The 144,179-nt window shown below is 37.2% G+C and overlaps 1 protein-coding gene and 1 pseudogene across 2 annotated transcripts; one reads left to right on the forward strand and one right to left on the reverse strand.

The window, feature by feature from the left end:
- Positions 1-24,170: 24,170 nt before the first annotated feature.
- HYCC1 (hyccin PI4KA lipid kinase complex subunit 1) lies at positions 24,171-110,118 on the reverse strand. 2 transcript variants are annotated; one of them, XM_061413695.1, is made up of 11 exons: positions 109,878-110,116; positions 76,018-76,096; positions 67,970-68,071; positions 63,563-63,742; positions 62,633-62,713; positions 62,003-62,118; positions 61,530-61,625; positions 48,789-48,905; positions 45,713-45,800; positions 45,068-45,227; positions 24,171-28,898 (listed from the first exon to the last, which is right to left on the reverse strand). In XM_061413695.1, the coding sequence occupies exons 2-11, from the start codon at positions 76,066-76,068 to the stop codon at positions 28,324-28,326; spliced, it is 1,566 nt and encodes a 521-aa protein (XP_061269679.1). In that variant the 5' UTR covers positions 76,069-76,096; positions 109,878-110,116; the 3' UTR covers positions 24,171-28,323. The 2 variants fall into 2 exon arrangements, with proteins under 2 accessions (XP_061269679.1, XP_061269680.1); XM_061413696.1 differs by lacking the exon at positions 24,171-28,898 and adding an exon at positions 29,697-29,990 and having other exon boundaries at positions 109,878-110,118.
- A 6,866-nt stretch (positions 110,119-116,984) lies between these two features.
- On the forward strand, positions 116,985-117,648 carry LOC133246743 (COP9 signalosome complex subunit 8-like; annotated as a pseudogene).
- Positions 117,649-144,179: the final 26,531 nt, after the last annotated feature.

Here is a 144,179-nt window from a genome sequence, read left to right on the forward strand (position 1 = left end):
TGTCACTAGTTTGAGAGTTTGGAGAATGTTCTTTTGTTCTACCACTTCTGACTAGAAGTAGACCAGGAGAACTCAGTCTCCTTATCTATTAAATAGGAGAACTGGATCACATAGTATCTAAAGCTAAAAGGGAGAGCTACAATAATCAGTGTTTGGATATTGTGACAGCAAAACCACTTCTCTCCCAGCTATCGGAATGAGGAAAATTGTGTGAGTAGGCAAAAGCTGAAGATTCCTGAAGAGGTTCTTCCTGCAAAGAGGTATATGCTTTCTACGAAGTTCAGCCCATTTATAAACAAAAGTCTGGCTTACCTCATTCTTTTTATGTTCTCAAAGTATTCAATAGTATGTGGGCTTCATTTGAAATTACAAGAGTCAAGATATTTTTGAATAGTCACAGATATGGAAATGTTTCTAGAAGAATTTAGTTGAAAAGAATTGCATCTGGGCTGTCCACTGGGTAAGGAGTTAGGATATTAGATGGAAGATTTGGGCAAATCTAAAAGGGAGAGATTTCAGTGCCCTAAGAAGGCTCATTCAATTGAATGAACATGCACTATGTCCAGCGGTGAACTCCGGGAGTTGGTGATGGACAGGGAGGCCTGGCGTGCTGCAATTCATGGGCTCGCAAAGAGTCGGACATGACTGAATGACTGAACTGAACTGAACTGAGGATACTAAAGAACAAAGACAACCAGCTTTTGTATTTCCAAATATTAGCCATTGTCTGTTCTCCATTCAAAAGGTGTCTGCATTCTGGAGTTGTTCTCTTGTTCCAGTCCATTCCCCAGGTACTTTGCTACTGGAGATTTCAGAGGAAGCCCTGAAGAACTATTTGTCAGCATGTCAATATCGCCACCAGGAATGTTTTATTAGTAAAGGAGAGAGGGGTGGTTGACAGTAACCATTTCATGGCTCTCATTATTTTATTATTTTATCTAGAATGTATCTTAAAATGATCATTACTGACACCAGAAAGAAATATTCTTCAACCAGAAAACAGAAAACAGGGACCTATTATGGTGTGGATGAGAGTGATAAAATTTGGAGTGTGTGGGAGGTTGAATGTGAAGATTGCAGTGTGTGATGAGAAAGAGGGGGAGACCCCAGCAAACTGTCACCTACCTCCTTTCCTTTACCCTCAGAACTGCAGTAGGTGGTAAAGACTTGGGGAGTCTGTACTGTGACTGCCCACAGTCCCTGTTGCTAAGCCCTCAGCGAAGTTCTGCCCCTCTGCCCACACCCCTTCATTCTGTTAGACCAGTTCACATCCCCATCAGTTCAGTTCAGTCGCTCAGTCCGACTCTTCGCAACCCCATGAATCGCAGCACGCCAGGCCTCCCTGTCCATCACCAACTCCCAGAGTTCACGCAGACTCACGTCCATCGAGTCCGTGATGCCATCCAGCCATCTCATCCTCTGTCGTCCCCTTCTCCTCCTGCCCCCAATCCCTCCCAGCATCAGAGTCTTTTCCAATGAGTCAACTCTTCGCATGAGGTGGCCAAAGTACTGGAGTTTCAGCTTTAGCATCATTCCCTCCAAAGAAATCCCAGGGCTGATCTCCTTCAGAATGGACTGGTTGGATCTCCTTGCAGTCCAAGGGACTCTCAAGAGTCTTCTCCAACACCACAGTTCAAAAGCATCAATTCTTCGGCACTCAGCCTTCTTCACAGTCCAACTCTCACATCCATACATGACCACTGGAAAAACCATAGCCTTGACTAGACGGACTTTTGTTGGCAAAGTAATGTCTCTGCTTTTGATTATGCTATCTAGGTTGGTCATAACTTTCCTACCAAGGAGTAAGCATCTTTTAATTTCATGGCTGCAGTCACCATCACCATCTGCAGTGATTTTGGAGCCCAAAAAAATAAAGTCGGACACTGTTTCCACTGTTTTCCCCTCTATTTCCCATGAAGTGATGGGACCAGATGCCATGATCTTCGTTTTCTGAATGTTGAGCTTTAAGCCAACTTTTTCACTCTCCTCTTTCACTTTCATCAAGAGGCTTTTGAGTTCCTCTTCACTTTCTGCTATAAAGGTGGTGTCATCTGCATATCTGAGGTTATTGATATTTCTCCCAGCAATCTTTATTCCAGCTTGTATTTCTTCCAGTCCAGCATTTCTCATGATGTACTCTGCATATAAGTTAAATAAGCAGGGTGATAATATACAGCCTTGACGTACTCCTTTTCCTATTTGGAACCAGTCTGTTCCATGTCCAGTTCTAACTGTTGCTTCCTGACGTGCATACAGATTTCTCAAGAGGCAGGTCAGGTGGTCTGGTATTCCCATCTCTTTCAGAATCTTCCACAGTTTATTGTGATCCACACAGTCAAAGGCTTTGGCATAGTCAATAAAGCAGAAATAGATGTTTTTCTGGAACTCTCTTGCTTTTTCAGTGATCCAGAGGATGTTGGCAATTTGATCTCTGGTTCCTCTGCCTTTTCTAAAACCAGCTTGAACGTCAGGAAGTTCACGGTTCACATATTGCTGAAGCCTGGCTTGGAGAATTTTGAGCATTACTTTACTAGCATGTGAGATGAGTGCAATTGTGTGGTAGTTTGAGCATTCTTTGGCATTGCCTTTCTTTGGGCTTGGAATGAAAACTGACCTTTTCCAGTCCTGTGGCCACTGCTGAGTTTTCCAAATGTGCTGGCATATTGAATGCAGCACTTTCACAGCATCATCTTTCAGGATTTGAAATAGCTCAACTGGAATTCCATCACCTCCACTAGCTTTGTTCGTAGTGATGCTTTCTAAGGCCCACTTGACTTCACATTCCAGGATGTTTGGCTCTAGGTCAGTGATCACACCATTGTGATTATCTGGGTCGTGAAGATCTTTTTTGTACAGTTCTTCTGTGTATTCTTGCCACCTCTTCTTAATAATTTCTGCTTCTGTTAGGTCCATACCATTTCTGTCCTTTATCGAACCCATCTTTGCATGAAATTTCAAGAAAATCTCTAATTTTCTTGAAGAGATCTCTAGTCTTTCCCATTCTGTTGTTTTCCTCTATTTCTTTGCATTGATCACCTAGGAAGGCTTTCTTATCTCTTCTTGCTATTCACATCCGCATACCTGCTCCCTAATAGTAGTCCTAGGGCTCCAACGTTGAGGGGCTCCAGAAATAATTTATTTCATTCCCAGGATCAGCCTTGTCTATGGAGTTAGATATACAAGCACAGAACCTGCCAATCCCATCTGGCTCTCCAAGTTGACTAGAGAAGTCCATTTTTAGTCTTCAGTGCTTAGACTCCCTGCCTGCCTGCGTCAAAAATGGTTACAGTAAAGTAGGTATTGGAAAACCCTAGTGTTCTTTCATAGAATGTTAAACATAAATCCATGAAGGACTTAAGCAAATCTCCTCACCCACAATCTCCCACCACCTTCCCCCAGTCTTTCCACACTAATCACAACAGTTTAGAGCCTACAGAAACCAGGATGAGTGGTCCTAAGGACAACTGTAATGCAGTTCCCTCGGTTTCCTTGCAGGTCCCTTTTCCTCGGCAGTGACTTCCCTCTGTGCCTTCCCACTGCCTCTGAGGCTAAGGGTCCTGATTCTGGGAATCCCCACAGCAGGAGAACCTTCTCAGTTTCACTACTCTTCACAGCGCCCCTTCCCAGGGTTGTTGTTAATGGTCTAGACCACAAAGAATAAGATGGTGTAAATATACACATCCTCATCTCTGAGCCTCAGGACCAGATGCCTGCCCTATACCTCCCAAAGAAATGACTTTGTATAAGATGGCTCCTGAGGGTAACAATGTTTTTTTTTAATTTGATTTTAATAATATATTTTCAAGCTCTATTAGATGAAAGGAGGTTGGTGATTTTCAGGTGGTTAAGTTTTTCCTACAGCACCCCAAATCACCCCACATTACCCTGCTAATAACAGAAACTCATTATTCTATTTTCCTTAATATCTCTTTCATTCTGAACATTTGAGGCCTGAAATCAGGGGATGAAATTGCTGTATGCTTCCAATTCAGAGAGATAGAACAGATTACAAGTTATAAATCAACTTTTATGTAAAACAAGTTTAAATCATCAGTACATTAAAATTGGATTATATGGGCACTTTGGCAAAAACACTTTGGACTTTAAAAAGCAATCATTAAAACTACTATATCTGTGTTTGGCTGAAATTCTCAAAAATATTCCATGTATGCTGTTCGTGTATATATACACTCCTTTTCTCACGAATCATCCCACACATATTAATTGATTTCAGAAAAAGCATGACTAGAATCTTGAAATTACCCTTTTAAGTGAAAATATTTGAGTTACCAAAAAATCCATTCTAAATTTCATTTTAGATAGAGATTAGAATGACAATGTGTATTGTATACGGGTATGAATTTAATAAAGTAATTTCTTTCGAATTATAATTTGTTTCCATTGTGACCAACAGCCTTCTAGGTGTGGTGAAAAGATGAATAAGTGAAATTGAATTAGAAGGTCTAACATTCTTTCTTTCTCATCTTCATTCATGTGTAACCCTTTTCAGTAGTGGGCTCTATTAAAAATGTAGTTCTAATAGAGTTGTTTATTTGTAAATGCTAGTGTGTGGAGACATCCCCAGAGGTTTCAGGACCAGCAAGTCAGTCCCAACAAGTGCTGAAACCAGCTCATCCCTCTGGGAGCCCAAGCCCCAGAAGCCCGCAGGCATGAGGGATATCTCAAGTTAAAGGCCTCTCTTCCATCTGTACCTCTCCCCTGTGAACTGTTTTGCCTTCATTTTTGTTTTAATCAGTCTGTGAATTTCAGGCATTCTTATCACTTTTTTGTTGTCCTCACATAAGCCTTATTTCGGCCCAACAGAGGCAAATAATCCTGAAAAGTTCTGGAAGCATCATTTCTACATTGTAAGGAATCATCATATTTCTTCTCCTCAAATCCATTCATCACTACTTAGCTAGTCACCATGATTTAATTTTCCACCCCTGTAGAACTCTTTATTGCTATTCCTCTAATCAATAACACACAGGAAATGGTGCAGGGCAAAGAGAGCACCCAACACCCAAGGAAGAGAGGCTGTTTTTATTACTGTGATTTCCTTATGTTGAACACACTGTGATATCCTGCTAGCTGAGCTCTGTGGTTTCTACTATAATTGAAATGAAAAAAAAGGTTCCAAGTTCTTCAAAATTTGCATTCTCAAAGGCTGTCTTCTTGAATTTCTACATTTAAAAAACAATCTTCTGACAAATAAGATCGTACTTAAATTGGCTTTGCAAATTCCAACAAGAAATTTGAGTCCATATCACTTGAGGATCTATTCTGTCAACTTCCCTTGCTTCCTCCTAGTCAAAAAGACAAACCATTTAAAAATTTGATATTATTAAAAAATATTATAAGGGTTCAACATACAGCAAGCTAGGCTCCCTGGGAGTTTTGGTAGAGAAGGAGAAAGGGACGAAAGGAAACAATGCTAAGAGCTGGAAGAGGAAAATGTCTATATTGAATACATGCCTGTAAAGCAAAGAAGCAAAGCAAGAATTAGCAGATGGACTGCAGTTCTGGTTTAGCAGTATGGCTCCTGTGGTAGCACTCTGTTACAGAAGATGGTTGTCCAGATAGTCCCAAACAAGTGTGTATTTTTTTAGACTATGAACAAAAGTAAAACATAAAATTTAAAATGTGATGAAAGAAAACGTGCAGTTTCCTCCCCCAAGAATACGTCCTTGAAAGCAGCCAAATTTGAGAAACCTTGTCCTGAGGGATTTTCTCCCTCTCTTTTGTTTTTCTCCACCCTGTGAAAACTTAATTCTTACTGTGAAGTTTGTTCTAGAATTGCAAGATGAAGTTCCATTCCTTCTGCAGTCTCTCTAGTGTGAATAGATAACTTCTTTCCTAATAAAAAGTACCCAAAGATGACACAGTGATTTTCTCAAGATTTTAAGAAATGGTAGTAAGTGCAAAACATACCAAATTATTGTTTGTTCCCTACCATTAGAAATGAACTAACTCTGAATTAATTTGTTCATAATGACCTCTACAGAGCTATTTTAAGGTCACATATTCAAGGTTGCATGAATTTCTTTCATATGAAAATTAAGTGTCCGGGCTAAGGCATGGAACCATCTGGCAAAACTTGTACTCCAGGAAGAGAAGTGGACTTTGGTTGCAGTTTACCTGCATACTCCTGACTTGAAGTCTCTGAACATGTTTGCACCTTAACTCTTCCTTTTGTACAATTCTCTTTAGTTACTGCATGTATTAAAAAAAAAAAGTTACACTGAACATTTCCTGGCAGAAAAGAGAAAGAAAGACCTGTCTCATTCCCATCTCCTGTCCTAAGCTTCTCTGCCATCTATATCTTTTTTCTTCTCAAAGAGTAGTCTTCTCTGACAGTCTGGGAGTTCAAAGTACAAATCTACCATTTGCTAGCTCTGAACATTAGGCAAATGACTTAACTTCTCTATGCCACACGTATTCAACAAATATTGAATCAGTGTGTGCCAAGCCATTTCCTAAGGGGTGAGGAAGACAAAGCCCTTACTAAGCTCTCATTACTATGAAAGGAGAAATAATGAACAGATGGATAAATAGGCATTTAATAATGTCAGGTGGCCCTAAGTACTGTGCAGAAAAGTAAAGCATGGTGAAGGGAAGAGGGAGAAAGGGAAGCTATTTTAGACAGAGCCATTGGGAAGCACTGTCTGGGGTGTGAGGCAGGGTCAGAAACTAAATGAAGTAAGGGAGTAAGTCTGACTTAAAGGAGAGAACAGTGACTGCAGAAGGCAGCCAGCGGGAAGCCAGTGTGACTACAGTGATGCCATACTGGGCAGAGTAGGAGATGAGGTCAGGCAGGTACATGTGGCCAGGGCGTGTCTGCTTTGTGGCCACTGTGGGACTTCAGAATTTACTCAGTGTCACCAAGTAGTTGGAAAGTTATCAGAAGAGTGACATGGTCGGATTTCGCATTATAAAAATGGCTCAGGTTGATTTCAAGAAGAATGGACTATATGGGGGTAACCATGGAAGCAGCAAGACCAGAAGGGAACTTATGGCTGTGACAAGGGATGATGGTCGCTCACTACTCTACACCACGAGGTAATGGTGCTATAGTGAGAATAAAATGGGACAATACATGTAGGTGGCGTAACCTAGCACCTAGCGTGTAGTGATAACTCAGTGTTACCATCATCACTATTGTTATCATCACGATTTTGAGATGATTCTTCTCCCCCAACTGGTAGCTACTTTTCCAAGCGTTGGCACTCCCCTTGCTCAGGGGTACCATATACTCCTTTATCTCCCTAAACATTTCTTTCTGCATTCTAGAGCAGACTTGCATATGAAAAGACATGGGTTTGGTCAAAGACGTTCAGAATGCATTGTCAAAACTATTGGGGCATTGTCAAAACTATTGTCAAAACTAAAAGCTGGTAATGGGGGTGCATTTCTGGATGTTGCAATGACTGGGGGCCAGTGCCAGTACATAGTGGGTGAGATCTGGGAATGCTAAGTGGGTCAAATCCTGCACAGTGAATGATTTCCTATCCCAACTGCCCATGTTAGTCCTCTGGAAAACATCTAGGTGGCAGGAAAGTCTTCATGCAAATTGTATATGGCTAACTCCAGGGAGGTGGTATACCAGCAGATGGGAGACCTGGGGATGCTGGGGCAGAAGAAAGAGCCTCAGGTTGAGGGGTGGCTCTGTTTCAACTCTAAAAATACAAGTCATGTGAATTTTGATCATTCATTCATTGTTGTCCAGCCTCAGCATCCTAATCCATAAACTGGGAGAATTTTTAGTACCTCCTTGGAAAGTTAAAAGAATTCAATAAGATAATGCCTGTGTATGCATTTATTAAACTGCAAATCATCATGAGGCTAAACAACCAGTCTCTCTGCACACACAAGATGCTAATACATTCTCTGCCCTGGAGAATTTATAACCCAATCATTATTAAAGGAGAGCTACAAGCTCCCATTAGAGAAGAAAGTAGGAAAAGTGCTTTCAAAATCACAGGCTGGGTTTTCATAAGGCAAACCTTTTAAATGTAATTAAGCTTTGTAAATGCCAATTATTTTTCCCTTAATGAGGCATATTTTCCAAGAATATCTATGGTGTGCTAAAACATATTAAGTGAAACATACTCAAATGCTACTCAGACTTTTTAAAACAAAATTACAAGTAACAATTGTTTATCACACTTACCATTTTTAAAAATGGAAAACAAACCAATAGCATAAATTAAGCTTTTTACTTTTCTGTTTTGATTTTAATTAAGATTCTCTCTTTTATGACAAAATAATTCTGCTAGAATAAAACTGAATTCTTTTATCAAATTTGATTTTTCAGTCAGAAAATAGCAATTTTAATGCATTCATTAATTATTCACTTACTCACTAATACATTATAATTATTACTACTGTAGACCCATTTTGTAAATAATAAAATGGAAATAAGAGGCATAGGGGAACAAACACTAAAAGCTAGACTTTATGTAGTTTTTTGAAGGGAATAGCTTTCATTGGTAAAATAAATTATTAATGACAAAAAAATGAAAAAACAAAAAGAATTATGCTAAAATATACTGAGGATGTGACAGGTGATGGAAGTAAAATCTGATGCTGTAAAGAGCAATACTGCATAGGAACCTGGAATGTTAGGTCCATGAATCAAGGCAAACTGGAAGTGGTCAAACAGGAGATGGCAAGAGTGAACATTGACATTTTAGGAATCAGCGAACTAAGATGGACTGGAATGGGTGAATTTAACTCAAATGACCATTATATCTACTACTGTGGGCAAAAATCCCTTAGAAGAAATGGAGTAGCCATCATAGTCAACAAAAGAGTCCAAAATGCAGTACGTGGATGCAATCTCAAAAACAACAGAATGATCTCTGTTCATTTCCAAGGCAAACCATTGAATATTACAGTAATCTAAGTCTATGCCCCAACCAGTAATGCTAAAGAAGCAGAAGTTGAACAGTTCTACGAAGACCTAAAACCTTCTAGAACTAACAACCAAAAAAGATGACCTTTTCATTATAGGGGACTGGAATGCAAAAGTAGGAAGTCAAGAGATACCTGGAGTAACAGGCAAATTTAGCCGTGGAGTACAAAACGAAGCAGGTCAAAGGCTAACAGAATTTTGCCAAGAGAATGCACTGGTCATAGCAAACACACTCTTCCAACAACACAAGAGACGACTATACATGGACATCACCAGATGGTCAACACCGAAACCAGATTGATTATATTCTTTGCAGCCAAAGATGGAGAAGCTCTATACAGTCAGCAAAAACAAGACCAGGAGCTTACTGTGGCTCATATCATGAACTCCTTATTGCCAAATTCAGACTTAAATTGAAGAAAGCAGGGAAAACTACTAGACCATTCAAATATGACCTGAATCAAATCCCTTTTGATTCTACAGTAGAAGTTACAAATAGATTCAAGGGATTAGATCTGATAGACAGAGTGCTTTAAGAACTATGGACGGAGGTTTGTGACATTGGAGGCAGTAATCAAGACCATCCCCAAGAAAAAGAAATGCAAAAAGGCAAAATGGTTGTCTGAGGAGGCCTTACAAATAGCTGAGAAAAGAAGAGAAGCTAAATGCAAAGCAGAAAAGGAAAGATATAACCATTTGAATGCAGAGTTCCAAAGAATAGCAAGAAAGCCTTCCTAAGTGATCAATGCAAAGAAATAGAGGAAAACAATAGAATGAGAAAGACTAGAGATCTCCTCAAGAAAATTAGAGATACCAAGGGAACATTTCATGCAAAGATGAGCACAATAAAGGACAGAAATGCTATGGACCTAACAGAAACAGAAGATACTAAGAAGAGGTGGCAAGAATACATAGAAGAACTATACAAAAAAGATTTTCATGACCCAGATAACCATGATGTTGTGATCACTCACCTAGAGCCAGATATCCTGGAATGCAAAGTCAAGTGGGCCTTAGGAAGCATCACTACGAACAAAGCTAGTGGAGGTGATGGAATTCCAGTTGAGCTATTTCAAATCCTAACAGATGATGCTGTGAAAGTGCTGCACTCAATATGCCAGCACATTTGGAAAATTCAGCAGTGGCCACAGGACTGGAAAAGGTCAGTTTTCATTCCAATCCCAAAGAAAAGCAATGTCAAAGAATGTTCAAATGACTGCACAATTTCACTCATCTCACACGCTAGCAAAGTAATGCTCAAGATCCTCCAAGCCAGGCTTCAACAGTATATGAACCATGAACTTCCAGATGTTCAAGCCGGATTTAGAAAAGGCAGAGGAACCAGAGATCAAATTGCCAACATCTGTTGGATCATGGAAAAAGCAAGAGAGTTCCAGAAAAACATCTACTTTTGCTTTAATGACTATGCCAAAGCCTTTGACTGTGTGGATCACAATAAACTGTGGAAAATTCTTCAAGAGATGGGAATACTAGACCACCTGACCTGCCTCCTGATAAATCTATATGCAGGTCAAGAAGCAACAGTTAGAACTGGACATGGAACAATGGACTGGTTCCAAATTGGGAAAGGAGTATGTCAAGGCTGTATATTGTCACCCTGCTTATTTAACTTATATGCAGAGTGCATCATGTGAAATGCTGGGCTGGATGAAGTACAAGCTGGAATCAAGATTGTCGGGAGAAATATCAATAACCTCAGATATGCAGATCATACCACCCTTATGGCAGAAAGTGAAGAGGAACTAAAAAGCCTCTTGATGAAAAGAAAGAGGAGAGTGAAAAAGTTGGCTTAAAACTCAACATTCAGAAAACGAAGATCATGGCATCCGGTTCCATCACTTCATGGCAAATAGATGGGAAAACAATGGAAACAGTGACAGACTTTATTTTCCCAGGCTCCAAAATCACTGCAGATGGTGACTGCAGCCATGCAATTAAAAGATGCTTGCTCCCTGGGAAGAAAAGCTATGATCAACCTAGACAGCCTATTAAAAAGTAGAGACATTACTTTGCCGACAAAGGTCCATCTAGTCAAGGCTATGGTTTTTCCAGTAGTCATGTATGGATGTGAGAGTTGGACTAAAAAGAATGCTGAGAGCTGAAGAACTAATGCTTTTGAACTGTGGTGTTGGAGAAGACTCTTGAGAGTCCCTTGGACTGCAAGGAGATCCAACCTGTCATTCCTAAAGGAAATCAGTCTTGAATATTCATTGGAAGGACTGATGCTGAAGCTGAAACTCCAATACTTTTGGCCACCTGATGCGAAGAACTGACTCATTGGAAAAGACCCTGATGCTGGGAAAGATTGAAGGTGGGAGGAGAAGGAGACAACAGAGGATGAGATGGCTGGATGGCATCACCGACGTGATGGACATGAGTTTGAATAGGCTCCAGGAGATGGTGATGGACAGAGAAGCCTAGCTTGCTGCATTCCATGGAGTCACAGCTTCTGACACGACTGAGTAACTGAACTGAGCTGATACTGATGTTAAAGTCTTGGTAAAGAATAATAGATAAAATTAATTACTGCCACAGACACTGATTCTTGTTTACCCTAATATTCAAACCCCTTCTTTGCTATAACAAATTATTGACTTATTCAGGTAGCAAGCAGAGCCCCTCTATTTTACTGCAGATGGATTTCTCCACCATTTCCAGAATATGAATCTTAATTTGTCTAACTTAGTCAGTGCCTGTGGACAACACTGCAATAAAGGTATGATGAGACACAGTTTGAGCCGACAAGATGGTAATAAACATCTGCTAGATATGCTCCAGAATAGCTTTTGATGTACTGAATTAAAAAGATATGTTCTGATTAGGAATGAACTCTATAATTCCTAGAGCAGCCACTAAAAATAATAATAATATAAAGAGGTTACTAAAATACCAACAATTAAAATGCAATAGTAAGAAACATTTTTTAAGCAAAAAAGTGGGAACAGAAGAACAAAAAATGGAACAAATTATAAGAATGATATTATAGACCTAAATCTAACCATAGCAATATCATATCAGGTTAATAATCTCAACATTTTATTTAAAAGGCAAAGATTATTAGAGTGGAAAAGAAAGCAAGATCCAAATATATATTCCCTACATGTCATGGTTTATTTTATTTATTTTTTTGGCCACACTGCATGGCATATGGGATCTTGTTTCCCCAACCAGGGACTGAATTCAGGCCCTCAGCAGTGAAAGCATCAAGTCATAACCACTGGACCACCAGGGATTTCCCCAAAAGGCACAATTTACACAAAAAGACATATATGGATTTGAAAGAAAATGGAATTTTAAAAATGCCATGAATTCTGAAACAATGTTTAAGCAACCCAGACAAAGCCAGAAAAAAGAAAATGAAACAAACCAGAAGGAACTAATAGATAACACTGTCTACAGTGGATGTGGACCACTGGATAAAGGCCAGGAATGCTGCTGAACATCTTACAATGCACAGGATAACTCTTACCTATCCAACGAACAATTATTGGAGCCAAAATTTCACTAGTGCTGAGGTTGAGAAGCCCTCAGCTACAGGAATCAAGGCAAAATGGTACTGGTAAAAAGTAGATATGTAGACCAATAGAAGAGAATACAGTCTAGAAACAGCATACATATATGGTTAACTAATTTTTTTTTTAAGTCCCAAGGGAATTCAATGGGAAAAGAAAATTTTTTTCAACACATGGTGCTGGAATAATTACATATATGAATGGGAAAAAATAAGTATCAGCTCTTTCTTCAAAGTAAAGTCAAACTGTATCACAGACATAAATGTAAAATCTAAAACTATAAAGCTTCTAGAAGAGAACAAAGGAGAAGATCTTTGTAATTTGGGTTAAAACAACGTTTCTTGGATAAGAACACTAAAATGTGAATCACAAAAGGAAAAATGACAAATTGTACTTCAACAACTAAAGACATATAAGTCGTCAATAAGCACATAAAAAGATGCTCAGTATCATTAGTCAACAAGGAAAGGCAAATAAAAACCATAATAAGATACCATTTCACACATACTAGAATGAATGGCTGGACAAAAAAAAAAAAAAAAACAGAAAATAACAAGTATTGGTAAGGAAGTAAAGAAATTGCAACACTCATGAACTATACTGGAGGGTGTATAAAATAGTGCAGCCATCATAGAAAATAGTTTCTCAAAAGATTAAACATAGAGTTACCAAACAACTCAGCAATACTACTTCGCTATGGCCTGAATGTTTGTGTCCCCTCCCACCCCAATTCATACATTGAAATCTTAATGCCATGTGATGATATTAGAACAGAGATATACTCTGGAAGATCTTGGATCAAGAGGGTGGAACGCTCACGAATGGGATTAGTGTTCTTATAAAAGAGACCCCACAGAGCTCCCAGCCCCTTCCACCAGGTGAGGACACAAAGAGAAGTCTGAGACCATGAAGAGAGCCTTCAAATGACTATGCCAGTGTCCTGATCTCACAATTCCAGCTTCTAGGACTGCAAGAAATGAATTTTTGTTATTTATAAATTACCCAACCTGCAGTATTTTATTATAGCAGCCAAGGCTAAAACACACTCCTAGGCATGTATCAAAGAGAAATGAAAACATATTTGCACATAAAAATTTGTACACAAACGCTTATTCTGAGTTTTATTTATAGCATCCCCAAACTGAAAACAACCTAAATGTCTATCAACAAGTGAATGGATAAACACATTGTGGTATTTCCATATACTAGAATATTATTTAGCTATCCTGACTACAAAAAGAACAGACTATTGATTCAAAAGCTATGACAAACCTAGACAGCATATTCAAAAGCAGAGACATTACTTTGCCAACAAAGGTCCCTCTAGTCAAAGATATGGTTTTTCCAGTAGTTATGAATGGATGTGAAAGTTGGACCATAAAGAAAGTTGAGTGCTGAAGAATTGATGCTTCTGAACTGCGGTGTTGGAGAAGACTCTTGAGACTCCCTTGGACTGCAAGGAGATCCAACCAGTCCATCCAAAAGGAAATCAGTCCTGAATATTCATTGGAAGGACTGATGCTGAAGCTGAAGCTCCAATACTTGGCCACCTGATGTGAAGGGCTGATTCATTAGAAAAGATCCTGATGCTGGGAAAGATTAAAGGCAGGAGGAGAGGGGACAACAGAAGATGACATGGTTGGATGGCATCACTGATTGGATGGACATGAGTTTGCACAAGCTCCAGGAGTTGGTGATGGACAGGGAAGCCTGGTGGGCTGCAGTCCATGGGGATGCAAAGAGTTGAACATGATTTAACTGAACTGAACTGAATTGAATTGAACTGAATTGATTCACACCATAACATGGATAAATCGCAAATTAATTATGCTGAAAGATGCCAGGCCAAAAAAAAAGTATTATTTTATAATCCCATTTATATAATATTAGAAAATGGAAAAACCAATATTTAGTAAAGAAAACAGACAGTGATTGCCTAAAAATCAAATTGAAGGGAGGCATAGATTTTAGAAAGGCACAAGAAAACTGGTTTAGTTTTCCTTTAAGGAAAAGAAAAAGTACAACAACATAGCAACAATATTTAAGCTTATATAGGAATGTAATAATATGAATGCAGAGAAATTGATTAAAATAATAAATGTGATTTGGCTAAGCCTTTTAAAAAATGATAAATATCTGGATTGAAAAAGAAATCTAACAAATCTGATCCTTTCAAGGAGCATCTTAAGCACCAGAATACACAAGAGTTTTTAAAAAAAAAAAACAGAATTGTATTATTTCAGAGGTTTCCAGTACTAAGAAGTAAAAAGAAACATCAACTGTGTTCCTACTTTAGATAAAAAAATAAATAAATAACTAGCAAGCCAAGAGAAAGTAAGAAAAGGGAAATAATAAAATTAAGAGTAAATATATACTAGGGAGAAGAAAAAATAAAATTAATTAACACCAATAGTTGATTCTGCAAAATCAAAACAGCTATTAGCACAAATAGTGAAAAGGGAAAAAGAAAATATTAATTAGTAGAATTTACTGATGCATAATAGATATTTGTTGAAGAACATGTTATTGAAAATAGAGAAAAATATGAGTTCAAAAACAGAACTATAATTTAGATGTGTAATATACATAAAGTAAACATGGCAAAATATTAAAAATTGTTGATTCTCCAAGTCAATATTTCTAAAATATTTAAAATTTTTACTTTAAAGTATTGAAGAAAAATTAGGGAAATATAATTTTCTTCTATTTCAACAAATTTTATTACTACCTAGGAGACAGCTATAAAAATACTAAAAATATGAAAACTGATAAAACAAAGGCAAAAAAATACATAATATAGTAAGATTAATAAGATATAAAATGTAAAAATTATAAAATTCTAAAGAAAACTTAGTAATTCAAACTTTAAACAAACTTATCTTTGGGATCCCAAGTGCTTACTACTGGATGGTAAAGTAAAATTGGGCATACCCAGTATGATTTCAAGAGGAAAAGGGATTTACCCACATCTTAAAAGAAAATATTTTATGTAAGTCACCATCTTTAATTTCTTCACATAAGTATTAAGTAATATCTTTAAAGAAAATTTGCCAAAAAGGAAAAAAGAAACATAATCTTATGTCTTTATTTTATATAACTCTTTCTAATCTTTTTCCAGATGCAGCTATATTTTTATTGCATTATATGTTCTGGTTTTACACATAGGATATCAAATATGTTTCATTTCTATGTTTACATAATAAAAATAAAATTAGTTATGTAGGATTTTTTAACATGATTTTTTAACATTTTTACCACCTAACAGAAGAAATTTATTTATGGGGAAATTAAACTAATATAGGGGGGAATATAAATTTATGAAGACGTATACTTTGTTTCTGTCTGAAAAGACTCAAGTAAAACATTAACATTGTTCACTAAGTTAGATTAAATTAAATACTAGCTTCAGTCTCCAGCCCAATCTCTTGATAAATAGCGTTATTTGGAAAAATTAGTGAACAAGACCACCATACAATGCCTTTATTATTACTTGGTGATGATGACGAAGAATAGTAGAAGCAGTAATGGTATCATCATCATAATCTTAATACTGCCACTGTTTTTTTCAAGAATGACTCACTGACTTAGCTCAATTAATACTTCCATTTCTGCTGACTTCTTAGTCATGAAGAGAAAGTTCACATTATCAGTGTAAACAAAGAAGCAGAGTGGGACAGGAATAAACCAGGAGGATGGGTGTGAGATTTCTAATACATCAGAATCTGATACATTAACTGTGAAAGTACAGCTGATCCTTGAACAACATGGAGGTTGCGGTGCTGACTCCTAAGTTGAAAATCCATGTATAATTTTAGTCTACCTTGTAGTACATATATATTGAAAAAAATTCACCTGTAAGTGGACATGTGCTGTTCAAGGGTCAAATGTAATTCCAAATGAACACTGAACATTATTTTAAGAGCTAGAAAAAATGGACTGCCATATTTATCTCAGTTATAGATTGATACATGACACAATGGACACACATATAAAGTATTAAAAGCAAAGCAATAAAGAGAGAAATAGATAATAAACTATTAATCATCGACAAACTATTTACACATGCAGACTTGCAAATATCAAATTACCAAAATGAAAAATGCACAGCCTTGCTAGGCTTCTTTGATATGAAAATGGACATTGTGGGGCACAATTACACAACAATTAAAACTTTTAAATAAATTAAGGCTCAAAATTAGAAGCACTGGTTGGTGGCAGTTGGGGTTGGAGGGCAGGGAGAGTAATACATAATTTGCAGCAGTGCAATTTTTATTTGATTGTTCAGAAAATCTACCTAGCAATGGGCCATTAAAGAATTAATGTCTTTAAATTGGTAATTCCACTTAGGGGACTATAGAAGAAATAATTTAAACCCGTATGTTCAAAGTATTGATACTACCTTGGAGAAATCATTTAACTGGTCTTGATTTTGTTGCTCTAACTATGTGTGATGGTGTGGCTAAAGCCCGTGGTTCTCACATTCAGCGTGTAAGTAATACACCCGACCAAGGTTGGTCCAATCTCCCATCAAAGAATAAGATGTTTAGGAGAGGTGGGGAAAATTTCCTTTTCTCCTTACTTATTGTTAATTAGTTCAGGTAAGATACGCCTGGATTAAAAAAAAAAACAAAAACACCTTTATTATGAAACAAAGATTAAAAATAACAAAAAAAAATCATTCCATAGAGACACCTAGCTGACGACTGGCTGAGGCTGCCATATAACCCTAGTTCCCTCCATGTATCCTCAGCACAGAGAACCCTCAATCTCTGCAATTAAACTCTTGAATCTAGCTGATATGTTGGAACAGGAGAATCAAAGACTACTTGAAAAATATTTATTGAGGGCTCTAGGTGTCAAGACACATCATTGAAACAAAAGTTTTCCTGCAGTTAATGTAAACAAATCATTGTAAGGAAATCATTGTGTATGCAAAACATTCTGGAGAAGGCAAAGTAGATACAGAGGGCTGTGCTTGCTTATTAAAATGCAGATTTCTGTGCTCCACATGCCTCATCAACTGAACCAAAATTGCTTTGATGTGGCTGAGAAATCGGTCCAGAAAAGTTCTCATGCAGGCAGTTTGGGGGGCTATCCTTATGATAAAATGTGGACTTAAAGGAGTTTTAAGATCATTCTTGCTCCCAAATTTTGAGTCTGTAATTTTGTTTCTAATAATTTAAAGTGGAAATAATTTAAAATATTCTAAGTAATGAAAAGTGGGAAATGAGTCAGGCAGATTAGTGTACAATGGAGTAGCAGAAAGGTCCATTTGACAAATTTCTTTTGGAGAATTTGCTTTTCTTCATTAGATAACAAGAGCCTTAATAACCATAGTTTCCTCTTTGCTGTGACTTCCATTGCGTACTCAATTTAAGCAGCTTTCTTTGGTTAGTTATTCTGGTGTGGCACTGTTGAAAATGCATACCCCAGTGCTCCAGGACACAGACACAACTTGGCTCTGTTTTTTTGTTTTTGTTTTTTTTCCTTATGATTTTGGTTTTGTTACATCTTATTGTGGTCCTCCTGGTACAATGTGGAGGGAAGTAATGATAAAAACCACATTCCCTAAACCTGCTGGTTAATTCCATGCATGTCTTAGGTCTATATTTTCTGCTAATGACTTTAACTCCTTCTCCACTGTCACTGTATCAGTGATTCTCTTTTCTGCCACTAGCCACATTTTCAGCTTCAAATACATTTTGTACCCAAGCCAGAATCCAATCTTCATGCCTTGGGTAGTAAAGAATTGATCTCACCCACAAGAAAGGTCTGGTTTTTGCCCTGAGCTGCTGGGAGGTGATATCTAAGCCAGTGGAATGCCCTACCTAATGAGTGTCTTTGTTTACCTGGGCACCTTGGACCACACTGACAGGCTAATAGAAAGATTTTGGGTAGGAGCTTCTGGCCATGCATCATCAGCTTGGCTTCCAGAGGGACTGGAGACTAGAAGTTAGTCATGGTAGTGGTCCAACACATCTCCATGACTGAGCCCTAATAAAATCACCATACCAAGGCTCAGGTATGGCTTCCCTGGTTGGCAGCACTCCATCTGTGTTGTTATACATCATCACTTGGAGAAGCTGGTGTTATCCAGGACTCCACTAGGAGAGGACAACTGAAAATCCCACATGTGGAATTCTCTTGGACTCTGCCCCATGCCCTTTCAGAAGATTAGATACAGATGAAGATAACCTGTATCCTTTTCCTGTAATAAACTATGAGTTGAACAGCTTCTAGTGAGTTCTGTAAGTCCTTTTAGTGAATTGCTGAGCCTTAAAATGGTCTACATGCTGTGTGCATGCATGCTAAGTCACTTCAGTTGTGTCCAACTCTGTGCGACCCCATGGACTGTAGCCAGACAGGTTCCTCTGTCCATGGGATTCTCCGGGCAAGAATACTGGAGAGGGTTGTGATTTCTTCCTCCAGGGGATCTTCCCAACCCAGGGATCAAATCTATATGAGCACTACTGCACAGTATGCTGGGATGAGTTAGAGGTAACTGTGGCACTACAGCCCCATTCAGCAATGGTGGTGGGGGACAGTTAGGAGAGGAACTCTTTATAGGGAGAATAAATCTGAGCAGTATCTGTTCTTCACAGATGGTAAAGATATCCCAAGGTGCAGATCTGCCCCCATTTTATGACTCATAGTTGGCCAGGAGGTGGACATGAAAGTAACAAGTTTAGAGGATGAGTGATAATAATTGGGCACTAAAATTATGGTCGGACTTGTCCCAGTGGGCTCAGATTGTAGGAATATTTCTTTCCTACATAAATACTCAACCAAGGCCCCATTTGAAGGAGATGCTAAGTAATCAGATGGTCAAGATAATTCTGAGGATGTCAGTTGATCTTTCTTTCATATCCCAGTTCTTGTTCTATCAGCTTATGAACAAAGTGGCTATACTGGAAGCATGAAGGGTATATATATGGACCTCAACAATATGGCCTTCCTTTCATCAAGGCTATCCTGATTACTGCCACTACTAAGAGTCCAATCTGCCAGGAGGAGTGACAAAGCCTAACATTTTATCCCCTAGGTTGACCAGGTAACTTCAGAAGAAATCTCTGAGAGCTTCTGTAGAACCCTAAGAAGTCATTAAAGACATGTCAATACACTATATTCATAGTACTGACTTACAATCTTTGAAGGGGGAGAGGAAAACAGACCTGAAACCATCAGTGTCAATATGGCTTAGATAAGACTGTAGCCCATCTAGTCAATATGAGTTAATTGTTTATTCCAATAAACCTTTGCCCAGGAAAGGTGATAAACAAAACAAACCAAAAGACAGGAACAATCTAATTTTTTGCTTACGTAAGTAACTTTCTATGGGATGGAGACAATGATCTGCCCACCTGGCAAAGAGCTGGGTATCAAACAACAGTTTTACTTATGAAGACTCTTAAAGGCCCTTGTTTGCTGTGTCCACCAATCCTAAACCATTTTGTTAACTTTACCAAATCCAATCAATTCCCTATTTTGACAGATATGCCTTAAACCATTTGTGCATAGGTCCCAAAGCAATCAAATCACTTTGGGAAATAAAATATATCATTACATTTTCCTGTTGCTTTCCTAGCCAACTAATTTTAGCTAACTTCTAGTGAGTTACTATAACAAAATATTTCAGAGGTATGCCTGTTCTCTCCAAAGTATGTTCACTCGGAAAAAAATCTGCGAAAGTCAACAGAAATTATGTTGTTCTCATTTTTTCATGTTAGTATTTATATTTTATCATTTTAAAGTAGCTACTCAATTAGGGCTTACCTGTTTAGACTTCACTTTTGAGTACCTGAGGTTTAATTTAATCAAAGACTACACCTGCTAACTTCTCATGGCAAAGCTAAAGTATTAATAGTAAGCATGCAACGTGCTTGTTTGCATGGATTTCGGCTTCTGGAACAGAGGGAGAATTTCATGACCCTTTGGCTTTTTAGGATAGCATGTGTGCTAAGTTGCTTCAGTCGTATTCATCTCTTTGTGACCCCGTACGCTATAGCCCACCAGGCTCCTCTGTCCATGGGGAGCCCAAAACTCAACAAATGGCTAATTTTCTGGTTCTGAGACACAGGTAAGTTTATGAAGATGGTGGGTGTGATGTCTTACTGCAATAAGTTTCAGTACTTAATTTTGTTTTACTAGGTCATCAGATGATAAGAGTCCAACAATAACAAAATTTGTTTTTTTGTTTTTAAGGATGTCTCATTTAATTGGCATGTACTATTCAGAAAACAAAGATCATGGCATCTGGTCCCATCACTTCATGGCAAATAGATGGGGAAACAGTGGAAACAGTGTCAGACTTTCTTTTTTTGGGCTCCAAAATCACTGCAGATTGTGATTGCAGCCATGAAATTAAAAGACGCTTACTCCTTGGAAGGAAAGTTATGACCAATCTAGATAGCATATTGAAAAGCAGAGACATTACTTTGCCGACAAAGGTCCATCTAGTCAAGGCTATGGTTTTTCCAGTGGTCATGTATGGATGTGAGAGTTGGACTGTCAAGAAAGCTGAGTGCCGAAGAATTGATGCTTTTGAACTGTGGTGTTGGAGAAGACTCTTGAGAGTCCCTTGGACTGCAAGGAGATCAACCAGTCCATTCTAAAGGAGATCAGTCCTGGGTGTTCCTTGGAAGGACTGATGCTTAAGCTGAAACTCCAGTACTTTGGCCACCTCATGTGAAGAGGTGACTCATTGGAAAAGACTCTGATGCTGGGAGGGATTGAGGGCAGGAGGAGGAGGGGACGACAGAGGATGAGATGGCTGGATGGCATCACGGACTCGATGGACGTGAGTTTGAGTGAACTCCAGGAGTTGGTGATGGACATGGAGGCCTGGCCTGCTACAATTCATGGGGTCGCAAAGAGTCGGACACGACTGAGCGACTGAACTGAACTGATACAAAAGAATCATTTTTCTATGTCAGGCCAATTTACTTTTCACCAACAGGTCTATGTTAATAATGTTAATCAATGTTAACTGGCTTTATCTTAGGGGAAGCCTCATCTAGAACACAAGATCTGTTCAAGAAATTTGTCCTTTCTGAAACAACCTAAGTGTCCATTAATAGATGAATGGATAAAGAAAATGAGGTATATACTATACACACACACACGTGCACATAGGAATATCATCCAGTCATAGAAAAGCTGAAATACTTGTCATTTGTGATAACATGGTTGGATATTAGGGGCATTATATTAAGTGAAATAAGTCAGAGGCAGGGGTGGAGAGGTGGTAAAACAGGTGAAGGGAGTCAAAAGGTATAAGCTTGCAGTTATAAAAGTCATGAGGATGTAATGTACAGCATGATCACTGTAGTTAATACTGCATTGCTTATTTGAAAATTGCTAAGAGAGTAAATCTTAAAAGTTCTCATCACAAAAGAAGAAACTATGTATTGTGATGAATGTTAACTACACTTACCTTTGGTGATCATTTTGCAGTATATACAAATATTCAACCATTATGTTGTATACCTGAAACTAACTTAACGTTATGTGTAAACTACACCTCAATTTAACAATTAACGTTTTAAAATATTTGTTTTTCCTAACTACAGACTAATAGCAGAAAGATAATCAATTCACTGCTGTTAGCTAGTAGATCAAATGTTAAGGTTGAATAAGAATCAACTGAGGAACTTGTTACAAATAAAGGTTTTCATGCTTCACTCCATGATTCTGATTTAGAGGGTTCAGCACAAGGTCTGAGAATCTCTATTTTTAAAAGCACCATTTTTTCCATGATGCAGGCTACCATTAGATCACACTTACAGAAATAATGCTTTTCTCCCCACATACCAGCAAACACACATGTGCTGTACATATGTACATGTATGTATATATAAATACATATATATCCACATTAAATGTTCTACACAAGTCTTCTAAAAATGAAATTGTTCTATGACATTTTTTCCCATGGAACATTATAATTAAATAATCTTTCTGAATCATCACATACAAATCTGCATTGTTTTTCACAGCTACATCATTTTCCACTATATGTATGTATGCACCATAATTTATCCAGTCCTCTATTAATGATTATTTAGACTGATTTTTTTTTTTTTTTTGCTATTACAGGCAATGCTGCAATGAATACCTTTACACATTTATACTAAAATTTCCAAAAAATATAGAAAAATAAACATAGAAGAGTGGGGTTGCTAGCTCAGAAGACATATGCACTTTAAAGTTTGATAGATCCTGCTGAGTTGCTCATTATTTTAGTTGTACCAATTTAAGTCCTGCCAATGGACTTAAATTTTCCAACTCCTATATCAATACTAGTCTCAATCTTTTAAATCCTTATTTGACAGGTAAAAAAATAAACAAAATCTTAATTTATATTTTACTATGTTTTTAATATCTGACTGACTAGCATTCAGTTTACCACTGAAGGAAACACAATTACCTAAAGTTCTACAAAAAGTATCATAATTTATTTTTAGAAAACTTTTATTTTCACCTTAAAACTTAACTGTCACTTATGGAATGAATGAATATCAAATATATAATATGTCTGTTATATAGTATCACTTAGTATCTTCTTTTACCAGGTGATAGAAAAATGAGTCACAAGACCTAGCTTTCCACCCAGCAGCTCTGTGACTTTGGGCAAGACATTTGTCCTTTTGAGAGCTTCAGTTTCCTCTTTTTAAAATGGGGATTCTAATCATTTTATAGGAATGTTTTGAAGATTAAATGAGATCACAATTTTAATTACAAATATTAGCTATTACTACTACCACAGTAACAATACAAGGGAAATTACCAAGTGACTAGAATTATCTGTCAAAGCCTTTCTTAATAATTATAAAATAATTATGCTGGTATTACAGATTCTATGGAGTCAACTATTTATGGTGATTGTTAAGTCACTAGATGAGTTTCTCTTCCATAGGGCTAACATGTGATTTACAAAAATCACTTCTCTTGTTTTCTGTGAATGCTCCTCTAATAGTAGTTTAGAAAATATTTCCAAAATTACTCAGTTCCTTAGATGAAGTGGAATTATCCAAATATATAATCAACTATAAAACAGGACTTTTTTTTCAAGTTTCTAAGAGGGTTTTGTTTCTAAGCACACACAGTAATACTATTCAAGGTAATGTCATGAAGATTTCCTAGAGTCATTAAATGGAATTTTAAAATTTTACTGTAATATAATACATTGGAGAACTTATCCTTGATTCTTTCCCAACACTAACGTCAACCTAACTCACATATTCATTAAGTGTCTCAATATCTACAATGCACAAAGTCCTATCCTAGAGGCATATAATCTCTGCATTCAAGAGATAAAGACTCATACAACAGATAAAAGGGCAAAGCATTGTTATCTAAAGTTGCCTGTACTCTTGGTATGACAAATGTCAGTGGTGCATGACTCATGGAGCTCATCTTCTTTTTGATGAATACTAATGAATTTGTCACACATCTCATCCATAGGCCATGTAAAACATAAAGCCAAGAATGAAATGTCATTGTCCTATGGCTTACTCCCAAAAGCTCTCAATGACTCAACTCACGTAAGTCTTCTCCTTTAATTTCTTCCTCCACATGACTTTTGCAAAATTTTATGATGGTTTTTTAATGAGTAAAGTGATCTGGAAAAAAATTTTTTTCTGTTTTTATTTCAATAAAACAAGAGGCAGCACTGTTGTAAAAAGTATTATATATGGAGAACAATTACACAAATATACAAAACGTCAAAAAACTAAACTCCAGTTTATTTCCATAACCTTAAAAAGGTAGGGAGCACATAAAAATATCCAAAGTCATAATTTATTCTTTAGGAATGTAAACTCTAGGAATACAATTAGAAACAAGTATATTTACTATGAAAAGATTAGTATCACTACATACTTAGAAGTAAAGATTAGAGGTACACAATAACAGTATGTGAAACAAGATCTTGAGTTTACTAGTAGAAACTTTATATCAAGACATTAATATTCTAGACCTCTACTATTAAAAAACACAAAAGCATCTTCTAAAATGTTCACTGTTAGTCTCTTTAGATATGCACAAGTTACAAAATACAGAAGACAATATACTTATATTCTCTGATGAAGAATTTATCAATATTAAATATAAATGTGAATAACTCAAAGCATTATATATAATTTTACTAAGCAATTAATCTAAAAGTATAAATTCATGCTAATCAAAGGACTAGAGAGTTAATTTTTTTTATCCAAAGATTGGGAAGACACTATTAATACACTAATTTTTATCTACAATGCTTAAGTACCCATCAAATTATTCTTTTTAAATGGCTTTTCAAAAAATTTTTTTTGCAGTTACATTATTTAACATACATATTTTCTTGATGTGCTTCCCTTTAATAAAGTGTAGACTTACAGTGCCTATAGACTCAAATGTTAAATAGCCTTATTTTAAATATTTGCTGAAAATTAAGTCTGAGTGTATTTTTCTTTATAATTTAAATGTAAAGGTTTCAACACTTTAATTTTATTCTTCCAAACAGGCAAAATCCCCTAAAAATGGGAACATTTTTATCTATTTTGGTTTAAAATTTTTATTTCCCTTTATTTCAACTCTTTTGTCTTTAAATGAATAATCTTCGCTAAGCAGTTACTTCATAATTGAAGAGAACAATGAAATATTGCTTTTTCAAAAACCACTGAAATCATTTAAGGACTAAGAATTTCTACTCTTCAAATCTACAGAGTTGCCTTTAAAAACTCCATGGTGGTATAACAAGGGATTCCAGGGTGCTCACCTGCCCTAGACAATCCCCTTAAGTCTTTGTTTCTCGATTCCAAAAGGCAAAATCTGGCATCCAGCTTCACTAGAATATCCTAGGTAGTTGGGTATTTGAAGAGTGAGAGGTTGGGTAATTCGAAGAATCTTTTAGAGGTTTAAAATGTGGAATGGGACTACAGGGTCTACTGAGATCCTCTGAGCTATGGGGTACAAGGCCCCAGTTTTGTGCAGACTCCTTCTTGTGATAAAAGATATTACTCTGAATATATAGAGGTCTGTGATCAAATGGTCACGTCAGCATCTTCAGAAGAAAATGACCTACAAAAGCCACCCCAACTTTCAAATTTGGAAAAGTAAGAGGGACAAAACTAGTAGAGACAATTACAATTGTTAGTTAGCATTATCCAGTATTTATAATTGCTATAAAAATTTTCAAATGTATAATCCTTACTTGAAATAGCATCAAAGATACTACAAAAGAATTTTCTCGTTAACACAACTCCATATAATCCCACATTCCAAAAAATCAACTGGTGAAAATTACTTGGAGCAAAAATTCAGAACCATTCCTTTGAGTAATCCTTCAGGGTTTTTAAAAGAATAAACACATGCAGATTTGCTGTGCACTGTATAAAAGGGTGGTACCCTTTTCATACTTAAAACTGTAGAGCTCTGATTCCATTTTTAGTTATCAAAAAATTACAAAATGTTAACCATTTTTATTGTAAAAACAAATGGGATTCATTAAAGATTTAGAATTAGGGGACTTAAGTGAGTCAACACTATAAAAAATTAATTAGCTGTTAAAAACAGTGAAGATTATAGTATCCAACATATTTGATCTAGGGTTGTGAGACCACTGAGAATTCTAAATATTAGGTAAGTAATTTGTTTGCGCTTTGATACTGTCTTCTCAAACTTTAATGTGCATAATAATCACTTGAGATCTTATTAAAAGGCAGGTTATGATTCAGTAGATCTAAGGTGGCTCTGAAATTCTGCCAATGCTCCTTACTGCTCCTCAGACCACAATGATCTAGAATAATACCAAAATGAGGTTCCATTACAACAGCTGAACATTAAAACCTGATCTCTTATTTGTGCTGGCTAATGTGTCCTCAAACTAATGTTTCCCAAAAACCTTCTACATTTCCTAAGCACCTTAACTTGCTTCCAATGCCAATCTTTTAAATTAGTTCTTAAGACTATTAAAGACTATTAAGATTGTTAGCAGCTATGCCTAGGAAAAATTCTTTGTTAAAGAATTACAAAAAGACAACAGGAAATTCACAGTGATTATACACAGGATTTAAATTGAACACAGGATTCTCAGTACATTAATATTTTGTCAACTTTCACTGTCCAGTTGACTTGACTTTTTTTTTTTTAACTATAATGTATGCCAATAGATCTTACTTCATTTCTACCACTGGAACTAAAAATATCAAGTTCACTTATGTTAAAAACCATATTTTATTTAGGATTACTCAATGAAAACTAGTTAATGATTTTTGAAAAATTAGATTTAAAACAACAGCCAAAGTAGTTACAGTCAAAACTGTATTCATACTGTAAATACTTTAGCAGTCTTCAAGACATACAACTTTTTCACATATTTGAGCTCTGCATAAACAGGTACAAGATGAAAACTAGCATTTTCTGTGTGGCTATAGCTAAGGACTATGAATAAGGAAAACTGTGTACTAACCACTGAAAAAGGGACAGCTTCCTAGGTCTTCCTCCCCAGTAAACTTACTCTCTCATTCTCAACCCTGCTTTTTTCTCTCTTACTCTAGATTATAACTAAGCCTACTTGATTTAAAAGGAACCTCACCATAGCTGAAATTATCACCACTAGCAAATATCAAAATTTTTACATCCATCTGGAGGTCACATGATCCTCTATAGCTACATACAAGTTTGTTCAGCTTCTGTTAAATTAGCTTTTTGTTTTTGTTTTTGTTTTTTGGCTGGGGGCAACTATACTGATTATTCTTCGTATCTTAACAAGAACATTTAAAATAGGCCTGTTCAAAAAACAAGAAACACATTCAATATTTTTCATATTTAAAAATTTAAATTTAAGAACACAAACATAAATGACCTAAATTAGTTAGTACATAAATGTCTTTAGTCCACGTTTCACTATTTTTATTTTCTTTCAATGATATTTAATAGATGAAAAATTTACCTAATTTCCTTCATTTGTAGACAAACCATTCAATATGGTGAACACTGCTATCTTTAGAGCTGAGGTACAAAATTTACAGTGAAGTCTTCAATGATGTGTGCTCTCAATTATGGGAATCCAAACTAAGCAGTATTTCCAAAATCCAGCAGCAGGGTAAGCCAGCTTTATGGCCTATTACACCTTAGGAACTGAAAAGGATTTTCACCTGCTAAATCCAGATCAAACACTTCAAAATAACACATCTACTTGCAACCTGATTTTTTATATAAAATGTTCCAAATAAATGACAGCAATTCCTCTTCCCTTTCCCTGGAATCACATAATATTTTAGGGTACTGAGTTATGAGGCATTTTCCAGTGCTTTATATTACTGTTCTACTAATCTTCAAGATGATCTGGCTACAAACATTTTTATCAGGCACTTTTCATAGGAATCATTTTTGTTTTTTCACATGCCTGTTTTTCAGAGTGGCTTCCTAAACAGCCAGCTGTAAAATTCTTGGAGTTGTACCTAGCCTCATTCTTGAAAAAACAGTTTCCATACATGGATTCCCTTTACATTGAAGGCCAAACATATAGCTACCAAAATAGGAGTTATTAAAGAAAAAGATTCACAACCTTACAGGAGATGTAACCAACCTGATCACACAACCTGTCAAAATGTACTATCACAATGTCAATCTTAGGGCAACAGAAACAAGATTAAAAAAAAAAAAAGACTCAAGCCAAGGGGAAAAAATACAACCCAAGAAATAGCAAAAACATATTTCAACTTATTACAACCTAGACATTATTCCCTTCATAAAGTCAAGGCAGCCATCAGAATTTAAGACATCAGGGCTCCCGTCAGGAGCAGGGATGAAAGACGACCCTGGGAACTTGCGTGAAGAAGCCAAGTTGTATTTCCAGATTCACTGCTTACATGAGGAAACCCTTACAAATTAATCTGTGGACAAAGTAATGCTAATACTAGGAGGTCTCTGCTGACCTGCTTGATGCTTCATTGGAAGTTCAGTCCTTTCAGAAGTGTATATCAGCTTTTCTTCTTGGAGACTACAAGCAGAAAACCTATTGGCATCTGTCCCAGCCCCACAGCCGACAGCAGATGACGGGTTATGCGGGACTGAGACACCACTGACTTGTTCAAAGGATTTACTGAAAACACTGGCGGCAGTCTTAGCCAAACCATGACTGCAAGGTTTAGGCAGAGATTGGCTGGTTGTCAGCGTAAGTCTCTTAAAGGAGAGAAGCTCAAGATTCTCACTTTGGGCTCTCTGCGTTTGTTTTCGAACAAAGTGATCTTTGCAAGACTCCCCTGTAGTTTCTTTCTCTTTTCCTCCAGTTTTGTTTCCTCCTGACCGTCTCTGAGTCTTTCCTATACTTGTCTTGTTACTACAATTTTGACTAATGTTTGATAAACCCGATTGGCTGGTACTAGAGGCAGCCCTGGAATAAAATCCCTCGTCAACTTCGGATATCTCCATCAGTTCTTCTTGACCTGTTAATTCTGTATCTTCTAAACAAAGAAATAACAAGGGTTAATTAATATTAAACATTTTCAGTAATTCTTTTTTTTCATGATTAATACCAAATCAAATATACTTTAAATAAATTTTAGAATAATTTTAGCATAATATGTAAAGCAACAGACTACTGACCAAAATCAAAGGATAAATCAAAACATTCTATAAAATGTCAATAGTTTATCATTAAAATTAGAATAATTTAAAGTATATTAAATAAAAAAGCATGCCATAAGCCACACCCCACTGTGTTTTTAGAAAAGTTTTATTACTATTCATGCAAAGATCAGAGACAATTAGAAAAATACCACACAGTAAAACTAGGGGGTAAACTCTCCCCTAATAGCAAAGCAGTGTAAAGTCAAAGATTATACCAAAACACTTAAAAAAAAAGTTATTAAAATAGTTTAAAGACTTTTTTTCAAGGTTGCACTGCATATTCTAGATTTTCTTACTAAAAGAAAAATATATAGACCATAAATATAACCACAAACTTGTTAAAATTCTTTATACATTATCTTCTATATCAAAGATGGCAAAAATACAAGGATAAAACAGTAATTTTAGATCTCAAAACACAAGCAGTAAATTATTCTGGAAGCCATTTTCTGCCTCATTTTCATAACAATTTACTCAGAGACAGTATAGATATGACCATTCCAAAGAGCATTAAGTCATTGAGAAACTGTAGTACATAATTCATGCATTTAGATTAGACGACATGCAAAATTTTTGTGGCTGTGCAACTGTTGCCTAAAACATGCAGCAGTGACCCTTTGCCGTGAATACCTTGGAGTGCAGCTATAAAGTGCTCTGCTAAAACTGCACTCTGCCAGGTGAGTTTATTCCATCCTCCATCATTTTTCTTACAGATTTTTGCCTCCTGATCTCTGGCAAGCCTTTGCTCTCAGTTCTAGGATCTGTGGCTGTTTCCTGTACACCCTGTATATGCTGGGCATCAATCTCTCCTAGTGTTCTGCCTTTTTCCCCATTCCCGGTTCTCTCTCCGGCCACATTTGTGACACTAATCTCAGGAATGACAAGGATGCCCAATTCAGTAGTATCATTATTGTTGTCAGGTTGCTCTAGAATTGAAGATGATAAGACAAAATGATGGCTGAAAACAAAACAAAACAAAAATGCAAAGCAAGAAAAGCAAACGATCCAAAACAAAAATTGGACGACTGAATTTTAAGTATTAAGCCAAATATATGCCCTGATGGAACTCCCATAATTTACAATACTCTGACAGTACTGGAGAAATGGGGTCGTGTTCTTTAATTTCAAATGACAATGAAAAAACTCAGAGCATCATTTTATGTTCTGTATTTTTTCACACACACATTTGACATGGACTGTGAAACAGAAATTTTTTTATAACTTAGAATTTTTACTATTTTAAGATAATATTGTGACCACTTGAACTTATGTCAAGCCTTACGCAAGTTTTCAAGGATTTACAGCCAAAACTCTAGTTCCTTCCTGTCAACATGAGGAACCAAGCCATTTAGGAATTCTCCTTGCATAATCATTTTAATTAGATTATACTAAGTCTGCCTTAATAAACCATGACGTTGGAAAAATGCTTATTCACTTATATCATGGTTAGTACTATAGGTAAAGTTTTTGTTTCACACACCAATCATCTTGTATATTAGTAAATTTTAATGCAGGTGTGATATAATTAAAGTCTATTCCTTCAGACATACTAATTCCATAAATTTAGGCTAACTTGTAACAGTTCGTTACTAAACTGGAAATAAATAAAAATGGATTTGTAAAATCAAAGTGGCTATTGGTCTGTTATTCTGAAAATGGTAATCTGTAATTGAAACAATGAAACTCCTAAATAGTTAAAACTTGTAGACATTGTTTTGTGTCTCAAATCACAAAGCCATGGTTCATTTAAAGTTGTCAAGGAAATATCTGTAACAGATGGAAAAAAATAACATGAATATATCTACCATGGACCAGTAATGAAAGTTAAAGTTCAAAACAACATAAGACTATGTAAAACAGTATGCACTCTTTAAAAATGTAGAACACAAATCTGAGTGAGTGATGTTACCCAATACTTTCAAATATGTTTCATGATAGAACATCGAGCTCTGTGAATGGTGCTACAGCATGTGAAACAATAACAGGTAGAAGAATGGAGGCCGAGCCACATATTCCTATGGGTCCCCACTTTGCTGAGCATCTTGAAGAACTACTGATGCCTGGCTTTCACCCTTAACATTCTGATTTAAACAGTATAAGCTATGACCTGGGCATTAGGGTTTTATAAATTTCCCACATGACCAATGTGTGGCAAATTCTGAAAGATGGATGCCCTGAGTACTCCATTACCGAGCAGCAATATGCACCTCCAAGGGTTTTCAAAGCTTCATGTTGCCCTGGGCTGGTAGGTCAATATGTTGGCATATTAATTTTCCAATTACCTAGTGCTTCATACGGAGAAGGCAATGGCACCCCACTCCAGTACTCTTGCCTGGAAAACCCCATGGACAGAGGAGCCTGGTGGGCTGCCGTCCATGGGGTTGCTGAGCGACTTCACTTTCACTTTTCACTTTCATGCATTGGAGAAGGAAATGGCAACCCACTCCAGTGTTCTTGCCTGGAGAATCCCAGGGACGGGGAGCCTGGTGGGCTGCCATCTCTGGGGTCGCACAGAGTCGGACACGACTGAAGTGACTTAGCAGCAGCAGCGCTTCATAAACTTTTGACTGCATATACCCTAAATGAAATCCTTTCCTAAACTGGCCAGAGGATATCAGTGAGGTATTAATGTTTAACACACTGCTGCTTCAGCTTCCCTGACAGAATTCCTAAATAAGCCCATTCCCCATTGCTAAAAGCTGTCTTCAAAGTGAGGGCAAGTAAGATCTAATTGAAGTAAATGCCAGAGGCCACTGTAACTGAGAGTAAAATCAGCATGGCACTTGGTCACTTGGATGACAACCAAGACTTGTCCATTTATGTTGTAGAAGCAGTTTCACAAAAGATCTATTAACAGGATCATTGCTGCTGCTGCTGCTAAGTTGCTTCAGTTGTGTCCGTGTCCGACTCTGTGCGACCCCAGAGACGGCAGCCCACCAGACTCCCCCGTCCCTGGGATTCTCCAGGCAAGAACACTGGAGTGGGTTGCCATTTCCTTCTCCAATGCATGAAAGTGAAAAGTGAAAGTGAAGTCGCTCAGTCGTGTCTGACTCTTAGCGACCCCATGGACTGCAGCCTACCAGGCTCCTCCATCCATGGGATTTGGAAAATCCCTGGGGTCACACAGAGTCCGACACGACTGAAGTGACTTAGCAGCAGCAGCAGCAGTGATCTTGTTAATAGTTCTTTGTGAAACTGCTTCTACAACATAAATGGACAAGTCTTGGTTGTCACCCAAGTGACCAAGTGCCATGCTGATTTTACTCTCAGTTGCAGTGGCCTCTGGCATTTACCTCAGTTAGATTTTACTAGTCCAAAATAATTATAAATTGGTTTCTTATCCAAATTTTAACAAAGCCAATGATTACTAAAATTTAACAAAACTTTAAAAGATAACCATAAGTGACCTAACAGAATAGAAAACAAAGCTACCACACTGATTGGCACTTAATAGTTTTCTTGAAAGCATTCACATGTATTATTCAATTATATTCTCAAAACAATGTGCTGGTGTGCCTCTGGAAGCAGGCATTTTGATTCCCATTTACAGACAAGGAAACTGAAGATCAGAAACAGTTACAACAACTACTGTTTGGAGGACCTAAACCGTAGAATCTTTTGTTGACATCAAATGTCCATTCTAACATACTATAAATACTAACTCTTCAATTCATTAATGTCAATTTGAGTTAAATATTCTCTGACAAACATTTTTTAATTAAAAAAAAAATCTTATTTGCCTAGATTCCTGGTCATTTCATAGAAAGCAAACAATTTACTTTGAACACAGAGCAAGATAAAATAAATCTCTAAGAAAACCTAAAGAAGTCAGAGTCTTCAAGGTTAATTTATGTTTTAAATTGGTTTTATTTTTTAAAAGACATCAGTGAAAATGCTGCTGCAATGGTGAAAATTTAGAATTTTGCAAGAAAAACTAGAAATGACAAGAATATTATATAAAATAGCACAAGGCAGTTGGGTTAGTAATCACATTTACTGGGGAAATGTAAAGATCTGCAGGCTAAGAAACAGTAATACTAATTTTTAAAAATCATCTAATTAAATGCTAAGTGGTAAATGAGATATGTTCTTCCACAGGCAAAAATCTTTAATAGATTTATGTGTGCTTAGTCACACAGTCATGTCCGACTCTCTGTGGCCTCATGGACTGTAGCCTGCCAGGCTTCTCTGTCCATGGAATTTTCCAGGCAGGAATACTGGAAAACTTCCTACTCCAGGAGATTTCTCTGACCCAGGGATTGAAACCCACGTCTTGCATCTCCTGTACTGGTTGGCAGATTCTTTACCACTAGTGTCATCTGGGAAGCCCCAATTTATGTATATTATCACTCAAAAATGGTAAAAACCACAAAATTTATAAACTGTTTATTAAAGTAAATTCACAGAAAGAAAACCTAGGAATAAAAGAAGTATATTTCTCAGGACAATTATAGGATAAAGAAAGATAATTACAAAAAAACAAACATCTGTTACATGATCTTTCTCTTATTTCTCCAACTTCTTCCCTATATAATTCTGTGACCCACTCCTCCTACACACAACTACTTATTGGTCTTGTTATTCCCTAGGCCTGGAACGCTCTTCCCCACATAGCTACATAGCTCACCTTCTTACTTCCTTCAGGTCTTTTTTCAAAACTACCCTTCTCAATGAAATCTCCCCTGATCATCCCATCGAGTTTCAATATTACCCATGTTTCATACACTCTCTTCCCTACTTTGTTTTTCTTCTTAGCACTTCATCACTTTCTAACCTACAATTATTTATTTATCGTATCTACCAGATGGAAGCTCCAAGACGTCAGGGATTCTTGTTTGGTCACTGCTGTATACCTTGTTCCCAGGAAAGTACCTTGCATTAAGTAAGTGCCCAATAAAATTTGTTTGATAAGTTGAACGAATCTCCAGTTATGAGATGAAATTATTATTAGAATAAATCAAGGTGTGGTGGTGGTGGTTTAGTCACTAAGTCATGTCTGACTCTTGCGACCTCATGGACTGTAGCATGCCAAGCTGCTCTGTCCATGGGATTGCCAGGCAAGAAACCAACTGGAGTGGGTTGTCATTTCCTTCTCCAGGGGATTTTCCTAACCCAGGGATTGAATCCACATCCACATCTCCTGCACTGCAGGCAGATTCTTTACTGCTGAGCCACTAGGGAAGCCCTAAATAAAGTTGAAAGAACACAGAAAAGACATGAGAAAGGTGAGAATGTGTTACTTGACTTGATAAAACAAAAAAATATCATATAGCTTAAAAGAATTTTTAGATGGCAAAGAAAAACATAGGCTCTTTGTTTTAGAAAAGTGTTGTATCTGCCTCTAAAGGTAGGTTTAAAAAAATGATTGTTCACATCAGAAAGTTATTTTTAAGTCTATAGTTTTAAGTCTATCCAGAGGATAACATAGATAGTTAAGAATTATTCTTTTTTGAAAAAGACTATAAAGGAGATGTTTTAAGGGAATACAAATGCATAAGAAAATAGAATCTGCTTAAAAGCCTAGAACTTAAAATTTTACGCAAAATGTGTCATGACTGTTCTATACCTATAAAAAACAATACTTACATTTGACTTCAAATAATTCGAAAAGTTCAAAAAACATCCAAATAAAAACTTCTCAGAGAATATTTTATTTGTATAACCTCTATAAATAGGTCACCTTCTCTCCATATACAGAAATGAGGAGAGTTAAGGGCATGGTTTCTCCCTACAAAATGTCTTCTGGCTTTGAGAGGGGGAAAAAGGTAAAAAAAATTGCAAATATCATTAAAGCTGATTATGAAAAGTTATGATTTCTCTCATATACAGTTTTAGAATCTCAAATATCTATTCCATTATGTTGCTCATGAAACTCTTCATTTGAGCTTTAGGTTTTATTTTTTCATAGTTCCCCTTTTTACTGAAAGTGATAATTTAAATAAATGAACAATTTATTATTCACAGAATTTACACAAATCTATACCCAGACTGATTCACAAGTCTAAAGGAATCTGGAAAAAAACAAAAAAAAGAATCTGGTTATGCCCTAAGGCACTTGCAAATTTATTTGCAAAATCAATCAAAATCTGTACCTCAAATATCTGTATCATACAATTATTGACATCAATAAAGACAAGTATTTTAGAGTAGACCCCAGAAGAAAGTTATACACATTCTTTTATAAGATATATTTTAAGAGTCATAAAATACCTGAACAATTGCATACTATCCTGTCAGTTTAAAGTTTAAAATGTATTCTATTCAATGGAAGACAAATGTTTTCTATATTCATTAAGCTATTCATTGCAGTGTTATCTATAATAGCAAAAAGCTAGAAACAAATTATTTAGCATATTAAGGAAATGGTTAAGTAAATGATGGAATATCAGCTCAATGTAATATTATGTAGCCATTTAAATAACGGGACTCACTAGGAGAACTTGGGAAAATATTGGACAAGCCTAACTGAAGAAAGCAAAATATAAAAAATAATTTAAAGAGTATAACTATGAAAAATACATATACATATGGAAAAAAACTGTAAAACGTCAATTTTTTAAGTACCAGGACTATAAGTGAATATTCCTCTACCCAGTTTACTATCATGTTATTGCACTGTTTTTCAATAAAATAAGGAAAAAAGAAATTGCTCAGTCTACAGTATAAATTTATCATTTATTCACTCATTCATGCATTCAACAATTTACTGAGCCCCTACTATGTACCAGACACTGTTTTAGACTCTGGAGATACAGTGGCCAACCAGACAAAGACACTGCCCTCACAAACGGGAATTAAGCAAACAAGAGAATTTTAGATAGTGGAAAATACAATGAAGACATGAATAATGGAAAAGAGTAAGCAGGGTAGTAAAGAAGAAAGTCTACTTTAGATGGACAGTCTGGGAAGAACTTTTTGAGGAAGGGATGTTTGAGCTGAGATCCGAATGATGAAAAAGCACTGACTACACAATAATCTTGGTGCTGGCAGTAAAAAACCTGTCTCCCAACACAGGAGACGTAATAGATGCAGGTTCGATCCCTGGATCAGGAAGATCCCCTGAAGGAGGGCATGGCAACCCACTCCAGTATTCAATTTGCCTGGAGAATTCCATGGACAGAGGAGCCTGGCGGGCTATAGTCCATAAGGTGGCAAAGAGTCAGACAAAACTGAAGAGACTTAGCAGGCACACAACAGTCTGGAGGAAGAGAGTTTAAGCTGACTCTTCTCAAAATCATCAAAGCTCAGCTCAAACGTCCCCACTTGCTACTATAAAGCCCCCAAGGTAGAAATGTCTTAGTGGGTTGAAAGGTTAGAAGGAAAGGTGAGAGTGGTCTTCAAGTGAGGTCACAGTGGGAGGTAAGGTGTCACTAGGGCCACCTATGCCATAATGTTAGAGCTTAGACTTTGTTCTGACTGCAATAGATAGCTATTGACAAGTATAGAGATAAATTACTTGGGTACTCTATTAGCATTCTTTATCAAAGAAGTCACATTTTACACAAAATATTGAGCACAAAGTGTGTCCTGGTTTAGAAAAAACAGCAATGTAAAAATCCACAGATTTGCAAGGCAGATTAGAGGAAAGGAGAGCACTGACATAGAACCACAGAATAAGGTGCTGGCAGTTAAGAAGGTGCTGCACTCTGAGCACGGACATGAATGAAGACTGAGATTTAGTAATCTTAGTCCTGAAGCCAGAAGAATTTCCAGATAAGAGAGCAGCCTGGGTTACACAGAAAAACACAGTCTGGACCACAACAATTTATTTATGGACACACTGGTTAGGAAATATTATCCACTTTCTTAAGTAAAGAATAGTCAAGTCTTTAACTTGTTTTTATAATTCTCCTTATCGAGGTAGATTCAATCACTCTCAGTAACTTTTTCTGTCATCATTATTAAGTCTCAAGTATTAAAACAAAAAATCTCTGTGAGAAATGCAATACTGCTGCTGGATCAGGTGAGTCCTTCATGATCAAAGTTCCTCATAACCAGACAGGCCAAAAACAGATAAGGAATATCTACTACGAAACTACCTATAAAATCTTATTTCTTTCTCCATGTACTGCTTCTGCTGCTGCTGCTAAGTTGCTTCAGTCGTGTCCGACTCTGTGCAACCCCATAGACAGCAGCCCGCCAGGCTCCCCTGTCCCTGGGATTCGCCAGGCAAGAATACTGGAGTGGGTTGCCATTTCCTTCTCCAACACGTGAAAGTGAAAAGTCAAAGTAAAGTCGCTCAGTCGTGTCCGACTCTTAGCGACCTCATGGACTGCAGCCTACCAGGCTCCTCCGTCCATGGGATTTTCCAGGCAAGAGTACTGGAGTGTGCACCAAATGCTACTTAAAAGGTGGGGGGAAGAGGTAGAGCTCAATAATAAATAACAAAATAAAAAATAAGTTCCTTAACTACAACAAGAATTATATAAGGCCTCCTTAGTAAAAAATGTAGAACATAATCATTTACAAACAACTGTTTCTGTCTCATAAGACCAATAATTTTAAATACCCTGCTTCTCTGTATAGAAAATTATTTTACTTTATTTTATCTAGAAATAAATTAAGATTTTTTTGTTTTCATCTAAAGTTGGCCAGGATTCTAAGACTACTATCTTTCTCTTTAAGTCTAATTTCACATATGTCAATTGTTTTTCAGTTCTCTGGTTAATATGTCCTTTTTCCTTGTGTCACCTAATATTGCCCAATATGTTATTTTGTCTTCCATGAATAGAAGGTCAATATCAAAAATGTCGGTTAAAATTCATGCAATGCTAAGTCTGGTCAGAAGGAAATGCTTATTTTTGGTCCAAATGTTTTACCATCTACATCAGGAAAGCAGAGTTTGCTCCTCAAATAGCATTTTAGAATCTAAAAATAATAGAGTTTCTCAAAATGATTTCTTTTCTAAATTTATTTAATAAGTATAAACAACTTTTAAAATAAAAACATAAGTATTATAAATATCTAACTGCAAATGCAGAATTCCAATAGCCAATTCATTAAAGTTTGCTACTTTTGAATTTAAAATTACCATTTCTGCATTTTTCAAAATGCTTTTATAATTATCAGCAACTTTGTTTTTCCCCAAATGATTTACACATAAAATCATAAAATCTGATTCACAAAATAAATGTTTCATTCCAAGATTTATGGCATTTACCTTCTGCACTATCTAGAAAGACCAGCTTAAATGTTTTAAATAATTTTTAATGATATTTAACTAAAGTATACCTTTTATAATTATTCAGATTTGTTCATTAGAAAGTTATTACTCTATTTTTATTAATATATAATAGAAATTTATTAACATTTTAAAAATCAATAACCAGGTTTTAAAAATAAATGGTTTTAAATAAACTATTTTCCAACATGAACTGCATCTTTTCTATTATTCCATTTCTTTTCTCATCTAATAAGTTAGTACTAAACCTCTGAGCAAATTGAAATGAATCACATTTTTTTTGTCATTTAAAAAAACATAATCATAGTTTATCTTTGAATTCTGGCATAATTTAAACTCATTTAAATACCTTAATATCCTTTAAATAGAAACTTAATGCTGGAAATGTAACAACATGAAACTTCACTTTCTTTAGATCCAATCTATGTGAACTGTATTGTGCTTCATTTTTCACATAAACATTCCATGTGTGTGTGTGAAGTCGCTCAGTCGTGTCTGACTCTTTGCGACCCCGTGGACCGTAGCCCACCAGACTCCTCTGTCCATGGGATTCTCCAGGCAAGAATACTGGAGTGGGTTGCCATTTCCTTCTCCAGGGGATCTTCCCAACCCAGAGATCAAACCCAGGTCTCCCTCATTGCAGGCAGACGATTTATCCTCTGAGCCACCAGGGAAGCCATATAATAAACATTCCATATAATTAACTAAATACTCTAAAATTCTCAGGGTACTGATTTGATATCACTAAGAAGACTTAAAAATAGACATCGTTCTTTCAGGTTTTTTTGATGTGGACCATTTTTAAGTCTTTATTGAATTTGTTTCAATATTGCTTCTGTTTTATGTTTTGAAGGATTTCTTTTGGCCACAAGGCATTTGCAATCTTAGCTCCCTGAACAGGGCTTGAACCTGCACCCCCTGCATTGGAAGGTGAAGTCTTACCTACTGGACCACCAGGGAAGTCCCTCAATTCTTTTTTACTATCTAAAGCTTTGTACTCTTGGATCTCCTAAGTCAAAATAATGAAATTCAATATTATAAAAATAAATCACTTAACATGTGCCAGGACCAAAAGTAGGACAAAATTGAAAGAATCTAGACTATAAATATCACTTTTACTGTTATACTTACTTGTTGCAAACAGCTCTAGTTGTACATAAATGAGAATATAAGTTCAATATATTCTATTTACATGTGAATTTGGAATGCAGACAGCAGGTATTGAAACAACATTCTAAAAAATCCTTACTGTAATGTGATATATTTCTGTAATGGTGATATAAATGTCAGATAATATGAGTTAGAGTACTAAACTTCAGGGTTATAGAAATTTTAAAAATATCATTAAACTGATTGTTACTATTATATCAGATATGTATCACATATTGTATCATATATGTATCACATATTTTTTGTCTGATATACTCAAACTCAACATGTTTGTCTCAAATTGAGGAAAGTCAATGAAAGAGTTAATCAATCACAGGATCATTTGAATAGCAAGCTTGCTAATAAAAGCTTATCAAGAATACTATTGTGCAGTTAATAAAATAAAGCAAATAGTTTTTAATTAATAAACAATCAGGCTTTATGTAGTGTTTTAAAACATACCAAAATGCTTTTCACTGACTTGTCTCATTTATATCACAAATGTACTAGTGGAAAATGGTAGGAAGTAATAAAAAATTAGGATTTCACTAGATAAGACTTCAGCTGATAACAAGCTGGCAAAAATTATAAGTACTCATTATTTGCAACTATAACTTAGTTAGGGGACTTCTATGAATGGGTATTTCAATACCATTTTAAAAGAAAGGAGGAAAGTTGATTGCATTGTTCCAAGTATAGATAATTTTAAAAAATGGAAGAGTGAGTCATAATGGTGGTGGTGGGGAAACAGACAAAAAAAAAAAAAAGAAATTAAATTTGCTCTGGAAGAGGAGAAGGAATGGAAAAGTACAAGGAAATAAATAAGTATAAATTGTAGAGAATTATTCAGGGATTTAAGAAATAGGACTCATAGCTGAAATGGTAGACAATGAAAACAGCTTCAGAAGCAACATTTAAGAATAACTATAGACAAGAAGCATTATTATAAAGAAATACCTTCAGCTTTTCTTTTAGCTCTGTTTTTTAAAAGTAATAAGCATTTAAGAAAATAAAATTGCATTTTTATTATTAATTAAAAAAATTAATTATTTCACAGTTTTACCTTTATTACTGGAATTTTCATTTGATTCTTGTTATGGTCATAATCTACTCACATTCTTCTCTTACCTTACTTAATGCTTTTAAAAATCTTTTTTTCTGTTATTATCATTCTCTAATTGCATTTTACTTTCAAATTATGACTTCTAAATAGCCCTCAATCTGTAAGTGGCTTGAAAATATAGGTTTAAAAATTACACACTAAGTAAAACACAGTATGTTTGAAAGAATGAATAATATATATAAATAAAGCTATTAATTATGAAACTATGACCCTTGAACATCAAAAGCAGCAATTCTACATTATAATTTTAGTTTCCAAACATATGTATTGACATGGAATTATAAATTCATTAAAACTTTCTCAAAAATTTATACACAGAATTTCAAAAGTCTGAAAACACAGCATTAAGTTATGCCTCATCAGTACAATATCAAAGAAACTAAATGAAAAGTGGGGAAAATCAGGCAAAGATGCCAATGGTCAAACATGGTCTCTCCAAAATAATACATCAGCAGAAACTAACTTTTCTTTAAAAATCATTCTCTTTAATCACTGTCTCATCAAAATTAGAGTGACAGGGCCTTGCAACATCTCTCTTGCTTGGAGTGTTGATTGTTGGGAGGATAAAGAATGTTGATAAAGGGTAGTGGTCAGAAGGTATATAGGAACCTGTACTTTCTACTCAATTTTGTTGTGAACCTAAAACTGCTCTTGAAAAAATAAAATCTATTAATAATAATAATAATTTAAAAATTGAAATTGCCAAAATATAACTCTAGAAATTTGGGTTGTTATTTAACAATAATAAGGTCATGGCAAGAGATATATGTTCTGAAATGTGTGGAAATGCTAAAGCTAAAGCAATTTTTTGTTTTCCAAAAGAATGCTTTCCATTAATATATATATAAATTATAGATAAATTCTTAACTTTGGGAAGCTTCAGAGAATACTGAAATACATTCAAAAAGAGTGCAGAAAAAAACTTTTGAATGCAAATGATTAAAAATGTTCAAACTTAATGTCATACTAAAATATGAATTGGTTTTAGCTGTAAAGATACTTTTTATTTGTTGTTACAAACAAGAAAAAGAAAATATGTGATTAAGTGCTCCAATTTAATGTATTTGTTTGCATGAGCAATTTTTGGTGACTCAGCTATGCAAACAAACAAATACATTTATATGGCTTAATTACCTATATTTTTTAATGAAATAGGGAGATGTAAAAAAAAAAAAAAAGAAAATTTTGACTGACCACTTCGGAAACCTTATTTACTCCTGCCCCTTTTCTCCCCAGCTAGGATGGAAAATGGAGAAAAAAGAAGAGAGGCAATAAAGAAAGACATATATATGGAAGCAACCTAAACATCCATCAACAAATGAATAAATAATGAAAATGTGATAGGTTATTTATTCATAAAAAAGAAGGAACTCCTGTCATTTGCAACAATATGGATAGACCTTAAGGGAATTATGCTAAGAAATAAGTCAGAGAGAGAAAGACAAATACCATGTGAGCTTCCTAATATGTGAAATATAAAAAACAAACAAAAACTCTGAACTAGATACAGAGAACAGAGGTGGGAAATGGTAGTGGGTGAAATGGGTGAAAATGATCAACAGATACAAACTTCAAGTTATAAAAACATAAGTCATGGGATGTAATGTACAGCATAGTGATTATTCGTTAAAAATAATACTGTATGGTGTATTTTAAAAGTTGCTTAGAGAGTAGATCCTACAAGTTCTCATTATGATGGGGCAAAAGGTAATTATGTGTGGAAATGCATATTAACTAGATTTACTTTACTGATCAGTTCACAATGTATTCATATATTGATGCCTGTCTGTATACCTGAAACTATGTTACATGTCAATTATATCTCATTTTTAAAATAAGAAGAAAAAGGGAAGAGATCCAAGAAAAGAAAAAAGAAAAAGAACAACTGCTTTCTTCTTTCCCAGCATTGGCAATAACAAGGGAAGAAGCAAGGAGAAAAAAAAATATTCCTTAACATTCATGTTTCATGTCCCTTCTCCTACCCCAACCCTCATCATCACTGAGTTAAAGTTGCATATTCCATGTTCCTACCATGTGATACAGTTCAGGGTCTGAGAAGAAATCCTTCCTTCTGGGAGGGTTGGTGTTGGAAGGGAATGATACAGATATAGGTGGAACACAAAATACATTTAGCGTTCTAGAAACAAACTCTGAATGTGTTTTCACATAGTCATAAACTAACCTTACAGTCTACAGTGCTATGCTTTAGAACCATTATGAGACAGAAAGTCTTTTGTGGATCACCCTGGAATCCAGAGGCCCTTTTACATTGTTTCTGTAAAAATTAATGTATACATAAAATTCATTATAATTTATATATAACTCATATGTGAATATAATAAACATAATCTATATAAACACATTTAATTTAAAAATCCATTTACAAATTGAGAATTATCTACATATTTAATAACTATAGTAAAGATACCTATCTTCCCAACAAGAAGCCAGTATCAGCTAGAGCCAGAACAATGATGAGGTGTTCAGATAGGAATCAGGACCATGGTGATAGAAAACAGAAAGGCTTTCAACTCAGCAAAACAATGAAAAATACTGCTCTAGGAAGGAAAGCCAAGACTGCTCTAAAAAGGGAGAATGTAATCTACCTGTGGAGATAAACAAGGACCTTGGCCTAGGAATATTTTAGAGTCCACTGGATAAACAGAATTCACACTGAAGATGAATGGTCAACAAGACTAAGCTATATTGTTTCTGCTACATGCATCTGACTTGCTTTTCATAGTGCATTCTCTTCTAAATCCTCATCCTTGACTTTTTTGTTATCATAAATAGGAGTTGCCCAAGTGCTAGAGTTGTGAAGGTTGAATAAATGTAGTAAGAAAGGCTGGAGCCTATGAGGCTGGAGCCTTAAGACGCTGTGCCAACCCTTCAAGTGGTAGCCAAAATAAAATCTGGAAGATATGTAAGAATCTAGTGCATACAATATATTCAAGTAGTCTTTTCTTGTTTTGGTAATTTACTGCTATACAATATTTCTGAAAAAATGGTTTCTATTTTATTGCTGGGTATACATCTTATTTCGTTAAATGCATTTATGGACACATATGCAAATCTTCTCTTTCACATGTACATATATACAAATACAATTAAGCATTAAAACTTCAATATTTCACATTTTTAACTACAAGACCTATATTTTTCCCCCCTAGTTTCCAATATGTCCACCTAAATAGAAAGAAGCAACAGTGGAAAAGGAATTAAAATTCATCCTTGTATTTCCTGTAGTGGTAGTTTTTGAGCAATTATGGCCACAATGGATCCATACAATCTGGTTCATCGCCTCTGTGCCTATTTTCACCTATTAGTGCCCAAACAAAAAACTGACCTCTAGGGTAACATGGTGATATCTAATTAAATGACTTTCTATTTGTAATCTAGTCAAACTGTAGCATAAATTTCACTGAAGAAACTGATGTATGTTTAGACCCTATATTTTAAACAACAGCAGAATTTGCCTTGATAATGGCAAACATATTTCCACTTTTTTGTGCCTTCCTAAAGGACCTTCAGGAATTTATCACACTACTTTAAAAAAAGAAAAGATTGAAAATGATCATTGGTTAAGTTGGAGAATTCCATCATCTTTTTTTTTTTTTTTGGACATACAGCCTTCTAGATTCCCTGCGTAGAACAATGGTGACTGCTATCAACTTTCTATTTCATAGTGAATCATGGCACTTTTGCATTTTCTCTATAGATATCATAGAGACAACTGGAACTATCAAATATACTAAAGGAGCTACCATTTTCATTGCAGTTTGTAGGAAGAAGAAAACAGAGAGTGGATTTTGTTTTACACCAATACATATGCTTGCTTGGGGCAAAGAAGCAGCTTTTTGTTTCCCATTCTGTGGTTAACTTCTAGGTAGGAGGAGGGTTATAAAAAGAACAAAAAATCAAATAAAAAATAAGGTATGAGAGAAAGTAGAGTGATGGAAAGCACTGAGAAGGTCATGGTAAATAGAATTAACTTCCAGTAGAATTTTTAAAGAATAAAATGAAGCAGTCAAGAACGAATACTAAAACAAATAATCTTGCAAGAAAATTAACTTCCAGAATATAGAAATATCTAGAGTTGGATCAATACCATAGGATTCTTTACTAAGACTTTCAGAAGAAAATGTTTAAGTCCCTATATTATAATTGTTCTATTCTAGTATAGAAGTATACCTGCTAAAGAGTTCAAAAATCAAGAACATTAAGGAATATTTGCAAGCAGTTGTGAATAGAAACCCAAAATATATTAATAATTGAAACATGTATTTCCTACCATCCTATTGTGTTGAAATAAAATTTAAAGCCAAGTCAACATTTAAATAAATTTTCATCCATACATGTAACATAAGAGGCTCTATTTTCTTATTGACTGCCATTCACGGATAGTAAATGAAAAGTTAAAGGTCAACAGCTCTTTCTTCCATGCCACCATAATATTATTTACTAAATTTAGAAGTTACAGCACCTTAAGTACAGAGAAGAAGAGGATAGTACTAACAATCCTCTAATCTGAAGAGTGTTTTATTTCTTACCATGTCTTTTCCACCTGTGACCTCTTATTGACATGCTGGTTACTGCATTTCTTGATATTCTAGAGGAAGTTGGTGTGATCTCAACTTGAATACACCTTGTACCCTCCTTACTAGATCTCATGGCACCGTGAGGCAATGAAGCTTGTATTGCATTGGCAACCTAAGAAGGAAAAATATAGTTTAAGACTGTCATTGAATAGATGTATTATTATACTCAGATAAAACAAGATGCTAAATTTTACTAGGTTTTTAAAAAGAATAACTCCTCCAAGATATATCATGATACATAAATCCTCTAAATTAAGGAGTAAGAACAAAATTCACAGTTAAAAATGTATGTGATGAAATTTAAAATTCCAAAATATTACATTATATTTCCTAATGCTAATTAATAAATGCAGCTCTAGCATGTTAAAGAAAGCATTCTTACATATATGAAAAGAACTATCAGGCTAAGAAGTTAGCTTAATGAAAATTTCAAATTATATATACCTTTTTCAAGTATAAAAGTTCTCTATTACAACAGAAGCATGAATCATTGAGTATTAATAATGTATTAATGCACTACAAATGGCTTCTTAATTTATAGTTTTAAGCTGAGAAATTTTAAATTATGAAATTTACATAAGTAAGTGAGGCACCTACCAGCAATGGCTCTGGATATAATTCTAGCTGGGCTCTGTATATAATATCATCCAATGCTTTTTGAGCTAGATCCCATTCTCCATTGTAACTATAAAATTAAGTAAAGTATAATTATTTTAAATTAATTCTATATGAATTAAGATATAATGAGAAACTTTATCTTTAATGAGGAAAATAATTGATCATATTAGCACACTTCTTAGCATTCTACCCTCATTAAAAATATTTTCTTAATCTTTGAATTCCTTTCAATTATATCTGAAAGTCTATTAACAGAAAATTTTATAGATGTACATTTCTTCTCTAAAGAACATGTCTATTTATAGAACATGTACCCAAAAAGCTAGGCATTTCAAAGCATTTCATGCTTTCAAAGCAAGTCAGAGCATAATAAATTATATACCTTGGAATAATGTTCAGAACACTTTATGGTCAAATTACTCTGTAACTCCCACAGTTTTTAATGAAAATCTACAACTACTGTGGCTTGCAGAATCCTAAGTAGTTACTTCTTTGCATTCACATAGTCAGTTAAAAGTGTATATGATATATGCTACATGTATCACAGAGATACTAGGGGGAAAAGTGTGTGCGGATTAATTTTCAGATATGGTGAAACCATTTCTAAAAATTGGCTCAATGATGGAATGGACAGGGAAATAATGGCTTCCTCATATGATAACAAAATAAGAGTGTGAATTACATCAAGAGTACAAGTGAGGCCTAAAAAACGGAAGGAGCATTGCTCTCACCCTAAACACAAGATACAGCCAAGTAATCTAAAAAATCATAACTTCTCATGAATGCAACAAGGAGCTATGGTCACAGGGCAACCAAGTAGCCCAACACTCAACAGCAGTCAAGTGCCCCTGAGGAGAGTCAGGCCACAAATGCAGGTGGGTAAGAGAAATCCAGCTAAACTTTTCAACAAATTCCTAAAAGCCAGGTGTGGGCCAGACAAGAATACAGAAACTCTGGAAGTAGATACAAGAGGATTCATACCCACTCATTAGCTCTTCTCCAAAAATCACATTTAGGCACTCATAAGAAAAGCTAAGCACAAAGCAGGGAACCAGAGAACGCTGCTCTTGGCAGTGTAGGCCTGAAGGAAAAGAATGGCCACCACAGTCGAAAAGGCACCAAGGGCCAGCCAGACCCTTTCAGTAGAACAAAAGTTTAAAGCCTTTAGGGAAGACCAGCAAACCATTTCACCCCAAGGGCAGAGGCAAAGACCAACTCTGGCTGTGAAGGGGAGAAAAAGGAAAAAACTCTACCTGCAGGGGAGAGTCAGGACCACTGAGGATCTCCTACCCTGATAAGCAAGGACTTAAGGCCTGCTTAGAAATGAGACTAGACCAAAACACCAGAAAATACCACTTCCTCCTCCCCACCGAACAGGCTAGTACATATCTAGAAACATGCAACAGCACTCTGCTGCTAAAGGAGAGGCAAGAACATGGAGAGAGACCCTCTCTGAGGTATAGACACACCGGGAAAGCTGAAAGGATAGAGCAAGAATATTAAGGAGAAACTCTCCAGCTGTAAGTACCAGGTAACATAAAAGGAATCTGAAGTAGATGGTACGATATAGGTAACCATGCTGCTGCTGCTGCTGCTAAGCAACAATGAAATCCAGTCCCAGCTCATTCCTGTCTATAATAACTCTACTAATATACTAGAAAAGAGGCATATCCATTTCTAGGCATAAATAATATTTACCTCAGTCTCTACTGTTCTACTCGTGAACAAAATGATGGTCAAATAGTACAAAGCACACAAAAAGCCAAAAGCAAAACAACCCACTGTCAAGAGACAAAGAACAACAGAACCGAATTCAAATGCTTCAGTTACTGGGGGAAATGAAATAACTAAGATTAATATATTAAAGTCTCTAGTGGAAAAGAGGGGCAACATGCATGAATAGATGGATAGTTTAGCAGAGAGAGGAACTATAAGAAAAAGCCAAATGAAAAGGCTAGAAATAAAGAATGCGCTCAGTGGGCTTATTAGTAGATTTAACACAGTCAAGGAAAGAATCAAGGAACATGAAGACATATCAACAGAAATTACTCAATCAGAAACACAGCCAAAAAGAGAAAAAGTAAAATAGATCAGAACATCCAAGAGCTTTGGAACAATATTACCGGTCTAACACAAGTCAACAAAATTTTTCCTAAAGGGCCAGATAATAAATGTTTTAGGTTCGTGGGGTCAGCTCTGTCACTGTAACACAAAAGCAGCCACAGACAATACATAAACGAATGTCACTGCATTTCAATAAAACTTTTTTCTTTAAAGGGAGCAGATCAGATTTGGTCCAAAGATCATAAATTCTTCCTTCAGTTACGAAGCTCATAACCAGGACTTCCCTGACAGTCCAGTGGTTAAGACTCCATGCTTCCCCAACACAGGGGACGTGGGTTAGATTCCTGGTCAGGGCACTAAGGTTCCACAAGCTGTGTCGTGTGGCCAAACGGAAAAAAAAAAAAAAGGAAGAAGTTTATAATCTACTGGGGAAAATTAGGGTATCAAGTGAATATAACATATATAGTAAGAGAATTATAAAGTAAAAGATCAGGTTCAAGGAAAAGTATTAACACCTAAAGCAACAAACAAGATATCGTTGATTTTAAAAATTAGCAGCATATTCATAATAAACTTTGTGATAAAAAAGACTTTAAGATGTCAATAATTAAAATTTTCTGGAAATGGAAAAAAGATATTCATTAGGGAAAATAATTAAAATTTCTGGAAATGGAAAAAAGATATTCACTAGGGAAAAATGCTATTGGAAATTACAGCAAAAAAAAAAGTAATGACAAAAGAAATTGTGAGTGTATTTAGGTATCAATAATTTTCATTCTGTCCTTTAATTAAAGACAACAAAGTGTTTAGTTGGTTACAAATTCTTTAGAATATTAAAAGATTTATTTTAAATAATAAAACTTATTAGGATATTGATTCATATTTTCACAAAAATATGCTGATTATTGAGATTATAATACAGTAACAATAAAATAAGACTATAGTTTTCCAAAGAGATTAAAGGTTAACTTTGTATATGAAATAAACTTACAAGGCAAAATAAATTCCTGTTAACATTTGCACCATGAATCCTGAAGAAACAGGTACCCTGCTACTTATACCTTTGTATTTTCTTACATGTTGCCGAGGATATCCACAAACACAGATTCTAGAAAGACCAAAATAAATATATTTGCAAAATTAGTAAAAATATAGATAATATATTTTTTAATATCTGTAAGTTAACAATGTACAAGGTATGCTCTCATTACAAACCAAATAGCAATGAAACAAGGAATCTTTCAAAACAGACTAGAACATTTTCCTGAGGAAGTAAGACTAGAAAAAAGTGTAGAAAGCTAGGGGTATGTTAAAATATAAGTGAACTAGATTCTCAGAGTTAGTTCACTAATTCTGTTCAATCATTATTATTGATCATATTATTAATGATTTTTGGTTATCATAAAAAACATGAAACTCAGTGCTATTTAGCATGAATAGATCAGTGATAAGATCCTCTCTATTCCTGACAAAGTTCTTGACACAAACTGCAGGCTCCAAAAAATTATTCTAAAATTATACTCAAACTTCATACAGTACATCTTAATAAATTTCAGATGGACTGAAATTTGTTAAAATACCATAAATAAAACATAAAATACTAGTTTTCACATGTCTAAACATGACACCAAAGGTAGAATCTTACAGACCAATAGATTTTACTAACATTTTTGAAAGAATCTACAATAAGCATTAGTCTTTAGTAAAGAATACTTAAAGAGTATTTAGTTTAGTAAATACGCAGCCACCTCAAAGTCTAACCCTGGGGACTGAGAATAATATGAAATAAACATGTTTTGAAAGTCAATTTAAATGACAGGGAAAAAATTATAAACACATGTATCCTATCCCATTTTGTAACAAACAAGTAGGTGAAAGGCATGTATCACTGTAAAATAATCATATACAAGGACACAGAGTTTTCTATTTTCTTCTCTATATTTATATGTATTTTCTAATTCTATAATCCACATGCACTGCTTTTAAATAAACACTAAGCTTCTATCTCTAATAAAATTGGAAACCAGTTGTTTTCTCATAATATGGTGTGACTGATACAACACAGCCCTCACTTTTTTTTTTTTGCTTTATTATCTGATTTAATATTTACTTTATTATTCTTTCTTGAGATATTATTTCAAAGATATACCATAAAATGTTTGGATATTTGTATATAATGGCATACTGATCACATAATAAGTCTAGTTAACATCCATCACACACAGTTACAAATTTTTTCCTGTGGTAAGAACTTTTAAGATTTATTCTCTTTGCAACTTTTAAATATGCAGTACAGTATTAACTGTAGTCACTATGATGTATATTACATCCCCGGACTTACTTATTTCAAAACTAGAAGTTTGTACATTTTCACTCCCTTTACTCATTTTTGCCCACCTCTCAACACCACCCCATCACCTCGTCAACCACCAGCACAACCTTCACTTAATACAGTACTAGAAAACAGCCTGTAATTTACCCCTCCACTCAATTACTACTCGGAACTTAATATTCCGTCTACTCAATAAATCTAAGCCTTCACTTAAACATGTCCAAGTATACTACAGACAACTTCAAAAAATGCCCCCTTGAGGATATCATTTATTCAAAGCAACTTTAAAGAATAAATATAAATTCATTTGATATTGACAGGATCTTAAAATTCTTTAGAACCAAGTGTAAGAGGGAGCAGGGATACTTAAAAATGGAATGTTTCCTTTCCCTCAAAATTTGTATGTTGAAGCCCTAATTCCCCAGTATGATGGTTTTGAACATGGGACACCCTGAGAGTAACTAGGTCATGAGGGTGGGGACCATTACTGGATTAGTGACCTTATAAAAAGAGTGAGAGAGGCCAGAGAATGCTCAGCCATGTGAAGGTGGTTGGTCACCTGTAAGGTAGGAACAGGGCCTTTGCCTGGAACCAAATCTGGCATCTTCACCTTGGATTTCCCAGCCTCCAGAACTATTGTTTAAGCCACTCAATCTTCAGTATTTTGTTATAGCAGCCTGAGATAAGCTCAGAAAAATCAACTCTACATGAAATAAAACAACTCAAATTTTGTTTTATATTATAAAAACAGATATGCAGATGACACCACCCTTATGGCAGAAAGTGAAGAGGAACTAAAAAGCCTTTTTTTTTTTTTAAAGCCTCTTGATGAAAATGAAAGTGGAGAGTGAAAAAGTTGGCTTAAAGCTCAACATTGAGAAAACGAAGATCATGGCATCTGGTCCCATCACTTCATGGCAAATAGATGGGGAAACAGTGGAAACAGTGTCAGACTTTCTTTTTTTGGGCTCCCAAATCACTGCAGATGGTGACTGCAGCCATGAAATTAAAAGACACTTACTCCTTGGAAGGAAAGTTATGACCAACCTAGATAGCATATTCAAAAGCAGAGACATTACTTTGCCAACAAAGATCCGTCTAATCAAGGCTATGGTTTTTCCAGTGGTCATGTATGGATGTGAGAGCTGGACTGTGAAGAAGGCTGAGCGCCGAAGAACTGATGCTTTTGATCTGTGGTGTTGGAGAAGACTCTTGAGAGTCCCTTGGACTGCAAGGAGATCCAACCAGTCCATTCTGAAGGAGATCAGCCCTGGGATTTCTTTGGAGGGAATGATGCTGAAGCTGAAATTCCAGTACTTTGGCCACCTCATGCAAAGAGTTGACTCATTGGAAAAGACTCTGATGCTGGGAGGGATTGGGGGCAGGAGGAGAAGGGGATGACAGAGGATGAGATGGCTGGATGGTATCACTGACTCTATGGACGTGAGTCTGAGTGAACTCCGGGAGTTGGTGATGGACAGGGAGGCCTGGCGTGCTGCGATTCATGGGGTCGCAAAGAGTCGGACATGACTGAGCGACTGAACTGAACTGAACTGAACTGATAGGCAAATTAGAAAAGAGACTCCTCCTACTCTTATTACCTAAAGAAGCAAACTTAGAACAATTTCTTCTTACACTTTACTCCTTTACAATAGGGATGGTAGTAAATAACTGAGAACCACTATGTGAAAGATAAGATTTCTCAATTCATTTATTCATTCAATAAATACTTATTAAGGATTTATATTGTGTCAGACACTAGGGATATAGATAAAAGATATAGTTCCCACAGGGATTCATAATCGAATGAAAAAGACTGTAGTAAACAAATATTTGCAATGACTAAGTGACAGAGGTAGAAAAAGGAGAGAGAAGTAAATGCTAGTGGAAGAAGTAGAGGGTCAGAGAAAGCTTTCCAAAAAGAGATTTCTTTGAACTACATGTGTACTTAGTTGCTCAGTCACTTCCAACTCTTTGCAACCCCATGGACTGCAGCCTGCCAGGCTCCTCTGTCCATGGGGATTCTCCAGGCAAGAATACTGGACTGGTTGCCATGCCCTCCTCCAGGGGATCTTCCCAACTCAGGGACTGAAACCAAGTCTCCCAATGCAGGCGGATTCTTCATCATCTGAGCCACCAGGGAAGCCCCTTGAAGAAAAAGCGGTATTTGGATTTCCCAGGAAAGAATACTGAAGTGGGTTGCCATTTCCTTCTCCAGGAGATCTTCCCCAACCCAGGGACTGGACCCATGTCTCTGGCATTGGAGGCAGATTCTTTACCACTGAGCCACCAGGGAAGCCCTAGGTGAAAATACAGTAAAGGGCAAAACCAGAGAAAGATGAAACACTGTGATACTGAGGAGACTGGTAGAATTTTAGTAGGAATAGAATGCTAGGACACTAAAAAGTAAGAGAAGCTAGCTGGTTAGGAGTCAGAGCATTTTATAATTTGCTGCGCTTTATCATGAAGGCAATGGGAAGCAACTAAGATTTTTGTTTTGTTGTTTTAAGCAAGGGTTTGACGTGATCAGACTGGTCTTTTGATATCACCCAGGCTATCTTGGGAGACTAGAGAGGAGAGTGTCAAAATACCCCATGAGTGGGAGGAAGGGAGCCTGAACTAAAGAAGTAATTGTGGGGAGAAGGAGAATCGGTGGGACTGGACTCACATCAATTAAGTATCAACAGGGATTGAGAAGGAAAGAATAAGAGAAATGTGTAATTAATTAGCCCTACATTTAGTTTGGATAGCTGACTGGCTGGCAGCCATTAAATCAATTTGGACAAATATCACATACTGTTTGGGAAGATGCTAAGTTTCAGATATGTTTATTTTTAGGTATATGATACAGGTGTCACTTTTGTCTGTCATGTTCTCTCCTCCACCTCCAGTATCTTCCATTAATAATCCCTTTTCCCTCTTACCTTTAGGAACTAGTCCTCCCCTATAAAATCAAGTAGAGCCATGTGATTATGGTGAGGCTGCCAATAACACTGCCTGTGACAAGAGATCGCTACTCTAAGATCGTTCCCTTCTTCCTTCTAACAACGTATATATAAAGGCACACACCCCTCCGCACTCCCCAGCCAGTTTTAGCTAGAACAACGGCTACCTGATGGAGCCCATATTCTCTAGCCTTCCTAGCATAAGTCTGATCATGTGACTAGTTCTAGACAGTGGTTTGTTAACTGAAGTGGTGCGACTTCTGGGTTGTACCCTTAAAAAGCAGCTGCTTGCCTTCCACTCTCTCCCTACTTTCAGGATAGAAGGCAGATGTAATAGCAGTGAGCCATCACCATACAGACAAGAGGGACACTGGAGAGAATGGAGAATCCCAAGAAAGAAGGAGCATGAACACTTTAGAAACAGAGCCAATCTGTCCTCAGACCATCTATTAGCTTGGGATTTTATGTGAAAGAAAGTGAATAGCTACTTTAAGTTACTGTTATTTCTGTTAAAACAGTCAAACCAATATTTAAACTGATACATATTCTTCCAACAATACTGCTACACAACTTGGCCCTAGAAGGGTTTACTCAAGCCTCAGACAGCAAGATCAGAAGCTTGGGCTGGACTGTTTTTCACAGTGAACCTGGGAGAGACATTCTTTTTTCTGAGTTCACTAAAGGTAGACAATGTCAGTTTTTAGCTGCCTGTAGTCACTGCTCTTACCACACAAAAGAAGCCTATCGTCAGAAAAAAAAAATGTACAATGCCAACAGATGATAACCTAACATCATTTGAGCCTCTGAATCTAGTTGACCCTGAGGTCAGTTCTATCTCTGCTTTTCCCAAGTTGTTGTCATTCAGTCCCCCAGTCGGGTCTGACTCATTGCGATCTCATGGACAGCAGCTTGCCAGGCCTCCCTGTCCCTCACCATCTCCCGAAGTTTGCCCAAGTTCATATCCATTGCATTGGTGATGCCATCCAGCCATCTAATACTCTGATGCCCTCTTCTCCTTCTGCCCTCAATGTTTCCCAGCATCAGGGTCTTTTCCAATATGTCAGCTGTTCTCATCAGATGACCAAAATACTGAAGCTTCTTCAGCTTCAGCATCAGTCCTTCCAACAAATATTCAGGGTTGATTTCCCTTAAGATTGACTGGTTTGATCTCCCTGCTGTCCAAGGGATTTTCAGAAATCTTCTCTAAGTACTAGGAGCCAAAAACTTTCCCAATGATATAATGCAGTTTTATGCAGATATCAGTCAGTTACAAGAGAAAGAATTCTAACTTTCATAAGGTATTTATGGAACATTTTAATGAAGATGTTTACTGAATCAGATACATAGGTTTAGAAAACGGGGAAAAGTATATGGTTTAGAAAAGAAAATATGGTCAAAATCATTTACTGTTATTATTACACAGTTGTTTTTTTTTTTTTTTAAAACAACCTTGCCTTGGCTCTAGGATGGTCAACCAACTGTTAAATTTACTTCAGGTAAGAACTAGAGATCCAGATCTCTCAATTCAGGCAAGATATAGGAATCTAGGCCTTCTCATTTTCTCTACTAGCTACCCAAGGAGATAAGCAGTCATGTATTAGAGGGTTTATTTACTTCTTTATTCAGAAATGCAGACAGTTAAGTGTCTTAGTCCATTTGGGCTGCTGTAACAAAATACAACAGACTGAGTGGCTTATGAACAATAGAAATTTATTTTTCATAGTTCTGGAGGCTAAAGTCACAATCAGGGTGCCAGCATGGTTGGGTAAGGGCCCTCTTCAAGGCTGCAGACTTCTTGCCATATCCTCACATGACAGAAGGTGGGGGGAGATCTGTGGTATCTCTTGGCTAAGAATATTAACACCATTCATGAGTGATCCTCATGAATGACCGAGGAACCCCTCAAAGGCCCAACCTCCTAGTACCATCACATTGGACATTAAGCTTCCAACATAAGAATCTGAGGGTGGATGGGAATACAAACATTGAGATCATAGCCATTAGGGGTTTTGGTTTGTTTTTTAGCTGATAGTTTTTAATAGCTACTAAAACTTCACAGAATTTTTCGTTTATCAATGAAAGATTTAAAACAAATTAAAACTGAATTATTTCCTTTAATTGTAACTGTACTTATCGGATCACAAATCTCAAGTGGAAGAGATCATCTTTCATTCATTTACTGAACAAATAGCTACTAAGTTTTACTGTATGCCAGGCCTTTCTCTTGAACTCTGAGCAGATAGCAGTGAAAAAAAATCAAAGTTCCTGATGTCATGATATCCCAGCAGTTGACAGGCTATGCCAAATGAACAAACAAGGTAATAACAGTGTTATAAGCACTAAAAGGAAATAAACTGGGGGGGATAGGAAAATGCTACTATATAGAAAAGATGATAATGGAAGACAACTCCAAGGAGATGACATTTAGCGACATCCAAAATAATCTAGTCCTAACAGCTGCAGCATTAACTGATAATGGCATCTGTTTACCTTCTCTTCTCCATTCTTTTTTTTTAAATACCTAAGAATTCTGATTTACTCTTCAGTACTCTGATTGCTCTTCAAAGATATTCTTTCTGCATAGATTTTATTTTATTTTTACTGAATTTACATAAGATATATAACAAAGCAAAAACCAACAATAAAGCTACATGTCACATGAATGCTTGACTCTTCTATGCATTATGCATTAGAGGGTTATCCTGAAGTTATGTGATTTCCCTTTACAAATCCAAAACATAAGAACTCAACCTTACAAAAGAACAGTTGAGTGACCTAACCCCTACTGTGGTATTAAACTTACTCTACGGTCACATATGGGCTTCCCTGGTGGTTCAATGGTAAAGAATCGACCTGCCAATGCAGGAGATGCAAGTTTGATCCCTAGATCAGGAAGATTCCCTGGAGAAGGAAATGGCAGCCACCTCCAGTATTCTTGCCTGGAAAATCCCATGGACAGAGGAGCCTGGTGGGCTACAGTCCACGGGGTTGCAAAAGAGTTGAACACAACTGAACGACTAAACAACAACAACATGGTCACATATAGATACCTCCCAAATTCATAAACCATGATAAAATTAAATTCCTTTTGGAAGGCATATTTTGTCAACATATTTTGGGGAGAAGATCTAAGGATCAATTTGTCAGTGAGGGAAATTACTGCCATGATTCTCATTCTCTGTTGAGAGACACTACTATCTCATTCTTAGACTGAAAGAAAACTTGTGAGATTGTTGTCAACATACTGAATTACAAACCACAAAATGATTAGAAAGTCGAATTCCAGTGGGACTGACTGGAGAGACTATTTATTTAGAACTTAAAGTAGGAAGAAAAAATAGATTAACTACCATCATTAGATCATCAGACCAATGAGTAGAAACTAGTTAGAAAAAAAGGGAAACAATAATTTTTCTATTTTTTTAACTTGAGAAGTATTTAAAATTCTGTCCAGTTCTATTCCATATCTACTTGGATAAAACATAGACTATGACATAAAACTAACCAATTTCAAAACTTCTTCCTTTTCTGCTCTGCTTTTTAAATAGTGAGAGTGGAGGTGAAGAGAAGGCCAGGAGAGTAGAAAAGTGGAAGACTAAGGGAGAAAAGAGAAAATGGAAGAATTACCTATATAGCAATAAGCATTTTTCTTTTCTCATGCTCTTTGAAATTAGCAGCCTAGTAAAGGCTGCATGGCACCCTACTCCAGTACTCTTGCCTGGAAAATCCCATGGATGGAGGAGCCTGGTAAGCTGCAGTCCATGGGGTCGCTAAGAGTCGGACACAACTGAGCGAATTCACTTTCACTTTTCACTTTCATGCACTGGAAAAGGAAATGGCAACCCACTCCAGTGTTCTTGCCTGGAGAATCCCAGGAGTGGGGGAGCCTGGTGGGCTGCCATCTATGGGGTCGCACAGAGTCGGACACAACTGAAGCGACTTAGCAGCAGCAGCAAAGGCTGCATCTTCTCTCATTTTCCTAAAGAGAATACCATATACAAAACTAGTACTAAAGTTGTTGGAGGAAAAATTATTTCAAATCGGTTGTAAAGGAAGGATGAAGAAGATTTATAAAGGCAGAAAGGTTTACAAATTAAATAATAAGCAGTGAAAAGTCAAGTGTAGGTTCCTTCAACAAGGAATGACCTAGTATAAGGTATGCTGTAGAACGAATATTAACTTCAAACAGGTGGGAAAAAAGAAAGCACGTCTGTGCATCTATAATGAAAATGTGTGTTCATCACTGGGGCACAATACATAATAGCTGTCCTTAACTGAATGATGACCAAGTGGTATACACTGTGCTAGGAGCCTGTCCTCCCCCTCTCTCTTTTTATTAGTCACAAAAATTAATCCACAGGATGGTTTCTTTGCACAAAGGTGTCCTTAATAGACATAAAACAAGAACAAATCTATTAGGTGATCAGAAGGCTGACTTAGAAATGAGGACTGTTCATATAGGAAAAAACACACAGATCAAGAATCCCTAGCAGTACATATTCAAGTTACTCAGTGAGGTGACTCACCAAGTGAACAAAATCAGGACAGTTGCTGATTTTGGGGAGAATTTAACTTATAGCTTAGTATAGTTTTTCATGTTTAATATTTATATTCAACATCAAAAGTCAAGATAAGCCATTTATTAAACACACTTGTATTAAAAGAGATGCTCAAAGAAAAGAAAAATATTTTCACAAATTTACAAGACTTAGGCATATACTAATAAAACTTATCTGTAGAATTGGTGGCTATGTTGCTTTTAGGAGGGTCATATGTACTATTTGGGCTTCCTTGGTGGCTCAGTGGTAAAGAACTCTCCTGCAATGCAGGAAATGTAGGTTAGATCCCTGGGTCAGGAAGATCCCCTGGAGAAGGACATGGCAACTCACTCTAGTATTCTTGCCTGGGAAATTGATGGACAGAGGAACCTGGCGGGCTATAGCTCATAGGGTTGCAAAAGAGCCAGATGTGACTTAGCAACTAAACAACAACAATGTAATATTTAGTACTCAGTTCAGTTCAGTCACTCAGCCGTGTCTAACTCTTTGCAACCCCATGAACTGGAGCACGCCAAGCCTCCCTGTCCATCAACAACTCCCAGAGATCACCCAAACTCTTGTCCATAGAGTCGGTAGTACAAGATAAAAACCTGTTGACTAAAACTCATTAAATCTAGCTCAATCTAGCCTCCTTTCAGATCTCCCCTTCCAGTGGTCTGTGCACACTACATATGAGGAAAACACAAGCATTAAACTGGCCATCAATCTGAATCAAGAAGCAAAGCTTAGAGTTAACTGAACAGATTTTTGCCCAGTAGAATAGATAAGTGGAGGGTGGGAAGTATCCAGGATTGTTTTAATTACACAACTCATTATAATCAGAAGGTTAAAAATAGAACAGAACACATCTGTCACGGAACCTACATATATTCCAAGAAATTTTTATGGCTGTATTATGAATCTGTCCTCTTAGATAGCCTAGTCAATCATTTTGCATAATCATCAACAACATCCAAACTAAGCAGCAATCTGAAACAACTGCTACAGGGCCAAGATGACTTGATTAGCCATAGCACAGTGTGATCACTTGAAAACCTGCATTAGGACTAAGATCAACAGGAAGCTCTTATACTTTAACTATCATAATCACTTAAAACTTATCACCTCAGTTCTATAACCAATTTCCCTTCCCTAGCTATAAACTAGGCTTTGCTTGATTAGATACTGTGTGCTTAGTCACTCAGTTGTGTCTGACTCGGCAACGCCATGGACTGTAGCCTGCCAGGCTCCTCTATGCATGGGGATTCTCCAAGCAAGAACACTGGAATGGGTTTCCTTGCAGGTGGACTCTTTACTGTCTGAGCCACCAGGGAAGCCCACTAGTGCTTTCTAACTTTTATCTATACATTTTTAAAAAATGTACACCTTAATTAGAATATTTGATAAATGATTAAGGAAATGAGGGATTAAGAGAATAGATTTGAAATCATGCAATAATAGAGAATCTAAAATAAAAACAAAAGCAAACTAAAAAAGATGGAAATGATAAGTCTGATAGAGATCCTATTATGAATGTTCTGTGCCGTAAGAGTTAGCATTTTTAAATATTTTTAAGTCTTTTGAATTACATAAATCTCTTTCCTCCTTCATTTTCTTATAGCTGGTGAATATACATATGAGTTTTCTTGTGGCACAGAGTTAATCTAATACGTTTCTACTAAAATATTCTTTGGCCAATATCCTGTAGACAGTTTTAAAGTAATCTGTGTTTCTCTTTGTTTTCAAAATCAGCCCCATTTGTATTCTTAAAAAAGGTTATCTAATTTCCTGGTTAGGTAAACTTGATATACTAGCTATTTTCTACCCAGAAGATAAAAGTAATTATATTAGAAAACAGCCCGTTGGAGTTACACAGGACCTGTGACAGGAGAAGGTGATGGCACCCCACTCCAGTACTCTTGCCTGGAAAATCCCATGAAGGAGGAGCCTGGTAGGCTGCAGTCCATGGGGTCACTAAGAGTCGGATACGACTGAGTGACTTCACTTTCACTTTTCACTTTCATGCATTGGAGAAGGAAATGGCAACCCACTCCAGTATTCTTGCCTGGAGAATCCCAGGGACGGGGGAGCCTGGTGGGCTGCCGTCTATGGGATCGAACAGAGTCGGACACGACTGAAGTGACTTAGCAGCAGCAGCAGCAGCAGCAACACATTTTTTTCCTAACTTTGTCATCAGTAATTTCAGTAAAACATCAACAGTGGATCTTATTTAGGAGGCTGTAGTAGAACATCTGTATGCACACACACGTGCACACACACACATCTCCCTGGGTCCTACCACCTAAGACACTGCTTTAGAATAGTGTGTTTAAGTTCCACAAGTGAAAGTTCCGAGTTACCTCTTAAGCCAATGTTTCTGAAGTGCTGGTTCTTACACTCATTTTAGTGTGTAACATTTTCACTGGACCATACTGAAATTAGAAATGAAAAGTGCGAAACATCCCACTTTTAACTTATGAATTTTTGTCCTTGCCTTCCACTCTACCCTTTTTGGGTGTAAAAATATTCTCTTTTCATTAAATAATGTTGATGTAAGATATTTATAACACAATGACTTGACAAAAGTTGGCAACATTATGTAAATACCCACTTCAGCTTTTCTGAAATTTTATAAATCTGTGAAATTCAAAAACCCTGGGCACTTCTGCCTTTAAAATGGTTAAAACAAGAAACATATTAGAAGAATAAGTAATTGAGAGCGATGGCACATTGGTACCATCCTCCAAGGGGCAGGCAATGAAATTATGCTTCACTTCAGGAAACAGTTGAACGGCTCTCTGCTTCTCTATCTTCTCTAATAATCCCTCTGCCTTGTTACCTTCCTCTCCCTCTTGACCTGCATGGTTTTCTATCCTAATCAACAGAATCAATTTATGGTTTTTGTTTTGTTTTGACTTGATTTTTAAGTATTGCTCTATGCACCCTCCCTCTAATTAACTGCCCAAAGCTACATTTTCTAAGTAAGTTTGCCAAATCTAAAATTACTTTACAAGTTCCTGAATTCTATATTTTCCCTTATTTACTTGAATTACAAAGGGCATTTTCTCTATCTTGTTTTTCTTAAAAAAAAAAAGAAAAAAGGCAGGGTCTTCCTGGTGGTTCAGTGGTTAGGACTCAGTACTTTCACTGCTGAGGCCGTGGGTTCAGTCCTGAATGGGGAACTAAGATCTCACAAGCCTCACAGCACAGCCAAAAAAAACGGTAACATGTTCAACACAGAAAATTTAGAGAATGACAGAAAATCACACAGGAAAAAAATTACAATAAACTATAATTCCACCAAGTAGACATAACTACCGTTAATACTCTGGTCATATTCAGTCAATGTTGAAATCACACCATATATACTATCATTAAATACTCTTTTAAATCAGAATTCTTAAATATTTGCATATATTAATACCCAATAATTATCATAATTTACTTAACCAAGTTCTTGGCTAATTTTTTTTTTAACAAGAAAAGTTTAAAACCAGTATCTCAAAAAAAATAAAAATAAATAAAAAAATAAAAACCAGTTATCTCCTACTTATTTCTTGGTACCAAATTAGAACACAATAAAAATAACTAGATAAGATAGGTAGATAAAAAACAAACAAAACAGAAACCATGTCAAAAACTGAAAGATCATAACAGTTCCATACTTTTAATTATATAGTATAAGTCTTTTCTCATCAAAATTTTCCACTGAATTGTTATTCAGTTTTACCCTCTTTGTTGTGTTTTTTGCGACTTCATTGTGTCTTTAGGGAGCTTTCTGTATGTTGACTAGGTGGAGCTCCATATTAACTTATTTAGTGTTTCAAACAAATGATTAAACAAAAAATAACATAGATATGTAACAAACAAGCAATACTAGATTCATATATTTCAACACTAAAAACATTTGCATTTACCTTGAACAAATTTGACACAGTGATTGAAGAGAAACACGGGGCATATAGGTTAAGGCAGCATTGTAACACAACAAAAGGAATGTCAACACTTCAAACCTAAAAACAAACCCAAAGAGTATTTACAAATCTTGAGAATTCCAAGAAGTCAACTATAATTAAGCAAGCACTGGGGAGGGATATTGTGTTACAGAACAGACCTGTCCAATATAATCACACCAACAACAATACAAAATCAAAAAGAAAAAGAAGTAACAGTTATACGAAAATTACCTTAAAAATTCAATGCTCCAGATGACATCTGAAGCAAAGTGTCTAAGTGACAAATAGGGAAGATGGGGTGTCTCTTGTATGAAATGACTCAACATTTTAAAACTTGTTATACATAACTCATTAAACATTATTTATAAATCTACTGAAATAATTTCTTTAGAAGTCAGCATGGTAGAATAGTAGGTTATGTCTCCACAGTATACCTATTCTGTGCTGTCAGCATCTCTCTTTGGGGGTGAGGTCCACTGTACACAACTTTTGACAAACCATGCTGGGAGAGGGCGCTCTCCGTCAGAGCCATGGACCCAATGCTGGAAGGCTAAAGACAAAGACATGTGAATAAAGAAAAAGCCATTCTGTTTAAGGTGTGGTATTTAGAATATATATACCAATATATATATTTAGAATGACTGCTATAAACATCATATATCTTAGAAATATTCAGATTGCCTACCAAGTATGCTGCTCAAAGATTTAACAAATAACTAAAAACAAACCACAAATAGAAATACAAAATAGTTTAACCTCAAAAATTCTACCCCAGAAATACATAATTCACACACACACATAAAATCTAATCTTATTCATCAGATAAAGGGAAAAATATTCAAAATTAATACTTTTAATAGATCTTTTACAATCAGGTTTTAGTTTAATGATTTTGATTTCCCATTTACTTTGGGAATAGCAACATACTTTGTGTGAAATTTTACACTTTTTAAGGTACTAGCGAACTGATCAAATTTTTCACCTTAATAATCAACCAAACCCTAATTTACAGCAACTGCAAATCTTAGGACCAATAAACTTACTTTGATAAAAATGTAACTTACTTCATGATATACAGATGGTTTGGATAAAGATGGAATCGTAAAACTCAATACTTTACTATGTCCCTGTTTGTCAACTATTTCCTACAAACAAAAGAAAGTAATAGAAAATGTCTCACAATATTTATTTTTTACACATAAATTTAAATATTTATTTTTTACACATAAATTGTTAGTGAAAAAAAAAAGACCTGAAAAGAAAGAAATTTTAAAGTCAATTAAAATCTTAAACTATGATAATCCATTATTTATAAACATTAGGAGTTAACCTTCTCCTTAAAATGTAAGTAATGTAGTTTTAACGCTGAAATGCAGATGTCTTGTCTTAATTATCATTGATTTTTCTCATGTAAAAAGTTCCATTTTCTAAATCAATTAACACAATCCTAAAACATATTACAAAATGACCCTTAAATTATTTTTCCATTTAAAAAAAGTACAAACCTTAAGTATCTATCTAGAATATTGTACTATTTAATATACAAACATTATCAGTAATGCAAACTATATATTAAATCAATGGTGTAAACTCTGGAGACAGTCCAGATTTTATACAATTATTAGTGGTAGATCTTAGTTTAAATCTTTTCTCCAAACTTTTTGTGACGGTCACAACAATTTATAGACAGTGGCTTTTAAGTTTAAAAAATTAAAAATTTAACACTGATATTTTCAAATATTTCCATAAAAGAATTTAAATGGTCTGATTTTTAGTCTCCAATCAGTAAAAAATGTGTATTTACATAATTGTATGTATGCCCATACAGGCTTTAGCCTCCATAAGGTTATTTTGGGGAGAATGAGGTATGAGTCATCTGATGTAATAAAAAACAAACATTAGCTCTACTAAAATGAAAAACAGTTGCTATTATGTATTCATTTTTGCTGATATTTAGATTTTAAAACATTTTGTTAACTCCATTAAATACAAACCAAATTGTAAACCCCTAGAAGAAGAGCTTCAATGCATCCGCTGCTGTGCACATTTCTGCTGGCGGAGACAGCAAGGTAGCACCAAATCAGTTCTGGAAGAAACTGCAGTGTAAATCGAAGCAACTGCTCCTCTCCACTGCGATAGAATTCAAAGAGCTGGTGACAGACAGGTTCCAACAACTGGAAGAAAGACAAAACATCAACTCAAGGATTGGACTATATTTGAATGACACTGATATATAAAACATAAAAGCATTTTCCTGATTGGTAAGTACTGAAATATGCAAACATTTCCATTTTTGGCAGCAAGACTATTCACAGCTAAGCTAGTTAGTAAACCTACGAATTCTAGTGGAAGGCCAAACTGCAAGGTTAAGTGTATACGCAAGTACTCTGTAAAGTTTTAAAACATTCTGTAACTCCAAAGTAGTATTGTTATTAAAACTATATCTTTTTAACTTCCTGAAATAAACAGGTTGTGAAGAATTTTCTTCCTTAATATCCTTCCAGATAAAACATGCCAATATACAAATGACTGAGTTGGAGAAATTGAAATGGGAATCCTAGGTAGTTACTGTCACATGGCCTTCCTGAGCTTATAATTAGGTAGCATCTGACTGCAATGACTGGTATGTGGAGTAGCTAAATAATATAAAGCCCCTAGATCTACTTTCTTACTGTAACCATGATTAATTGCCCCTAGATAATCTAAACACCTCTGTCATTTTGTTTTAGACATGATTTGGACTTACTGATAACCATTTTTCTCCCAACACCCCCACAGGTATTCAGTTAAGAGAGATCAGTGTATCTTTAAAGCATATACAATAATCACACACAGGTCACTTACAAATATGTCAAGAGATTCACAGGGCTATTTTTCAAACAGGCTATTATTATAGTTCAGTGAATGGGAGTTCATTCGCTTCCCCAACTTACGCAATAGATTTACATCAACTTAAGAAACAGATTTTCTACTACAAATAAGTGGAATGAACAGAAACTGATTTAAAGTGGATGCCTTGATTTCAAAAAAGTTCAATATGTAAACTTGATACAATTAAAGTCAGAATTATTTATGCAAGGTAAAGAAAAAGTTATACTTTTAATAAACATCGACAAAAAAAATAAACCGACAAAATTGGTCTTTCCTACTGAAATACTATCTTCTTACAGTTAAAGAACATTTTTCCACTCTGAAAATGGTTGTTAGAGGGCAAAAGGTGTCCAATGTGGCGTGGCAAAGATAACAGAAACAGAAGGGTCAGAGGCAAAGTAACGCCACTCAAAGACTACGAGAAAAGATTTTAGGGTAGGAATTAATTTGCAAGAATGAAGAGGCGGGTAGTGGAAGAAAGACTGTTATGGGAATGTTTAGCTTTCAGACTGGAGTTTTTAAAATTTCTTTGTGGACCAGTGCCAATAATCTGGTAAATTATGGTGTGACATCACTCATCTCTAAATACCCAGGAAATCTTTGATTAAATCAATATAGTCTAACAAGTATTTGAAAATTTATAAAACTTTATGGTGAAAATTTATTTGATAGTCTGCATGAGCACATAATCAATTTTAATCAAAACACTCCAGTCTTTTAAATTCATTTAACATCTAAAACAGAGTTTTGATTTATGAAAGCAGAACCAAATGAAGATAGATTCAAAAGGGATGTAGCAGTTACACATTGCAATAAGATTAGATGAAATTAAGTATATCAAACCACTAGAGATAAATACCAATATTTATGCAGGGTTTTACACTTGCAAAGTACTTTCATATATGTAAACCCATTCAATTCCCACAATACTAGGATGCAATGTCTTTACCCTAACAATGTATTCTTTCTACATAAGCAAATTGAGACAAAGAAGCTACTGAAACCAAAAATAATCACACAGTTCAGGAAGGCCAGACTGAAGCCAAGACTTTTTAACTACTTCATAAACACACCTGAAAAATGTCAGAAAAGAATAAGACAACATACAACGTGGGAAACACAGGCAGTGTTGGACTTATTTAACCTGATTATATTTGAGACAAATAATGGGGCATTAGAATATGCTGCATTCCTAGTGTCTTGCTCAAATTTTTTAATGCATTTTCTCAAGGAAACATTACTAAACTTGATTGGGTAGGTTTTACAATATTAAGAGAGAATTGTACTTCAAGTATTAATATATTTTGATATGTTAAATGGTCTTCTATAGTCTAATCATCATGTACCTTCTTTCCCTTCTAAAATACATTATGAATTCTGTAACAACTGAGTTACAAATGAATTTTTACAATCATCCACTCATAAGTAAGAAGCTGTATCTTAAGAGAATTTTAATGGTAATAAGAAATGTACCATAAAATGCCTTTAAATGACTAAAGAAGATGGAAAAAGCTAAGTTTGGGTAAATTTACAAGAGAATTTTCCAAACTTCTTTTTTTTCATTGAACAATTACTGAGACATATGGATAGGACAAAGATACAGAGAAGTTGGAGGGGACTAATATTTAGGTGCCAGTAGCCAGGGAACTGACTTCTCACTCTGGGCTCCCTATGTTTAAAACACCAAAAAGATTTCATGTGGCTCTTTCAAAAAAAAAAAACAGCTGGCTTCCTAACAAACCTAAGCATTTTTAGCCTCTAATCCTATGCCTATCTTAAAGCTACAGTCAATTAAAAGCACCAGTCAAGGAAACTTCACTTTATCTATAAACTGCCTCTTTACAGTTTCTTGAGCCTGACTCGCATACCTACCTCAGGGCCTTTGCACTATTTCCTCTCTGGAAAGCTCTTGCCCCCAGTTTTATTTTCTTGCTCGAATTCATTCAGACCTTAATTCAACCATCACCTCCTCAGTCCCAACACATACTTCCCCTACTCTGCTTTATTATCTTCATAGTTTTACCACTAACATTTTATTACACATTTAGGCATTTGTTTAATGTTTATCTCACCTACCAGAATATAAGTTCTAATCTATAAGATAAAGAAGTTATTCTACTTTGTACATTTCTAAGTGATTTCTGACACATTATATGTGTTCGATGAATATTTATCAAATGAATTTAACCACATAATGAAAAGGTACTACTTGTAAAAATCCAAATACCAAATTTCCCAGATTTCAAATAAAGTAGAATCAACATTTCAAAGTTCAAAAATGCCAACAGACAATGACATCAAGTTCTTAGGAATACTATATCTCCACATTAAGATACAAAATATTCTAAAGAGCAAAAGGAGACTCTTTGTGACCCCCATGGACTACACAGTCCATGGAATTCTCCAGGCCAGAATACTGGAGTGGGTAGCCGTTCCCTTCTCTAGAGGATCTTCCCAACCCAGGGATCAAACCCAGGTCTCCCACATTGCAGGCGGATTCTTTACCAGCTGAGCCACCAGGGAAGCCCGAAAGTAGATCACACAGTTATATCTGAGAAGTACTTCTGAGTACATTTTTTTAAGACTGAGTTTTCTTTTTAAGAATACAGGATACACACTGTCTTTACCACATTTATCAGGCTAAAAAATAGATTATTTGCTTTTATCTGCATCCCATGCATTTTTATTTTCCTCACCATTTCCAATCCTTATCTATTTCTACTTTGAATGGTGGGATTTATAAGCACCAGAATGTGGGAGTACAGTTCACTTTATCACTTTCAAACTAAATTTGCTATCTAAAAATGCAAAGGAAATGCAGGAGAGGGGAAGGCAGAGAAAAGAAGCAAGGGCTGGGAAAAACTTACCACCAGAACCAAACTACTAGCTACTCAAATTTCTTGCATTTTCTCAGGCCTCCATATACTATTCCCTTCAGCTTGCAATGTCCTTTTACTTTCTACAACTGGAAAATGTGTGCAAATCCATCTGGACTCAGTTAAGCATTGCTCTGAAAGTATGTATTTACTTCTTTTCTCCATTTCCTCTTTTGGGACACAGGCCATGTACATCTTTGATTTTCTCTTGCCTAGCACTGCAGCTGACACATAACGGACACACAAATATTTGCTGAATGAATAAATGAATGCAGTGACCCAGGCTCTCCAAGGTTATCCCCACAGATGGAGAGACAGACAGACACATACATACATAATACACAGAAAGAGGAGCAGCAGCATGTTCAGAGATGGCTTTGGAATATGGTGATCCTAATTCTTGGCCTAGGAGATGATACATTGGAGCTCATTTTATCATAATTTTTTTTATTCTGCCATTTTTCTGAATATAAAGTATTCTTACCTCTCTATTCATTTCTCAAAAGGAATCAGTTAAACACTGCAAAATATATATTACAGTTTTTAAAACTCTACTTTTACTACTTTTTAAATATATGTATTATATTTCACAACAAGAAATTAAAAATCAATCAAATGAAAACTACTAGCACGATGAACTCTGAGAGTACTTACCTCACTTTGTGGCTCCTGGATAACTTTATAGAGAGATGAAACTAAAGAACTCTTTTCCTTCAAATTTGTAGCATAATTTGGTAAAGATGTTTCTGGTAGTGTCTAAACAAATTTAAAAAATACACTTTACTTTTATGAAATGTCCCAAATAGGTAAATCCAAATACAGAAAGCAGATTGTCAGAAACTGGGGGAGGGGGAATTGGGAAGAGGAAGAACTGAGAGTGACTAACTAGATACAGATTTTTTTGGGGGGGTGATGGAAATATCCAAGGCTTAGATGATGGTATTAATGGCACAACCTTTTAAAACCAGTAAAAACCTCTGTATTATCACCTGAAAACAGTGAATTTTTCATTATGTGAATAATATCTCAACAAAAAAATGGTAAAAATAAAACAAAAGATACAGTTAATCCTCAACATCAACAGGGATACAAATATCAACACTGCATCTTTGATCATAGTTTGGAGTTGGAAATAAGAATACGAATCATTTGTAAAGCCAGAGATACATTTTTTGTAGCAACATACAACTTACCAATCTCATTAACAGTATTTTATCCTGTTTCTTAATAAACATGTTATATAAGGATCTAATGTTTCAAACCTTAAAGCCACAGACCATATAATGTCTGTTAAGTAAGACTGTTCTCCTTTACAGAACTGGGGGGAAGTTTTTACTTCTTGGAATGGAGAAAAAGATAGCCACACTACCAACAAATTTTCCTAATGCCATTTAAAATATCAACAACTAACCACAGTTTGGCAGGGTCACCCTTTCAGAAAGGACACCATGACCAAAAAGGAATGGGAAGAGAGAAAACTCCAGTAGTAAGTCAGACAGTTTTGGGTAAAGGTAGTAGGGAAATCTGGAAAAACAAACAAACAAACAAAAAAAACCTTCAAAACAAATGATAAAAACCTATCCTTCTAGAGTATGGCCTTCTTTAACAACTTCTGTCTTCCAAGTCTTTATTTCTTCCTAGGAAAAGTATTTCTATCAATCAACCAACTAATCAACAATGTTTATCCTGCAGCAGATACAATGTCTCAGTTCAGTTCAGTTTAGTCCCTCAGTGTGTCCAACTCTTTGCCACCCCATGAATCAGCACACCAGGCCTCCTTGTCCATCATCAACTCCCGGAGTTTACCCAGACTCACGTCCATCAAGTCGGTGATACCATCCAGCCATCTCATCCTCTGTCATCCCCTTCTCTTCCTGCCCTCAATCCCTCCCAGCATCAGGGTCTTTTCCAATGAGTCAACTCTTCGCATAAGGTGGCCAAAGTATTAGAGTTTCAGCTTCAGCATCAGTCCTTCCAATGAACACCTAAAGGACTGATCTCCTTTAGGATGGACTGGTTGTATCTCCTTGTCTCAAGGCAAGAATACTGAAGTGATTTGCCATTCCCTTCTCCAGTGGACCACATTCTGTAAGACCTCTCCATCATGACCCATCCATCTTGGGTGGCCCCACACGGCATGGCTTAGCTTCATTGAGTCAGGCAAAGCTGTGGTCCGTGTGATACCTTGCTTCTAATGTCTCAAGATACTGGTAATTGTAAGATATACATTATTTCTTCCATGTCCCATATCCTAGTATTTTATGATTTAAAATGGGTTATGGTTAGTATATATAGGTAAATGTGTGCATAAATAGACATAGAAAATTAAACAGCATATTTATAATAAGGATATTTGATTCATTTTAACTTTACTGTGAATTCCTCAAAGGCAAGACCTATCTTATCTCTCCATCCACAGTATTCAGCACAAGGTCTTGTACTCAAATCTTTGCTGCAGACATTATATAATAGATGAACAAAATAAGAAATAAATACTGTCACTGTTACTCTTCAGTAGATTCTTGAAAAACAGGTCACATTTCACCTTAGGATATATAAGTGAATAGACTGTTTTTTTAATTTAAAAGGACAGTTTTGTTTACCAGAATGGTTAAGTAAACGTGAACTATCCGGTAACCTTCCACCATTCTTTGGGTGGGGAGGAGAGAGTTTCACTGCAACTGCTTACATAAAGAAGAGATTAGGGCTTTCTTCAATATTTCAAAAGCATGTAACAAAAGATCTCCAGGCAACATTCCATTTCTGTTACTTGATCAACAGTAACCTAATACTGGTGGAATTTATATAAAAGGGAGTAACTGTCAAATAAACAACAGATGTCTAATTGCCTGGAAAATAATGAACCTAAGCTGTATATGTAAAACACATTAATGTGTGTGTGCACATGTGTGTCTAAACATAAAACTTCAAACTAAGTGAATTGAAAAATAAATCTTAAAAAATGATTAGTGAATAAAAAGATTTTTACATGCACTATCTAGCCTAAAACTGAAACAGTCATTAAAAGTGTGAATTACAATTTTTAGTTATGTACCAATTAACCCTCATGAGGTAAAATGTTTTTTGTGAAATAGCCAAAAGTAAAAAGACAGTTCTTTTCCAAAAAGACAAGTTCTAGAAAATATTCTGGGCCTAGGCTACTACTGTTAAATGAGAGGAAAGGTCTCCTAAAAATTAGTGAGCTATTACATTTTAGTACAATTCTGTCATTATTTCATTTTGTGAATGTGAAAAAAGTTAACTTTTGTCAACAGAAGGAGAGAAAATACAATTGCTGTGTTTATGAACAGTGCTTTGAAAACCTTAAGATCTAAAAGAGCCTATGGATTTAAATACCATTACAACAAACCTTTAAATTTACATTGTACTAGTTCAAAGGTACTGGCCCTTCTTAAATACTAGTTAAGTTTTCTCACTTTGAAGAATGCAGAACTAGAGACAAAAGAAGTAATAATGGGATAACATGGTAGAAATTAGTCTTGGCAAAATTTGAAGAAGACAGATGCTTCATATTAAAGTATCATTTGGCAGATGGCTTTTATAAAATGTAAGGAAGTGATACAGGTTAGATGGAAGAGAATTAATGAAGATGGACAGATGGATAGAGAACCAATAAATAAAACAACTTTTACCAACAACATTACATGTAAGACTAGATTTTGAGTCACATATTCTGATTCAGTGACTACCAGAAAATAAAAAAATCTGCTATATAAATCTACACATAACATTAAGAAAAACACAATACAATCTGTAAGATAACATTTTACAAATAAGTATTTGAAATATAGAAATTGAACTAACAACTCATGAAATCTTAAAATAATGAAGTCTGAGTCTAATTACTTTGTTGGTATACTGCTGCTGCTAAGTCGCTTCAGTCGTGTCTGACTCTGTGAGACCCCACTGTCCCTGGGATCCTCCAGGCAAGAACACTGCACTGGGTTGCCATTTCCTTCTCCAATGCATGAACGTGAAAAGTGAAAGTGAAAGTGAAGTCGTGTCCAACTCTTAGCAACCCCATGGACTGCATCCTACCAGGCTCCCCAGTCCATGGGATTTTCCAGGCAAGAGTATTGTAGTTGTTGGTATACTAAGAGAATATTAATGAAGGCCCAAAGCTGGAGTAGATGCTAGTTTGTCCAAAGGCAAAAAAGAAAAAAAAAAAAAAAAGCACAAAGCAAACTACATTATCCTGTGCATTTGAGAGAATGCTGAGTGAGGTTATGAGTCTGGGAGTTCAGGCTGCACCCATGGAAAAGTGTAGAGCTAAAATCATCTTCACACACCACCTATTTAGTTTTCTTGGTGAGGATATTGAGACCCAAAGAAGTTATGCGATTTGTCCAACACTGTAAAACCAGAGGAAAATTTTGACTTCTCCGTCTCAAGTACCCTGTACCACTTACTTTATCAATCATGATGACCTTGGCTTATTAGCACCACGGTTATTAATTTAAACAACCAAGCAGAAACTCAGATAGAATGACAGATAAATAATCTCTAAATTTTATTTCTTAAATATTTTAACCAAAATATGTAACTAACATAACAAATCATTTCAACAGACAAGATACTTTAATTTTAAAAGTAAGAGATTTGTTCTTATGTACTTTCCTGTCTTCTATTATTTTTAGTATGTTGCTAACTTTGTCTGGTAACCTTAACCTCTTTACCAAACATAAACAGAGCTGAATTCAATGCACATTCAGTTCAGTTCAGTTCAGTCGCTCAGTCATGTCCGACTCTTTGTGACCCCATGAATCGTAGCACGCCAGGCCTCCCTGTCCATCACCAACTCCTGGAGTTCACCTAGACTCACATCCATCGAGTCAGTGATGCCATCCAGCCATCTCATCCTCTGTCGTCCCCTTCTCCTTCTGCCCCCAATCCCTCCCAGCATCAGAGTCTTTTCCAATGAGTCAACTCTTCGCATGAGGTGGCCAAAGTACTGGAGTTTCAGCTTTAGCATCATTCCTTCCAAAGAAATCCCAGGGCTGATCTCCTTCAGAATGGACTGGTTGGATCTCCTTGCAGTCCAAGGGACTCTCAAGAGTCTTCTCCAACACCACAGTTCAAAAGCATCAATTCTTTGGTGCTCAGCCTTCTTCACAGTCCAACTCTCACATCCATACATGATCACAGGAAAAATCATAGCCTTGACTAGACGGACCTTTGTTGGCAAAGTAATGTCTCTGCTTTTCAATATGCTATCTAGGTTGGTCATAACTTTCCTTCCAAGGAGTAAGCATCTTTAATTTCATGGCTGCAGTCACCATCTGAAGTGATTTTGGAGCCCAAAAAAATAAAGTCTGACACTGTTTCCATTGTTTCCTCATCTATTTCCCATGAAGTGATGGGATGGATGCCATGATCTTCGTTTTCTGAATGTTGAGCTTGAAGCCAACTTTTTCACTCTCCACTTTCACTTTCATCAAGAGGCTTTTGAGTTCCTCTTCACTTTCTGCCATAAGGGTGGTGTCATCTGCATATCTGAGGTTATTGATATTTCTCCCAGCAATCTTGATTCCAGCTTATGCTTCTTCCAGTCCAGTGTTTCTCATGATGTACTCTGCATATAAGTTAAATAAGCAGGGTGACAATATACAGCCTTGACATACTCCTTTTCTTATTTGGAACCATTCTGTTGTTCTATGTCCAGTTCTAACTGTTGCTTTCTGACCTGCATACAAATTTCTCAAGAGGCAGATCAGGTGGTCTGGTATTCCCATCTCTTTCAGAATTTTCCAGTTTATTGTGATCCACACAGTCAAAGGCTTTGGCATAGTCAGTAAAGCAGAAATAGATATTTTTCTGGAACTCTCTTGCTTTTTCCATGATCCGGCAGATGTTGGCAATTTGATCTCTGGTTCCTCTGCCTTTTCTAAAACCAGCTTGAACATCTGGAAGTTCACAGTTCACATACTGCTGAAGCCTGGCTTGGAGAATTTTGAGCATTACTTTACTAGGTGTGAGATGAGTGCAATTGTACGGTAGTTTGAGCATTCTTTGGCATTGCCTTTCTTTGGGATTGGAATGAAAACTGACCTTTTCCAATCCTGTGGCCACTGCTGAGTTTTCCAAATTTGCTGTCATATTGAGTGCAGCACTTTCACAGCATCATCTTTCAGGATTTGAAATAGCTCAACTGGAATTTCATCACCTCCACTAGCTTTGTTCGTAGTGATGCTTTCTAAGGCCCACTTGACTTCACATTCCAGGATGTCTGGCTCTAAGTCAGTGATCTCACCATCGTGATTATCTAGGTCACAATTCAAAATAATTTTCAGAAATGACTACCATATTAACCAAAGAATAGGAAATATCTTCCCTTATACTTGACAAAAATGTATATCATTTATTATATCAAATTGACTATATTTACTTTTGGATGGTTAGGGGAAAGTTAAATAACTTTTCAGTTCATGGGGTCCAGGATTTTACTTCTATTCTCTCAATGAAAAAGCTTCCTTCCCAGGAATGGAAGAGAATAAACAAACAGATGATAAGGGAAGAGAATTAGCCATAACTTTCAATTATTTGCCTTAATAGTTGATTCCTCCCCTATGTTCTCCAACCTTCATCATGCCCTCTTGCCACAATTCCCATATTATAAAATGGTTTAATGGCTATATTTCCTTTTGCAAATTTTACTTCACCATTAAACATAAGAATATCCCAGAAGTGGTAGTCAGCTGTTAAACGACAATTTTCATCAACTTGCCAAAAAAATCTTGATAATGAACCATATTAAACTCTCATGAAACAGAAACAAAAAAGCTTAAAAACACAAAGACAACTTATGTAAGAAAAAAAGGCACACACCAGATTTATTTAAACTGTTAGAATATGTAGATGGCACTACATGCAGTCTATACACAGTGCACTTCTATAAGTGCATGCATAACTATACCACTCTATGAATTAGGGGATCCACAGAAAGATAATTTATGACTACAAAAGCTGACAAAATGAAAATCTCTGTCATTCATCAGGATGAGATAACAACAACGGCTATGGCCAGCTACAAAATTAACAGGAAACATTTCTTCTCTCAAGGACATACTACAGCTGAAAAGTGTCATAAAAACCTCCATTAAAAAAAACTAATTTAGTTTTTAATTGAAGGATAATTGCTTTACAGAATTTTGTTGTTTTCTGTCAAACATCAATAAGAACCAGCCATAGGTATACATATGTCCTCTCCTTCTTGAATCTCCATTTTTGAATGACTTCTGTATTCTTACTCAGTGAGAAGCTTTGTTACCTAAAATCACAGATGTCAAAAGTTTTGCTCTTTAAACATGTATCAATAAGAATGAAACATCCCACGCTTGCCTGGAGGATGTGAGTCACCTAGATACAGAGAACCAGGCTTCAGATAAGGGGTTTCTGAACCCAACATTCCACCCAGATGTTAACTTTGTAGTTTCTAAAGACAACATGACCATGGGTCCACTTCACAATCCAGGTCTGATTTTACCCCATTACACATAGCTCTGCTTTGTCTTGAGCCTATCAAAATACTATTTCATTTAAATTTCATCTGAACACCTTAAATTTTTTATTTATTTTTTTGTTTGGTGAGATGCCTACACACTACCTATTGTATGGTGTTCCTCATTGAAACAAGCTAATAACTCTGACTTTTGTCCAAGGTCTTGGGCTAATCGAGCTGGACCAAAAAAAACAAAAAAACAAAAACCAAAGTGCCAGCCCAAACTTTCCATTCCTGTGGTTCCTGATAGGAAGCTCACATAATTATGTGTAACAGTGAGAAAAAGAGGACAAAAAGAAGGCTATTGTTTAGTCGCTAAGTCGTGCAACTCCTTGGTCTACCACACACCAGGCTCCTCTATCTATGGGATTTCCCAGGCAAGAATACTGGAGTGGGTTGCCCTTTCTTTCTTCAGGGGATTCTCCCGACCCAGGGTTCAAACTCATGTCTCCTACATTGGCAGGTGGATTCTTTACCACTGAGCCACCAGGGAAGCTCCAGTTAACTGGTTAAAGAAACATAATTTTAGCTATCATAGAGAAGAGTTCATAAGATAACCAAACAGAGGTATTGTTTTTATTTTTCATCCACTAACCAAAAGTTATATACCCCTTTACAGGCACTGGGTTAGCCAACTAAAGAAAGATGCATTAATAGAAAGTTGTGCAAGTATCTTCCCATCTTCTCCTCATTGTTGATCATGTCCATTTCCCCTGCTGCCCCAAATTGGGAGAAACATTTCAACCGTGAATTGTTCATGGTGGTTAGGGAGAGTGACATCAACTTTCAGAGACTTTAACCATTCTTGTGATGTTGCCATAAAAGGGAGAAGACAAACCTTTAAACCACCTGGCAAAAAAAGAGTCAATTTCCTCAGAAAGATTATTGCTGCTACTGCTAAGTCACTTCAGTCGTGTCTGACTCTGTGCGACCCCATAGACGGCAGCCCACCAGGCTCTCCCGTCCCTGGGATTCTCCAGGCAAGAACACTGGAGTGGGTTGCCATTTCCTTCTCCAGAAAGATTATTATGTGTAATTAATTCCCCAATAAGTTTTTTGGAATATTCTTTTGCTTCCACAGATATTTAGCTTTTTAGTCATTAAAAAAGAAAGCCACTGGAATTTAAAACTCAGATAAAACTTCTTTGGAATATAGTTATTATAGTAAAACAGTAAATATTACCTTAAACTCCGACAACCATTCCTCCACAACCCCTTTCTCTGAAGTGAACATCTTTCCACATCTGTTCTAAATCTTCAACCTGAAAATTAACATAGAAAAACGCTAAAATTTTGAATACATTTTCTTTATAGTCAGATTACCAAGGACAGAAGTAATCCTATAAAATTTAGCTACTTTTTTATTGAGAAATTAAAACAGTTTCAAACATAAATTACTGAGTTAATATAAAAAACCAATGTGCACAAACAGTATTGAAATGCAAGAATCATGACAAAAGTTTAAATGATTATAACATGATGAAATTAGCTCTACAATTTTCACTCAGCTTTTAGTAAGTAATGTCAGCTGCAAAACATACTGGACATTTTTCCTTAGTTTAAATTAAATAATTCCAAAAAGATAATGCAACTTAAGAAAACATTTTAAAATTGTGAAAATATAAAAAGACATGCATCCAAACTTGACTTTATAGAAAACATTAAAGTAATTTAATTTGCTTATATTTCAGTTCTTTAGTACAATAACTATCTAGGCAAGCCACTTGGTTTCCTGGAAGCTTAATATTCATAAAACAGAAGTAAAAGTGGTAATATCCAAGATAATGACAATATGCAACAATAGCTATTCAGAAGACTGGAATTTACTTAAGTATAAATAAGAAAAAAAAGGAAGTTAAAGGAAATGCAAAACAAATTTATCTCAAGCAAAACTTCTGTCAATGTACAATATAGTTTTCTTCATACCTCCATCTATAAAAGAGTAGACTGTTTCTTGAGCGAAAACTTTATTAGTTCTATCTGAATTTGCTAAGTCTGAATTTGCTAAACTCCTAAGTCAGGCACAAACCCTGCATTAGAGTTCTTAATTTTCATCAGAATTATCAGGTAAGAAGAAACTGAGGCAAAATTGACAGAAACTGAAGCTTGATTCTATTCTTACTTGTAGTATAAATTTGGGCAAGTTATTTGCCTTCCTTTCTTCATTCATGAAATGGGAAAAACCACAATACATACTTTCAAATGATTACTGTGAAAATTAAATGAAAAAATGTAAATAAAAGCACCTGGCAATAAAAGTGTTGTTTTACTATGCAATACTATTACTGAAGACTATCAGCTCATACAACTTTTGCTTAGTTGTCTATCAAAGTATACAGATACATCTTAAATAAACAACACAGGTTTACAAAGAATACATTCTAATATTTCTATTGTCTAATTTCTATTAAAAATGGTTAACAAAATACATATATTCATTGATTCATTTACTCATATATGAAGAATTACTTGAGAGATATGCATTTTACTTTTTTAGGATTAAAAAATAGCCCTTTTATTATTCTAAATTTTATCCTTGGATCAAGCCAAACTATTAAAAAACCATATTATCTGTACCATATTATTCATTTTATAGTACTGTTCATTCACATAAACCAGGCTTTGAGTTTATGTCCAAAATGTTATGAAAACGCTGCTTGATCATGTGTTATCCCCTTTGAAATCCAAAAGAGCAAAAAATTCACATCTTCAGTTTTCAATACCATGAAAAAGTCTCCTTTAGAGTAACTGGTTTGCTTTTATATTATGGATACTGTGAATCTCCCAGCAGATTCTCTTTGCTTTGATTTTAATAAAATGGGAGTCAAAGTTTCTACCCTAACTCTCTCCACAAAAAAGCTGGCTAGGATTAATTTTATTTATAATATTATATTACACACATTCCCTTATTTTCTTCCTACCTAGATCTACTTTTTTTTTTATCCTGTTATACACATTTGTATATATTTGTGAAGAAAGGTAAATACAAATACACATGAGTTTTCTTTTTTATTTATCCATTGTTCATCTAGTAAATTAAGAAAGAAAGCAATCACAAATAGAACCAGAAGTTGCAAAGAATTGGGAAGGTAAAATTTTTACAAAAGTTCAAAATAATTCTCTAATTAAAATTAATTTTTAAAAGGTTAAAATCAAGAGGGATATGCAAAAGGATCAAGAATAGTCAAAGCAATCTTAAAGAACAGCAGTGCTGGAGGACTTGGACTTCTAAATATTAAAGCTTACTACAAAACTTACCAAAAGCATAGTAATTAAGCCAGTGTGGTATTATCATATTATCACTATTGATAAAATCCAATGAAACAGAGCAGAATGGCCAGAAACAGACCTATACATACATGATGATATGATCTATGACCAAAGTGACAATATAATTCAGTAGGGAAAGGGTAATCTTTATAAAAAATGGGGTTAGGTCAACTAGACAGCTACAAGGGATAGGGGGTAGAGAAAGAGAACCATAACCTACTAGCTAACACCATATGCAAAAGGCAGTTGCAGTTGGATCACAGATCTAATTTTAAAAAGTAAAACAAAGCTTTTAGAACATAAGAGAATACCTTCAAAACCTTGAGGTAGGCAAAAAAAAAATTTAAACAAGAGACACAGAAGCACTAATCATAAAGGGATTGTTATAAATTGGACTCCACTAAAAGAATTTCTGTCTGCCAACAAATGAATGGATAAAGAAAATACGACACACATACAAACATACAATGGAATATTATTCAGCCTTCAAAAGAAGGAAATTCTGCCATTTGCAACAACATGGATGAATCTGGGAATCTTATGCTAAGTTAAATAACCCAGACACATAAAGACAAATACTGCAAGGTCTCACTTATGTGTAGAATAAGTCAAACTCATGTTAAAAGAGAGTAAAGTCATGGTTTCCAGGGGCTGGGGCAGGGGGGCGGGACGGAGGGGGCAGGTGCGGCGGCAGTGGAGGAATGTGGAGATGCTGGCCAAATGGTACGAATTTTCAGTTATAAGTAAGTTCAGTATATAATAAGTTCTGGTAACCTAATGAGCAGTATGGTAACCATAGCTAATAATAATGTATACTTGAAATTTGCTAAAAGAGTAGATTTTAAGTGTTCTCACTACACACATAAAAATTGGTAATTATGTGTGATGATAGATTTGTTAATTAACTTGATTGTGGTATACCAAAACATCATGTACACCTTAAATACATAATTATCTGGCAATCATATCCCAGTAAAACTGGGGCAGGGGAAGGGAAGAACTTACGAGGAAAATGGGGGCGTCAGACGATGAGATGGTTGGATGGCATCACCGACTCAATGAACATATGAGTTTGAGCAAACTCCTGGAGATGGTGGAGGACAGAGGAGCCTGGCATATGCTACAGTCCAAAGTGTCAGGCACGACTTAGAAACTGAACAACAGCAAATTACACATTAGTAACCTCAGACCACCCTGGGCCTCTTATTTACTTGTTAGAGGTCAAATGGGAGCCCTCAACCATGAAATTGTCCCTCCGCATGCTTCTTTGCCTTCCTCTGCAGAGCCCAAAAGAACACCTCCTCCAGAACACCTCCTCCACCCTGAAACTTTCACAGCCTCACCACCACTTCCTGCAGCTGGTCCATCAGGATTAATGTCATTTTCCCTTCCACCTGTTGATGTCAGGAACCACTAGAAACTACAGCTCCCAGGTTACACTTGCACATGTTCATAACTCTTTGCAGGCCCTCTACTTTACCCCCATCTCCTATTCCACTCTAATTCTGGAAGGAAGTTCTCTCTCCCTGAGCCTTCTGACATTAACAAATCTGTTACCAGCAAAACCCTCTAAATCTTCAACAGTTTTCTGAATGTCACTTTCTTCTTGTTCTAACAAGAAGCCTGGCTCTTCTCTGAAGATACCCGCTTTCCCTGAAAGCTTCTCAAAGAGTGACTGACTGCCTTTCCTCTCATAATCCTGGAAGAAACCACTGGTCCTAGAGGTAATATTACCATTTCAGATCAATCTCCCTCTCTCCCATCCACCCAACGCTGTTCTGAAACACATGTAGCTGTCATCTATCAAGCAATCCCTCCCCTCCAGTCATCCCTCTCCTTCATTTCTAGATGATTTTAGCTCTGGCTTATTGTCATGCTTTCAAATTATTCATATTTAAAATCTTAGTGTTTTCTAAAATCTAGTGTTTTCTTCTCACTCAGTGAACTCTTAATTCCTAAAAATCTCCTCCAACAATACTGACTTCTTCCCTGTCTCAGCAACTCAGTCATATGATCATAACCTAGACCAAAAATTCAGGTCAGGACCATATTAAAAAATATTTTAAATATTAGTATTAATTTATTGAGCCTACCGGAAAGAACACCCTACAGTCAAAGTTGGAATAATTTGAACAACAAAACAAACAACATAGTAGTGAATTATTATCCAAAGTATAAAATAAATATACAGATCCATATTGAAATAAATAAATGACTAAATAAATAAATATTAGAGAAGAAGAGACAAGCCTTCCTTTCAGATAATAAATGTAGATACATCCCCCTTCAGGAGGTTTAGTCCATGCCTCCCTATGGACCAAAATGGGCTGGTCATAGTGATTTGCTTCCAAAGAAAAAGAGTATTGAAAAGGGGAAAACAGTAACTTTACAGCAGAGAAATCTGATAAACACTGGCTTGACTAAGGTTAACAACACCCATGATGTCATGTGAATATCATGTACCCTTGATATGATGAGAGGGCACTTACTTTATCTCTGTGATATTCCTTCTAAAAAGTAATAAACCCAGTACGATCATGATACCAACATTAGAGGAAACTTAATTTTGGAGACATTTTACAAAATATCTGAACTATATTCCTCAAAACTAACAAGGTCATGAAAAATAAAAAATACTAAGAGACTCTAATAGGCCAGAGAGCCTAAGGTGACACTTCAGTTCAGTTCAGTCGCTCAGTTGTGTCTGACTCTTTCCGACCCCATGAATCTCAACACGCCAGGCCTCCCTGTCCATCACCAACTCCCGGAATTCACTCAAACTCATGTCTACTGAGTCAGTGATGCTATCCAGCCATCTCATCCTCTGTCGTCCCCTTCTCCTCCTGCCCCCAATCCCTCCCAGCATCAGGGTCTTTTCCAATGAGTCAACTCTTCGCATCAGGTGGCCAAAGTACTGGAGTTTCAGCTTTAGCATCATTCCTTCCAAAGAAATCCCAGGGCTGATCTCCTTCAGAATGGACTGGTTGGATCTCCTTGCAGTCCAAGGGACTCTCAAGACTCTTCTCCAGCACCACAGTTCAAATACACGACCATAAATGTAATATGGTCACTTGGATTGGATCATATTGAACAGAACAGAAAAGGGATAGTTTCAAAAAAAAAAAAAAAAAGCCTTGGTGAATTTCTAATAAAGACTTAAATTTAGTTAACAGCAATGTAATAGTAATGACAAATATACAATGATAATATGACATTAGGAGAAACTGAAACTGGGTATGGAGTATATAGGAGTTCTCCGTGTTATCTTTGCAACTTTTCTAGAAATTTTAAATTGTTTAAAAAATTATTGAAGCTCTGATGTATTTCTATTCTAGTATCCAATCCAAATGATACTGTATTCAAAAACAAAACAAAACATTAAAGTACATCAACACACAAACACGTATTCATATCTTCTGATAACATTCTACACCATTCGTTATTAGAGCTTCATTTCAATACGTTCATAATACTTCATTATACAAAGGCTTCTCAAACCTAAGGAGCAAATTCTCCTCCATTACACCTCACTCTCTGCACTAAACTGAGGTGACAAAAAAAACTAATTTATGAAGAGATTTCTTATCTAGTTGCTGAAAGTTAAAAAAAGGGAAATAATTATAGTACTGAATTATAAACATGAATGAAAATTCAAATCTTGTTTACTTATCATTAGTTGTGTTTTACGGACAGTAATAAACTCAAGCATTTTCGTTGTCTTTCCATGGGGTAAAAAATCCTCAGCACAATATAGAAATATTAAAAAAAAAAAAAGAAATATTTTTAATTAAATTTGTAATTTCATAAAAATATTAAACTATACCATAAAATAATAAAAAGTAAAAATTTCCACTGGCATTCATGCAGTTTTAAATTACCAAGTCAAGCCAATTTGAAACAAATCTAAATATGATAAAACTTAAAAATTCTTTTAGATGACGAGTTTTTTAAAATTTCATAGAAGGAAAAGTATCTTAAGAAAAATAGAAAATGTACAAATATAAAAAATGAGACTGGAAACAATAATGCATTATATGAAGAAGAGGTTAATGGAATTTTATAAAATGTAGAATAAGTATCTAGAGAAACAGAAGATGAAAAGGCAATAGTGTGTGCCAGCTGAGAGAGTTTTTCTTTGTCCTTACCAAACACTGCAGCACTCTAAAAAATCTCTCCATTAGTCCTGGCTTCCATGATGAATAACAGTTATGACTAAAGGTACCTCTAAAGACTAGGTAGGACAAGAAGCAAATGGACCACAAAATTGAAACAGTGTTTTAAAAACCATTTCTCTCTACCACCACTCAGCAAGAAGCTCTCCACAGTTGCTATCTCACCCCCACATTTCGTATCTAAGATGTAATCTTTTAACATTTCTGGCAGTCTTGATTATGTAACTTTGAAGTTTTACAAAACTAATTAGATATCTCAAGTAATATTTTAAAATATATTCTCACATTAAAAAACAACTTTATTCTTCTCAAAGGCAAAAGGAACAAAATTAGGTGTTTCATACTGTGTAACTAACTTCCTATTTTTCTCAAACATATCTTGGAAAAGAATATTTTAAATTATATTAGAAAGCTTGCTAAGATTCAATGCAATATTTCACAAGCAGAGTTAGTCTGTGTGAAATTAATTTTTTATATTTTCAGTATGTAATAAAACATTTCTAAATCTCTTATTCTTTAGTAGCTGCATTTTAATTTTAACCCTGATAATGTTTCCTGAATTCCTCAAGAAACTTTCCAGAAAGCATATCATAAAAGTGTTGTCACAAAAGGTCTATACCTTATTATGTTTTACTTTCATCCAATTAAGGAAGAACACAAAAAGAATACTTATAATTTTCACTGCAAAACTCTAAAAAATATTTTTACTATTATTTCTCATGCATCATGAAGTATTAACTAGAAATTAATTCTGAATCTTCTAAAACCATTTGCTTTATATGTTATGAAAATCAAGTTTCTATAAATCTAAAGAATAAACAAATTTCTGTAAGTTGATAATAACATATCACAAAGTTTTAACTTTTCTGTCCTATGAAATAGGGCCATTATAAGTAAATTAAGTGCTATTAGAAGATTATCAAGATTCTTGGTTGAATTTTAGGAAAACAGAGCAGAAGGAAATGTTCAGATTATGATACAGAATAAACTTAATTTAATCTCAGTGATTTTACTGCTTAGAAAATGACCAATCAACTGGAGAGGTCTATGAAACAGGAGTGTACCTGGGCTGTTGTTTGAAAAGAAGTGGTGCTGACGGCCTCACTGCCCACGTGTGTTCTCAAGTGAACAGTTTCCTCTCAGGGCACAGGGAGAAGGAATAGAATTTACAGCCAGTAGCAGAAGCATGGGAAATCTTTCCAAAGACCTATAACTTAGGCCTATTTTCCCCATAAATCAAAAATATCTGGTTATTAAAAATAGAACAGAGATTTTTACTATGGCAAATGTCTTTAGAATTCAGCATCTTTTGCCTATCCCAAGGACAAATACAACTGTGTTGGGATACCAAAGTATTATGGCAACCAGGCCAGTGTATTTCTTTTGTAAAAGGTAGGACAAATGGAAGAAAGGTAGCAATCCCTCTTCTCATTCCCCATTTCCAGCTTCCTATTCTCAAAACTTCCCAGACTTCAGAAGAATCTTTTGTCCAGGGAAAGGATATCTGATTTGATTTCAAATAATATAAGGGAGAAAAACTTTTTAAAACTATTTGTCAACAGCAGCTTGGGTATCTGGATCGTCCCCATAAGCTGCTTTCACCAAAAGAATGCAGTGAACACATGCTGTGACTTGATCTGCAGCTTTCACTTTTTTTTCCCTCAATTGGGGAATAATTGCTTTACAGTATTGTGTTGGTTTCTGCCATACATCAACATCAATCAGCCACAGGTATACATATGTCCATACATCCCCCACTCTTGAACACCCCTCACATCTCCCTTCTCATCCCACCCCTCTCAGTTGTCACAAGAGCACTGGGTTGAGCTCAGTTTACTGTGTTACACAGCAAATTCCCACCTGCTATCTATTTTACACAAGGAAAATGCATATGCTTCCCTGGTGGCTCAGACCGTAAAGAATCTGCCTGCAATGCAAGAGACCCAAGTTCGATCACTGGGTCAGGAAGATTTCCTGGAGAAAGGAATGGCAACCCACTCCAGTGTTCTTGCCTGGAGAATCTCATGGACAGAGGAAACTGGTGGGCTACAGTCCATGGGGTTGCAAAGAATCAGACACATCTGAGCGAATTTCACTTTCACTTTTCAAAGTATATGTTTCCATGCTATTCTCTCAATTTGTCCTACCCTCTCCTTCCCCAAGTCCACAAGCCTGTTTTCTGTCTAGGTCACCATTATGCAGCTTCCACTTTCATGTGTTTAGAATCCAGCCACCATACTATAAGAAGCCCAGACCATCATGAAAAGTTGCAAGGGAAAGAACCAAGACCCTGGCTGAGACTCAGTACCAAGTACCAGCCACAAGACTGAGCCATTTGGATATTCCAACCAAGCCAAGCCTCCAGATGACTATAGCTTCAGCTGACAACACGCAGCAGAAGACCTGCCATGCTATAATTAATCTAGTCAAGGTCATATTTGTGAGAGATCAAAAATACTTGCTGTTTGAAGCCACTAAGTTTGGGGATGGTTTGTTAGGCAGCAACAGATAACCAGAACACCATCTTCATCAAATATCTAGGGTATACCTTTTTCGTACAAGGCAGTGTCCTCTTATTAGAGAATATCAGATTTTTCAAAACACGATCCCTGCCATCAAGGAATTCAATTTTTCTCTAAAAACTTGTAGTAAAACTTATTATAAATAGGACATAATCTACGAATGTTCAATAAATGTGTTTACATTCTGCTTATGTATACTTTTTGCCTATCCTACTGTTAATGATGAGACATTGTGATATGGTTGGCCAGAATTCAAAGTTTGGAAAAGTCCATAGCCACAAAGCCAAACAAAACTCAATAACTATCTTATCTTAAACGCTATGCTTGATCAACAGAGCGAGCTTATCAGAGTAATCATCACAGTCATCACTATGCTATATAAAAGTTGCTTTTATTCATTAGGTATAAACTATCTCATTTTGTACATATCCTGATACCAGCGCCTCTGAATTTTCCTAAGACATCAAATGATTTCACTTAAATTTTCAGTTAAAAAAATGATGTTGCATCTTGGTTTTCTTCTTTATAGTACTGTTTGTTGTTTAATTGCTAAGTTGTGTCTGACTCTTTTTGCGACCCCATGGGCTGTAGCCTGCCAGGCTCCTCTGTCCATGGGATTTCCCAGGCAAGAATACTGGGGTAGGTTGCCATTTCCTTCTCCAGGGGATCTTCCCAACCTAGGGATCAAAGCTGCATCTTCTGCATTGGCAGGTGGATTCTTTACCCATGAGCCACCAGGGAAACCCTCTTTATAGTATAGATCTTTGCCAATTTTGAAATAGTAAAAAATTTTAAATGATACAATAAGGGATTCAGGTTTGATAGAACAATTAATTAATAACCCTTATTATTGGAAGCCTCAATATAAAATAAGCTAAGAGGAAACTTAGAGGAAACTAAGTTTCCAAACTAAGAGGAAACATACAATTTCCAAAATTATTATAGACTGTGAGAGATTTTTCATCTGTCTAGGATTTTATAAACTCTCATGAAAAACTGAGAGGTAAACTAGAAAAATTCTTAAAGTCCCTGCTCATCCTACATCCATATATAGATTAATTATTCAAAAGAAAGTTTAGTAAAATGTTATAACAACGTACCATCTTAAAGTTACAGAAAGGGATATATGCATAAGACCACAAAACCCATGTGTCCAATAGCCACATCTCAAAACACAGGATGAACACAGGCTGCTTTCACAGTGATGATGTTCCATTCTGTATTTGCTGAATGCCTTTCTAACTAACTCATCTTGTCTATGTCCCCCATGGCTATCCTAGTCCTATCATAACCTTTATGCTCCAGACCCACACTCTCCTCCACACCACATCAGCATTTCTCAATTCCCAAATCTAAATTCTTCAAGTAATTCTCTGTACCAGTTCCTTATTTTGATCCTGACCACAACTCAAAGCCAACCTGGAAACTGGCCAATCTGAGGACAGATATCTCCACTTGGTCTAATGGTTGAGATCAAAGATATAGACAAATATAGATGCAAGTTTATTTTGAAGGGGCTTTGTGTGGGCAAAAAGAGTAAACGTATCTAGTAACTACTATAGATGTAACATCCCAGGAGAAATCTAACAAGCTGAATACCAGGACACAACATTTCAATCAGGAAAACCTATTTTTTTTTAACTTTCCTTTGTAATCCTGTCTCACAGAAAGATCTCATATGCTTAGAGTTAGCTAAACCTCAAGACTTTTTTCATACAAATTGTTTCCAAACCAGGTCACTCCTATTTTATACTTAACCAATCAACTCTTAAGAATCTAAGTGACAATTTAGCATTTTGGATTGATTCACACATCATAGATACATAAACATTTGCTCAGTGAATGAATAAGTGAGCAAACCTTTGAAACTTTGCTGATTTGGGCCCTGAATTCCATTGTTTTTAAATATAACATTTACCTTGTTATGTTAGCTCTCTATCATAGCTGACATGACAGCATACAATAAAAGTGATCCTGAAAGCAAGGAATTTTGTACTAGAGGAAAAGTAAGGAAATGGGGTTAGAGATATGTTGTCAAGCTATCTATATGTAAGAAATTATTAATGCAGTAACAATAAATAACTTTTCCCAAAGTAGACACAGGCTAAGTACAGAAGGTGCAAAACTAAGTACATATCCATGATAAAAATCTATTTTCAGTGTTTAGAATGGAGAAGGAATAGGGGCCTAGGCTGAATAAAGTTCCAGATCAGCCAAAGAAATAGGAATCTCTGAAACAGATAATAGGAGAAATATCAAGGAGAAAATAAAAGTATACAAGAATTATAACAATGACTCTTATGACTGTCCAAGAAGACAACAAAGTAAACAAATAGTTCCAATGAAATGAAAGCACTGAAAGCCAGTGCTTTCATTGGGATCTAATAGAAAGAAAAAAAAATGATATAGGCAGTACAGTCACAGGATTTTTACAATTAAAACATAAGAAAAATTACTTTTGCCTGTTGTCAATGAAGACAATACCATTAAAATTGAAATTTTCCAGTCTTTATCATCAAGAAACTAAGTGAAAGTCGCAGGCATGTCCAGCTCTTTGGGACACCATGGACTATACAGTCCCAGGAATTCTCCAGGCCAGAATGCTGGAGTGGGTAGCCCTTCCCCTCTCCAGGGGACCTTCCCAACCCAGGGATCCAACCCAGGTCGCCCACATCGCAGGGGTTTTTTTTACCAGCTGAGCCACAAGGGAAGCCCAAGAATACTGGAGTGGGTAGCCTATCCCTTCTCTAGCGGATCTTCCCGACCCAGGAATCGAACCAGGGTCTCCTACATTGCAGGCAGATTCCTTACCAACTGAGCTATCAGGGAAGCCCCAAGAAACTAAGGAATAAATTATTTATAACATGAAGATTTACCTCCATTGCCTCACTCTGCCCTCATATTCCAACATACAAACCATTATGCATTATCAACATTACTTGATAAAAGGAAAATCTTCTTTTATCATATAAGAACGATTAATGTAGCTCTTTGAGTAGATTCACATCTACTTTCATCATTCTTTAGAAAGTGTGTTAATCAGTCGTATCTGACTCTTTGCGACCCCATGGACCATAGCCCACTAGACTCCTCTGTCCATGGCATTCTCCAGACAAGAACATTGGAGTGGGTTGCCATTTCCTTCTCCAGGGCATCTTCCCAACCCCGGGATCAAACCTGGGTCTCCCACATTGCAGGCAGGCTCTTTACTGTCTGAGCCACTAGGGAAGCCCCATCATTGGCTTTAACCAGAGAAAATGACCTTGAACTTAAAGTATCAATGCTTTTCTGTTCCTTTTTAAAATTTTTTATTTATTTATTTATTTTTGGCTGTGCTGAAACTTCGTTGCTACAAGAGGGCTTTCTCAGTTGCGGTAAATGGACTTCTCACTGCAGTGGCTTCTCTTGTTGCAGCTGATGGATACTAGGCATGCAAAGTCAGTAGTTGGCAGCACACGGGCTTGGTTGCCCCACAGCATGTGGAATCTTCCCAGACAAGGGATCCAACCTGTGTCCCCTGCACTGGTAGGTGGATTCTTAACCACTGTACCACCAGGGAAGGCCTCAGTTTCTTTTAAACCAACAACCTACTTTAAGCCTTTTTTGATGCAGAAATCATACTAACAAGATGCTAGAAGTATGGCACAGTAATAGCTGGTATTACAAGGCTATAATGAAAAGAATTTTTATATACTAGAACATTCTTAGTCTTTACAAATATAAACATAAGCTTTCTTAAAAAATAAAGCCCTCTGGTTAAGAACTTTCCATTTGCCTGCCAGATGATTTCTTATATCTATAATTAAGTGGCTGGTTTCAATTTGTTAATCAAATAAAGTACAAATTATTTTGGAAGGCTAAGAAAAAGCTTTTGCTCTTCATTTTGTTCAGTTAAAAATTATGTCCGACTCTTTGTGACCCCATGGACTGCAGCACACCAGGCATCCCTGTCCTTCACCATCTCCCGGAGCTTGCTCAAACTCATGTGCACTGAGCCGGTGATAGCATCTGACCATCTCATTCTCTGTCACTCCCACCTTCTCCTGCCCTCAACCTTTCCTAGCATCAGGGTCTTTTCCAATGAGTTAGCTCTCCGCATCTGGTGGCCAAAAGATCTATAAGATTATTTTTTTTTAATTACAAATCACTAGAAAAGAGAATACTATGAAGAACTTCACCACTAGTGTACATAAATTTAAAGTTTAAGATTGTATGGCAATTACAGGCAAAGTTCAGTTCGGATACTAGAAGCAGGAATATATACAGTCAAGTACTCAATAAAGATTTGTTGAATAAAGAAATAAATTTAATCCTTCATAATGCCTGTCAAACATGCCATCTGCTCTCCATCTCTACGGCAACACCCTCAGTCTCAGTTTTTATTGCCTCTGTAGGCTCCAGTCACAGCCTTCCTGCTCCTGTTTCTTCTCCAGGGCACTATATACATTACTGCCAAACTAATCTTCCTAAAACACTGCTTTTCTCCTGAAACATACTATGACATTTTTCCATATCATATCTGTCAGATGTTCTACCTCAAGCTTCCCTTGTAATACAGCCACAATTTACTTACTGCTGTTCTCCAAAATGCATCTTGTCATTCCAACCCCCATGCCTGCCTATGCCTTTCCTCTCTACTATATCTTCCTTTTATGCCTCAGTTTTTTACAGCCTTCCCAGGAAATACTCAGGGCCTGCATTGATGAAGGGCTGGCAAGGCAAACGGTCAGGAGAGAACTATGGCACGACATCTGTGAGCCACAAAAGCATCATTTGATTGACTTATTTAAAGACTGATTGATTGACTGACCTTGACTTAGAAAAAATCTTACTAGAATTTTTTCAAGAATATTTTTACAAGAATTCTAGATTCCACTAACAGAAGTTATGCATTTCATTAAATATAAAAGTACTAGACAAACTTATTTACAAAAGAGAAACAGAGTCACAGACGTAGAAAACAAAGTTATGGTTATCAAAGGGGAAAGGAAGGGAGAGATAAATTGGGAGACTGGGTTGACATATACACACTACTATAAAATAGACAACTAATAAGAACCTACAGTATAGCACAGGGAACTCTACTCAATACTCTGTAATATCATGGAATGATTACATGGAATAATAACATGGAATGTAATAACATGGAATGATGCTGTACATCAAAAACTAACACAATATTGTAAGTCAACTATACTCCAATAAAAAGTAATTAAAAAATAAAGTAAAAATAATAACAAAATAAAAGAATCAGAAACTGAATTATTTTATATGTAATACTGGGAAGAAATCTACAAGGGCAATTATTAGTTGAATTATGATTTTTCCAAAATGTTTGTAGCGTTTTTTACAAAACATAATTACAGTATACACTAAATGATTCAAGTATTACTTCAGTAAATCATAGTCCATGATACCCTGACACCTAAGACACAAACTATAAAGTTTATGTTGACAGATTATAAAAGTTTCAAACTACAAAAGTTACCTCAAAACCATTCACTGACGTAATTATTGTATAAGTAAGTAGTATAGTGATCAGTAATGCTTTTTACACATTCATTAGACCAGGACCTCAAGTTGACAAATTATATACCCATCCCCTGTCTAGCTTATACAATTTATCCAGACAGCAGCCAGGCAGGGCCTGAGCAGGAAGAAAAAAAGAGAACAAGGCTAGACAAAAACAGACATAGGATGAGAATCAGTCATGTGTATAATTTACTCAGTAATTTTATACATGCAAAAAATATTATATATTAAAATTGCAATATTAATAATTCAACAAGCCTTGAGTGCCTACTGAGTATCAGTTCAGTTCAGTTTAGTCACTCAGTCGTGTCCAACTCTTTGCGACCCCAGGAATCACAGCACACCAGGCCTCCCTGTCCATCACCAACTCCTGGAGTTCACTCAGACTCACGTCCATCGAGTCAGTGATGCCATCCAGCCATCTCATCCTCTGTCGTCCCCTTCTCCTCCTGCCCACAATCCCTCTCCTGCCCACAATCCCTCCCAGCATCAGAGTCTTTTCCAATGAGTCAACTCTTTGCACGATGTGGCCAAAGTACTGGAGTTTCAGCTTTAGCATCATTCCTTCCAAAGAAATCCCAGGGTTGATTTCCTTCAGAATGGACTGGTTGGATCTCTTTGCAGTCCAAGGGACTCTCAAGAGTCTTCTCCAACACCACAGTTCAAAAGCATCAATTCTTCAGCGCTCAGCTTTCTTGACAGTCCAACTCTCATATCCATACATGACCACAGGAAAAACCATAGCCTTGACTAGACAGACCTTTGTTGGCAAAGTAATGTCTCTGCTTTTCAATATGCTATCTAGGTTTTTTTTGATTACTACAGACAAATTGTGGTACTGTCTAAAGCCTGAAACTATTATGCCTCTAGCTTTGCTCTTTTTCTTCGGGATTGTTTTGGCAACTTTGGGTCTTTTATGTTCCATACAAATTTTAGAGTTATCTGTTCTAGTTCTGTGAAAAATGTCATGAGTAATTTGATACGGATTGTGTTGAATCTGTAGATTTCTTTAGATAATATGGCCATTTTAACAATATTAACTCTTCCAATCACAGTCTTTTTTCATTTCTTTGAATCATCTTCAGTTTCCTTTATCAACATTTCATAATTCTCAGCTCTTTCACTCCTTGGTCAGGTTTATTCCTAAGTATTTATTTATTTATTTACGGGTGTGATTTTTAAAGGATTTTTTTAAACTTTTCTTTTATGGTATTTTGTTGTTAGTATAAAGAAATGCAACAGATTTCTGTATGTTAAAAATTATCTCTATTTGAGGACAGATTTTATGATTTTTTAAATAAGTTAGGCTACAAACTTATTAGAATATGGCAAAGTAATCTAAATCAAGTTGGTTTAAAAACAAAAACCAAATACAGAATTTGAACTTGTCAGGAACATAGCTCCTATCCATATAACTTATTTGCAATGCTAGCTGTATGACTAAGTTGGTAATAAGGCTGGAAGAAAGTTAAATCTAATAGGCAAGTCATTTCAATGACAAATCTTTAACGTAACTAGCTGCTTACAATCATTTTTCTCATTTATTTTGTTACGTTTAAAGGGGAAAAAGATACATTCTTTGAAATCTCTGCAAAGCCCAATAATTCAGAATTTCTGAGGTAGAAGAAACAATTTTGAAGCTATAACCTCCCCGTCCCCCACTAGGAAATCAAGGCACATATACAGGTTAAATACAAGATCACTCTTCTACGCAGTTACAGAAATACTAGTAGAATACCAAACCCCTGACTCCTTTCAAGTACACATCATATTCTTGTTGCAGAGTACAAATAATCAGGGAAAATAAAAAGATCACTGTCCTTATTAATGCACTGAACCAGGTAAATGCACTATAATTTAAGCAGTGCTTCCTAAACTGTTCTTAAAAATGTTCCAAAAGATATTAACCGTTGTACCAAAGAAGAAAAGACTTTTCCTGTGAAAATTTTATTCAAGAAAGTTAAAGAGTTTTCTTTCTTTTTAATCAAAGGATTTCTCAGCACCTTTTAATATGCTAAATCTGTGTTATGAACCTCCAAGAACAGTGTTTAGAATGAAATATTTTCCCAGGAGTATTTGACTATTAGATCCTTTATGGTCCAGATATAATTGGCATCATCAGGAATATAGTCTAGAAAACAGTGCAAGTCAAATGTGTCAACAACAGATGTCCAAGGATGATGTTGGGATAATGATTAACATTTCTCAAGCCCTTATGTATCTGGCACTTTGCTAAGTGCTTATGGGAATTTCCAGTTAATACTCACAGACTTCCTAAATGGTAAATTAAAATAATCTCCATTTCACAAAAAAAGGAAGATGAAGCTTAAAGAAATAACCTGTCCAAGGTCACACACTAATAAGTCGCTGAGTTAAGATCAGAATGCAAGCAGCCCAACTCAAGTCCCGTTTCTCAATCACTCTTCATGTTATCAACAATCCCAACCCACAGCACATAACAGTTCAAAGTTTATAGTACATTGTCTCTTGAATAATTTACTCTTTTATCCTTTACTTCTTCATATTTTTATACTAAACTGAAAACTAGAATGTTTTCATTTCAAAATAAATCGGTGGGGGAAAACAAATTACATGCGTGATTCTGTTTTTGCAGCCAAGTTGAGAACTATGCTGCTGCTGCTGCTGCTAAGTCGCTTCAGTCGTGTCTGACTCTGTGCGACCCCATAGACGGCAGCCCACCAGGCTCCCCCGTCCCTGGGATTCTCCAGGCAAGAATACTGGAGTGGGTTGCCATTTCCTTCTCCAATGCATGAAAGTGAAAAGTTAAAGTGAAGTCGCTCAGTTGTGTCTGACTCTTCAAGACCCCATGGACTGCAGCCCACCACGCTCCTCCGTCCATGGGATTTTCCAGGCAACAGTACTGGAGTGGGGTGCCATTGCCTTCTCCGGTTGAGAACTATAGGGTCACAGAAAAACATGGTAGGGTGACCAAGCGAAAGTCTTCTTCATTTCACAGGGAAACCCACCTCTGCCACTTGGTAGCATCTGACTTTGAGAAAATTCTTGGTTTCAGTGCTTTTCTCAACAACTGGAATGAAGGAAGAGAAAGGGGATGAAAAAGTATATTACTGATAATTACCACAGTAACAACAGACTATTAATAAGGGTGCTCCAGACTGTGTGGATATGTTGTTGTTGTTCAGTCGCTAAGTTGTGACCCCACAGACTACAGCACACCAGGCTCCTGTGTCCTCACTATCACTTGAAATTTGCTCAAATTCATGCCCACGGAGTCTGTGATGCTAACTGAAGCTTAAATGCCAGAATTGAGTTACAATTTTTATTTGCCCATAAATTGGAGGTTTTTGTTGTTTGTTTTGCTAATAATTTTTTTTTTAATCTAGGACTGAGACTTTTATTCAGTTTGATAATTTAGTTTACCCTATTCTCAGTACTCTGGTAAACTACTTCCAAATAATGAAAAAGCAAGTGTTCTTTTTTTGTACAGGTCCAAGATTTTCTCTTTCAACCAAGTGTCTCAAAACACTATAAAAGACACAGTGCTCTGCCCTGCTGTTATTATAACAGGCAAAGTAAGATGGCTGAGATTATGTACAAGCAATTAGTTCAAATTAATGTCATAATAAAAACTATTTTATTCGGTCTTTCTCTTCCATCTCCATACTTTGAAAAAGCAACTAGGTTTATTGGCAGAAGCTTCTGAACACTTAAAACATAAATAACTCATAAATACTTCCTCCATGCCAAATCAAACAAAATTCAGTTGAACTAGAGAATTAGCTAGCTGCTTGCCATTGACTATATTTTTAGGGAGATGGAAGGAGACAAATAGTTATCTATTTATTTATTTGAGACAAACAGTTATTACCTTCTCCATTAAGCTATACAAATTTCTATCTCCCTTGCCTTGCCTAGGGGAAGATTAAAAAGTTCTAAGGTTTTGGCACTGAGTTTAGCAAATTGTTCCTTGGAGATGGGCAAGTTAAGAGTATCTGCTACAACCAAGCATTCAAACTAGCTGTATTAGTTCGTTACGGTTGCTGTAACAAAGTACCATAGAATGAGTGACTTAAACAATAGAAATTATTTTCTCACAGTTCTGGAGGTTAAAAGTCTAATAACCAAGGTGTCAACAGGGTTGATTCCTTCTGAGAGTTGTTAAGGAAAGGATCTATTCCAGGCCTTTTTCCTTGAAGTCATTTTCTCCCTGTGCTTTCACATTATCTTCTATCTGTAAAGATATACCTAAATTTCTTCTTATAAGGACACCAGTCACATTGGATTAGGAGCTATCCTAATTACCTCATTTTCACTTAATTAACTACATAAAGACCCTACCAACAAATACGGGGGGATTAGGACTTCGACATATGAAAGAGGGACTGGAGTGGGGGTGGAGGGACACGTAATCCAGCCTGTTAACACCATCAAAGCTGCACGCAATAAACTAGGGTTGCAGCAATTCATCTCTTGCACTAGAGTTGCTGAAATATCATCTGCTGCTGCTGCTAAGTCGCTTCAGTCGTGTCCAACTCTGTGCGACCCCAGAGATGGCAGCCCACCAGGCTCCCCCGTCCCTGGGATTCTCCAGGCAAAAACACTGGAGTGGGTTGCCATTTCCTTCTCCAATGCATGAAAGTGAAAAGTGAAAGTGAAGTCGCTCAGTCGTGTCCGACTCCTAGCGACCCCATGGACTGCAGCCTACCAGGCTCCTCCATCCATGGGATTTGCCAGGCAAGAGTACTGGAGTGGGGTGCCATATTTATTCATAAACTATTAAATGTCTTCTAAGTCCTAGATGCTAGATTTACAAAAATGAATATGACATAATCCCTGACTTGAGGGATTCATAGTCTATTAGGGGAAACAAGTAAACCTAAACAGCAGAAATGAGTGTTCTTTCATCCCTTTTGAAACAAATCAAGGCAAATCAGAGTATAAGCAAACAAAATAATAAAAGCAAACACCATGAGGAAAATGAGAAGGAATGTTAAAGCAAGTCCAGTGGAAATATTATCTTGCAATCATTTTGCTATCACTTGCCCCTCTTTCTCTTTCCCCAAAATAACAGCACATAGACACTTTCCAAAGCACAGCTCTACTTTAATTCCTTCAAAGTTTTTTGCATTCTCAACCAGCAGTTTTCCTTTTTCTAGTGTTGGAGAAAAAGAAGAGAGAAATGTTAAGAGAAACAAATTTCAAGTGACTCATGGGTTGGCTTGATGTCTTAGGGTGAGTCACTGCCCTTTCAAAAATTGGAATGAGATGTTCAACCATTAGTGATGCCTGCCAACAGAAGTTCAGATGCTCAATTAGAAACTGATGAGGACAAACGGGGGCCGGGGCGGCGGGGAGGGAGGGGTTATAATGATAAAATGCAAATAAACACAGCTGATGGTGGTAATGTGTACTAACAGAGCCATAATAATAAAAGCAACAGATCTTGACTACACTACAAAATCCTATTTGTCTCAATCAGAAACTCGGTGGATCTTATTAATACAGCTGCTTTTCCTTGGTTTAAAAAATTATAGTAACCAAAGATGAAAGAAACAGTTCAGTAAGATCATGTTGATTCACTGGGGTAACAGTCAATTTGCTTTAGCAGAGGCTGAATTATAAACTTATTTTTTCAATAAAGTTTTTAATAATGTTATATGGTAGTATAACTGATGTTGCTTTGCAGCTGAATGTGCAACTAAAATTAGTACAGCAAAAATTTCTATCTTGGTTCTCTCAACAGTATTTGAAAGTCCTGTAAGAATGTTTAATCCCTAAAGTAGTTTAAGTATTTCTATTCAATTATGCAGTGTTTCTGAAGAAAGGGCTTATAACAGAAAATTAAATATCTTTGAGTTCTGTCACTAATAACCAATTCTTAACTGATAAATCCAAATTTAATAAATCACATTATATTACAATAAATTCTGGAGTTTTATAACCTGGTGTCATGAAAAATATCTGCCCTGATTACCATCCAACGACCAATTCAATATGATTTCCACGAAGAAGCTGGTCTTTCTGAAGTGCTACTGAAAACTGTATAACATATGTGTAGCTCTCACAGTGGAAAGAACAAGTTTTCCCCTTACTTTTCTTTACATTGTCTTTCTTGGACTGTCTTTCCTTTAACCTCAACATATTATTATCACAGATAAATTATCACAGATAAATATCATCTCCAAATAAAACTGTTAAAATTTAAATAACATATACATGATAGAAGAGTTTATTGAAAGGAATCCCTTTATAAAATATTTTAAATAGAAAACATATTAATAGTTGACACAAATTACAGCAAACATAACTAATATTTATCTTCCACTTCTTCCTATGAGGAGAGAAATCATACCTTATATTCCTTTGACAACCACCCCCTTCTCCAAGTGTTTTAACACAGCTCAATAATAAGCAACATGACATAATGAAAAGATTCCAAAAAACTGGGAATCCCTAGGGAACCTGACTTTCAAGGCCAGAGGGATTTGATTTCAGGACTTCCACAGGACTGGGGAAAACAGAGACACCACTCTTGGAGGACACAAACAAAATCTTGCATGTACCAAGACCCAGGGGAAAGGAGCAGTGGCCCCACAGGAAACCAAACCAGACCTGCCTGCTAGTGTTAGAGGGTCTCCTGTGGAGGTATGGGTCATGTGGGTCAGCAGTGGGTCACCGTGGACACAGGAGCACTGGCAGAAGCAGTCCTGGATTGGTGCCCCTTGGCCTAAGTTCTCTTGGAGATCACCATTAACCCTACCATAGAGGTGGCAGACCCCAGAGCTGGGCGGCCTCAGGTCAAACAACTAACAGGGACAAACCTATCAGGAGCACAGCCCTGCCCACCAGGGCAAGATTCAGTCTTTCCCATGGCCAGTCCCTCCCATCAGGAAGCTTACACAGGCCTCTTAGTGTCATCCACCAGAGGGCAGACAGAAGCAAGAAGTACCACAATCCTGCAGTAGCTAGAACAAAAACCACATTGCAGAAGACTTATCAGAATGAAAAAGCAAAAAGTTATGTCCCAGATGAAAGAACAAGAAAAACACCAGGGAAACAACTAAATGAAATAGAGATAAGCAATCTTCCAGAAAAAGAATTCAGAATTATGATAGTGAAGACAATCCAGGATCTTGGAAACAGAAAGGAGAAGATGCAAGAAATGTTTACCTAGAAGACCTAAAGAACAGAGATGAACAATACTCTAGAAGAAATCAACAGCAGAACAACTGAGGCAGAAGAATGCATAAATGCCCTGGAGAACACAATATTGGAAATCACTGCTGCAGAACAGAATACAGAAAAAAGAACAGAAAAAAAATAAAAATGAAGATGGCCTAAGAGACTTCTGGGACAACATTAAACATACCAACATTCGCATTATAGGGGTCCTAGAAGGAGAAGGGAAGAAGGCAATGGTACCCCACTCCAGTACTCTTGCCTGGAAAATCCCATGGACAGAGGAGCCTGGTAGGCTGCAGTCCATGGGGTCGCGAAGAGTCAGACACGGCTGAGCGACTTCACTTTCACGCATTGGAGAAGGAAATGGCAACCCACTCCAGTGTTCTTGCCTGGAGAATCCTAGGGACAGGGCAGCCTGCTGGGCTACCGTCTATGGGGTCGCACAGAGGCGGACACGACTGAAGCGACTTAGCAGCAGCAGCAGCAGCAGCAGAAGAGAGAAAGGACTCAAGAAAATATCTGAAGAGATAACAGCTGGAAATTTCCCTAACAGGGGAAAGGAAAGTCAACCAAGTCCAGGAAGTGCAGAGTCCCAGACAGGATAAACCCAAGGACGGAAACACCAAGACACGCAGTAATCAAAATGATAAAAATTAAAGACAAAGATAAAATATTAAAAGAAACAAAGGAAAAATGACAACGTACAAGGGAACTCTCATAAGATTATTAGCTGATTTCTCAGCAGAAACTCTACAAGTCAAAAGGGAATGGCATGATATATTTAAAGTGAGCAAAGGGAAAAAACTACAACCAAGAACACTCTGCCCAGCAAGACTCTTGTTCAGATTTGACGGAGAAATCAAAAGCTTTCCAGACAAACAAAAGTTGAGAGAATTCAGCACCACCAAATCACCTTTACAAATGCTAAAAGAACTTCTCTAGGCAGGAAACACAAGAGAAGGAAGAGATCTACACAAAATAAACTCAAAACAATTAAGAAAATGGTAATCGGCCCATACATATAATTATCTTAAATGTAAATGCATTAAATGCACCAACCAAAAGACACAGACTGGCTGGGTGAATGAAAACATGCATGTATGCACTTCCACTTACTACATCACTCTGCTTGACCCCCCAAATTTTATGTAGTTATTTTATATTGTTAGGTTAATCATGTTTTCATTATAGTTTGCAATTGTAATTATCTTTTATTTATTGTCTGGCTATTGATTGTGAAAATTGATAAACATCTTTTACTACTGTGATTATGTAACTATTATTCTCTTAATACCATTGTATTATGATTGGTCAGCAGAAAATAATAGAATTCTATATCACTAAAACTACCATTTAATAGGAAAACCTGTAATCACTTTTTAAAATCCAGATGCATATCAGAATTATCTTGTAATTTTTTGAAAAACACAAATGCCCAGCTATTGCTTTATCTCCAAAGCTCCAAATGTGTTTCTAATGAACAGTCAAGTTTAAAAACAACTGGATTATATGATGACCTTTTACTTTTATCTAGTTTATTTTTTGTATTCCATATTTAGTACTCCCATTTCATTTAGTTTATGTTTTCCAATTTCCTCATCTTTTTGTTGTTGCTGTTCTTTCTCAAGCCTTTATCAAGTGTAGTAGAAAATCTTTGTATACATATCCATATAAATAATATGTACAATATAATATGTATATTTTAGAAAATTTGTGAATTTTTACCTATCTAAAAAGTTTGACATTTTTATTCCACTTGTTTGACTTAGTATGAATAGAATGCTATATTTCTAATACATATTCACTAAAAACTTTGATATAGTTCCATGTATTTTGGCATCTATGGCATCCCACTCCAGTACTCTTGCCTGGAAAATCCCATGGGCAGAGGAGCCTGGTGGGCTGCAGTGCATGGGGTCACTGAGGGTCGGACACGACTGAGCGACTTCACTTTCACTTTTCACTTTCATGCATTGGAGAAGGAAATGGCAACCCACTCCAGTGTTCTTGCCTGGAGAATCCCAGGGATGGGGAGCCTGGTGGGCTGCCATCTCTGGGGTCGCACAGTTGGACACGACTGAAGCGACGCAGCAGCAGCAGCAGCAGCATTACTGCTTAAAGTCTAGAAAATTTATTTCCTTAGTGATTTTTAAAAAACTGAATGAAGCTTGAAACTTCTAATACAATTCTGAGAATGTGAAGAAACACTATGTTGTAAAAAAAAAAAAAAAACCAGGAAATTAACATGTGATACAGTATTATTAACTAAAGTACAGATTTTGTTCAAATTTCACACATACACACATAGATAGAGATACACACACACACACACACACAAACAGCCCAAAAAACCTATAACCACTTTCCAGCAAGTTACTTAAACTTTCCTCCCCTGTGAAAAGTAAGTAGTAACATCTGTATTTCAGGAACGTTCTAAGGATTAAATATAAATAAAGCACTGGCACATCACTGATGATCAATAACCATAGCTCTAACTATCACTAACAAAATATTTTCAGGTGGACAATCTGCATTTCATTCAACTGAACAAAATGCATTTCAGGATCTGTGGAGAGCGGGGTAAGGGATTAGGATGGAATTGGGAGAGAAGTTTCACTAGCTTCTAATACCCTCCAGTTACAATACTTCGATCTTTATTTGTTCTTCGCTGATTAACTTTCTGATTTAGTAGCCTTATCTACTGCCACTGCCTCCAATTATTCCAACACCAGTTTATTCCTTAACCCCCTTTACAATATATATTTGGTTCTCATCATATACTCTCCATGACCTCAAAAATGACAATTCTACTAGTTCTGTCTCAGTACTCATTCTTTCTCTTTAACCTTGCCACAAGGATCTTCCTTTATGAAACCCTACTAAGAAGACTTCACTGACTTCAATATTCTACTTCTATCATCCATGTAACCCATTCTTCTGATTTTCTGTACTCCTCTAATAGTCTATTTGATTTGCATATTTCTACCTTTCATACTTAATGGATGTGTCTCCTCTCACCTGTTTCTATAATACTTCCACCTTCCACCCCACTCCTTTATCCGAACTCACTCAAAGTTTCATAATTTCCCAAAAATAGTCTCTCCCTCTTCTAACCTACTAAAGTGTGCACTGTTTTGAGGACTATGTGGTCACTCCGTCCACCACAATAATATCTATGGATTAACAAAGCAACAGGAACTTTGACATTTAGATCAAAAGAGTATATAAATGCCAGGTCAGACTAGCAGATTTTCCTGCCTCTCATTAGTGAAAGGTAGTGACTATAGTCTGTATGTTGATTATAACCAATAATGAATTAATTAAACATTAATTACATCTAAATGGGAAAAAAACAGAGGAGCTCAAAAAGATAGAATTTACAACTGCTTGCCCAAATTAAGCATTTTTAAGGCTTACATTATTCTCTTAAATTTTCAAGCCTCTAAGTTCCTTTATAGAAGAGTAATGTATATCTTCCAATAGCTGAAACCTCAAATAATTTTGATTGTACAGCTTAAGAAAACTCATATATACTGTTTTCCTTAGATCTAGTGCAAATAACTGAATGTTTACACATTTATATGAGAAGTCAACTAACGTTCATCTGCTACTCAAAAGACTCTTTGTTCCAGAAAGCACACACCAAACAAGTATCATTTAACATTTACTACTAAAAGGCTACCCTGATGAAAGCTTCAATAATGACAAATATTTAAACTCGAATGGCAAAGTACTAAAGCTCCTTGATGTGTTATTTAGGAATGCAAACTGATCTTAAACATCCAACACATTAAAATGTGAATTACATAAAGTACATCAAATAAATACCATCCCATTCCCATTCCAGTATCTTCTATCATAACCATACTGGACTGTTTGTTGAAACAGCAGAAGATACGATATCAACATAGAACAGACCAGTCATAATTATGATAGGGTTACCAAAAACTGAAACTAACTGGGCAAAGAGGAAAACAGTTAGTAAAACACTTAAATAAAATAATTAAGCCAACTTCTCAATAATAAAGAATAAAGAAAGAGTCTTAATTAGGAAAACAATTAGGATATTGATTAAAAATCATGAGTTATGGCATCAGAGAGGAATTGAGTTTAAACTCTACCTCTACTTGTTGCTTTTGAACAAGTATCTTAATCTCTTTCATCTCAGTTTATCTGAAAAATAAGGATAACTAATACTTATCTTGCAAAGTTGTACACAGATAAATGAAATTAATTATGCAAAGTACTTAGAAAGTAGACTTCCCTGGTGGCTCAGACAGTAAAGCATCTGCCTACAATGCAGGAGACCTGGGTTCAATCCCTAGGTCAGGAAGATCTCCTGGAGAAGGAAATGGCAACCCACTCCAGTATTCTTGCCTGTAAAATCCCATGAACGGAGGAGCCTGGTAGGCTACAGTCCATGGACACGACAGCGACTTCACTCACTCACTTAGAAAGTAGCAGATATTAAAATATCAACAAACTGTTTTCAATCCAAAAAGACCTGGACATTTTCATATAGCTAAACTACCTCATTTGTGTGTGTGTGTATGTGTGTAGCAGAGTTTTATTAAAGTAAGAAAAGGGACAGAGCAAGCTTCTGACACAGACATCAGAAGGGGGACGGAGAACGCCTCCCTTGCTAGTGTTAGCAAGGAAGTTATACTACTTCAGACCTTTAAGGAAGACAGTGCCAGAACTTATAAGTTCTCTCCCCATTCTCTCTATTTCACAAAGCTAGCATATTCAGAAACCAAAACCTGAGAAAGATAATACAAAAGGAACACTAGAGATCTTACAGAGCAATCAAATCTAGCTTTAAAGAAGTATGCTATTACCAAGTTGTTTTTATTCCAAAGAGACAAAATTGGTGAAATCTATTAGGAAAGCTTTTAATATGATTCATCAAACAATAGGCAAAGAAGAAAAGCCATATAATCATATAATATATTATGAAATTTATGTGATCCAATTTAAACTTAATTCTAAAAAAGGGCAATAGAAGACTACTTCCTTAACATACCAAAAAAAAAAAAAACCTGTCAAAAAGAATACACAACTATGAAAACCCTAAAGGCATTCATTCAAATAAGAAATGAGCCAAAGATGCTCACTATTCATTAATATAATTTAACAATCTTCTAGACACTGTAATCAGTGTAATTTTTTTTAAAAAAAAGAAAAGGTTAAATATTGGCAAGAAAACAAAATTATCATCATTCACAAATTCTATAACTGCCTTATTATAAAATCCAATAGAAACTATTACAATTAAGCATTTCATAAAAAATAAATTTAAAAAATAGAATTTCATAAGATGATCAATTAGAAAATAGTACAACAAATCACCAACTTTTCTATGTTCCATCAGGAAGATGTAACCCTCTTTAAAATACAATGAAAAAGTATTTCACTCACAATAGCAACAAGAGGTTTTAAAATACCAAAAGTCAACTTTAAAAATAGGCAGAACCACATGAAGAAAACTACAAAACACTGAGTCATAAAAGATGACTTGAAGAAAAAAAAAAAAAAAGATGACTTGAAGAAATGATGAAAATATTATAAAGTATTTCATATCTATCTCTAAAATAGATCATAAGGTATCATAGCTATCTCTAAAAAATTAGTTTATATTTTCAATTAAATTCTTTCTTAACAAATTGGATTAAAGGTAATCTGAAAAAAAATGAGAAATTATGAAAATGTTTTGAAAAAGATAACAGGAATTCACACAACCACATAGTAAGATACATTAAAAAGTTACAGTAATTAGAACTGTTTGGAATTATTGGAGCAAAAAATATAGCAAAATGAAGCAGAACAGAAAATCTCTGGGGAAAGACAATTATTCAGTAAATAGTATAAAATAATTGACTTGCCACTCTACCTTAAAATACATTTCAAATAGATTAAAGATAAATTTTTTTTTTTAATTCTGAAAGTAATATAAGGAAAAAGAAGTAATTACTTACAGAATATGCAAACACAAGAAAGTCTAAGCAGGTAGATAACATAAAAGAAAAATTTGATAGATTTAGCTACACTAAATATAAAAATCTGTTTAAAAATAAAAAATTCAAGCCAAAAACAAAATTAGGATGCAAATGACAAAGTGGAGAAATTATCTGCATTGCAATTTGACCAATACATAATAGTTTTATACACAAAGAGGTTTTATAACGCAGTATTTTAAAATCCAATAGCATAATAAACAAAGGACATTAATAGATAATTCACAAAAAAACACAAATATTTAAAGTCACTAGTAACAAATGAAATAAAGAAATTTATAGACTTTTCATATCAAAATAGCAGTTTTTTAATATGGAAAGATTGCTGGCATTCTCAAGCACAATTAATAAAAATGACTATCATAACTTTCTGGAAAGCAATCTATTAATATCTATCAAAAATAATTATGTGTATCTTTTAACTTTAGAATTTCTCTTAATAAAAGATATAAGCAATGATTAATCCATCAAATTATTGGAAAGAGCTTAAATTTTTAACAATTGAAATATTGGTTAAATAAGCAATGGAAAATCCAAATGCTAGACTATTAGCCACACATTTAAAATGACGGTATGCTGTAAAAGAATAATGCTTTATTGACTCAGGTAAGCATTCATTCAATTGTGTAAAAATAACCTAGAAACAAAACAGTGTCAACAACAAACAAAAGAGTAGGTACAATATGCTGGGGGCAGGGGGAGGGGTGGAGGGGGGCAGTTGGTGAAAAAAAAAAAAAGAGTAAATTCCATTAAAAAGGACCTATGGGATATTCACCAGTGTTAAAAATGATTATCAACAGGTGCACACACACTCACTCATTCATGTCCGACTCTTTACAGCTCCACAGACTGTAGCCCGCCAGGCTCCTCTGTCCATAGAATTTTCCAAGCAAGAATACAGGAGTGGGTTGCCATTTCCTACTCCAGGGGATCTTCCCAACCCAGGGATCGAACCACCGTCTCTTGCATCTCTTGCATTGCATGTGGATTTTTTTACCACTGTGCCATTTGGGAAGCCCATCAATGGATGAAGGCATTATTTATATCATTTAGGCTTTCCTGAATTTTCCAAACTGCCTACAATTATTACATATTGGATTAGTAATTAAGAAAATACAGAATGTTTACAATATTGCTTTGACTTTAGTAACAACAGTATCCAAAATCACATTAACACTGATAGTTCTTTTAGGCTGCACCAAAACTAGGGAGGCCTACCCTCTCTATATCTGATCATATTTTTACACTTTAATCATAATGAAAGATTTTGTAGGCAAAAAGCAGAAGTGGGCGGCAGAGGGTAAAACGGTTAGATAGAATCACCAACTCGATGGACATGAGTTTGAGCAAACTCCAGGAGATAGTGAAGGACAGGGAAGCCTGGCATGCTGCAGTCCCTGGAGTCACAAAGTGTCAAACACAACTTAGTAACTGAACAATACAATGAAAGAAATTTCAGAACTCTAGAAAACGATCAGACAAAAGTTTTCACTCCCATCTTTATTTATGATCAAGTGCAATGTCAAGTAATATTTAGATATTAACTATTTGCTTTCAGCTCCTGCCAAATGTAGTAAGAATCAAGTGATGAACAAACCCTGGACCTCAGAACCAGCAGGGCTCAGCTTTCACCTACATCTGAAACTTGAGCCTGAAATTTTTTAAAAAGGTGGAAGGGACAGTGTGGAATATAGATACCACCTTGCTCGGGATACAAAGTATGGACCTTTGACAACTTCCAATCACAACTCTTCTCTGTCTCCCTTGGTAGAGAGAAGAATGATTTTTTTCCTCCAATGTGTTTAAAAGGCATATATCCAAAGGGCAAGTAAGCAGGATTTCTTCTGAACAAAGATGCTTTAAACAGGAGATTTGCAAATGTTAAACGTTCTCTTTCCCCAGTACAGATATGCAGCTTAACTCCAAGAGGGTCAAAAAGATTCTAGCAGTACTTGGCTCTCAACAGTAAGCAATAGTCAAACTGTTAATTCCATCTGCTCCCCTCCAAAAAATGACAAAGCACTACATGGTGGTACCAGGGGCTAGATTTAAGGGGTTTTTCTACAGGGCATTCATTTTCATAACACTAAGATGCTAATTATTTCTGAGCACTTCTGAGAACCAATCTTGATACATGATGACAACCTGGATGCTGATAACAAAAAAATACACTATCTTTAATATCATTTTCTTTGTTAAAGATGTTGTCTTCGCTTCTTTACTGGTCAAAGCTCTGAATTCCATCTACTATTTCCTCAGGAACGTAGTTCCAATACATATCTCATTTTTCCTAATCTCTTACTTCTCACTTTCCTTACACATATAAAAAAAAATCCAAGCATAATATCCCTTCAACTCATACCCCTCTGCAGCAGTTTCAACTATGTCTACGGAATTTCCTAAGGAACTGTGAAGTATCTATGCAACTAATCTACAGTAATAAAAAGTAGACCAGTGGTTTCAGGGATTGAGACAGAGATTACAAAGGAGCACTAGGAGACTTTTGGAGGTGATGGATATATTCATTATTTTCTATTGTGGTGATGGTTTAATGAATATAAACATGTTAAACATTCAACTGCACACTTTAAATATGTGTAGTTTATTACAAGGCAATTATATTTTCATAAAGCTATTGAAATAAATACTGAAGTCTAGGTCCTGTTTCACTCTTCAAATTGGTATAGGGGTTCCCCCTTGAAATCAGGACTCAAAAACTCCCTCAGATGATTTGAAAATGTGTAGATAAGATTGAGAACCACTGCTCTAAGGCCATCATTCTCTCGTCCTTCCTCAGTTTTCTTAAAATGCCCCATGCAAGCATGTCTACTTTTTCATCATCCACTCCTGATGCAAAGAGCTGACTCATTGGAAAAGACCCTGATGCTGGGAAAGACTGAGGGCCAGAGAGGGAGGCAACAGAGGATGAGATGGCTGGATGGACTCAACGGACATGAGTTGGAGCAAACTCTAAGAGATAGTGTAGGACAGGGAAGCCTGGCATGCTACAGTCCATGGGTCACAAAGAGTCGGACCAAACAACATTCTTTCTCAGTCTTCTGGAGACTAGTTTCTAAACCACTACTCAGCTAAAACTGTCCTTGTTAAAGTCACCTATGAACTCCTGACAAATTCACTGGTCCTGGAGTCATCTTCTTACTTGACACCTCTTTAAAGCCTTCAAAATTGTTGACCCATTCCTCCTCTATTTGAAAACTCCACCCTTGGCATCCTTCTTGAAGTTCCTCCTATCTTTCTAACTGCTGCTGCTGCTGCTAAGTCGCTTCAGTCTTTTCCGACTCTGTGTGACCCCAAAGACAGCAGCCCACCAGGCTCCCCTGTCCCTGGGATTCTCCAGGCAAGAACACTGGAGTGGGTTGCCATTTCCTCCTCCAACGCATGAAAGTGAAAAGTGAAAGTGAAGTCGCTCAGTCGTGTCCGACTCCTAGCGTCCCCATGGACTGCAGCCTACCAGGCTCCTCCGTCCATGGGATTTTCCAGGCAAGAGTACTGGAGTGGGGTGCCATTGCCTTCTCCGAATCTTTCTAACTAATACTAACTAATTCTCTTTCACACTATTCTTCCACCTATCTGCCTTTTATTTGTTTATTCTCCAATTGCTGCTTTTTATTATGCTAAAGTCTTTTCCAATCTGAGTCATTTCAACATACCCAAGTCAATACAGCTTCTTCAATTCAACGCCCCATCCTCCCTCTATTCCTGATTTCCTTTACAAGTTCCACATCCTACATTCAAACACCTATCTACATCTTCATCTGAATGTCCCACAGTTTCCTCAAATTCAAAAAATCCAAAGTAGAAGGCATCATCTTCCCTCTATGTACAACTCATTTCCAATCAATGGAACCAAGTCAAACCCTCAGGATTCATGATTCTTCCTCCCTTCTTTCCTGAGGTGACAGGATCTATCAGATTCTACCTCACTCTACCAGAATGAGCACCCAAAACACAAATCCATTACGTGGTTTCTTATTCATCATTTTCAATGCAATCCCCTTAGCCAAGGATACGGCATCCTGGGTTGGGCCTCTACCACCCTCACTGTTCTCATCTTCCACCCCATCTAACCCTCAGATTCAAGTCAAGACCAATGTTCCTAACTTTGGACTTGTCACCGACAATGACGTCTCTAAATTGCTAGGGTTGCTCCTGCCTCCTCATTTTCTCACTTACTCTATTTTCCTGGAAAGGTATTCACTTAGCTCATGCACTTGGCAAAATTATACCATACTTTAAAGCTCTACTATGTGCCCCCAACTTTACATACATCCATGCTGAGTTAGCCATCTCCTACTCTGCTCACCCACAATGCTAGGCAAGTCTCTATTCACACTCATCACAGAGTATTATAATTGTTACTTTACTTACCTGTCTTGTATATGGCATAGTAAGTTCCTAGACGACAAGAGCTGTGACATTCATTTTGTATACCTATTCAGCCTGGGGTAATGCAAATTTATGTCTGACATAATTTCGTTTATTTACAAGATGCAAACTTGATAGGGCCAAAATAGTCTTGATACTAACATCTTTTAAAGATCTCCTAATACTCATTATAAAATAAATATCAGGCAACAGGATCCTGAATAAAACAGTTGACTACAAGATATATTTAAACTCTTGACTGTCAAAACACCACTGCTCTAAAAATGCAATGGAGAGCAGATTTCATAAAACAGGAATACAACAAAAAAACGAAGCACAGCAGGGATAACACACTGACTTAACCAATGCTTCATCTGATGTCCATATCCAGATACTGTTAATTCTGGTAACTAAGAGGGCTTAAAACCCTTTGTTGTTATAACTGTAGTAAATCAAGAAAGGATAAATACTCCAAAGCCAGAATTTATTTTCTAAAACAGGCAATGATTTTCTCCCTTGCCACTTTGTTGAAATGAATTATTAGAACAGCCGACTTTGAAGCTACTATGGGCCAGCCAAGCATATCCTAAAGATTTTTTTTCTTTCTTTCTTGCCTGCACTTCAAAAATACGGTGCTCTGGGACTTAAAATGTGTTAACCTAAAGAAAAATGCTTAGAAATTGGGGGACGGGGCGGGGGGGCACGCAGAGTAGTGATCTATGGATGTTAGGAGAATGTTCTCATGGAAAACAAGCCTCCCAGGACTACTACATTGACTCAGGGTTACACCAATATTTATGACTTTATGCAGGTAAGGTTTTAAAAGCTGAAAATTTCAAACTGTGAAGTGATACACGAATCAAAGAGGCGGCATACCTGCTACAAAAACTACTGTGTGACCCAAAGGACAAATAATTTGCCAAAGGACAGCCTGGCCCTACAGCCGGTAGGACGGTCTCTGAAGATAAGCAGCAGCTGCCCGCTGAACAAACTCCCCCTACCTGAAAAGCGAGCGGCTGCCCGGCGTGTGACAGAGTATCGGAGAACCGATTCTGTGCAGTACGAAACCACCAGAGCAAAATTTAAAAATTTCAGGAACATCTATACTCTGAGGGAACAACGCACACATGTACATACCGAAGGGAGGATACCCAGTTCTGCCAGAGCGTGCAAACTTCGGCGGGTCTTTCAATGCAACAATTTTCGGACAAAATCCTAACGATTCTCGAGTATATTAGAAGAGTCGGACACGACTTAGCGACTAAACCACCACCACCTGGGGAGGACTAACTCATAGTAAAAAGAGGGTAAGGGCTGATGAAAAGCTCACCAGTGTAAATAACAAAGGAACGAATCGTGGCTGCTTTGTGAATCTCTCCGACTTGTGGGGGAACGGGGAAGAATGTTGCTTTCAAAGACGAGGGGGACGACACTGACCATTTTGGCCATTAGACTGGACGGGTAGTTGCAGCCTCGCTGAAGTGGGAAGGAGGAGTCGGAGGGGTGGGAGGGGTAGGAGAGGTCGGACCGGAGCATCAGCCGCTGCAGGGGGTGGGGTGTCCCACCCCAGGCAACCCAGCTGAAGGGCGGCTGGCCCGCGCGAGGCGGCTGCACCCAGGTCACGCCCGGAGGTCGGAAGGCTCCTCGCCGGGGAAGGAGAAAGACCCGAGTCCTCGCGCACAAAGCTGCCGCCGCCCAGGCAGCAGGCGGGCTGCGCCCAACTTCGGGGCGAGAAGCCGCCGGCCGCAGCCTACCACCGAGTTCCTCCCCTCAGACCCTTGGACGCCTGGGCGTCCAGCACAGTCTAGCGCTCATCCGCGGCGCCTCGCGCTGGAGCCGTTACCCCCAACGAAGCCGCCGCCCCGGGGACAAAGTCCTGGTCCCCTCCCCGCCGTCGCCTCGCCCCGGCTCCTCCCTGACAAAAAAAGTTATGGGTCACCGGCCGCCCTGGGGGCCCGGCGCGGTTCTCTCCACAGGACTTACCAGAGCGGCTCTCCAAGCTCGACCTCCAGAACCGCGACTTGTCTGGCTGGCAACGACAGCGACGGCTGCTGCTCCGAATAAGCAGCACCACCTGCCCCCGCCTTCTTCCTAGCAGAACGGGTCCTGGCGAGCCATCTTCCCCCTCCGCTCACTGACTGACAACCCAGTCCCGAGCGCCGCCACAGCCGCCAGCTACTCTGACGGGCAAGACCAGGGACCCGTCCCCAGGCAGCCAACCACCACCGCCCCACGCCAGCTCGGCGTATCGCCGCTCGCTGGGGCGGGATCAGAGCAACTTCTGCACCAATGAAGATCTTCTTTTGCTAGGCCCGGGGCGGGGCCATGAGGTGGGAGGGAGGGAGACTTGGTGGGCGTGGTCTGAGCGATAAGACGTGGTCGGCGTCCCCAAGGAGAGATGATTGACTGTTAAGATTGAAGCTGCATCTAGGCGATAGTGATCAGAGAAGATCTACTGGACTCAGCCTTTAGTATTTACAGCTCTTCCAGAAGAAAACAAGCCTTTCGGAATGATGTTCACCATAATCGCAGAAGAGAAACTAACTGACATTTTAATTTATTTCTTGGTCAGGAGGATTTACTTCACAGTAATTTGAGTCACCAGAATTTCTCAAAACCTTATCAAATCCTGAAGTGGGGGATGGGGGGGGAGGGAAATGGTAATAAAATACGGTTTTTGCAAAATGGTAATAAAAACTCTTTTCCTCTTACATCATTGCTTTTGGCCTTAGTCTGGAAAAAAGTCAAACACAATTCCACAGTATCCGTTCCATGAGCTGCTTTTTTTTTTTTCCCTTCATCTTCCCTCCCTTCTCTTCTCCTAAATACTAAATATTTTATATAACGACTGGAACCTAAGCACATCCCAACTGTTTCCTACATATAGTTACTCTGTTTTTTACCTTGTCAGCTTATCCTACCACATCCCTCTCAAGTCTCATCAGAATTAATTAGAAAGAAAATGAACTTTCAACCTGAAAGATGGGAAGCCACTCTAGTTTTTAAGAAAGAAGAACTTCTAAAGCACCAAGATCTTTTCAAACATGGCAAACACATAAATCACAAGCCCACAGTAAGAAAACATATTACTTAATATTGAAAGAGCATCAAGCAAACAACTTCATTAGGGTATATCTATAGAACAATCAGGATTCGCCATCCAAGAGAATAGACAGATTTATAAGCAAATAATAAAATATGGTGATGAGGGCAACAGAGCCAGGTTCAATGAGCCAAGGGAACGCAGGAAAAATTATTGTGTTTAGGAAAGTCAGGGAACTTCACAAACAAAGTAAGATTTGAGTTGGATCTTAAAAAGGTGAATAGGGAATTTCCCTGGTGGTCCAGTGGCTGAGACTCCAAGCTGCCAATGCAGGGGGCCTGGGTTCAATGCTTGGTAAGGGAATTAAATCCCACATGCTGCAACTAAAGACCTGGTGCAACCAAATAAATATTAAAAAAAAAAAAAAAAAGTAAATAGGAGTTTGCCAGAGAAGAAAATTAAAAGGCGTTTCAGGAAGCAGGAACAGCAAGTTCAAAGACGCAGAGCTGTGAAAGGGCTCTGAGTGGCTGGGGGAACACTGAGAAAGTTGGTAAGCTTGAAAGGTAAAGTAGCAGCCAAAAATTAAGCTAGAACAAAACATTATAGAGATTATAAAGGCCATACAAGCTACACTAAGGTATGTAGATGAGCATTGTCCAACAGAGACTTCTGTAATGGTGAAAATGTTCTATATTTGTGTTGTCCAATAGGATAATCACAAGTGGCTATCCAGCACTTGAAATATGGCACAGCGTGCATGCTAAGTCACTTAAGTTGTATCCAACTCTTCATGACCCCATGAACCATAGCACACCAGGCTCCTCTATCCAAGGGATTCTCCAGGCAAGAGTACTGGAGTGGATTGCCATGCCCTTCTCCAGAAGATCTTCCCGACCCAGGGATCAAACTATCTCTTATCTCCTGCATTGGTAGGCAGGTTCTTTACCACTAGCATCACCTGGGCACAGAAGAAAAACTCAATTTTTTATCTGAATTTAGTAACTACCATATTGAACAGCTCAGGCTTAGACTTTATTCTATAGGCAATCATGAACCAATAGAAGCTTATAATCATGTGAACAATACAATCGGTTTTCTTTTAGAGGGTGAGAATCTTAAAGACAGTGCCTGTCTCTCCTTTGACAGGAATCTTGTCACTAGATTCCTTGTCACTTCCCCCTCCACTAGACCAGGGTACTAGTGGAGGATTGGCAGTATAATTTAGGTCGGCTGGGCTAGAGTCAGGGGAAGTGTTGGCTGAAGGAAGAAGGGTAAGAAGATCTGGAGAGTGTGTCGTACTCTAACATTCTCACAGAAGGCAAGCAGTCAGATCCCAGGAACTTGAATTCTGCCATCAAGTCCTGATAGCATAGGGAGTAGGAGACTGAAGGGTCAGAGAGGGAAAGAAAGCCAAAGCCTCAGCTGGATCAAAAAATAGAGAGCAAGGGTGAGCAGAGGAGTACACGCACAATCAGTTTTACTGGCAATCAGCCTTGTGGGACACTGGATATGTTGGCCTGATTTAAAGAGCCAGAGAGTCTGTTGGCAAGAAGGCCCAGTAGGAGCAGAGCAAGACTCCAGCAGAGACAAAGTGCCAAACCACACCTTCAGATGTGGGAAATGGAGGCAAATACTTACTGACTTCCTGCACTGTACACAGAACCGACTTGTCAAGCATACAAAGGAATGCCAGAAGCACATAGTATAGGGCCTTGGGTAACAAAGAGGGGACAAGTAAAGCAAAGTTTCATCATTTGTCACAACAATAGGAGAGATGGCACAGAGCAGTACATGACTGATTCATTGTTCAGCGCTGGGCAATAACTGCTGTGTGACTTCAGATTAGGGAGCAAGCCTTCCAGTTGAGAGTGGTTGGAGAAGCCAAAGCGTCACAGGGGGAGGTAAAAACTGAGCCACGTCTTGAAAAATGGGCAGAAATTTGAATTCGGAAAGTGTGAGAAAGAAACTCTTGGAATTCCTGGAAAAGAGACAGAAGAACGGAAATACAAGCAGCTTACAGAAGACATGGGAAGCCTTTGAACTGGCCAGAGCCTGGCAAGCTAGGTTGGAGGAAGACAATAGAGGGCCTTGAAAGCCAACTCCAATGTTAGATTCTGTCAGTTTGCCTAGTAGCTTCCTGTCTGTTCCTTAGAGTTGCTTGGGATGACTTTCAAAAATAGAAATGCCCACATCAAATAAATCAGAAAACTGGGGTACAGGGCCTGGATATAGCGTTTATTTTAAAAGCTTTGCAAGTGAATCTAACATACTCCCAGGGTTGTAAACAGGGGAATGACATCATAACATTTCACTAACACTAAATCAAGATCGTACATAGGATGGATTGAGTGGCAAGAAACTGAGACTGCCCATATATATTTATATATTTGTTTCCTTTCTGCAAAAAGAGAGGAAGCAATTTATTGGCTGACTTCACTTCCTGTTTTACAGTGGTAAGATGATACAGAAGGCAATTTTAGTCACCTTCCCTCTAAGTCAGAGTAAAACCAAAACTCAAGTTTATGTTTGCGGTCCACTCTCCTGTCACAATTTGTGCATACAAAAACAATTTCCAACAGTAACACTCTGCAATTAACAGTTACACATAACCATTTATATTTTAGCAGCAAAGCACTAGGAAAATGCCCAAGAACATTCTGTTTCAAAAGGGAAATGCTTTTAACCTCTTTATGAAAGTCAGCATATTCCAAACCTAAACTACCCATCTTTGCTAGTCTCTAGTATCCACAGGCATAATTCTACACTATTAAAATGTTTTTACCTTCTTGCAAGTAACTATATTAAATGCCAGTTGAACATTACAAAGCCAGTTGAACATTATATATTTTATGCTATTAAATTTCAGAAACTTGAAGAAAAATTTAGCTCAAATATATTTCTATTAAAGTTAACTGTAAAACATCTGGGTAATATGACAATTTTCTTCCAGGTTTTTGAGTTAGAGTTGACATATAGCATTGTGTAAGTTTAAGGTATGTGGCAGGATAATTTGATATACACAGACTGTGAAATGATTACCACAATAAGATGAGTTAACACTTCTACTACTTCATATAGTTAACTTTTTTTTCTTTTTGGCTGCTGTTATGAGAACATCTAGGATCTACCCTCTTACCAACTTCCAAGTATACAATACAGTACTGTTAACTGTAGTCAGCATGCTGTAAATTATATCCCAGAACTTATTCATCTCATAACTAGGAATTTGTACCCTTTGGCCAGTAGTATCTCCCCATTTCCCCCAGTCTCTAGCCCTTGGTAACCACCAATCTATTCTTTGTTTCTATGTACCATGACTATTTTAAGTGAAAGTGCCAAAGAATTTTACCTTGAAAAAAATATGAAGAACATGTTACATTAGTGGCAAGTATGTTAAAACATTTTTTTTTAAATTTAAAACAAAAAGAATGTGCTGAGAGCTCATTCTATCTTTACTGTGCCATACCAGATTCCCCTTCTAAAAGTGCCTCCAGCAGGGGCACAGGCATGATCTATGCCACACAACCCCCTTCTTAGAACCTTGCTGGTCAAGGGAAGCCAGACCTAATGATGTGAACACTCCACCCAAACAGGGGCGGCGGTGACTACCTAAGCCCATCCTCTTTCAAGACTATGAACTGGAAATGGGAAGAGAAAATCAATCATGTGGTGGGTGCAGAAGCTAGGTGTAGAAAGAAGGCTTCTCAAGGTGTAGAAAGAAGCCCTGAGAGGGGCAAGCTCTGAGTAAACTGAAGCCATCAGGCAGAGAAGAGACGTACAAAGTAGGGGATGAAGTAATTGGTAACAAAGGAGCAGTAGAAATAGAGACCAAGTAGAACACGTCATCATAATAAAGATGGGGACCAGTGAAATCCTGCTACTGAGGGAACAATGAAATAACCCATTTTCCACTGCTGCCCTGAATCACTCCAGTTTCCAGTGTTTGTGTTCAACATCTGTAAGAACCAACTGCAGCCGTTTCCAGAGTCCTACAAGGTCCCCCTCTGCATCACCTAGGATATTCTAAGTAAATTGTGGGACCTGCCATGCTTGTATAAACCAATAAGCAGACTTTCAGAATCATGGATCAAGTGAAAGAAGCTGGATAAACTGCATTTTGCAAAGAGAATTTTATCCTCCAAGGTTGGTTCCAGGTTTTTCTAGGACTAACATCCTAGAAAGAAAACAATATTCTCTATATCTTAAAAAAAAATCATAAGCTAAAATTTCAATACCTTTGTAACAGATATTTTAAGGGGAAAAATCTTTTTTTCTCTTATCTTTTAGCAGTAGAGCCAATCTTGTTCATATTTCTAAAAAGTCATATATATAGGGGTGGAAAGCCTAATTACTAACTACTACCCTCATGATTAGAAATAAAAAATATCCACATATATCTTCTAAGACATTTTATTAACCAGTGTTTTCTAGAAGAATTATTGTTGAGGGGGTCTTGTTTTTCAGGTTTTATAAATCATGTTTCTGAAAAATATTTTATGACATGGGAAAAAGATGGGTACAAAACTCCAATATGACATAGTCACAATGGTGCAAATGTTCATGTCTGGGAGATGTGTCAGTGATATGTAAGCACGGAGAAATTATGACTGAATTTTATTTTCTTCTTCACGTATGTTTTTAATTTACCAAATGTTCTATAATAAATAAGTGTTAGTTTTGCAACCAAAAAAAAAATGTACATTATTTTTACAGTGAAGAGACAGCAGACTGTACATCATTTATTGTTAATTCTGCCCAAGCAAACCTCAGTTAAACACTCTTTCTTTTACTCTTAGCCAATGAATTATTCAAAATTCTTTAAAGCGCGCTCATAAATCCCGCAGAGAAGCTCTTGTTACTGCTGACAAGCAAAAGACCCCATCAGTGCTTATTTAATAGAGACGCATAAACTTGTATGCAGATTTTCTTTTCCAAATGAGGTCCCAGAAAACACAGAAAATATATATAGACAACTGTGACAAACAAAGCTCCCAGAGGAAGTGGAAAGGTGTTGTGCCATCTTTGGGTGCCCCACAGTAGTAAAGAGGAACTTCAGAACACAGAATAAAGGAGAACCTGAAAAGACAGGAGTTTTCATCCTCTGTCTCCATTTGGTTGATAAATCTTTTTCAGGTTTTCACATGTCCATACACCAACTGGAAACCTGATTTCTCTGCTTTTCAGCCTACTCACTGCATTCATCAGATGTGTATTTCAGTTGTATTCAGTCTAACACTTCATTGTGTATCAATTGTTGAACAATTGAACAATTTTGTTCCCAAACTGTTTCTCATGTGTTAATCTCTCACCCAGAGAATAGAGGCATCAATAGAGCCACACGCTTCCTTGGTTCCCTTGCCCAGTGGTACCACTGAAGCAATTTAAGAAGCACAAGTACTAGTTGAAGAGTAGATGAGTCTGGGAAGTCGAAGCCCAGCTGCAAGAAGGATAACAAAGAGAGGCAGGAAGTGGTGCATCCCCAAAGAGTTTTGCCAACCCGTTCACTCTGGTCTGTAACTCTTGAGTTAAGAGAGTCCAATGTAAGAATAATACTTCTATTTTTCAACTTTGCTCTCATTTACTTAGTCACTATCACCACACCCTGATATTTATGCAAAAAAAAAAAAAAATTCCAGTGAGCAAATTCAGCATCATAACCAGTGTTCAGTAAGGACAAGCCCATCACACTTTCTTCCTCTACCATCATGTTAAAGTGATTCAGTCCTCTGTCAAGCTGTTCTCTCTGGATACCCATTATGTCAGCAAAAACAAGGAACACCTTCTCTAGACTTCTCTGTTTACTCGAGGCACAGGTGTGGGACACGTGTCCAGGCCCAGCATCCTCGTGTCTTTTAAAGGGTATCGTCCCCCAAAACCTCTACCTCTACGGTTTGAATCATGATACTAATCCTTAAAGTCACTCTCAAGGATTTTTTTCAAATTTAAATTACACCAGGAAGAGAAGAAATCACATTTGTCACAAATAAATTAGCAGAGTTTGGGGTCTGGCTCTGTGGGGAGGTATGGCGGCAGGACCAGCCAGGAAAATGCCAGTGGCAGTGATGGTGGCAAGTTCCTTCAGTTTCAGAAAGTTGCTAGATCAGTCGGACAACTAGGAGCTTGAGGCTCCGGGGGAAATTGTTATACCCCCAGTGTATGGCCAGCTTCTAAATTTATATCTGCTCCATAATAACGTGAATAATGCGGGAAACTTTTGAAAAAAGATATTACATGCTATAAAACCTGCAAATTCTGAACTTGGTCAGTAGGACAAAGAATTTGGCAGAGAGATTTCCGCAGAATCTATTTCACCATCAAAGCTCACCAGTGGTCTGAGATGGTCCAGCCAATCGTGGAAGTGCTTAGAGATGCAACCTGGAGAGGAGCCTTCTCCCTGATCTCTCAAACATATACATCTATCGTCATCACCTGCTATTTTGCAACCTTTGTTGGACTTCCAGTGGAAGAGGCTGTGAAAGGTATACTAGAGAAGGATGGTAGGCTGATTCCACCACAAGGATGGTCATGCCCACAAAGCCACTTGCAGGGGCCCTGGATATTTCCTCTAACAGGTTTATTGCTTTATCACAGCCTGCCCCTGTTCCACCCATTCCCAGTGGGCAGCAGTTAGCCTGACTCACCGACTATGTGGCTTTCCTTATCATTTATCATTCTGAGTTCAAGACCCACCTTCCAAATTCTGAATACTGACAAATAGAGAAATGTAAAGTGTTTATTTTCAATTTTATCAGATGGATTAAGCACCTTAGCATTCCTAAATATTTGATAAAATACCTATATATAAACTAAACTATAATGGTTGTTGAAACAATTCTCATTTTTTAATAGTTGACAATTTTGATGGAGCCCATCAGTATTATGCAGTCAGTTTATATTTCCTACTGACTCATAAAATACTGCCTTCCTGCTTCATGTAGAACAGTGGTTATCAGTTGTTTTTTTCTGCCCCGGCGCACAGCACACTCCCATCTGTACCATAGGTTGATAGCTGCACTGACAGTTTGAGGAGGACTATCCCCAGGGGCAGTATCTGAATTGCTGAGGACCCTAATTCATCCTCTTTGGAGAATATGCTCTTTTCCTCTCACCTCCTGAGAATCACAAATATAAAATACTGAGAGCTGAGGAAGAAAAGATCATTTCCTTAGTAAAGCAATTTGTTAACTTTAGATTTTTTTTCTGAGAGTGTGACTACATCTATTGCCGGCAGCGGAGGACTTGCCATGAGAATAAGCTTAAGACATTCATGGGAAGTATTCATTTGTATTATTTCCTTTCAGAAGAAGGAAAATGTACGGGTGGAATGCATAATTTGGGAAAGAAGCTATTAAGTGATACACTTTGTACAGCTGTCCTGCAGCCTATTGATTGCTTATATTCATCCCTTGGGTCAAGTTCTGCCCTTGGGAGAGATACTGAACAAATCTTTCATTTTTGTGTGTGACAGCTCTCTGAATATTTGAAGTACAATATTTGAAATACAATATTTAATTATTGTATCTTCAGGCTTCCCTGGTGGATCAGACAGTAAAGAATCTCCCTGCAATTCAGGAAACCCGGGTTTGATCCCTGGGTCAGGAAGATCCCCTGGAGAAGGGAATGGCAACCCACTTCAGTATTCTTGCCTAGAGAATTCCATGGACAGAGAAGCCTGGTGGGCTCAGTCCATGGTGTTGCAGAGTCAGACTCGGCTGAACAACTAGCACTTCACACTTCACTTCATTGTATCTTCAGGTTAAAACCACCTCACCTCCTAGTTCATTTATTCTGCACTTGTTCAATAAATATTCAATTTAATTCTTCAACTAGCCTGTCCTCCTATGAATGCATTCTAGTTTGTCATTGGTCATTGTCTCTGTTAAAGTACAAATGTCTTAATTAAACAGAAATAAAATATGTAATGGTAAAAAAAAAAAAAAAACTTAGCAGAGATTGGGAATTTCCTGACCAAGTCCAGTGGTTAGGACTCTGCAAGAATATTGGAGTGGGTTGCCATGCCCTCCTTCAGAGGATCTTCCCAACCAAGGGATTGAACCCAGGTCTCCTACATTGCAGGCAGATTCTTTACCATCTTGGACTCTGCACACTCACTGCGAATGGCCTGGGCCAATCCCTGGTTGTGGAACTAAGATTCTTTAAGCCTCAGGGGCACAACCAAAAAAAAAAAAAAAATAGAGATTATTTTATCCTATCTCTAAGACAAAGCAAGGCGTTAGGAAAGACAATGGGGAGGACAGATGGCAGGAATGTAGATATCTGAGACTGGGACAGTATCTAGGAAGCTCCATGGGCAGTAAGATGCTATGTGGAGATGAGAAGAATCAGGATCACTGATGAAAATAAAATATGCTAAAGGGGTCAAGGAGGGATAGGATATGTTGACTTGGACCAGTCCTGACAGCTCTGCAATTGCAATTTTGCTATAATTGAGGTATAACATACATACAGAAAAACAGAGAAAACAAAAATATGTTGCCTCAGTGGATTGTTGTAGGTGAACAATGCAACCACTGATCCAGGTCAAAAAAACTGACAATGATTCAGAAGCTCCCATGGGCCTGCTCCCAATCACCACTCACTCCTTCCTTCCCAAAGATAGCCTCCTTTAAAAAAAAATTTAATTTATTTATTTAAATTGGAGGCTAATTACTTTACAATACTGTAGTGCTTTTTGCAGAACATTGACATGAATCAGCTATGACTGCACATGTGTTCCCCATCCTGAACCCCCTCCCAACTTCCTCCCCATCCCATCCCCCAGGGTCATCCCAGTGCATCAGCCCTGAGCACCCTGTCTAATGCATCAAACCTGGACCGGGGATCCACTTCACACGTGATAATATACACATTTCAACGCTACCCTCTCAAATCATCCAACCCTTGCCTTCTCCCACAGAGTTCAAAAGACTGTTCTTTATATCTGTGTCTCTTTTGCTGTCTCATATATAGGATCATCGTTCCCATCTTTCTAAATTCCATATATATGCATTAGTATATTGTATTGGTGTTTTTCTTTCTGACTTACTTCACTCTATAATAGGCTCCAGTTTCATCCACCTCATTAGAACTGATTCAAATGCATTCTTTTTAATGGCTGAGTAATATTCTGTTGTGTATATATACCACAAATCCCTTATGCATTCATCTGCCAATGGACATCTAGGATGCTTCCATGTCCTAGCTATTGTAAACAGTGCTGCGACGAACACTGGGGTACACGTGTCTCTTTCAATTCTGGTTTCCTCAGTGTGTATGCCCAGCAGTGGGATTGCTGGGTCGTATGGCAGTTCTATTTCCAGTTTTTTAAGGATTCTCCACATTGTTTTCCATTGTGGCTGTACTAGTTTGCATTCCCACCAACAGTGTAAGAGGGCTCCTTTTTCTCCACACCCTCTCCAGCATTTATTGTTTATAGACTTTTTGATAGCAGCCATTCTAACTGGAGTGAAATGGATAACCTCCATTTTGACTTCTATTACTTTAATGTAGCTATGTATGCTTATTAAATTTGATGTAAATGGAATCATACAGAATCTATACTCTGGAGTCTGGCTTTTCTTCCCTCTCCATCTTGTTTGTGGGTTCCATCCATGTTTCTTGTTGTGATTATAGCTTACTCATTCTCATTGCTATATGGAATTCTACTATATGAATATGTCAAAATGTATCTGACAGTTTTGCAGCTGATGGACATTTGGGTAGTTGTCAGAAGGTGGGCTCCCCTGGTAGCTCAGCTGATAAAAACATCAGCATGCAATTCAGGAGACCCCAGTTCAATTCCTAGGTCAGAAAGTTCCCCTGGAGAAGGGATAGGCTACCCACTCCAGTATTCTTGGGCTTCCCTGGTGGCTCAGATGGTAAAGAATCTGTCTGCAATGTGGGAGACCTGTGTTCAATCCCTGGGTTGGGAAGATCCCCTGGAGGAGGACACGGCAACCCTCTCCAGTATTCTTGCCTGGAGAACCCACATGGACAGAGGAGCCTGACGAGCTACAGTCCATGGGGTCACAAAGAGTCAGACACAACTGAGCGACTAAGCACAGCAGCACAGAAAGGTGGGGGGGCTATTACAAATAATGCTGCTGGGAACATTCTTATACTATGTGACTCTCAGTGCACAAATATGTGTACTTTTGTGGTAAATACGCAGGAGTGGAACTTCTGGTTATAGGGTCAGCTTATGCTCGCCTTCACCGTGACACTATCAAATCATTTTCCTAAGTAAATGTATCATTTACATATCCAGCAGTGGAATATGAGAATTCCAATTATGCCACATCCTTGTCAATATTTGTATTACCAGCCTTTTAAATTCTAGCTATTCTAGCAGATAGATAATGGCATCTCATTGTGGTTTTAATTTGCATCTCCTGAATAACTAATGCAGATCTTTCCATGTTCAGCAATTTTAAAGAATCTGCCTGTCTGTTTCATTGCAAATCACTGCTCAGTCAAATTTGGATTCAGAATCAAAAATCTTTTTTCAGTTCAGATATGTTTGACATGTGAGTATATGCTAAGTGGCTTCAGTCATGTCCGACTCTTTGTGACCCCATAGAATATGGCCTGTCAGGCTCCTTTATCTACAGGATTTTCCAGGCAAGATTATTGGAATGGGTTGCCATCCAGGGGATCTTCCCGACCCAGGGTCAAACCCACATATCTTACGTCTCCTACATTGGAAGGTGGGTTCTTTACCACTAGTGCCACCTGGGAAGCACATATTTGACAAATAACATTGTAAATTTCAGTTGTATAACATGTTGATTTGATACATTTTTATATTGTAGTATGATTACCATTGTAGCTATAGTTAGCACCTCTGTCATGTCACATAATTATTATTTCTTTCTTGCTGTTGAAATAATTTAGATCTAGACTTATCAAGTTGGATGATTATAATATAATACTGTTGTCTATATTCCCCATACCATGCATCAGATCTCCAGGCCCTGTTTGTTGACTAGTTGCAAGATTGACAATCATTCATTGAGTCCCTACTCTGAATCTGAGACTACATGTGTTAGCTGCCTCCAATCACGTGGTCAGAAGATGGTGGTGAGAGGTTTTTCTGGAGTAGGTTATTTCTGGTCCTATCTGCTGGCTTAGCTCCAGTGTGTTTTCGCTGACATTCCAGGGAGAACATTACTGGAAGAAGAATATGCCAGCAGGGGCAGGGAAAGAGAAAAGGAGTTGAATATAAACAGTGAAAACCAGCTGGTTTTTCAAATTTTACAGCTTGAAAATAGTTGATGACAGTTCCCACAATGAAATAATTTAACCTATCAGCCATAAAATCAGATGATTATTAATATTGATACCTATTATACCAGTCCTCACGAGCAAAGGAAAAGTGAACTTTGACAGGTGTTTGATGGTATTGAGAAATAAAAATCTCCTAGAAAGATCTTTATTTGATTGACTCACAGGACAGGTTCTCTAAAAATGTGAGTGAACCTCCAGGAACAGGAGGTTTTTTGAAGGCCAAGGAAAAGTTTATCTGGCTTCAAATTCCACCTGGCAATTCCTTCCAGAGCTAGCAATAGGGGCTGGTGAGCTTTTTTCTGTTCTAGAAAAAGAGACTGCAAATTACTTTCCTCTGCACCTCAATCAAAAGGGGGTACTAGATGACCTTTCCTTGCTGCCTGTCACAGGGTGACTTGAGTGTATGAATGCGACACTCTGCATGTCCATGTTCGGTTGCTCAGTTGTGTCTGACTCTTGGGACCCCATGGACTGGAGCCCACCAGGCTCCTCTGTCCCTGTGATTTCCCAAGCAAGAATATTGGAGTGAGTTGCCATTTCCTTCTCCAGGGAATCTTCCTGACCCAGGGATTAGCAGCCGGATACTTTACCACTGTGCCACGTGGGGAACTCTTACCACTGTAGGGTCTGTTTACAATTGGGATGCTGTCTATGTGCAAACAGTGGAGAGGAATGAGAACGTGGGGAGAGTATTCGGGAAGAGAAACACGTGAACAGGCTACACAACAACTGGAACAGTTAGACATACCTTTGTTTAGCAGATCTGCTGAAGAATCACTGAAAGGAAAACCCTAAAGGACAAAGCAGGCCCCAAAGGCCAAGACAGTCTGAAACTCCAGAACATTTAAGGGGACAGGTAGATCAGCTCCTGACTTAGCTGGTAACTAGTTTTTGACCGGGAGTGAAGGGGAGGAAACAACCTGGGAAGAGGGAGTGAGCATGAAGCAACTTAAGGCAAAGGTCAACCATTTCCCAATTTTCCCTAAGGCTGACCCTGAAGTATTGAAACTTAAGTGGCCTGAATTCCCTGCCACTGAACCTAAAAACAGACCTGGCATTTGGGCCACCTTAATTATCCATTTAGATCTCTCTAGAACACTGACAGTGCATTTGGAAGGACAAGTTGACGAGGTGAGCCAGGTTTTTCTTAGCCACCCAGCTTACCCAAGGGCCTATGCTGCTGCTGCTGCTAAGTCGCTTCAGTCGTGTCCGACTCTGTGCAACCCCATAGACAGCAGCCCACCAGGCTCCCCTATCCCTGGGATTCTCCAGGCAAGAACACTGGAGTGTGTTTCCATTTCCTTCTCCAATGCATGAAAGTGAAAAGTGAAAGTGAAGTCACTGAGTCGTGTCCGACTCCTAGCGACCCCATGCACTGCAGCCTACCAGGCTCCTCCATCCATGGGATTCGCCAGGCAAGAGTACTGGAGTGGGGTGCCATTGCTTTCTCCGCAAGGGCCTATAGTTGAGCTTAAATATAATCACATTTTCAATTCTATGCAATTTGCACTTTATCCAGGTGAATAACCTAGTGTTGGTGGCATATATCTGCCCAGAGATGAAATCGTCATCTTTCTTTTCCTTCTCCAGAAGACACAGGAGAACTGAGAAACTATATTTTGAGGGAGAAATAAGATAATGAGTAGGCCCAGAGGGTCTGAAGGATGCAAAGTGGCCAGGTGGAAAAGCTGCATCGTGGAATTAGAAGGCAGGACTGGGCTGAAACCTCATAGTGATCTTGCGAGGCTTTGAACAAGCTCTGTGGGTATCAGTTTTCTTATCTGTAAAATGAGGGGATTGGACTCAGAGCTAAAAGTAAAATGTTCCTTTATTTGACATAGTAGGGTTTTGCTCAAAGTTTTTACCCAGAAGTTAGATTGTGGGAAGAGATGCCTGGTTATTCTCCATTTTCTCCCCAAAGCCTTGTGTGCTGTGTTTTCAGAAAGGCTCTCACTACTCACGTTGCATATCCTGCACTATTTTGCTCTCTGGTTCTGTCTGGGTTTGGCCAGTAGGAGATAACCTGCAGGAGAACTGAGAGCTGAATGAGATAGAGTTGTTTTTCCCCCTACTCCTTCCTGCTTTGATGTGCTGGGTCCGCAAGTCCAGCTTCTATGGGGCACCTTTACTCTCTTTGCCCCCTCAGACCTACTAATGGTGATAGCTCCCCCCTGTCACTAGTCCCTGGGTACCTTATCATATTTGCTGGCTCCCTTAACCTTGCCCTCATCACTGTGAACACTCCTTTTACTAAAACCTCTTCCACTGAACAACTTTGAGTGGAGAATTCACTTTCCTACCAGGATCCTGGCTCATATGAAAAGTTTTTCTTCAAAAAAGAAAGTTATGAATTACACAACTCCCTATGTCTCCCCTCTCCCCACCTGATGCTAGCTATTACTCTTTCTCATTTCTGGAGAATGATGAGGTCTGATAGATGTATTTATCTGAAGGAGAGAAAGGTATACAGAAATAAGAGGTTTCCTTTTTTTTATTACTTCCATAATTTTTTTCCTATTTATTGAACTGTAGTTGATTTATATTATGTTAGTTTCATATATGTTGTATGTATATATATGTCTATATATACACAAATATATATATTCTTTTTCAGATTCTTTTCCATTATAGATTTTTACAAACACTGTTGTTTTTCAAGTGGACTTCACCAGCACAGCAACTCACAGCAACATGCAGTCTCACGCTTCACACAGAAGAAATCCAGGTAGGGAAATGGTTAAGTTATTTGGCTAACATAAATGACAAATTACATGGTCCAGGTTCCAAAGACCATCCCCTCCCTCTCCCCATCTTCTCCAACAAGAATTATTGGACTTGACTTTGAAACGTGACCAAATTAAGCAGGCAGTTTCCAAGTTTTCTCTTTCACTTTGCTTCCAAGATAAACGCAATGCATAACTCTAATTTGTATACATTTTAGTTTCAGTCAGGAGTTGGCAGTTTTTCAGAAGGGCTGTGCCAAGTTTCATCTATGTACTGAAATTTACAGTTTTTTAGCCTTTCTGATTATAACCTTTTCCCCTATGTCCTCTTCTTCCCTCCTTCCCCATTCCTTGTGGATTGAGGCCACGATATCATCCAGGAATGAAGAAATTTGAGAGGCTAAATGTCTTTCATAGATATCTCAGATTTTACTAGAAATGTCTGTGAGTTCTGAAAAACTAGAAGTCTTGAAGACATGTAAGATTGTCAGGGAGGTGGGGGAGTTTGCATTTGTGGAGAAAAAAACCTGGAACTTTGAGAGCACTAGAGAGATTTGAAGTAGAAGGAGGAATGAAAAAACTCTTAGTTGAAGTAGAAAGAGGAATGAAGAAGCTTTTAAAAGAAGAAATAACTTACAAGAGTCTTTTATAAAGTGTGTGCCAAGGAGCCTGAACACTGTGCCTTCTGTGGGAGTACAGGTTTGGGGACATTATGATCAAATAAGTTTGAGAAATAATGCAAAATGTGGCACCTCTTTGGAAAGCCCCAAAGCATACTAAAGGTACTAAGAACTCCTCTAGTAAAGAAATCTGTTTAATGATTGAGTTCCCACATTTCCCCACACAATTCTTGGTCATGGAACTTTTAAAAATCACTCCTATTATGATCTTCTTATGGAAATATCAAGGAACAAACTTTGGAAAACATAGTCTATCATACTGGGAACAGAAACTCAGGGACAAGGGAATTCCAGTGGTTAGAACTCTGCTCTTTCACTGCTCCACTGCAAGGCGGCATGAGTTCAATCCCACAAGCCACGGGACACAGCCAAAAGAAAGAAAGAAAGAAAAAACGTGATTTATATCATCTTCATCTCTTTCTTACTTCCTGGGAAATAGGGCCCTTACCCTAGGATTTGAAGTCAGACCACTACTCTTTTTCCAACCTGATGAAAAAATCTAGCTGAAAATGGTCTATATAATATACGGCACCAGATTGGCAAATGTGAAGTGTTCCACAAATGTTTGTTGAATGAATTCATGATTAAATAAAATGAGTTAGTCCCTATAAATGATGCAATGCCTGACACAGAATAAGTAGCAACAGAGGTTATTATTACTATTCATCATGATCTCTGGTTTAAAGGAAACAGAAAAACTCAAAACTTCTTATGTAAAAAAAAAAAACTTGCTCCGCTTCAAAATAACTTAAAGACTTAGATGGGCTCTGTCATTGGGTAACATACATTTTCTGAAGGAGAACTGAATGATTAAGCCACAATAAAATGACCCTTCACACGAAGAAATCTTATATGGAAATGTATCATAATCACAGATAAAAATATTGTTTGCTTACAGTCACAAGCAATGAATGGCGTGTTTCTACAAGGAAGAAATAAACTGGATAAACATATATATATATGTGTGTGTATATATATATATTTTCCAGTTTTGTGATGTCAGAAGGAAGAGCTAGTTTGTTGAGATTTTTTTTTTTTTTTAATATTCTTACCATAGTTGTAATTACAGTAACAAGATAAAACATGAAGGAGATTTGAAGTCATTCATTTCCCTTCTGCTCCTACTTCAGCTTATAAACAGAATGGAGTTTCTAACAAACTGCAATTGTTAAGATTATGTGAATAATCTTCTAAGCTTCCTTAGAGGAAATTTATCTTCTCTGAGAATCTCAAGTGTTTCCTAATTTAGAGATGTACCAGAGTTTGTTTCTCACTGACAACTATTAACTAATCACATCAAATCTTGTGAAAGAGAATTGTCTTTCCTGCCCACAGTATATCATGAAAGCATTAAGAATAGAATCGTGCTTTTACTGAGCACTTTCTGCCATTTAAAGCATAGAAATAGATTTGTCTTTACATATCATTATCTCATTAATGAAAGATAAAGTTATCAGTTATTTGGAAGAGGAAAAAATTGAATAAATTAAAATGTTAAGGATTTCAAATGCATTTAGTATCATTTTAATGAGTTTTAGGAATATATCTGACATCGAGTGGTTAAGCATGGAGAAAGTAACAGACGATGTGATTTGAAGTTGCTTAAACAAGGAAATTTGCACAACCTCACATGCCAGGAGGTACAGAGGAAGATCAAGTCTCTGACTTGGGTAATTCAGTGTCTCAGTGATTTCACCAGTCTTGGGCCCTATCCCTCTCTCTGCTCTGCCATCTGCCCCACTGTCTGTTTACTGAGACTCATAGTAAGATGCTTGGAGAAGGAAATGGCAACCCACTCCAGTATTCTTGCCTGGAGAATCCTGTGGCCAGAGGAGCCTGGTGGGCTGCTGTCCATGGGGTCGCACAGAGTCAAACACGACTGAAGTGACTTAGTAGCAGCAGCAGCAGCAGCAGCATGATAAGATGGGTGTCAGCAACAACTGTTCATTATTCAACTACAACAAGAAAGAGTAAATCCAACCAAGGGATATGCTCCTTTGCCTTTAGTCTGACTGGGGCAATTTACTGTGCTGTGCTTAGTCAGTCATGTCCAGCTGTTTGCCAGCCCACGGACTGTAACCCACCAGGCTCCTCTGGCTACGGGATTTCCCAGGCAATCCCAGGCAATGGAGTGGGTAGCCATTCCCTTCTCCAGGGGATCTTCCCAACCAGGGATCCAACTGGGGTCTCCTGCATGGCAGGCCAATTCTTTGTAGCTGAGCTACCAGGGAAGCTTGGCCATTCCCAGAACAGGGGAATGACTGATTGTCCTAAACCAATGATTCTCAAAGGACAGTCCCCAGATCAGCAGTTTAAGCAGTTCCCAGCTGCTGGGAACCTGAAAACCTACTAGAAATGCAAATTCTCTGGCCTCACTCCAGCTCTCTTGAATCAGAAATGCTGAAGGGAGGGTCCAGCAATCTGAGTTTTAACAAACATGCCATGTATTCTAAAGTTTGAGGAGCACTGCTTTAGACTAAGAAGAATCTCTCCTTGAGATGGGGAAGGAGTGGACACCTGGACCAAGCTGGGATTATGTTAAGAAAGAGGAGGAGGAAGTTATGCCTATTGAACTACTAACAGTGTCCACATCCTGGATTTCTTAAAAACAACCCTGGTTTCAACTATTTTCTTCCATTGGGGTTGTAAAACATGATCATTTTTAAAATGACTATTTCAAAACTCTCTCGAAATCCTCTGGTGAATGTACTGTGTCCTGGAAAGACAGTAAGAATATATCAGAATTCAAAAGAGCTGAGGTCTAATTCTGTCACTGTTTAAGCCAGTGTCATTGAGAAATTAACTTGGGACTCTCTGAAACCCAGCTTTTACTTCTCTAAGGATGTTGAAACAAAGTCTTCAAATTCTTAAAAGCAAAAACGACTGTAGCCAGCAATTACTTAGCACTTACTCTGTATCACACATTGCCAAGGATTTTATTTAGCATGCTATCATTGACTACTTAAAATAGCCTCAGGAATGATGAGTGGATGGGGGAATAGATGGGCGGGTGGGTAGATGGATAAGTACATGAGTGGATAAATAAATTAATTAACAAATTCAAAAAAAGAAAATCCCCTATAAAGTCTGTGGTGGTGGTGGTTTAGTCGCAGTCATATCCGACTCTTGCAATCCCATGGACTGTAGCCGGCGAGGGCCCTTTGTCCATAGGATTTCCCAGGCAAGAATACTGGAGTGGGTTGACATTTGCTTCTCCAAGTGATCTTCCTGACCCAGAAATCAAACCCAGGTTGAATTCTGTAAGCAGATTCTTCACCAACGGAGCTATGAGGGAAACCCCAGGCTATAAAGTCTGTAACTTGCCCCCAATTCAGTAGGCTGCTGAGTGAAAACTCTGAGATTCGGGTCTATCTGACCTCACAGTACACCTGCTAAGCCACTATTCCACATACACTGGCCCACTTTCCCTAATTGTCATCAAACTAATTCTTTGTGATTCTGTAATTTATATGGTTTCTTATGGTTGAGTTCATTATGCTTTTTAGGAAAGACAAATTTTAGCATAACGAAAAGAATGTGGGCTTTTCATTTAGGCTATATTGGAATCTTGGCTTCACCACTCTCCTGATATATGACTTTGGGAAAGTTATGTAACTCCTCTGAAACTTTAATTTCCAATCTGTAAAATAACATTTTGCATAGCATTTGTGAGGATTAAAGGAGATAATACATTTAAAGTTCTTGGCACAGAGCCTGGACTATAATAGATATTCGATAAATGTTCATTTCCTCCTCTGCTTATTGCCTTGTGGGAAATGTTATCTGCTGAATGAATAGGAAATATTTTAGAACATTTGTTTATTAATTTCCCCAAATATTTTCATTCATAAGTGTCCTTATTAAGTTATACCAGAAATGGAAAAATTCTGCCTGTGCCTCTTGGCTGAAATTTTTCTAGATATAAAAACCCAGAAGATATAAGAACACAGAGAGAAGACCGTATCCAGGACAAGAACAACGCAAGACATTCTATCAGTTCCCCTATATCCACACTATCCTAACAATCTCTTCCCAAAGTTTTTTCAAGTGGGCTGTGTGGGTCTACATTTGAATTTGGAAGACTATTTCCAAATTTAGAGGAGTGGTCCTCCTAACCTGTGTTAATCTCAAAATAGAACTATCTCTGTGAGGTAAGGAGTCCATTCTTTCCTTTCACAGTGCTCCCCCCAAATGGAAGGGTAACAACACCCACAGACAGAGTTTGGGGAAAGCTATTTGATTTATGACAAGAAAAGCCATGGCTCCCAAGGAAAAACTGCTCCCTTTGAATCAGCTACGTTAAGGAAAACAGAATTTTACCCTCCGAGCTTAGAAGGGTGTGTGTAGTTAATAGTTCATGATTCATTCCTATGGGATTTGAAGACTTGTTTAACTGACAAATTTTTTGTGGCTCTATCATCACATCATTTTTAATGGTGAAAAGTGATAGAATTAGAAAACACAGCCCTTTCAAATACTTGAAAAATAAGAAGTTCTGATGTTTGCTTTAAAATCTAATGTTACTGTTTATGGTAGGCTATTTAATTTTGCTATCTTGAAGAATAACAAATTTTGGATTTAGTCACTCAGTGGTGTCCAACTCTTTGCAACTCCTTGGACTGTAGCCCACCAGGCTTCTGCATCCATGGGATTCTCCAGGCAAGAGCATTGGAGTGGGTTGCCATTTCCTTCTCCCATAGTAGTAGCAGTAGTAGTGGCAAAGTTCTCTGTTCTTTTTCCAAATGATATTTCCTTCAGACCCAAAAAATGAGACTGAATAAAGCATAACATATAGAACACAAGTTCTATATGTTATGAACACAAGAAAGGGAATACCCCTTTCTCCATCATCATAGGGACCCCAGGGCTCCCCAAAGTGCCATTCTAAAATCTGCCTCTCAGAGCCTAGAGAACTTGGCTGTCTCACTTAGCAGTTACTGGAAGAAGACTCATCTCCGGTGTGCCAGCAAGGGCCCCAGAACAATGTGCTGAATTGTACAATAAGAAGCTCCACCCAGGCAGTCCTGGCTCAACCTCTGCTTGCCCTTAGCCTGGCTACAAAACACCAATAACTGTGGATATTTAGAATGTTTTTCCTCTCCAGATCCTGGTATGGACAGTCCCAGGCACAGTACCATGTGCTCCCCTCCCTGCTGTTCCCCTGCCTCCGAATCTGGGAACATCCTCAGGGACCCAAAAAAGGACTACCAGTCATGAAAGGGCAGTCCATGGCCATAAAGGGGAGTGTGTGGAGTTAGGAAGGGCAGTTTTGCCCACTTAGCTTTCTTGATTTGGCGAAGTGGTTATGGGCAGATGGCATGAGTTTGGTCTTTGTCAAAAACAAAATAAAACACAGAAAGGCTGACTGACAGTGTGTTCTCCGTCTGGCCACCTCTGTGTCTCTACCACTAGTATTTGTATCCACTGAGCCCGCATCCAGGGCCTGGGACCTGGACTTGGTTGAAGACACTGTCTGAAAGTTATGGGCTTCCCTGGTGGCTCAGACGGTAAAGAATCTGCCTGCAATGAGGGAGACCCTGGGGAAGGAAATGGCAACCCACTCCAGTATTCTTGCCTGGAGAATCCCATCAACAGAGGAGCCTGGCTGGCTACAGTCCATGAGGCCGCAAAGAATCGGACACAACCATCACTTTCCCTTTTACTTTCTTAATGTTCCGTGCCTGCCAACAACCCAAAGGTTAATATTTGTTTTAATTCTTTTTTTATTTGGCTGCGCCAGGTCTTAGTTGTGGCTCATGGGCTTTTCTTTTTTTTTTTTTCCAAGTTGCAGCATGTGGGATCTAGTTCCCTGACCAAGAATCAAACTGAGGACTCCTCTGTTAGGAGAATGGAGTCTTAAACCACTGGACCACAACGGAAGTCCCTCCAATGGGACTTGGTTTTAATTGGTTTTAATATTAAAACCAATGCTAAAGAAGTTAACCAACCCAGTGCAGCCAAAAATAAATAAATTAATTAATTAAAAAAAAAAAAAAGAAGTTAACCAACTTAGCCAAGTTCAGAGTAGTGGAGATGGGATTCTGCTCCATGACTGCCTAGTTTCAAAGCTCATAGGCTTTCTACTGCATTTGCTTGTTCTTGAGGAAAGGGGTTTTGATTGGAGGATATGGCAAAAGATGGACAGTTTTAGAGACAAGGTGAAATTGGGGTCACACCAGACCTAAATAAATGCTTTATTAGAAGTCTCTAGGAAGACACGGGGAACACAGATCCACAAGGGAATTGGGGAAGAAAGACAAAGAGAGGGAGGAAACTAGAGACGAACATCACCTAATCCAAAAACTGAACACGGTGAAGCCAATTCTGATACTTGAGCATTATTAGATGTTGTGTAGGAACTAAATCTCTTACATTTTTTACTGTGTGACATTTTAATCTGGTGGAAGATATACCTTCAACTTCTGCTCTCATTTAATTCTTCATCTTGTTTCTGAGGCAGTCAGCAAAGGGATCCAAGATACCGGATCTGGTCCTAGTCAGTCAAACACTGTGAATTTTTTTTACATTGGCTCAGGTGCCAAAGTAATGATTCATTTCGCACAGATAGCCAATGGGATTGATTTCCAATCATGTCTGTCTTGGTCTATATCAGAAATAGGTAAAGGAGATCAAAAGGTACAAACTTCCAGGTATAAAATAAGTCCTGGGGATGTAACATACAGCATGATGACTACAGCTGATAATAATGTTTTGTATATTTGAAAGTTGCTAAGAAATTAGATATCAAAAGTTCTTACCATAAGAAAAAATTTTTAACCATGTGTAGTGATAAATGTTAACTAGACTTATTGTGATGACCATTTTGTAGTACATACAAATACAAAACCATTATATTGTAAAAATATAATGAAACTAATGTAATGCTATATGTCAATTATATTTCAATAAAAACAAGAGAAAGAGAGATCTGCAAGTCTGAAAGTATTGTAAACTTACTGTAAATGATTCCATAGTTCATTTACAAACTTGCCAGGAAGTTCCTGCTGTGTCTGTGGGTGTGATGATAGATGGACCGAATGAGGCGGAGTTTTAACTAGTTTAAACAATGTACCTCAAGTAAAATTTATCTCCAATCATTCTAATTCAAACAACCAACTGTTAAAAAGCAATACTTCGGATAATCAGGGAAATATGAACACTGTATATATGATGATGTTAAGGAATTTATCGCCTACTTCTTTTGGTGTCATAATGGTATTGTGGTTAGTTTTTGTTGCCATTGTTTTATGATATCTCTTAAAGCTACATCGGAGAAGGCAATGGCACCCCACTCCAGTACTCTTGCCTGGAAAATCCCATGGATGGAGGAGCCTGGTGGGCTGCAGTCCATGGGGTCGCTAAGAGTTGGACACAACTGAGCGACTTCACTTATGTACAGATGAAATGATAGGATACTTGGGATTTGCTACAAAATAATTTGGTGGTAGAGGGAGGGAGTGGAGAAAAAGTAGATGTGTAAAAATGAAACTAGATTGGCTGTAAATTAATCATTGGAGAAGCTGAGTGAAGAGTAAATAGAAGTTTGTTTTATTATCCCTTATCCTTTTGTTAATGTTTAAAATTTTCCATTAAAAAGTTTTGTTTTTCTATATATATAAATTTCATCAGTGTAACATATGGAAATTTCAAAGGCTTTGGAGGCAGGTGAACCAGAGTGCAAATACTGGTTCTTTTCACTAACCAGTTAGTAAAAAGATTCTTAAACTCATGGAGCTTCTTTCTCATCTTTAAAATAATTAACTTTACCTCATAAGAATATTGAGAATTAAAAGAAATATTATCTCTAAAGTACCTCACACAGTGCCTGATACATAGTAGACACTCAGTAACTATTGTTATAATTGTACAAGATACTGAAGACACAGGCATTTCAAAGAAACTTGGAACAACATGTTTTGAGATTTCAACTAAGAAAACAAAAGGTGGTACCCTTTCATCAAGAGCCGGAGGTTAAAACTTTTCCTAGGCAACAAGACAATTATCCCAAACACAAAAGAAAACAACTTTCCATTTATCTCATTTCTAAGGTAACCATTGCATCACTAGTAAAATGACCCAAGGACAAACTGGACATGGTTTGCAAGGTCTCAGATTCCATTCTGCTTCAGCATTTGAATGAAAAGGGGGAAAGAAAAATGTCCTTGGCTGGGAATAGGAGAATAGAATCCAGAATTTTTTTATTGATACATTTCTCTGGTTTACAGTTGCACTTAAATTTAGTTTAATTATGTGTGTATTTGAGTCACATAGATCTCCTATGTGAAAAATGATTACTATTAATAATAATCAACAAAAATGATTATTGTCATCATGTTTGTTGTCATGTTTATAACTTGCTCCTTTTTCTGTAATAACTTAACCCAGTTACTGGCTTTACCATTCAGCTACTCAAACCAGAACTCTGGTAGACATACGCAATTTCCTTTTTTCCCCTCACCACTTCTCTCCCACACACTTTTAACTGATTCCCAGGTCATCAGTTTTATCTCTCTGATGCCTTAGGCAAAGTCCTCAGCATCCTATAATTAAATTTTTGCAGCAATCATCAAACTGGTTTCTTTATATCCAGTTTCTTCTTTAATTATATTGCAAAATGCTGGCAAAAATGGTATTTTAACACTCAAATCTGATTGTTTCATTACTCTGGGTAAAATATTTCTGTAGCTCTCAATTTTCTACAGAACAAGTTCAAATGCCTTAGCTTGGAAACAACCTTTGTCCGCACTTCTAACCACATCTGCTCTTCAACTGTGCATTCAAATGCTCCCTGTCCCTCGCTCTCAAGCTTTGCTAAATGACTTGCCGTTTTCTACAAGTTCCATGTTTTCTTCTGCTTCTGTGTTTTTGCACATGCTATTCCCTCTGCCTTGCAAGACATTCATTCCCTGTCTATTTGACAAACCTTGCTCATACTTCAATATTCTTTTGGTTGCTTAGCTTTTCACCATCAGTTTCTCACAGACACCATGCTGAGTTAGACCCTCTATTCTCAGAGCAGCTTGCACATGCAAGCATATGCTTGCATATGCATATGCATGCATATGCTGCTGCTGCTTCAGTCATGTCCAACTCTGTGCAACCCCATAGACGGCAGCCCATCAGGCTCCCCCGTCCCTGGGATTCTCCAGGCAAGGACACTGGAGTGGGTTAGCATTTCCTTCTCCAACGCATGAAAGTGAAAAGTGAAAGTGAAGTCGCTCAGTCGTGTCCAACTCTTTGCGACCTCATGGACTGCAGCCTACCAGGCTCCTCCATCCATGGGATTTTCCAGGCAAGAGTACTGGAGTGGGGTGCCATTGCCTTCTCCGATGCATGCATATACCCCTGTCTAAAATCTTATAATAGTAACTTGTGTATGTGTGTGTGAAAGAGAGAGAGATCCCATGAGCTCCTAGAGAACAGAAACTAGAGCTTAAATGTTACCCAGTACATGGCACGAAATAGGTGTTCCGGAATATGTGCAATAATTGAAGGGAACAAATTAAGCAAGAGAAAAGTTTAAAAGTGCAATATAATGAGTAACTGTACTTCAATCTTTCAAAAATACCTATCTTTCCATGAAGACTTCTCTATAGCTCAAACGGTAAAGAATCTGCCTGTGATACAGGAGGCCAGAGTTTGATCCCTGGGTCGGGAAGATGCTCTGGAGGAGGGAATGGCAATCCACTCCAATATTCTTGCCTGGAGAATTCCATGGACAGAGAAGCCTGGCGGGCTACAGTTCATGGGGTCACAAAGAGTCGGACACGACTGAGCAACTAACACACACACATTCTTCTATGAAATATAAAGCTAAAAAAAAAAAAAAAAACTATCTTTCCTAGACGACGCCTTCCTCCCTCAAGCCTTAGTTCATTAGGTTATTCTTTCTGTCTAGACTGCCTTTCTCTTCAATTTTATCCTTGACTCATCTTTTAAGAGGGCTTCTCTAGTAATTCAGATGGTAAAGAATCTGCCTGCAATGCAGAAGATCCAGGTTCGATCCCTGGGTCAGGAAGATCCCCTGGAGAAAGGAATGGCAACCCACTCCAGTATTCTTACCTGGAGAATCCCATGGACAGAAGAGCCTGGTGGGCTACGTATAATCTATGGGGTCTCCAAGAGTCTGACACAACTGAGCGGCTAACACTTTCAGTTTCCTTTAAGAAGCTACTGAAGAGGTAACATCATTATCTCTACTAGGGTTTTCCTGAGCCTCTAGGGACAGTTACCAACCTCCTTGTTGCTGCTGCTACTGCCGAGTCGCTTCAGTCGTGTCCGACTCTGTGCGACCCCATAAACGGCAGCCCACCAGGCTCCCCCGTCCCTGGGATTCTCCAGGCAAGAACACTGGAGTGGGTTGCCATTTCCTTCTCCAACCTCCTCCTTAAATGCTTGTAAATCTCTCATGTGAAAAATAGATTCTTATTAAACTCTTGTACTTTATAGTATATACCGGAGCCCCTTGATATTCATAAGGTATATGTTGTGAGACCTCACATATCCAAAAGTTTGACTATACAAAAGTTTATACAGGTTTCTGAATTTCTTCTAAATTAACTCTCTAGTTTGAATTTTGAATTTCCTCCCAACACAAGATAGTCAGCTTTTTGACTTTCACTTGAAATCCTTCATTTACTTGATGGCCACTTTAAAAAAAAATTTTTTTTTTGGCTGCCCTGGGTCTTAGTTGGAGCATGTGGGATCTAGATCCCCTACCAGGGATCGAACCAGGGCCCCCTGCTTTGGAAGTGCGGAGTCTTAGCTACTAGACCACCAGGGAAGTTCCCTGACAGCCATTTTTAAGAGTCAGACTTACTGGAATATGATTTACAGACAGTAAAATTGACTTTTGCTTTTGGCAGCATCTCAAGGCTGGCTGCCGTCTATGGGGTCGTACAGAGTCGGACATGACTGAAGCGACTTAGCAGCAGCAGCAGCAAGGCTGAAAGCAGAGTCCTAACCACTGGACCTCCAGGGAATTCCCCATAATCACCTTTTAGATGTATGATTTTATGAATTCTGGAAAATATATCCAGTCATATAACCACTATCACAATTTATGATACATTTCTACCACTCCCAAAAGTTCCCATGTACCCCTTTGTGGTCACTCCCTGGCCTACAGCTATCCCTATGGTTTTAACTTTCCCACAGTGTCACATAGGTTGAGACAGATAGCATGTGGCCTTATAAGTTTGACTTCTTTCAGTTAGCGTAACGCATTTGACATCTGTCCCTTGTACTGCTGAGTCATAGCCTATGGTATGGAATTCCATCGTATGGAATGCATCACAGTACGTGTGTACACATTGCAGACATACTGTTATTTACTCATCCTTTCACATGTAATGAACATCTGTGTTGTTTGCATTTTTTTTTCTGGTGGTTATGAATAGGCTTCCATAAGCACTTATGTACCAGTCTTTTGTAAACATATATTTGTATTTCTTCTGGGTAAAAACCTGGATGATGAGTTCAGTCATGTAGAAAGAACACGTTTAACTTCATAAAAAACTGTCATGTTGTTTTTTCAAAGTGGCTGCACCATTTTTCATGTTACCCGCAGTGTATGAGACCAGTGGCACAGCATCCCCTCACCGACACTAAGAGATCTGTGATGATATCTCACTGTAGTTTTAATTTATGAAATGCATGAAATTTCATTATGTATGAATTTATGTATGAAATGTCTGTTCACATATTTTCTCCATTTTTTAAATGACTTTGTTTGTAATTATTGAGTTGTTAGGGTTCTTTACACATTAATAATGGAGAAGGCAATGGCAACCCACTCCAGTACTCTTGTCTGGAAAATCCCATGGACAGAGGAGCCTGGTGGGCTGCAGTCCATGGGGTTGCTAAGAGTCAGACAAGACTGAGCGACTTCGCTTTCACTTTTCCTTTCATGCATTGGAGAAGGAAATGGTGACCCACTCCTGTGTTCTTGCCTGGAGAATCCCAGGGGCGGGGGAGCCTGGTGAGCTGCCGTCTATGGGGTTGCACAGAGTCGGACACGACTGAAGCGACTTAGCAGCAGCAGCAGCAGCACATTAATGAAATCAGTCTTTTACTAGATAGTGTTTTATAAATATTTATTTCCAGTCTGTGGCTTCTCTTTCATTTTCTTAATATTGTTTTTTGAAGAGTGGATGCTTTTAATTTTGATCAAGTCCTGTTTATCAACTTTTTCTATTTTGGTTTGAATTTTTTTGGATGCTCTTTACAAAATTTTTGCCTAACCCACGTTCACAAAGATTTTCACCTCTTTCCTCCTAGAAATGTTATACTTTAGGTTTTACATTTAGGTCTGTGGTCTATTTTGAGTTAAATTTTTACTATAGTGTAACGTATAAGTCAGCGTTCAGATTTTTTGTACATGTATGTCCAGCATCTGTTGTTGCAGCAGCAACATACTGAAAGCCTAGAATTTCTACATCACATGATTGCATAGTCTTCGCAGCATGTTCGTCAAAAATCAATTGATCATGTATGAGTTGTTTTATGTTTGGATTCTGATCTAGGGTTTGGCCAACTTTTCCTGTAAAGAAATGGATAAGAAAGATTTTAGGACGGCAGGCTACAATCTTCCCTGTAACTAATCGACCCTGTCATTACAGCATAGCCGCAGCCATGGACAATATGTAAACAAAAAAGCCTGACGATTTTTTTGTGTCAACAAAACTTTCTTTTCAAAACAGAGAGCAGGCCAGATTAGGCTTTTAGGCTGTAGTTTGACAACTTTTGGTATAGTCTGCTTCACTGTTCTGTGTCTATACTTTTGCCGGTACCACACTGTATTAATTACTGTGGCTTGTAAGTTTTGAAATCAGGTAGTGATGTGATTCTTCCAACTTTTATCTTTTTTCATAATTGTTTTACCTTTCATTTAGTTTAGCCATTTTTCTGCAGAATTGTTTTGACTATCCTTTTCGCTTTCCTATATAAGTTCAAGATATGCTTGCCAGTTTCCAGAAAAGAAAAGAAAGAATGCTGCAATTTTTATTAGAATTACTCTGAATCTACAACAATTGGGAATAACTGGAATCTTAATATTGAGTCTTCCAGTCCATGAACACAGACACTTCTTTCTTTAGAGATTCTGATTCTACTGTCAGTATTTTGGACTTCCCTGAAGGTTTAAACAGTAAAGAATCTACCTGTAATGCAAGAGACCTGGGATTGATCCCTGGGTTGGGAAAATCCCCTGGAGAAGGGAATGACTTCCCACCCCAGTAGTCTTGCCTGGAGAATTCCATGGACTGAGGAGCCTGGTGGGCTACAGTCTGTAGGGTTGTAAAAGGTTGGACATGACTAAACGACCAACACTTATCAATATTTTGTAGTTTTCAGCATATAAAACTGACACAAAGTTAAAGTATTTAATGGTTTTAGTTCTATTGTGACATGGTACTTTTTATTTCACTTTCCAACTTTTGCTAACATATGTACACAATTGATTTTTGCATATTGAGCATGTATCCTACAACCTTGTTAAATTCACCCGTTAGTTACAGAAACTATTTTGTAAATTCTTGGGGATTTTTTATGTAGTCATGTCACCTGCAAATAGAAACAGCTTAATTTCTTCTTTTTCAATCTCTGCATTTTTTACCTTTCCTTCTTGCACTGGCTACAACCTCCAAAAGGTAGTAAATAGCAATGGTGGGAGTATACAATCCTCCCTTGTTCCTGAAAGTAGAAGAAAGCATCTAGTCTTTCACTGTTAAGTCTAATGTTAGTTATAGCTTTTTCATAAATCTTTTATTAAGTTGAGTAAGTTTCTATTTCTAGTCTGCTTAGAGTTTATATCATGAACGAATGTCAAATTTTGTTTAATTCTTTTTGTGCATCCATTGGAATGATCATACAGTTTTTATTCTTTAGTCTATTGATAGTGTAAATTACATTGATTTTGTTACAATATTAAGCCAACTTGCCTTCCTGGGACACACTTCCTTAAACAGGATGCTTTATCCTTTTGGGATATGCATTATCCATATTGTTGGATTTGATTTGACAATACTTTGTTGGGAATTTTATGCAGAATATTAGTCAGTAGCTTTATTTTCTTAAAATAATTTTGTCTGATTTCGGTATCAGGATAACGTTGGCCTCATAAAAACAGTTTCCTGTGTCAACCATCCCAATACAAATTAGACAGCCTTTCAATTCACACCCATTTACTTGACAAACATTGAAAAACAAAAGAGCCTCTTCAAAGTGACTCCCTTTTCTCTGTTTTAAAATTTTTGGCCATACCCTGCAGCATGTGGGGCCTTAGTTCTCCAATCAGGGATTGAACCCCTGCAGTGGAAGGGGGAGTCTTAATCACTGGACTGATGGGTAAGTCCCCCAGAGTGACTCCTTATATGAAAAATAGTGTGCATCAACAAAGCTTCTTTAGAATATGGATGACAAGCAGTAAGGTAGACACATACTCATTGGTTCATTAACTGAATCTAGAACCTCAGACACTTAGTATAAAAAAAAATTCTAAGTCTCAGCACAATTGTATATTAGTATACCTCATTTGTCTCTTACTGGCTTGAGACTAGCCAAAAAACACATGTTAAATCTAATTGACTCTGTGTCTCTGTAATTGCTACTCTAATTTTTGTTTTAAAAAAATTATTTCTCACTAGAATATCTCTTTATGGACATGGCATATACTTTATTATCTTTGTATTTGCAAAGCTAGTGCTAGGCTTGGAAAATCTTGGGCATTAGCATAATTTATTTAATGAATGAATGAGCACTAGAAAAAGCTACACTTTGTACAGCTTTTCCTTGTACATAACTCTTATTTTAGAAAAGAATAATACTCTCTGAAACAACATATATGTCATAAACACTAAAATTAAAAACTTTCACTTTGCTAGAAGTATTCCATTTGTCTTTGGGTCTTACAGGAGAATAGCCAAATTGTATTAAACATAAATAATGATAATCGTTGCTTTCTTTTAATGGAAGCTTTAATAAACCTCAAGATCATATTGAAATCATAATAGTCTCAAAATACCAGCTACATTACACTATGAGTTACAATAGTACTGGTTATATATATCCTTTTTGCAGAAATATTTTTTAGGCTTTAACATCTCCTTTAACTTTCAAAATAACCACAATTTTGTACTTATGGCACTTCTATGTCTGTGTCAGTAAGAGAAAGAACTCTACATGAGAAATCTGCCTGAAGACTTTTATATATGTACCTCATGAATCAAGACAAAAAAGAAAAATCTGAATTCCTTGTCTTTGAGGTAGCTGATCAGTGAGCTGGCCTATACTACAATGACATCTACTGGCGCAAGTAGGACTGAACATCCAGCGATAATTGTAAACGACATAGCAGTCTTTGAGTCTCCCTTTATGATTGCTGGCTGGTAACATGAGCTGCACCAGCCAGAATTTCTTAAGAACAAAGCTCATATGTTTTTGATCTTTGACTCTCTGGTACCTAGTATTGTGCTTCTCACATTAAAAATGCTCCACAAATGTGTTGGAAGATCATGAACATAATAGCTGGTAGTAACCTTTTTAAATGGCAACCCACTCCGGTATTCTTGCCCAGGAAATTCCACAGACAGAAGAGCCTGGTGGGATACTGTCCATGGGGTCATAAAGAGTCAGAAATAACTGAGTGACTAACACTTTCACTACTTTCACAACCTTTTAAAAGCATGAAATCTGATAATATTGTAACAGTGATTTACATTTTTTAAAAATAATAGAACATAATGGTAGCCCTTCATCTTTGTGATTGATAAAGCTCACAAATTCTAACAATAAAAATAGACCCCAAGTTCCAGAAAATTCACACACAATTTTACAAGCCATTTCACAAAGGTCCTGAAACCCATCTCTCAACTCCAGGTTAAGAATCCCAGTTCAGGAGGGAGCAATATGCTTTAAGATATTTCAATATGTATGTGGACAAATTAAAACAGCAATGAGGGCTTCCTGGATGGTCCAGTGGCTAAGACTCTGCTTCCAATGCATAGGGCACAGGTTCAATCCCCGGTCAGGGGACTAGATCCCACATACCACAACTAAAGATCCCAAATGCCACAATTAAGATCAAGTGCAGCCTAATAAATAAGTGAATAAATAAATAAAACAATCAGATGTCACTAGGTACCTACTGCCGCTGCTGCTAAGTCGCTTCAGTCGTGTCCGACTCTGTGTGACCCCATAGACGGCAGCCCACCAGGCTCCCCCGTCCCTGGGATTCTCCAGGCAAGAACACTGGAGTGGGTTGCCATTTCCTTCTCCAATGCATGAAAGTGAAAAGTGAAAGTGAAGTCGCTCAGTCCTGTCCGACTCCTAGCGTCCCCATGGACTGCAGCCTACCAGGCTCCTCCGTCCATGGGATTTTCCAGGCAAGAATACTGGAGTGGGGTGCCATTGCCTTCTCCAGGTACCTATTAGAAAGGCTAAAACCCAAAACATGGACAACACCAAAGACTAACAAATATGTGAAGCAACAGGAACTCTCTTTCGTTGTTGGTAGGAATGTAAAATGTTACAGTCACTTTGGAAAACAGTTTTGCAGTTCCTTATAAAACTAAACATCCGTTTATGTATGACCAAATACTCATGCTCCTTGGTATTTGCCCAAATGGGTTAAAAAACTATGTTCACACAAAAATTTGCAAACAGATTTTTATAACAATTTTATCCATAATTTCCAAAAGCAACAAAGATGTCCTTTAGTGATAAAGGATGGAGAAACAAAAGATAAACAAATTGTTGGAATTTGTGCAATGAAATATTACTTAGCAACGAAAATAAATAAACCGTTACGTCATGCAAAGACTTGGAAGAACCTTAAGGACGAAGGAAATTTCTTTTGTTCTTCTAGGTTCTTCTGGCTGGTCTGAGAACTAAATTGACTTGAGACAGATTAATAGGAGAAAAATCACACAAAAGTTTAATAACATGTACATGGGACAGACACAGGAAAACTGAGGATCTCAGCAAAATGACTGAAACCTCACTGAAATGCCCTCTGTGGCTAAATACAAGCGTATACTGGGGGTAGTAATTTGGGACTTGAAAGCAGAGGAAGGCAATTCACATGAAGTTGGAAGAGCAAATGTTTGGTAAACAAATGTTTGCTGGGCCACTCAGTGGCAAGGGGACACAGAGTGGACTCTGATCTTTAGGCCCTGCCAAATTTCCCCCACCACACCTCGACCATGTTCTTTTCATATATTGCTAGCGATAGCTCTATTCTGGGAACAGCCCCTTTAAATGCTTTAGACAACGAACGCATGCATGCTATGCATCCTAAGTCGCTCAGTCGTGTCTGACTCTTTGCGACCCTGTGGTCTGTAGCCTGCCAGGCTACTCTGTCCATGGGTTTCTCCCAGGGGAGAATACTGGAGTGGGTGGCCGTGCCCTCCTCCAGGGGATCTCCCTGACCCAGGGATCAAAAGTGCGTCTCTTATGTCTCCTGCATTGGCAGGCAGGTTCTTTACCACTAGTGCCACCTGGGTCAAAGTTTCTTCCTAAGTCTCTTGGACCTTGATTGTTTTCAGCTCAAAAGAAACCACAAGCCAAAGAGATATTTTGGGCTTGCAGAAAACTATTCTGTAGGATACTGTAATGATGTCATTCATTATCATTAAACATTTGTTCAAACCCAGAGAATGTACAACAGAGAAAGTGAATAGTATTGTAAACCATGGACTTGAGTCAATAATAGTTGATGACTATTGGCTCACTTTCAACAAGTGTATCACACTAATGCACAATCTTAAGAGTAGGAGAAACTCAAGGGAAGGGAAGGCAGTGAAGGAGGTGTATAGGACCTCTGTGCTTCCTGATTAATTCTTCTATAAACCTAAAACTATCGTAAGAAAAAAATACTCTGAAGGAGTGGTAGGGAGGCTCAAGGGAGAGGAGATATATGTATACATATAGCTGATTCTCTGTGTTGTACAACAGAAACTAACACATTGTAAAGCAATTATCCTCCAACAATTAAAAAATGACCTGCCTCTTGAGAAACCTGTATGCAGGTCAGGATGCAACAGTGAGAACTGGACATGGAATAGACTGGTTCCAAATCAGGAAAGGAGTACATCAACGCTGTATATTGTCACCCTGCTTATTTAACTTATTTGCAGGGTACATCATGAGAAATGTTGGGCTGGAAGAAGCATAAGTTGGAATCAAGATTGCCGGGAGAAACATAAATAACCTCAGATATGCAATGACACCACCCTTATGGCAGAAAGTGAAGAGGAACTACAGAGCCTCTTGATGAAAGTGGAAGAGGAGAGTGCAAAAGTTGGCTTAAAACCCAACATTGAGAAATCTAAGATCATGGCATCCAGTCCCATCACCTCATGGCAAATAGATGGGGAAACAGTGGAAACAGTGGCTGACTTTATTTTCTGGGCTCCAAAATCACTGCAGATGGTGATTGCAGCCATGAAATTAAAAGATGCTTACTCCTTGGAAGGAAAGTTATGACCAACCTAGATAGCATATTAAAAAGCAGAGACATTACTTTGCCAACAAAGGTCTGTCTAGTCCAGGCTAT

Source organism: Bos javanicus, chromosome 4, assembly GCF_032452875.1.
Source record: "Bos javanicus breed banteng chromosome 4, ARS-OSU_banteng_1.0, whole genome shotgun sequence".
NCBI classification, from domain to species: Eukaryota; Metazoa; Chordata; class Mammalia; order Artiodactyla; family Bovidae; genus Bos; species Bos javanicus.

What these genes read in the sequence shown, in the direction of transcription:
- HYCC1 (XM_061413695.1), bottom strand. Translation starts at nt 76,068, where the DNA reads ATGTTCACTTCAGAGAAAGGGGTTGTGGAGGAATGGTTGTCGGAGTTT. An exon ending in CTGTGTCAAATTTGTTCAAG is followed by an intron (nt 48,906 to 61,529) that starts GTAAATGCAAAT and finishes TGGTCTTTCTAG; the next exon opens with AATCTGTGTTTGTGGATATC. An exon ending in ACAGGAATTTATTTTGCCTT is followed by an intron (nt 45,801 to 48,788) that starts GTAAGTTTATTT and finishes TTAATTTTATAG; the next exon opens with TTACAATGGAGAATGGGATC.